General features: G+C 40.0%; 1 protein-coding gene across 1 annotated transcript; it reads right to left on the bottom strand.

Moving 5' to 3' along the window:
• Nucleotides 1-16,779: 16,779 nt before the first annotated feature.
• On the bottom strand, nt 16,780-117,952 carry gria1a (glutamate receptor, ionotropic, AMPA 1a). The gene is made up of 16 exons (XM_067387587.1): nt 117,902-117,952; nt 117,619-117,753; nt 90,368-90,607; nt 81,025-81,209; nt 77,488-77,541; nt 64,015-64,173; nt 63,763-63,930; nt 62,693-62,797; nt 62,319-62,429; nt 57,234-57,440; nt 55,610-56,043; nt 30,966-31,164; nt 29,909-30,156; nt 23,947-24,061; nt 21,181-21,315; nt 16,780-18,229 (listed from the first exon to the last, which is right to left on the bottom strand). The coding sequence occupies exons 2-16, from the start codon at nt 117,656-117,658 to the stop codon at nt 18,062-18,064; spliced, it is 2,568 nt and encodes an 855-aa protein (XP_067243688.1). The 5' UTR covers nt 117,659-117,753; nt 117,902-117,952; the 3' UTR covers nt 16,780-18,061.
• Nucleotides 117,953-144,179: the final 26,227 nt, after the last annotated feature.

Here is a 144,179-nt window from a genome sequence, read left to right on the forward strand (position 1 = left end):
TCAGTGGGGTATGCAGACATCATTCATAATCAGATTATTCCCATTAGTCAAACTCGTTTGCACCAAAATTGGAAAAGCTAGCTGAAATTAAGTAAACAAACAAAACACACACACACACACACACACACACACACACACACACACACACACACACACACACACACACACACACACACACACACACACACACACACACACACACAAACAGGACAGCATATAAAATATATGAGATGTGAATAGACAAACAAATCCTTTTTGATATCACATGAAAAGCACAGAATTGACAGTGCTTGTAAAATTTTTTCACAGTCTGATTACACAGACTCAAAATATGACACATACATCTAGTATCACCGCCGCCATGGCGCAGTCGTGGAGCACATAATCTTGGTCGTGCTGTGAGGAGAGAGCTGTATCATCTCACAGGTCCTCTGCATTACACCAAGGAGGTTTATCTCCTCCTAAAGATGATGAGAAGAGTATTCTGGGAGCCCAACTGGGACATGACAGTCAACCATATGAGGCTTCTCTGTGTGAACAGGTCCATAAATAATGCATATCCTAAGACATCTGAGGAAATGTGCCTCTAATCCAGCGCGAATGAACAGAGACTCTTTAATACAGCAGAAAATATGTTTTATTTCAAAGTTCACATGCATGTTTAAATTCGAACATATAAGCATGTTGTGTAAGAGCGTTGACATGAGTATGCCTGCTTTTGGGTGCCTTTTTAGCTTGTTTTTCTCAACTGCAAGCCCCAGGATGCTGTGTCTTCCAGATACTTTACAGCACATGCTGTGTAAGATTGAAAATAAACCCCATTGGCTGCTTCAAAGTGTTAAAATGTGGATCCACCGCTGTGGACGGCTGTTTTGCGAGTCACAGATCTGCGCAGGCAGCCTCTAGCCCTGCAGCACTAACAGATTGTGGATGTAATTTAGTAACAAAGGGGACTTATAGATTTGTGAATCACACAGAGTGACAGCCGCTTGCTCTGAGTTTGGCTGGTGCTCTATTTTAATGCATATTATTTACATAAATTCCCCCCTCTTTTTGAAACGTTTGGCTTTGTGCCACTCAGTGCATTAATCATTGATCTTGAAAGTTATGGAAAAGACCAAGCTTTATGTTACTCTTCAGTGGAACTATAAAACTGCTAAGGCCCTGTCCCTGGATGCTACTCCATATACATGATGAATTATTTGAGTCTATGTGGTGGAAAAATAGCTCCAAGCTACAGTATCTGAGTGCTAAAAAATCCAGCCAAAGCAGGTTAAGAGGGGTTTCATCAAAGCAAATAGGTGCAAAAAACATTAGCTGTGACAATCAAATGATTGAGCCAATCAAATGATTTACCTGTTGCGGTAGTGTGGCAGTTAATGAATACCCAGGATTAAATGTTAACCCTGGGTAAAGTATGAGCAGTGTGAAACGTGAAGCAAGACAACCCAGGATTAACCATTTCAGGTGTGAAAAGCCCTGTAGAGAAAGATGACTTCTGGTTTCTTTTGGTTTTTGTTTTCCGAATTTAAATACAGCTTGTGCCATTTCTTGATCCCATTAATTTTTTTCTGTCTCCTCTCTCACTGTCCCATGTCTAAAAATATGGGCTAGCTGTCTTCATAATTGCTATTTAACAAACAAACATATTTCCATTTCATCAAACTGATCAGTGTCTTCTTTGGTAAAGATAAATGCCATATGAAGGTTAATTGAAAGTAATTTTCAAGGTCTTAGATCTTTAAATTTTAAAGGACAAAAATGTGCCAAATTCATCCATTCTAGACACCTGTTGCAAATAGGCTTGTTTGCAATTATTGACTAATCATCTGATTGTGGTTATTCGAGTAGCAGTTATTGAGATAATGACGATAATTGTGCAGTTTAAATTTCATATTTGCTATCCAATTAAGGGAAATCATTTTGCAGTTATATAACATTATATTATAAATTAACTATAAACAAATTAAATAAATATTATTCAGTTTCACAGAATTGAAGTAAATTATACTCATCTTTTGCCAAACCCGGACACTGTACAAATTGTGAATAAAAAGAGAATGCAATGATGCGGAAGTTTAAAATATTTTATTCAGAATACAACATAGATGACATATCAAATGTTTAAACTGAGAAAATGTATCACTTTAAGAGAAAAAGAAGTTCATTTTAAATTTCATGGCATCAACACATCTCAAAAAAGTTGGGACAAGGCCATGTTTACCACTGTGTGGCATCCACTCTTTTTATAACAGTCTGCAAACGTCTGGGGACTGAGGAGACAAGTTGCTTTAGGAAGTTTAGGAATAGGAATGTTGTCCCATTCTTGTCTAATACAGGCTTCTAGTTGCTCAACTGTCTTAGATCTTCTTTATCTTTATGATGCGCCAAATGTTTTCTATGGGGGAAAGATCTGGACTGCAGGCTGGCCATTTCAGTACCCGGATCCTTCTTCTACGCAGCCATGATGTTGTAATTGATGCAGTATGTGGTCTGGCATTGTCATGTTGGAAAATGCAAGGTCTTCCCTGAAAGAGACGACGTCTGGATGGGAACATATGTTGTTCTAGAACTTGGATATACCTTTCAGCATTGTTGGTGCCTTTCCAGATGTGTAAGCTGCCAATGCCACACGCACTCATGCAACCCCATACCATCAGAGATGCAGGCTTCTCAACTAAGTGCTGATAACAACTTGGGTTGTCCTTGTCCTCTTTAGTCCAGATGACATGACATCCCAGTTTTCCAAAAAGATCTTCAAATTTTGATTTGTCTGACCACAGAGCAGTTTTCCACTGTGCCACAGTCCATTTTAAATGAGCCTTGGCCCAGAGAAAACGCCATGCGCTTCTTGATCATGTTTAGATATGGCTTCTTTTATGACCTATAGAGTTTTAGCCGGCAACGGCGAATGGCACAGTGGATTGTGTTCACCGACAATGTTTTCTGGAAGTATTCCTGAGCCCATGTTGTGATTTCCATTACAGTAGAATTCCTGTATGTGATGCAGTGCCGTCTAAAGGCCCGAAGATCACAGGCATCCAGTATGGTTTTCCGACCTTGACATTGTTCCAGATTCTCTAAATCTTGGGATGATATTATGCACTGTAGATGATGATAACTTCAAACTCTTTGCAATTTTTCTCTGAGAAACTCCTTTCTAATATAGCTCCACTATTTTTCGCCACAGCATTGGGGGAATTGGTGATCCTCTGCCCATCTTGACTTCTGAGAGACACTACCACTCTGAGAGGCTCTTTTTATACCCAATCATGTTGCCAATTGACCTAATAAGTTGCAAATTGGTCCTCCAGCTGTTCCTTATATGTACATTTAACTTTTCCGGCCTCTTATTGCTACCTGTCCCAACGTTTTTGGAATGTGTAGCTCTCATGAAATCCAAAATGAGCCAATATTTGGCAAGACATTTCAAAATGTCTCACTTTCAACATTTGATATGTTATCTAAATTCTATTGTGAATAAAATATAAGTTTATGAGATTTGTAAATTATTGCATACACACTTTTTTATTCACAATTTGTACAGTGTCCCAACTTTTTTGAAATCGGGTTTGTATTACAAATTTTATTATATACGATTTAGAGGAAAAAGTAACAGTAAGTGACATGAACAAAACAGAAAAAAGTTGTCATTCATTAATTGTAAAATAAAAAATAACTTGTATGACAATTAATCGTCAGTACAAAATTCATAATCATGACAGGCTTAGTTGCAAAAGCATTAATGATTTTAATGATATTAAGGTGGAATAACTGCACATTGAGTTACCACTTACCAACACAATTGCAATGATCACAGATGTGACCGAATTAGAGAATTTTACAACAACAACAACAAAAAGCCAAAATAAGAAAACACAACATACATAGTGACTGATCTGATGTTATTGTTGTTGAACTTGATGCAAAAAAAAATGTCTCTCTCTTTTTTTTAACGTAGGCTTTTTAGGAGGAGAAGGAGGATATGACAGACTAGATCCAAACCTGCATCCTTAGAAACCTGCAGCTCCAAAGTGGATATAGCAGCTCTGACAAGAGTTCCCTCTTTTAAGTAAGATTTTCTGTTACTAAAAGTGAGTTTTTGAGGATTAGTTCACCCAAACATCTTTGACACAGTTGAGCTCAGCCAAGAGTTTTCTGCCATCTATGAATACAAGGACTTGCCCTTCACTGAGTTTTAATATCTATATGTGACTTTTACTTTTACACTCCAATCTAGAAACAATACATATACTATTATGCCATTAGACCAATATAGATTTATTTGCAATAACAACTAGAGGTTTTACCATTTATATCATGAAAAGGAAAAACAGCAGCCTTCAGAAATGTCCATTTTACCCCATTTCAAAAGGGAACTTGCAGGTTTATTAGAGTTGGTGGCCTGTGATTGCCTTTTAATGAGAGAATGACTGGGAGCGAGAGATAAGGAAAGTTCAGACTAAGAGGTCCTTGGTGGGATTAGAATAATCATCAAAACTGCCATGTCTTTAAAAAATCCACAATAGAACATGGCAGCCCAGCACACTTTCCCCTCTCTGCAGCCTATTTGCATTCCAGTGCAATGGTCCAGTGGATGCTCGTGAATATAGAATTTGTTCTCTTGTTAAAGACCCACCAGGCCATAGATTGAGGCAGGAAAATGAAAACTGTGCCTGCAAAGGAAAGAAACTTTAAATGTCACAGTTGTGTGATAAGATTAATTATCTTTTTAGTTGTGTAGGGAGTATTTAATTCACCTTTATGAAGAGCTGATTTAGTTGGCCTTTTGTAGAATGTTGTCTCAGAAATATAAAAGACTGCCACATGATCATTATATTATCAAAAATTTCCTATTTATTGGGCAATACACCATTTTCCAAGCGACATACATTGTTAGAGTGTATTGGAAATAAACCCATTCAGAGGAAAACTGCTTTTTTCGAAAGAAATTTTACTTTGAAATGGTCATCAAGCTCAGTTGAAAAGTAATACAACACTACAATCTGACAGGAGCTCTTTACTTTTCAGGTAAAATGACAAAAGGCAAGTTCTCTCTCTTTCCAATTGATTTATTTTTCACATTACCATTTGCTGATGGCAATCACACCTTTAAAGGACAGGTGCACTTCTGCCAGTTCAGAAAAGCAGGTCTGAACATGTCGACTGAGATATTGATCCCATGAGCGGGTTTGTGTAGTTCAAGACCAGCCAATGGCAGTGACCTCAACATGTAGTTGCTTTTCATTGCTTATGTTTTATTTTTTGAAAGCTCGTGCTTTCAAGTGATTTTCAGAGAACATGAAGTGGAAAAGCTTGTTCTGCTGTTTTATATGTGTTACTCAGAACCTCGGAGGACATTGGGTTGTTGCTTGTTGGGGAATGGAATCTTTTTTAGGACTCAAGTCATTCAGTCATTGGACCACAGTCTACTGTATTTGCAACCAATGACAAAATGTTAAAGTTAACATATAGTCATTAAATCAATTGATTATTCAGCCATAATTTTTCCATTGCACATTTCTGCAGAACCACAGAAATTCATCTCAGATAATTCGGAGGTCTTTCGGAGCACATCTTGGTGACAAGCCCAACCTTCAGTGAGAAAGGATTATGTTTCTCTGCCGTAAAGCATTCTGACATTCAGAATGATATTAAACTTCAATGGACTCAGATCAAGGTTCACCGATCATTCTTTCAGGCGCTGAATCCATTATTCAAGGTTAGAGGTGCTGTTTACTGAAATGAAAATGGGCTGCATCTATTATACATTCACATTACACTCAAAACACAAGTGGTGCTTTCTGTTTGTTAGAAGTAATGTGCGATTTGACAATACAAAGATGCTACCAGGAAATTGCATATGAGATAGACCTGCACTGCATTTACATCACTCGCAAGATGCTAATTATAAAACATTAGTGATCACAAGTGATCACCAGTCACCTATACATACACAACTTATGTAAACTGCTCAGAACTTATTGCTTTCCTCTGTATGAAGAGGGATAGTTAACCCTAAAATTAAAATAACGACATCATTTATAGAAACATATCAATCAAATGCACTCGAGAATTTAAATAAACTTATAAAAAGCACTTATTTAGTAATGGCTTAGAACAATTAAAATCCACACCCTGATGAAGGTTCATTAGCCCCATCGTGTCGGTGTGTGATTATGTCAACTTATGTCATCCGGGATACGGATCCTACACCCTACACTCTTTTGCATTCGTTGTTTTATAAACGTCATCATTTAATTACCCTCTTGCTGTTGCAAACCTGTATGATGCTATTTGTTTCCGTGGAACATAAAGGGGACATTTTTGAAGAATTGTTGCACAGTTCTTGCTATATGACTAGGCTCTTTAACTCTACACCCAGACAAGCTAATCAAGGTGTTCAGAATGAATTGCAAATTACAGAAAGGTGGGTTGAATTGGGTTTAGTACTAAAGTTGGCAGTTGCCTGGACTGGAGTTGAAGAGCTCTGCCATACAATGTCAGTTCATAGTGACAACTATAAAACTACAAAAATCAACAATAAAAGTGGACCAGGCGAGTTATGCACTTGATAAGTCTTTTGAAGGTATGTGATAGATTTGAATTGTGGCAGTATGGAATAAAAGACGCACAGCCTTTTATGTGTGTGAATATCAGATGTGGTACATTTGCCGGAAAAGATAAGCCAGCAATTTTACTACAATTTAAAGTCACTATGAAAGTGGTGACAGATCTTTTCTTCCGTATTGTGACACATCCAAGTGCAATGTATTATCGAAAAAGGAAAAAAAATGTGGGGCAGGGACTTTAGTTGTAGACTAGATTTTGAGATGTGGCTGTTGTACTTAAAAATTTATGTGAGCTTGCGGTCGATAGTGGAGGGATGGGGTTGTAGTGGACTTAAAATGATTTAAGATGTCTGGAATATGTCACTAGAGAGAAGACTTGTTTTCACCAGAAGACTGAGTTATGACAGTTTGATTAAACTAAAGGGGTGTCTACCTGGTCCTATAGGGCCACTGTCCCGCAGAGTTTAGCTCCAACTTGCGTCAAAACACCTGCCTGGAAGTTTCTAGTATATGCCTAGTAAGACCTTGCTTAGCTGGTTCAGGTGTGTTTAATTGGGGTTGGAGCTGAATTCTGCAGGACAGTGGCCCTCCAGGAGCAAAACAGCGCAAGTTGTATGTAGCAGTTTTATGTTTGGAACTACCTGAGGGTGAGTAAATGAGAGAAAAAAGTTTTCATTTTTAGGTGAAATATCTCTTTAAATTTGTACTTTAGCAGAAGTGCCTCAAACAAACTCTAGCCGTGACAGTCATAATAAACAAAACTGCCTTCAAGTGGGAGGCATATCCAGCTGTTCTTTCCATGTGATGTCCCTATAGTCAGGCTTGTAACAGACTGGAGGTCAGCTGGGACTGTCCTGCTTGGCTGTTCCTGCTCTCCTCTCAACAGTGACAAGCAAGGCTCCAGTGTGACTCTGTAATCCGTTCATCCGTCATCCCGTCTCACTCCATGTGCACCACCATACATCTCTCCGCTCTCTGCGTTACTCATTTAACTTCACCATCCATCTTACACTGGCAACTTTCTATATCTACGCCTAACACGAAAACTACCAAGCGAGCCTGTCCGATTCACCCACAGTAGATGGAGGGTTGTGCCTTCATTTTAACTTTTGATTCATAGCATATAGCGTTTAGTGATTTCCCTCTCAGAGAGGAAATTTGGATGAGATCAAAGGCTGTGCATTAACTTGGCTGGGATGAAACAGTGAAGGGTGCCTTTGTAGGACAGAAGTGAAATCATGAGCGCATTAGCTCGATTCGTACGCATCACCCGTGGCGGTGCAGGAGAGGAGGCAGGGGATCTATCTCTGTCACTGCACTGATGAGCCCCCGTGATTAACAGGCCTCCGCTCTCCGCACAGACCGCAAAACAGTGGGAGCCACTGATGAGCCAACGTACAAATACAATGCTCTTTTCTCTCTCCCTCGCTTTCTCTTTCTTTCACATGTGTACGTAAGCATGCCTGCTTTCTCTTTTTGGCTCTCACTCCATTGCATCCACTCATGTCTGCCCCCTGGCAAAAATAAATAAATAAATAAATTAAATTAAATTAAAAAAAAAAACACACATCTTACAGCAACCCCTTGTCAAAATGCTAAGGATTATGACAGAATTTTTTGACCTTTTAGTGAAAAAACAAAAAAAAATGTTTAAATGGGTTGAATCAGTTTCCGGATGGCACCGCAATACGACCAAAAGGGCACTTGCTATTTGTGATTAAAGGGGCAGGGGCTCAAGCCCATCCCCCGCCCCGTGCACACCACTGCTATGAAGTGTCGAAATGAATGCAAAATCAAAATAAAAGTAGCCTATATTAAAGTACAAGCCTTCTAGTAAAATTATTAGGAAAGCCCATTTTGCCCAATAAGAAAAAAAACATGCTTTAGTAAATCATAATTATGATATCAGTCAATTTTTTAAGTACTACAACATTATGAGATAAAAAGTCAAAATTGTGACATAAAAAGTCACATACTATAATTTTAACATAAAAGTAAAAAAAAGTCATAATTATGCTTTTTGGCATAATTTCACATTTTTAAGCCATAATCATGAATTTTATGTCACAATTATGACTAAGTGTCCAATAATTGTAAAAATGATCATAATTATTATTATATTTGGTGGAAATGGGCTTCCAGATACAATAGGTCTTTATTATTGAAGCACATTCAAATTTGTTGTTATTCATGGAAAATCTTAACATCTGCCCTAGCTCTAATATTTTTGTCTGATTCGTGAACAAACAATTCTTATGAGTCTGATATTTTTTTTAATTAATTTGATCCTGTTCACATAAATTATTCATTTTACTCATTGAAACATACTGATCAGAATCTCTAGTCCAACTCACTGACTTAATCCAGTTGGCCAATGCCTTACTGGAGAGGAACATTATCATTGACTTAAATTTTAGTGTATTTCCTCACACAACATAATAGTTTTAATTTTAGAAGACTTCGACTTATAATTTTACAGTGCTTTTGCTTTAAAAAAATGTAAAGTTTCTAACCCTTGTAATTGCATGTAAAAGAGCATAGAGTATGATCTAAAGGGAGATGACTTTCTGTCATGTTTCATGTATGTTTGCTGCTTCAAACCACGTTCATCCAGCCACCATGTACCATGTTGCCCCGAGTCATTCTGTCTCTCGATGATGGGATGATAGTGTCAGATCAGACTCAGATCAAATATTCTGTCCCCTTTGTGATTCATGATTAATATCAGGCTCGAAGCAGAGTAGCTTAGGCAGAAGACCACATGTCACTTAAGATATCCTTTGCTTGTATTTTTCATAGTACATCACTGTGGGTAATATATCTGTGAATGTTTGTGTCTGTATTTTATTGAAAATCTGGAAGTGATGCTGGATGGTCTGAGACCCTCTGCTCAGATAAAAGTGGCTGTGACTCAATTGTGCAGCCAAAAAGAAGAGAGATAGATTGATGGGAATTAATACAATTCACAGGGTGGAGTGTATGAGAGAATAGCAAAGAAAGGAAAAGAAAGAGCGTGGGATTGAGGCACAGTGGCAGGTGTCATGGATCCTCTCATGGCATCTCACACACCCACACTGTGTCTTCATTATGTATGCTGTTCAGGCCCACACAATCACACACATTACAATGCCACAGTCACAGTGTGAGCAATCAAACAGCTCAGGCTATCGGGAAGCATACTGCTATTTTAGACTGCCTTAAAATTGAGCTTTTCTTTTATACTGGATGCTTTTCAAGTCTTTTTGATGAGATGATGTCAAAGCAGTTATTGCAGTATGCAGGGGCCCAGATTAAGAATATTTGTACAACAGTTAGTTCCAGCGCCTTGAATCTGATTGGTTGAGCAGCATTTCAAGAGTGACTTTTCACTGTTTGTATCATGGACTGTCTGAGTATTAGCGGTGGGAATTTTCAGTGACTTTAGTGATTGGTGACAGGTGCTGACAAGTGACTGTCTTTATGAGTGAGATATTAAAAAGTTTATTTAATCAATTTGTTCAAATCTGCTGATTCATTCAGGAATGAAACAAGAATGTCTTTATCAGTGAGCCACTGAATCATTTACTGCACCGGTTTGTTCAAATACATTGATTCATTCAGGAATTAGACTAAACTGTCTTTATGAGTGAGCCATTGAATCATTCATTGAAGCAATTCTCTCAAAAACACTGATTAATTCAGTAACACCACTACTGTGTGTTTCTCTCAGACTTGGTTATTATTCTGTTGCTTTGTATGGAAGCATTTTCATTGACAGAGCAAAAACGAATAAAGTAACTGACAATATTGTTTGTAAAATGTCAGTTACTCAATATAACTACTTGTTCATTAAACTGTCAAACCACATCAAACCATGGTGTTTTTCTGAATATCAATACAGCTATGATTACATGCAGTTCGCTTTTGAATGGGAACTTGCACTGCGTCCCCTAGAGGGACCATCCAAAGTTGCGTATTTAACTTATGTGCAAATTTTGAATATCACATAAAACATTTGCGAATAAAGCACTGTTTCCACTTCCTGATACACTGGCGCTAAATATCACTAAGAAAAATGAAAGTTTCTGCAATAGAAGCCATAACAATTTTCATATATAATAAATTATTTGCGCCTCAGAGCGTGCAGATGAAACACAAGAAACGCTGTCATGTTATCTTGCATTCAAATGCCTAGTATTTGTGAATGCAATCGAGGTGCTTCTGGGAGGGAATTAAATCGAACCACTTTAATGACAGACTTTGCTCAGGCATTACAGAATGACCAAAAACACCATTTCATATGCTGTGCAACGAGATCAGTCCGCTGGTTGGTCCAGTTATGCTGTTAGATTGCAAAGTCACGTCTTTTTTGATGCGCTTCAAGGAATTTATTGGGTAAAAGTGCTTCCATCATAGTTTATGCGTATGTTTTTGTGTTGCATAAAAAATGTATCCTACTCAATTGAGTGCATACGTTTTTTATGCACATTTTTAGAATTTATGCACATTTTGGCATTTACATCCAGTGTTTTTTTTTTTTTTTTATACGATATCCCAAAATGCGCATAAAAATAGGTGGATGGAAACATCTATCATCAATGACATTGGCCTCCGACAGCCAATGACCTACTCTCAAGGGATGTGGGACACACATTTGGATGAAATGCTGTCTACTCTTCGAAGAAGCTGGATGCGCTGGGTATGATGCATTCACGTTACTGACTACAAGAGACAGGTAAGGAGTTTTTCCTTTCTGTTCTCTCCTGAGGGATAGTAGTTAGTGTTGGAGCATGTTCGGCTCTCGAGGAAGTTGAAGGCACTCATAGTGATGCGTCCATGTCTGTTCTTGTATGGTTCTTTATGAAAAAGAGAGAAAAATCTGTATTTTGAACTAAGCGGGCTTGACTCTTGAGGGGGTAAAACCCATGTTTTTGCAATGCAGTCACACTAATTGGTTCCATCCAGGTTTGACTGTCTTGAGGGATGAGAGTTGAGCTCCATGGTTTGGGTCCCGTGGCTGCTACTGCGGTGAGACAGGATCGAGCGTGGGGGTTGTGGGCAGAGTAGGAAGGAGTCAAACAGGAATCTTTCCTTTTTTGGCTCCTCTTGTTGGATCAAATATTGCTACTGCTCAATTTATTGTTTCTAATTCTGAGGAATTAGGGGCAGAAAGAGTGTAGTAGTCATTATTACAGTATATCAATTTAGGAGTTGTGGGAAGTTATGGCCTGCGCAACAAACAGATTGTTATCTGATTTGGTGGCATGAGTGATGGAAGAGATAACTTATGGCAGACTTTGCAAGCAATTTCTGCCTTGACATAACTGTCCAGCTCCTATGAGCCTTCTGTTTCCCCTTTGATCTCCACTCTGAGGCAGGAAACCATATTCAGCACAGATTCATCATTTAAGTAAATATGTTTTCCGTAAGCACAGAGATGTATTGATGCTTCCATAATATTTTTCATTGGTTGAGGCATCCACATGAAAGCACTGATCCTGCCATTTAGATTGTTATGATACTGCATCACTCCTGAATGGCAGGACATATGGCTCCTCCCCCCTCCGAGGAGGACTGGTTGGGTCAGCAGGCAGTGGTGCCAAATTGTTAAAAGACCTATTAAAGGGCACATGCCTAATGCGTTGTGCCCTTTCTAAAATCCATGTTTATGGTCAGAGCATGCGTTGAGTGCTTCGTGCCCTTTCTAAAATTCATGTTTATGGTAAGGGCATGTGCCGAGTGCTTTGTGCCCTTTCTTAAATTCATGTTTATGGTAAGGGCATGTGTCGAGTGCTTTGTGCCCTTTCTAAAATCCATGTTTATGGTAAGGGTATGCGCAGAGTGCTTTGTTCCCTTTCTACGTGGTTCAGACTGCCACATAGCCAGAGCATTGCTAGGCCTCCTCTTGCTATATAGAGTAGTTCTGTTAGAGGCCTCTGCTCCTCTGAGCTCTGCCCAATATTGTGTTAAGCTGCTGGCCCTATTATGTAGCCTCCTTAACAGGCATAGGATGCAGTGCTGAGGCCTCCGTCCCATGAGCTGAGCCAGGGGCTAAGTTGCTAGGCTCTCTGTGAGCCTCCCTGGCTACTGAACTTAAACCATTGTTAGGCCTCCTCTCGCTACAGAGAGACTCTTCGTAGTGGCCTCAGCTCCTCAGAGCTCCGCCTGGAAAGCAAGTAGTTAGGCTCTCTGTGAGCCTCCTTTGTAATCTGTCTTGGGTGTAAGATGTGGTTAGGCCTCCTCTCACTTTAGAGAGTCATCACTGAGGCCTCCGTCCTCAGAGCTCGACCAGGCAGTAGTGCGGAGTCGTTACGCTCTCTCTGAGAGCCTCCATGGCCACTGTTTGTGAAAGGAAGCATCAATAGGCTGAGGCCACCGCCTTCGATGAGCTATGTTGGGATAGCATTCTGAGTGTAGGCTCCTTGTGAGCCTCCTTGGAAACTGTCCTGAGTTTTGGGTGTTGTTAGGCCTTCTCTCATTTCAGAGTCACTATATTGAGGCCTCCGCCACTAGAGCTCGACCAGGCAGTACTGCCAAGTTGTTAAGCTTTCTTTGAACCTTCTTGCCTATTGCCTTTACAGAGGTTTCGGATCTTTCGGCTGTGGGCTCCTCTCCTCAGAGCTCCACCTGGGGTAGAATTATCAAGATGTTAGGCACTTTGTGGCAGGCCTCCTCTTGTTTGAGAACTTCAGTTGAGACCTCCATCCTTAGAGCTTGACTGGGTAGTAGTGTTGAGTTGTTGGGCTCCTATTGAGCCTCATTGGCTACTGCTTTTATTTAGAGTGTTGCTAGGTCTTCTATCTCTAGAGAATTGTTTCAGAGGCCTCCGCTCCTCGAGAGCTCCAATTGAATAGCAATTTCCGAGTTGTTAGGCTCTCCTTTGCCTTCTTGGAAGCTGCCCTGAGCGTAGAATGTCATTAGACCTCCTCTCATTTCAAACAGTCATCTTGCTGAGGCCTTTGGTTATGCAGTAGCACCAAGTTGCAGGCACTCTGCATGAGCCTCCTTGGTGCCTCCAGATGGTGTGGGATGTAGTGGTGAGACTTTTGTCGTCTTGAGTCAGCTAGGGACCAAGTTGTTAGGTTCTCTCTGAGCCTCCTTGGTTGCTGCTTGAAAGTGTAGCTTCATTATGCTCCCCTGAGCTCCGCCTGCTATTAGTACAGACATAGGATGCAGTGTTTGAGGTTAGGTTAGGGTTAGGCTCTGGGCATAGAACCTAATTTGGCTTCTTCTAGTCGTCCTGTTGAGGGCTCCATTCTGGAGAAGCTTCAGTCTATGACAATGGCTGTGTCCGAAAACCTAGGTAGCTGACTTGCTGCCTTGCTGCCTTATCAAGCAATGACTTTTAAGTCAGCGTTTGTGCATGAAGGCACCTCATGAAACGGATTTTGGACAGACTTCTGAGGCAGCGCAACAGTTTAATGATCTATAGCAATATAGTGCGAGCTTTGGTGAGAACTAAACAAATATTTAATTACTACAGTAATAATTTCCTGCTAGAAATTACATCAAAAGTGGAAAATGTTGGTCAAAAATGTACATTTACTCACAAACTGGCCAGCAAACGCAACTTTCAGACGCCATCTTTATTTTTCTAGCTCAACTGTCACAGAATGGGAAGCACAGGATTGTGGGATATCAAAGGGAGCTAAGGATACATCTATGCTGCCTTGAAAAATCAATCAGATGAAGGCATCTCAGGAAACAGGAAGTGAAGCTAACATTGAATTCGGACGTGCCTTGATGCCTTCCTACCTTGAAATGTGTCCTACGAAGTTTTTGGATGCAGCCAATATCACCTTAAAGTTGTTCCTATGAATACCAAGCTCTTGAGCTTTGCCTAGCTCAGGCTCTGGCCATAGGGAATCAGTCATGACAGCTGCTGGCATGTACCTGTGGGATGGGGACTCTTTTGATTCTTTGACTTATGTCAGCCATTAAAGTTGCCGTTGGTATTCCATTCCCTATAGCGCCTTCTAGGGGATGCAGAATTAGTTCCCATTCGACAAGGGAATGTCTCAGGTTATCAGGTTATGCATGTAACCATGGTTCCCTAAGAAGGGGAACAGGATGCTGCGTCCCTTTGCCATGCTTCAGGTACACACACACACACATATATATATATATATTCTCTCAGTGACCTAGAGCAAAACCTTTACTTTAACAGGACTATACTGAAAATGCCACTTTGCACAGTGTGCCACCTTTCAGACTAAACTCCTACTTGAAAATACATCAGAACTGATTATAAATCTGATATGCAAAAAAAAATAAATAAAAAAATTCAGTCACAACAGAGGCCTTGAGTGGAATTACACTACAGATCATCTTGACAGAATTTCACAAATGAATCTCCAGAGCACAAATCTTAAAGAAAGAAAACAAATTTCAGATATTATTGACTGCATCTCTAAGTGAGGTTGAGGATTTATACTGAAGGAACTGAAACAGACATGGGTGATCATTGACGTTTCAGTACATAGATGTTTGTGAATAATAATGGTTACAGCTGTAACTGGGTTATTTTTTACCTCATGCCAGATTTATCATCTGCTCAATAATGCAGTTGTAATATGGTTTGTATTTATGTAGGATGCCTTGATGAGACTTGAAATGTGATGTATGGCATCAGACCAAACAAAAAAACAAAACAAAAAATGAGGGAACAAACACCTGTTTCTTGGTTCCATATTCTGTTAACATCTCCATAATTAGAGCCATAGGGCATCCCAATTAACTCCTTCCTTTGTTTCTGCAGGGGAGCTCAAATTGACAAAGATTAATAAATTAATAATTCCTAAAACGAATGGGTTTGAGGCAACATGTGCCAACTGGTTGAACATCAGTGTGTGGGATGCACCTGTAGGTAATTAAAACAGTTTAAAGTGAGTCAAGCTCAAGAGATCTACAGTGGGAAATACATTAAACACCAGTCTTTCAGAGATGGCCACTTATCAAGTATCAAGTAATGAATAAATAATCACCCTGCTTTTTAGCAATCATTATTCAAATAAAATAACATTCACAGTAATAAATATTTTCTAAACTGAATACATAAAAAAATAAATTCACACCTAATGCACAAGTATTTGTGACAAAAGAATAATGGGTAAAATACAATTTATTTCCCATTGTTAAAAAGCAATGACCCAGCTCTTGATTGTGGTTAGAAAAGTTTTATTCATTATTTATTGAATGTATTTTCCAGTAAAATTTCAACCACATCTCTCCTTTATGATAAACAATACAAAACAAAACAAAACAAAACAAAACAAAAAAACCCAATAAGATCCCAAATAAAATGCTAATGTTTGTGGAATAGTCAAGAAGTAGGTGAGCATGAAGAAAATTTTGCATTAAAATACCCCAAAAATAAGAAGTATCAACATTGTTATAGTAGAAACACAAAGACTCTCAAAGACCAGATTTCTCTCTTAACTAATCGAAATCATCATCCTTATCAGTGAGAATATCCATCATTATCATGTAACATTGCATCAACAATGTGTAAAACACTAGTTCAATCAACTCTTCAAAATCTCACAGCGGTATAAATGTTAAATGTCTCACTTGAACTTTACAAATCTTTTACTGCTTATAAAATACTGCTCTCACATGAGGCCATAAAAGGCCGCAGTGTTCTGTGCCTAATAAAACACGTCAAGGAAATGGAAAGAAAAAGCCAGAGAAATATAAGAGTTTCGATGGCCACACAGTGTGTCATGTTTCACGGTACAATGGCAGTGTGCAGGGGAAGGCTGAATAGGTAGAGCTGTTTATGTTGCGCTAGAAGCCATGTTCTGAAAGCCTGCAGTGATGAAGCCAAGAGCTCTGAAAGGTCAGCTTGGCCCCAGAAGCCAGTCAATGATATCTCCAAAAAACATCATCTCATGAGGAGCCTTGTTGCACAGTGTGTGTACAGGACAGTTTCGCCTATGTCTGGATCTTGTAGGCCTAGCTGATCTGCTTTCTTTTCTTTGTTTGTTCTATTAACAGAAAACTTTGTTCACAGACAAAAAAATCTGTCATTATTTATTCACCCTCATGTCGTTCCAAACCTGCATGACTTCCTTCTATGGATATCAATGTTTTTGTCAATACAATGAAAGTTAATGGGGTCCAAAATAACATTATATTCACATTCTACAGAAAAAAAAAAAAAGAAAAAATACTTTTTTCCAAAGTATTTTCTGTGTTTGTGTTCAGAGGAAAATGACATGAGGGTGAGTAAATGATGATCATTTTCATTGGCCATGTCACATGTAGGCCCACATAACATGTTTTACAATTTCTGCACTGATTGTGGGGGAAAATCTGTTGAATGGATTTCAACAGGAATTAGCCAAATATTGACAGAGGATGTGTATAAACTGAAAGATGGGCATTTGGATTTGGTGGAAATCTCTGAAATATTCCATGCAGGCCTAGTTATATATGAACGAATCATTAAGAAAGTATCATCATAAGTCCTTTTTTGTTACAGCACCACCATTCACAAATAACTTCTTATAATGCATACTCAATGGCTTCTCTTTAATGAGATCTGGTGGTTTGTGGTGGGCAAAAACTAGCTCATTAAAGCACATTTGCCCATAACTGAGGTCAAATTTTCCTCCTTCCTGGGAGAGCTCCCAATGAAGTGGCAATCAAAACATATGACGGCTCACTCCCAGGTCTCTGATGAGGTATGGTGCCTGAAACGAGGCGTAGCAGCTATGCAAGGTCCATGAGGTGGGAAATCACAGAGCAAGATTATCAACAAGTTCATTTCAGCTATGCTCTACCGATTGACAACAAATCAAATTTATCCCTCACTCAGTTTCAGATTTACATCGGAGTATTTACACTATCGACAGGTCGCTAAATGAGCTGATATGTTTCTTCAGTATGCAGAGTGACGGAGAGAAATAAGCAAAGTTGTTAACGGGGCACTGGATCCATATAAATGAGTAAGATCTTGCTCATTAGCTTACTCTAACTCTTTTCTAGTAAGTATAAGGAAAAGGAACTTACAGAAATGCTGTATTTGTCATATCGTAGAACATATCTGTGCAAAAAACAAAACATCTCTGTGAGCTAATCCTTGAAAAGAAAATCAAGTTAGAGACAACATAGCCGAACACTGATATGAACTAAAATATTGCACACTCAGACAGAAGTAAACAGGTTTATAATATTGGCACAGCGCGAGTGTCGAATCGGACACAGACTTCTTTTTTTTTTTTTTTTTTTTTTTTTTTGAATTCATGACATAAACGAACACTTTTTCCCCCCAAAAGAGTTCCACAGGCTTATTATTGCAACACTTTTTTTTTTCTTCCTTTTTTGAAATGTTTCGTCTTTCTTTAGAAAATAGTTTTATTGGTGGCTATTCACTGAGAAGAGTCTTCGAGTGCATTTTGGCAGTACGATGCGTCTGTTGCGGGGCGGGCAGACAGACATAGGGGCAGACGGCAGGTGAACGGGAGGTCCGTGCGTTACATGTGACGCGTGCCGCTCCGTCAAGATGGTCACATGCCAGAGGCTCCCAGGCCCATGCTGGCCGCGTGGCTCATGCACGGCAGCGTTTGCACAGCTTTGGGGAAGTCATGTGTGACGATCCGCCCGTTCTCCCCGCCGCTACCATTCCCGCTCATCCTGGTCAGCGTGGAGCAGCGCATGGCGTCGTTGATGGATTGCTGGGATGGAGACACAATAGCGTTAGACAGGAATATGGAAATGTTTGAAAGATGCTCAATTTTAGTAGGAGACAGTAAAAGATGATTTAAGCATCTGCCTAATGGAGTATGCACATAAAATGTTTTGTCATGTGATGACTGGATAATTAGTTTGACAACATTTGTGAGGTGAACTAATCTGCAGGCCTATGGCAACAGATTTCCATCTTTTGGGTTGCCTGACTATAATTGATCAGCATGGTGGCTCGAAGGGTGCGACACAACGCCTTTAAGCAAAGCAAACATGTGCAACGCTAATGAATCTTTTCTGATAATGATGCATTTCAGGAAACAATCCAATATTGGCTAAATTGCTATAATAAATAACAACAGTAGCTCTCTATCCCACTTACATACTGTAGGCTCACTGAAAAACTGTGCCTCTACCGACATTTTTGCCAAACTTTTACCTATATATACAATTCACTTCAGTTAAAATGAACACTAGTGGCAGTAAAACAACAACTTTTAATTAATTTTTAAACATATTATGATTACAGCAGCAGATTATCAATTGATAAAGACTTATTTTCACGTGGTTCCTTGCACAATACTATGTTATGACGTCAAAACACTTTTACGATTGTGCATGATTTGTAAACTAATACATTTTTACGTTTGCATCACATTACGAGCTCCATATATATGGCTTTTCTGATGTAGTAATGTCGTGTCAGTTACGCTTGTTTCGTAAGTTGAATATGGAAGGCATAGGACGTAGCGTAAGTGTTTTGAACTGCGAGAGGTGCTACTCTTTCTCACTTGCAGAAGGCGGTCTAGCGGAAGCTAGTTATTTTACATGTTAAATATGGATATTTTTCATACACAAATGCATTCTTCACTTCAGAAGACATTTATTAAACCCGCAGAGTACGTTTATGATGGATGGATGCACTTTTTCGAACTTCAAACAGATGGTTTCTGTGCATCAGGGTGATTATTAATATAACTCTGATTGTATTCGTCTGAAAAAAGAAAGTCATTTACACTTAGGATGGCTTGAGGGTGAGTAAATCATGGGGTAATTTTCATTTTAAAGTGAACTAATCCTTCAACACTATCGGTTAAGTTTAGGGTTGGGTTTAGTGTAGGCGGTACGTTTTTTTCAAGCGTGATAGAGCATTAGCCTTTTAGCACAGCAGAAAACATTGCCAGATTAACATTCATTTGTTTTAAATAAAACTAAATGTGTTTTTAGCACCACTCACTGAATATTTCACTTTAAAAAGCATTGCAAAACGTGCAAGCAGCAATATAATATTACTTTGCAGAAATGTCGCCACAGGCACGTTCTTTTCCTATGAGCCTGTGTTGCAATTCCATGCTGTACTACCCAGAACTGTACTGAGCACTCTTTTCAAAATGATTCGCTATGTGAACGACCCTTATTTGCATTAAAGATATGTTGTGGGCTGTTGTGTTGTCAACTTCTAATTGCTTTGCTCATGTCGTTGCATTGTACCCCCCAGGACCACCGTATTTAGGCCCTCAAAACCAAAGCTGACACTGTAAAGCATCTCTGACATGTGGGTAGACAATAAACAGTCTTGATAGGCGTGTAACACGAGCTTAATTTGCTACGGTGGTGTGGAAGTGAGAAATGTCATCGTTTTATTGCTGCTGTTGTGAAGAGCAACCCGCTATTGTAGACGCAGCCAGTGGGCCTGAAACCAAGGCTAATGATGTGTCCCTTTAAATCGCATTTTTCCAATCTAGGAATGATTTCATTGCCCTGCACTTCAACGTGTTGGGGGATGAAGCTGTACGCCTGATGCAGACTAATTAGTTTGCCCATAATGACTCTGATTCCTGCTCGCTTAATATGAAAAATGGACGGCTGTGAAATGTGACTCCTGTCAATTGAATTAACAAAGCAAATCTATATTAATCTGTGCTATTATAGTATTACACGAGTGTGTAATACCCAGCTAAACTTGCTACAAATCCTACTTTGGGTAATTGTCTGTCATAGAGATACTTATTACAAAAATCAAAACTGAGGTATCTGTATATTCAACGGGTTACGTTCAGCAATGGCGCTTTTTTGATTTGTCAGTCTGGCCTGAATAAAATAAATTATTACCTGATAGACACTTTTAATCAACTATGCATTAGCAAAAGAACATTAGGTAAGATCTGACTTGGGTTTTAATGTATGAAGGAGCACACAAGCTTAATGATGCATAATCATAAATCTAGACTTGACTATTTTTGGAGTCATGGTGGAAAACAGAGACCTGCAGTGTCTCCGGAGAACACTTGCTCTGTTTCATGAATGAACAGAGACACGATGCGTAAACAAAGCTCTAGTCTATGGACAGAGAGGCTAGCAGCCAACGGGAAACTGACGGGGAGCAGGAAATAGAGGGAGAGAAAGAAATAAAGAGAGATTAGATTAGAAGTATTAAACAGGGCTGTCAAGATGTTGTCTGCATGTTTACATAGACCAACAATGAAAAATAAATGATAAAAAAAACATTTTTAAGTTAATAAAATAAAAATTAAAAGCAAAAATAAGGAGGATATTTGAGGATACATTTTGATATATGCAGTTAATTTTGATTAATATTATTAAATAGTCATAGCATTTTTTAGAATTATTCTTTTTTTTTTGACAGCCCTAGTATTAAAATAACAGGGTAAAAGAGACAGAAAAAGAAGAGGTGGAGGAAACAAGGATGATACTGAAAGTGGGCAGCAGAAGCTTTGATTCTGGTGACGGTTAGATGGGGGGCAGCTTAGGCTGCTATGTGGGCAGGATGTGGCCTAGTTTTCCGCGATACTTGAGGTTCCTACCCCAGAGTGCTTTATATCTTAACAGTGTCGGCACCGTACAGGCCGTAACTCTGCAGCTCAGTGTAGCTGCTGTCTAAGGCGGTGCAGTGAAAGGCCTGAGCGGCCCGCGCAGACACCTTCATTCTGCGGGACTCTGTTCTGGACTTGTAGCAGAACTCCACCAGGGCCACCAGCATGGCCAGACCCAGACCGCCGATCAGAATGTAGAAGACCCCAGCCACATTGCTGAGGCTAAGAGCACTGGTCTTGTCCTACAGGAGAAGGAACGGCATATTAGATGAGAGTTACTGTATACAAATGTTAACATATTCACATGAACAAAGACAATACAAGCATTCCTGTAAATTATACATACACTTTTATACATTCACCCAAACATCTAAACATATACAATGAATATAAAAGCTAATATAAGAACTGTCTTGAACAGTGTTGCAAGTGCCAAAAAATTCTGTGCCATCAAGTTTGTTTAAAATGTTTCCTGTTCAGACATAACCTATCATTAATATATAGATTAATATATATTAATATAATTTGGACTGCTGAACTTTTGCATTATTGCTAACTGATATTCATAAAGAAATAATAATATTCATTATGAAATCCAATTATATCAGTAATATAAATAATATATTATTATATTATATTATATTATAACATTAACTAGTAAAAAAATCAAATACCATTAAAATTAAACAACATAACTATTAATAATAATAATAATAATAATAATAAATATAGGTTAAACATGTCTTAAAATATGGCACAGTTTGTCATTAGGATTTAGGAACATGCAATCATGCACTAACACAGGCAGTCTGTGTTCACCTTTGACTAATTTAATACTTATTTAACCCACTAGTTAGCATATCCACTAAATTACAGTCTATTAAAACATATACATACAGCTGCAACTGTCTATATTACTGGTTGGCACCCATGCAGCCCAGGCCATGAATCTAAGTAGATTTGGATTTGTAGTTGTTCAAAGGTGATATATTTCCTTTATAAGGACAATAACAATCTAAGGAGCTTATCTGGTGTGGAAACGGTTCTCTAAGAAAGGCATATAAGCGAGGTGTGATGTCGTCTGTGTGCGCCATGCAGGTGGGTTTGGTGCGGTGGGGGTGTGTGGCGGCCGGGACCTATGACAGCACAGACAGCTGTCCACTGGGTTTGCATCCAAATACATGCACACTCCAAGGGCAGACAGAAGGGAGAACACAGAGGCTGAGAACCACAAGGGGCATTTGACTCTTACGGATGGTCAGAGCAATATGACCAGTCTCTCTCCAGAGCTGCATTCAGACCACCAGGCTATTTTAAACAAAGTAAGTGTATCATACAGTGAGTCATCCAGTCTATAATAATGGCCTTTTCAACTCACGACTCCTGGAGCTAGACCTACTTTTACTTACACTTGTATTAATAATATAAAAATCATATATTATTTTTATTTCCTTACTTACTCAAAAACTGAAAGAAAACAAGCCAGCATCTAAAAACAACAAGAGAAATATGCTTAGTATTTAATCTATTAATTTATTTAATCTTAGTATCTAATCTATTATAAACATACAACTACACATACACTAGTTTGTAATTTCTGACAGGACAAAAATAATGGTTGGAAATGTTTGGAATAGTACACTAACTTAAAGGATTCGATCACTTCAGAATTCAAATTTCCTGATAATTTACTCACCCCCATGTCATCCAAGATGTTCATGCCTTTCTTTCTTCATTCAAAAAGAAATTGAGGTTTTTGAGGAAAACATTCCAGGATTTTTCTCCATATAGTGGACTTCAATGGGGTACAACAGGTTGAAGGTCCAAAATTCTGTTTCAGTGCAGCTTCTAAGGGCTCTACATGATCCCAGCCAAGGAATAAGGGTCTTGTCTAGTGAAATGATTGGTCATTTTCTAAATTAAAAATGTATATACTTTTTAATCACAAATGCTCGTCTTGCACTATAGTGTCCACGACTTTACGCATTACGTAATCATGTTGGAAAGGTCACGAGTGTCGTAGGCATAAGTACCGAAGAACTCCATCTCGGACATTGTTGTTTTACCTCTTTTTTTTTGTAAAGTGTGTTCGACTTACTCTTTGCATGTTCACTTTGTAAACACATTAGATCAGTACTTCCCCCTATGTCACGCGTGACCTTTACAACGTGATATCGTAATGTGTGAAGTGGATACTAGCACAAGACGAGCATCTGTGTTTAAAAGTATACACATTTATTTATTTTTTTTAGAAAATTATTGATTGTTTTGCTAGAGAAGACCCTTATTCCTCGGCTGGGATTGCATAGAGCCCTTTGAAGCTGCATTGAAACCGAATTTTGGACCTTCAACCCCTGTACCCCATTGAACCCCATTAAAGTCCACTATATGGAGAAAAAATCCTGGAATGTTTTACTTAAAAACTTTCATTTCTTTTCCGACTGCAGAAAGAAAGACATGAACATCTTGGATGAACATCTTGGTAAGATGCTTATACACAGTTCAATTAAAAATGCAAAATGGCAGTGTCTACTACCAAATTAGTAACTGCTGGACACCAGTCACATGCAAAAGGAAGAGGACACAATGTTATATACTTCAGTACTATCATGTCTACTTCTTTGCTTGCTATTTTAAATCTGTAAATCAGTAAGAAGTGCACGAATATTCTACTCCGAACACAAGTGTTTTAAAATTCTTCTCATCATTCAAAATACCATCAGTTTCAATTTAAATCATGCATAAATAAATGAATACAACTCTGGAGAGAGAGTAAGAGTCGCCCATGTCCAGATTCCTTACTGAACCTTTTGAAAGGGTTCTGGAAAGGCTAAACTGAGGGGAACAGAGCAGGACCAAATGTGTGAACTGACCTTTCTTCCGGAGTCCTTGCTTCCACACTCCCCCTTATCGTACCACCATTTGTTTTTCAGTTTGTCTAAGACGGCTTGCTCACTGAGTTTCAACACCGCTAGGTTAACTGGGATTCTTCAACCAGGGAAATAACATAAATAACATTATCCATGTTATTTTATGTTATTCAGCACACATTAAACACATTACCCATCAAAATCAACTCAACTGTTCTGTGTTTTTTTTATATATATATATATATATATATATATATATTGACTGCACACATATCAGAAACATGTTGGTAGTTCATTGTAAAAGTGATATGGGTTAATACTCCATCTAGCGTTGCTTCCTTGCTCCCTGCTGCGAGATGTGCATTATTATATCACTTTGGGTAACAGGCAGACCGCAAACACTCCGTCTTGAATAACTTGAATGTGGCATGAAACGCCATAATTTGAACAAAACTTTACTTGCTATTAATCTAACAAAACTTGTTAGGCTCAATTTAGACTGGATTGTATTCGTCTAGAGTGTTTGGTCGGCACGAGTTGCCGGTTACCCCCCCATGGTAGTGGTGGTTTTACCCGTTGGGTTTGTCACATTGGGGCTGACCTTGGAATCACCTCCTCCGCTGCCACACTCTCCTTTGTCGTACCACCATTTGTTTTTCAATTTGTCCAACAGGCCTTGTTCATTCAGTTTTAACACTGCCAGGTTTACTGGGTTTCTTGAAACGATAATGAAATAATATTTTGGTCAGTGTCAGCCCAGATAAACCATTTCAGAGACAGTGTAATGGGAAAACAGACTCAGACTGGTTGGTACACAACAGCCACTGCTCTATGTAGGTTGAAATGTTAAATGCATGGCATTCGCAGTGGTTTTGCCCTGAGTCTGTATATAAAGTATGTTAACATGTGTTTAAATGGAGAACAATGTTTTTGTTAGTGGCCTTTGTGAAAGACAGGCTTTATAAAGCCAAGAACAAGACTTTTCAGACAGAGGAGGAGAAAAAAGATGTCCTTAGATGTCCTTGGTTTTTACTGTCTGCTTTTGGCTCTTCCCTTTTGGGGAATTGTAATAATGTGAATCTAAAACAACAGACTATACCGCGTTCCAAGTTATTATGCAAGTGACATATCAGTAAGATTTCAGTAGAATAAAGAGATTAGATTTTAGTTTTTCTAAGAAAATGTATGTTTGTATGTTAACTGGTATCAATCTCAGACAAAATTATTTGCCAGGTCTACTTAAGTCTACACCCACTGTTAATGTTTCTCTTTGTGAGGTTTGGTTAGTGGTGTCTAAAATGCATCTTTACGCACAACTGCCAGCCTGCATGGAGAGCTTCTTGAGACACCAGGAGCTTCAAATACCTTCAAATGCTTTTTTATAGCTGCCCTTTTAATACAATTAATTTTTTGACAGGAACTTTCATTAATAAGCCTTTATCTGACCGAGTTCTGCTGTGCTCTAATCACTCACAAATATAATGATAATTCGATAATCTCCATTCAGTTTTCACAAAATATTAGTGTTTTCATGCCTTTTGCACAACATTGCACCCTTTCATGCTTTTCATCTTCAGAAAGATCTTTCTTCTGTCTGAAAGATGCTGTCTTTTGTCTGAGACTGATACCAGTTATCTAAAAAGACATGGATAAATAAACAACCAAACATTTTCTTAGAAAAACTAAAATCTCAATGTTTATTCTACTGAAATCTTACGTATATGTAATTTGCATAATAATTTGGAACGCAGTGTAGAGACATCAGACAAATTCTTAAAGTGATAGTTCAACAAAAAATACAATTCTGTCATCATCTCACCCTCCCAATGTTGAAAAAAAAAACAGCATATGCTGTTTAGGTTTGTTTTGAAGCATTTCAGCAGCTGGTTTGAGCTGGTTTAAGCTGGTCAAGTGCTGGTCCTAAGCTGGTCCTAAGCAACTAGCTCTGTCTCAGGACCAGCTTATAACCAGTTCAGGACCATCTTAAACCAGCTCATGACCAACTAAGGACCAGCATAAACCAGCTCAAACCAGCTTCCATGCTTCAAAACATACCTAACCAGCATATGCTGTTTTTTCCAGCAGGGTCAGACCAAACTCTTGCTTTTCTTTATTTCTTCCGTTGAATACAAACAGAATACTTTTCCATGAAATTGCTCTTTCTAATGAAAGTGAATGATGACCAAGGGCTGTCAAACTATAAAAACAACAAAAAAGTGCCGTTCTGTACACAAAGTTCTGTCATGAAACTCTAGATGGCAGAGGCTAATAGGTCCTTTAACTTAACCTGCTCATATCACATCGTTATCTATAGGGCACAGATGATTGGTTCCTGCTGTATCAGTAGTCAATGAGCTTATGTGCTCAACCTTCAAAATACTCTGGTAGCATTGCATAGCAGTGCAGCGCGCTTCAGAAACCCTCCACCTTCCCCAGCTCCACCTGTATAGATCTGCTACGGGTAATTCATGTACGCTATATTATATACAGCAGCAGCATTTCTTATTTGCTCACAGCAGTGTGACGTGTATGTATTGATAGTAGCAGGTCCCGTACTTACTCTGCAAGCAGCAATGAAAGCAGCAGTACGTTATTACATTAATGACAGTTCATTGAATCAACAAACGCTGTGTGACAACGTTTAGTATACACAGATTTACAGCAAATAAGATTTGAGAGCTGCAGCAGATACAATTATTATTGAACAATGACAAAATTCTGAATCGTATGGATTGCTTTTATGGTGTTTTTTGTCAGCTGGGTCACCATTCACTTTCATTGTATGGAAAGGAGCAGCATGAACATTCTGCCAATCTTCTCTTTTTGTGTTTTATAGTAGTAAGACCTTTATACATAACATGACAGAGTAGATGAAAACAAAAATTGAATTTTTGATTTTAATACCCCGCTCCCCATGACTGATATGACTGAAATCAGAAACCACATCTGAAGTGTGCGTCTTTCTTTTAATCTTCTCCTCCATCCTCAGGTCTTAAACACCCCATACAGTTCAAAGGCACAAATATACATCTCCTCACGACCCACAGAATCGGCTGGCCGATCTGCATTGTGAGCAAATGTTGTCTGCAGCTCGGCATGTATAGAGAGTTGTTCTTTGGCTTGATAAAACCCAGGAATTCTTTCTAATCCCAGAAGTACCAGACAGAAAGAAGTCAGAGAGTGTCTCAGGAATGTGGAACAAACAGCTACATTCAGTTTGATGAGCATTTGCTTCTGGAGGTGGCAGTGCTTTGGGTGAGATGATTTCATTGACTAAACTCTGAGAATGGCACAGATGGATAGAGATAAAAGGGCACACACATCAATCTTTAGGGCTGTCGCATCTTGACTGCAAAACAAACTGTTTTAAGGTATCAGTCTGAGATAAGACAAGGAAAATATGGAACAGCTGTCAAAATGCACCAAAACGACTGATTATTCCATCAGTCAGTGAATTAACCTATAAATCACAAAGTGAAGTATAATGTAAAACAAGTTCAAAAGCTCAATTATCATCTTCTTTGTTAATAAATTGATCATTAGAGCAAGATGATGCTAGCAGACCATAACATAGCAAGATATTAAGGTATAAAAAGGATCTCTATTAAAGGCTTTGATCAGTATAATTCAAGCTCTGGGAAAAACACAGATTTTGCATCCAAATCTTTGACTCTTTGCATCAGTTCATTTAAAACTTAACTGACTGGGTTTACATTAATAACTCACCAAAATATATTTATCAATTTATCATTCATTGTTTCATCTAACTACATTTTTGACATCAATTATGTGGTTTTAATATTTGTCAGTTTGAAAAGTGATTTTTAATTAAAATCTCAATGAAAAATAGTCAATGCATTTTTCACAGATTAGAGGATTAATTTGAATGAATACATTTTTTAAAATAGATTTATAGTTTTTTTTTTTTTTTTTTTTTTGCACCTAACAAGATCTGATCTGTGCCAGATGTCTATAAATAATACAACTGGTTGACAGTGTAAATAAAGCCATAAAATAGAAAATTCAGTGAAGATACACAGGAGCATTTTTACATTTTGACAACTGAGCCACATGGTTAGTTCAGCAAATCAAAACCAAATCTAAATGTTCAATCAAGAATGGCAGTGTCTACCGATTTTAACAGAGAGAGCAAAATCTCCCATTGTCTTCCACGTGTTGAAATCATGCAGTAGATGCCCACCTAGAATCTACCGGCTCATGTAAACACATGTCAGGAAGGGAGTCGCTCTCTCTCAAAATCAGATATACACCACACAGCTGGTAACTCAACAGACAGAGAAACACATTTCTGAATTCATTTCCGAGCCTCTTTCACTCTTGCTGTCACTGTAATGGCTAGCTAGTATTGAATTTAATTTGAGTCCTGCCCTAGGTGGCAAGATGGAAGTCAGTCATTTACATCTTGTATCTGACGTCTCTCTCTCTCTCTCACTCCATCCACCCTCTCCCCCTGTTCTCTTTGCTATAAGGTGACCCAAAAAATGACTCTACAATTGCTATGAGGTCGTTTCCCCAAGGAGCTTATCTTATTAGAGAGAGATGGAGTTATTGAGGTTATTTCAACAGCTCCAAATTGCCCTTGCGAGGCCCTTTGCACTGCAATGAATGTAATATCATGTGGGCCATGGTGTATTAGTCAGATGGGTACATTCAAGCACAATAAATGTGACGTTAATGATGGTGGCGTACAATTGAAATAACTGTTCACCTTATAATGCAGAGAATATAAAAGAAACATGTTAATGTTGACATTCAACTTTAGAAGTGGCTTGCATAAGAATAACAACTGATTGCCCAATTGCTTTCATGCACAAGTCACTCGGTAAGGATAACACTTTCGTAATTCGGAATGATGGAGAGAAACTGAAATTAGCATCTGGTAGACCTATAGCTTCAAAGTGCCTGTCGTGAATAATGTCTGCGGTGTCTCAATGGGCTCTGCTGAGCGGCGCTGCTGTTTAATGAAAGGACGGCGAACACACGTGTTTCCTAAAGGGCTTCTGAAGAGGGTGCGCCATTTTCCTGCTGTTTCTTATGCAAGCACTTCTGGTGGAGTGTGTTGAAAACCCCTTCAAGCAACATGAGGTATGGGCGGGATTTTGAACAGCTCCACACATACATATGTACACCCACACAACAGCATGTTCTGTTATAGCAGAGGCTGCTTAGCACAGTACGTCTACCCTCACCCTTGGTTCAAATTATCATGTATAATATCATTAAAAAGTCCTTCAAAAGAGAAACCAGATGAGTTCACTGAAGTCACACCAATTTGGCAAAAACCTGCGCCTTATTCACAAGCCACCCGGAATCCAGGAGCTAAATGTGCTTTTTTTCCCCTTTTTTTTTCACGCACTGTACCATGAGGATTAAATTAAGTCACTGACATTCTCTGCACAAACATGTTGTTTTGCTATGAATGCGTCTTATTTGCAAAACTCAGCAATTTTTCCTGCAATCATATCAGCAAAAAATCATCAAATGATGGAGAAGAGCACATACTGTATAGTTCCACATATAGACTAGGCAGTGTACTCAAGCACACTTGGCATTTTAAAGAGCTGATTTAGGTGCCTGGACTGCAGTGATGGAGTGATGCTATACAGTTTCAGTAAAGTATACCAAATTGCATTAGTTTGCTGAGTCCTTCATAATCTAGTACTCAGAACTGGCTTGCAAAATTGGGAATAGCAACATGCAAATATCTTTTTTTTTTGGTTATGTTTGTGCTGTGACTTGATTTGCATACTTATTTTAATGAATTCCCCTGTTTCACTTTTTATCTTTTCTTTTTTTATTTAACTAGTAGATGATGTAAACTTTAGCCAAGGTGAGCACAACCCCTTTAGTACTGTATCCAGCCTCTACCACAACTGAACCACCATCTGATGTTATTTTTGTAATGGTCAAATACAGTTGGCATACAGTGGACAGCTGGCTTTACCTGAGAAGGGATCCTTTGGGGGTGGCGATGCCGTAACCTTTGGAGTCCAGGTTCCCTCCCACCTTCATAGTGTCGCAGGGTTTGCGCTGCTCGATGTACTCGTTCATGGTGGACTCCAGAAGATAGGCATACTTCCCTTTGGACTTCCTCACCCGTATAACTCCTTCATCTGTGGTTTTTACAAACACTGAGGGGTCTGCTGATTTCATATAGGACCACATCTTCTCAAAGACCGCGATCTTTGACCTCTAAAAGAAGAAAGTGAAATATTACGCAATTGCACACTGTAAAACATGGTAACGTGCAATTGATACCCTACGAAATTTCGCCAGATCTAACCCTTAAAGTGCCCCTATTATGCTTTTTTGGATATTACCTTTCATGTAGTCTGTAATATAGCTGTTTGTGAATGCTAAAGTCTGCAAAGTTTCAAAAATCAAAGTGATCGATAAATGGAGTTATTGTTTCCCAAAAGAAATAATAAAGAAGTCTTCATTGGCTGCCCATGAACAACGTCAACTTTAACCTGCCCTCAAACAGTGTAGTTGTAGCTGAGGCCTGGAAGAGTATGGTTCCTGTTGTCGACATGTGGAGAAGAAGTTTTGTTTTCTGCAAAAACAAATCCACTTTGGCTCAAATTGATATGGTAAAACCGATGCCACCTGTTTGCATCACAAATGCTGAGAAAACGTCTGGAGCTGAAATTCAGATATGGTAATGGACGTTTAATTTCTGACACGCACTATAAGCGGTAGACCATTCACAACGGACTGGGCCATCTGACCGAGCAGAGTAGGATCTCAGAAAGAAGGGCTTTAATGAGAATGAGGTGATGTATATTATGAGAAAATTAATGTTTTGACCTTGAATGCATGTAAAACTATTATAGGGCACAAAATTAGGAACCTTTAAAATAGCATAATTGGGGCACTTTAAATTTAGTTTTGTTGGTGTAACTTAATGTATTTAGGTTGATTCAGTGATGCTGACTAATATTTTTGATGTGAATACAATATTTTTTAGGCTAACATTTCCCCTTGTTCATGGCACTTCTCACCCTAAAGAACTCTTTGGTGGAGCCAGCATCTAGAGTCCCATAAGCAATCTCAGTCTGTTTGGCCAGATCCTCTGCACTCTCGATGGGTGACACCATCCTCTCCACTGTGAGAAAAGCAGCTAGGTTGGCTGTGTATGAGGAGATGATGATTAGAGTGAAGAACCACCACACACCACCCACGATACGGCCTGAAAGAGACCTGTGGAAACATATATTACAAAAATATAACAAATATGCACACACACATACAATAGCCTCAATAAATATAAGTATTACTACACCTAAAGTGCCATGTTTAAAATTTGTATTTGTATTCTAAAAGTAAACACCAAAACAATTGCCATTTATTTTAGAGAAGTATGACAAAACACTAATATAATTTAGTTTATAATGTTTTATTTTTATAATTAACACTACCATTCAAAAGTATGGTGTCAGTACAATTTTGTATTTGAAAGAAGTCTCTTATGCTGTAAAAATACAGTAAAACCAGTAAAATTGTCATACAGTGCTCAGCATAAATGAGTACACCCCCTTTGAAAAGTAACATTTTAAACAATATCTCAGTGAACACAAAAACAATTTCCAAAATGTTGATGAGACTAAGTTTAATATAACATCTGTTTAACTTATAACATGAAAGTAAGGTTAATAATATAACTTAGATTACACATTTTTCAGTTTTACTCAAATTAGTGTGATGCAAAAATGAGTACACCCCACAACAAAAACTAATACATCTAGTACTTTGTATGGCCTCTATGATTTTTAAAGACAGCACCAAGTCTTCTAGGCATGGAATGAACAAGTTGGCGACATTTTGCAACATCTATCTTTTCCCATTCTTCAAGAATGACCTCATTTAGAGACTGGATGCTGGATGGAGAGTGATGCTCAACTTGTCTCTTTAGAATTCCCCATAGGTGTTCGATAATTGGCCACTGAATCACTTTCACCCTGTTCTTCTTCAGAAATCCTACAGTGGCCTTAGATGTGTGTTTAGAATCATTGTCATGTTGGAAAAGTGCACAACGAACAAGGGCGTGGAGTGATGGTAGCATCTTCTCTTTCAGTATAGAGCAGTACATCTGTGAATTCATGATGCCATCAGCACTCATGCAGCCCCACATAAGGACACTGCCACCACCATGTTTCACTGTAGGCACCATGCATTTTTCTTTGTATTCCTCACCTTTGCGACACCATAGAGTTTTGAAGCCATCAGTTCCAAAAACATTTATCTTGGTCTCATCACTCCAGAGGATAGAGTCGCAGTAGTCTTCATCTTTGTCAGCATGGGCCCTGGCAAACTCTAGGTGGGCTTTTTTTTTGTGGACGGCACCCATGCATGCCATTCCTCTGCAGCGTACGCCGTATTGTGTCACGGGAAATAGTCACCCCAGTTTGGCTTTCTACTTCCTTAGATAACTGCAGTGAACTTGCCGATTTTCTTCAACGCTTCGCATCAGAAGACGCTCCTGTCGAACTTCTGTGGACAGCCTGGACGTCTCTGTGAAATAGTTGCAGTTCCATCTTTTTTAAATTTTTGTACCACTTTTGCTACAGTATTCTGATTGATAAGTAAAGCTTTGCTGATCTTCTTGTAGTCTTCACCTCTCTGGTGTAAAGAAATTATTTTCTTTCTCATGTCTTGTGACATTTCTCTTCCATGTGGTGCCATTGCTGACAGCATGAAATGGGAAGGGGTTTTAACACCCTTTTATAGTCAACTGTCTGCTGGACACCTGTGTAATGAATAATTAGACTCACCTGTGGTTGAATTCTTGTTAAATTAGACATTTGTCATCTAAAGTTTAGCTTTGCTCCAGAGACTTTCAGTGGGGTGTACTCATTTTTGCAACACTCTAATTTGAGTAAAACTGAAAATTTTGTTCTCTAAGTTATATTATTAACCTTTATTTAATTTATAATTAACCTTATTTTTAACCTTATTTTAATTTTAATTTAACCTTACTTACATGTTATAAGTTCAACAGATGTTATATAAAACTTAATCGTGTCAACATTTTGGAAATTGTTTTTGTGTTCATTGAGGTACTGTTTAAAATGTTACTTTTCAAAGGGGGTGTACTCATTTACACCGAACACTATATTATTACAATTTAAAATAACTGTTTTCTATTTTCATATATTTTTAAATGTCATTTATTCCTGTGATGCTGGAATATCCGCGATGTCAATGTTGATAAAACTTGAATGGTAGCAAAACATTATTACAATATACAATATTATTATAGAATATTAATATCAGTCAAGTTGTCAGTTGTCGGTTTATGAGCATCAACCAGAATTTTACTTAGGAACTGAATATTTTGTATCTGTGCTGCTAAATAATTCAGGGAAACTAATGGAAATCACATGCTCTAATGGAGATCCATTATGAGTTTATCAAGTGTAGTCATTCAAAAAATCTCATTCTGTGGAGCACTGAACATTTTCTAAATCCTAACTGCATTACAAAAGCTGGCCTGCATGTAGCTTCTCCATGCACATGTTGATGCTCACAGTAGTCGGTGGTCTAGTCTGTTTGATACACTGCTCTCCGTCTCCACTCAGCTATAAACTCTTAGTGAAATGTGCTGAAACAAGATAAGGACCAACACAATACCACTCACCAGCAGCGCATTAATCTCACTTTTAGAAAGTTGCCAGTATGTTAAATGAATATATGCATATTAATTGCCAGGGATTAATGGTGATGAGAGCACTCAGCCGCCACTGTAATTGCACTTTAACCAATAATAATTTAAAAAAAAAACTTAAAAAAAAAAAAATACGATTTGTCAAAATTTGTCTAAGCAGTACACAAGAAACAGTGTGTGAAAAAAAAAATCAGGGAAAATAGCTGTTCGATATGCGTGGTGGAAAAGAAAAAACTGCTCTGATAAAAGCACATAAAAACAAATGCACGGTTTAATCGTTTAAGCTATAAAACCCGTTGTGATGAAAGACTGCTGAGATTGCAACAAACAGAAATAGAAAAGCAAGAACCTGTGAACTCTTTGAGTGGGCACAGATTGTCAAAAGGGTGAATAAAAAATAAGAGAAAGAACATAACGGATATTTGATTTTATGTTTCAAAGGCTGGACTGAGATATCTCCGGTCACAAATTCCAATTTTACAAGGTTAAAAAAAGGAAAAACATTTCTCCCCTGGCCAGAACACGATGTTACAAGAATATTTTTTAAACATCTCTTAGTTTCTGCCAGATCTTTGGGGGTGGTCTTTAATCCCATGGCCTCAGACAGGCATATGAGATCAGTTTAATGTCTCTGAGGGAGTTCTAAATGGTCCACCTGCAGGACTAGAAGGCATAAACTGAGTTCCTGGCAGCCGGGCAGCATAATCTTCTCTCTCTGCTGGATTAAAGAGCGAGGTTAACTGTCTACATGGTGAATCCACCTTGATAGCGGATGGCTAGGATACACTGAAAAAAAAAATTGGTGTAGAATTTCCTTTGAAAAGCAAGTAAATTTCACAAATAATTTCAAAAACAGCAACGAATTGAATTAAATGTGAAATCTTTAAGTAGAAAAACTATTTCAGAAATAGTATTTCAGTTTATTTTTTAAATAAACATGTTTAACAGTGGAATGCCTGGTGAAAAACTACATTACCCATGATGCTGTGCAGAAAATCACACCAATCAGAGTCAAAAAAAAAGCAACACATATGTACGTATTTATGTATAGGTTTATACAGTATGCATACTGCAACAAACAAAAAAAAAATTGTTTTTATACATATAATTAACATTTGTAAATGAGTAGTTTTATATTTCTCCACCAATTGGCTGTTCACAATGCTTCATGGGATTGAAGTTCTTTCCCTCCTTTCCCTCTAAAACTGTTAAAGGGATAGTTCACCCAAAAATAAAAGGAAGATTAAGATTAATAAAATTAATAAGAAAACTTTTTTTTCCTTCAAATCAAAGTTTGTAGTCGTAGCTGGTTGGCTTGGTTTATAGCTTATAACTCTTTAAGGAAGACTATTTTAAAATCCCTATGGGAAAAAAAACAAACAAAAAAAAACCTTCCGGAACAACCGCTGAAAAAGGGGGTGTTGCACTCTATTGACATTAATTTGAAAATCTGAGACTGTTATACTCATGTCTATATTTCATTTCCATGTTCTCTCATTGCGTGAAATGTGTTTACAAATCTAGTTGTGTGCAGAAAGCTATGTAAGCACCTGTGGGATGGGAAATTTATTTGGTGAATGGTTTAGTACACAGCAGTATTATAATGTAATGATGCTGGTAAATCAATATTCAGCGTGACCAGGCTACACCATAAAAATGATTCACGACAGGACTTGCCGAAGTGAGTTGGTGCTAAACTGGTCTGATGAAGATGCTGATGTGTTGTGTCTGCTGTTTATTCAGCTTCATAATTCAGCTAATTACCCTTAAATACACTATCCATATTCAGACAAATACAGCATGCCATATTTACAACGCCAAATAACGATATGTGAAGGCATACTGAAGTACATTTATTTGAGGAAATAAAATGGATGACTCAATACTAAGTAATTTTTTGAGTAACTTCACCATATTGTGATTTTTAATAACGGCTTAATTATTGAAACACTACAGAATGCTGCACATAGGAAATGTGAACCATCATACACTTACTTTGCATGGAAAAAAAGATTAAGTAAAATAAAATATAAATATTAAATAAAAAAACTAAAAAAAAAACTAAAAAAAAAAACAAACTTAAATGCATGTAAGAAATGTTGCTTTGTAATAAAATGCCTTGAAATAAACAAAGTTAATCAGAAATAAATATGTAAAAAACAAATAAAAGACACATAATTAATTAATAATTAATTGCTTAATTACTAAAACAATATAAGAATATAAAATATAAATGAAAGCTAATTCAAAATAATAATAAATACTATAATATATAAATAATACTAAAAATAAACTGGTAACAATATGCTATTTCTAACTATTTAAATAATCATCAACTAAGTATGATTTAACATAATTAGTTGATGCTTATTTAAATAGTTAGAAATTAAACTGATTAATGTATTATCAAGTACTCATATTTAAATGCATTTCAAAATATCTTGATTTACAGAAGCACATTTATACTGAGATTCAGGGACCCACAGTTTTTCTGTAATAATAATTATATTTAAAGAGCTTTATTTTACTTGGTCACAGTGCAAAGAAAAAAAAAAGTCTTTTAAGCTAAATAGAAAACTTTGCCAACTGGTTGTATCAGCAGTCAACTAAATGAATGAAAACACAATAAATAAGTGCTAATCCTTATATAGCCAGCTAGTGCACACTTAAAGTATGTGCACTTTAAGCAAACTTTTTACACTTACCATTTTTCAGATAATTCCTACACCCCTGAAAACATCAGCGGGCTGTAAAAAGACCCCAAGTCAAACTCTGAAAATATACCACAGGCAAAATATGCAGCAGAGGCTGGGGCACCAGAAATTTGAAGCTGGCAGAGAGAATTGCAGCTTAATGCTCTGATGTTGTTTGACAGCTTTTGCCGTGCAGCGTTTGAGTGGTGTGAAGCTGACACAGTGATCTCATTCCTGGTCACATGTCAGAATCTCTCCATGCTTAAATCCATGCTGCCGCTCCCTCTTCCTCATGAGGTCGGTATTTACGCTCTTGCATGTATGGAATGAGATGATTATGCAAATGTCGTTTACAACAAACGACTGCAATTAAATGAGAGAAAAACGAAGTAATTTCCCTAATCTCTGCATAATATGCTCATTGCAGAGCACATGTATGTGACTCGTTATGTAGAGATATGACACTGTTGTGTTGTTTTAATTTTAATAAATCTCACAGATCTTTATATAACACACTTGGCACAGAGTTTCTTATTTAGACGGATGTGTAAGTGTCTTATGAAATCCATTGCTGAGATAGAACTACCCTCCTGTGTTTTATAAATTATAGCCATAATCTTTTGCACTGCCCTGTTCAAGATAACTCACTACTGAAGGTGGCCCAGATATTTGTGGCTGTTGCCTCTCCCTGCAATACAGACACACACGCACACACCTTGAATTTTCATGTTTTATGGTGACTATCAATAGACATAATGATATTTATATTGTGCAAACTGTATATTCGATCCCCTAACCCTACTCCTAAACCTACCCATTACAGAAAACTTTCTGCATTTTTACATTTTCAAAAAACATCACTTGAATTTTGATGATTTAGTAGCTGCTTTCCTCATGGGGACCAAAAAATGTCCCCACAAGGAAAGGATTTTGGACATTGCCTTCTTTGTAGGGACATTTTGTCCCCCTAACGTAGATTTACCTAAACCACATCACGCACACTACACATCTATAGCCAGCACTGGATACAATATGCATCTATAAAACACAAATCACCCCCTGATAAATGAAAGCTATACATCCTTATGTAAATTATGACTTTAGAGACACTAATAGGGCACATACAGTAAGCTAGGTTAAGATACACATGGCTTTCTACGGAGGGGACGTTTCATTGACATGACAGCTTAGCTAATTACATTTTCTATACCAAAGCCTATCCGTCACGCAAATTTTTTTGCATTTTTACATTTTCATTTAGACATTATTTTGTATGTTTATTAAGCTAGTTCCCTCCACTGTCAGTTTCCCTGTACGTAATTTGGGGTTTTATTATCTTTTTGTGGACATTTTGTCCCTATAATGTAGGCTAAACCTGCCTCCCCCTACACACACTCACTCACTCACTCACTCACTCACTCACTCACTCACTCACTCACTCACTCACTCACTCACTCACACACACACACACACACAAGCGGATGGTGGTACTCAGTCAGCAGTGCTCTCACACTGTGAGCTGTGCCACTCCAGAGGAAACACCCATGTCTTTCAGCGTTGCCATGGCAGCACTCTCTTCTCTCCAAACAGGCGGCTGAGATGGGTTTTGTCACCGAGCAGCTTTTTGTCGACACTGAACTGACTGAACCCCGTCTACGGCCAGCATGCTTATGTGCAGGTCGGAGATTCCCACTATTTGTTAGATGCCCTTTCTATTGTGTATAGTTTGATGAATATCACATGAGCAAGAGTGCAGGATCAACCATTGTGTGCTACATAGAAAATATAAAATGCATTAGAGAAAGGAGAATCTTTAATAAAGCCATAAAACTACACATTTTGGCCATGTCTTCATATAATATATTTAATTTAATTACTTGCATTAAGTTAATAGAGCAGGAAGACGGTGGAAATAAATGAGCTGATATGAGGCAGATCATGAGCACGTAAGTAAATATGCAGAACACTGGACACTGACTCAGGCAGTTTCTCTAAATAACTAATAAGCGATGTAACTCCTCAGAGGAAACGCAGAGAGAACTGCAAAACAAAGTCTAAGTGGAGTCCTCCAGGGACTGCTTTACTGAAGATAATTAAAAAGAAAACTGTTGCTGCTCCTGATCTTATGTTCATTCTCTCTCTTCAGGAGGCCTGTTGCACAACGCAATAAGAAAAAAACAGACCTCATTAAACTTTTATCTTCTCCTAAAAAATGTGTTTGACAGTATCTTTTAATTTTGTCTGTATGGATCTTTGACTATGACGCAAAAGGATTAACTAAAAGCAGCACAAAGAAAGAAAGAAACACATGTTGGCAAACAAAACATCAAGGAAACCAATTAAGTGCCTAAACTAACCTGACATGCTGAATTTAAAACATCAATCTGTATTGCCATTTAGTTCAGTAAGACAGCTGAACTGAAAGTGTCTGCTCTGCTCCATATAAAGCATGAGCTCACAGTCACAGCACAGTGCAGCAGGAGTTAGATTTCACTTACGAGACAAGAGTAAGATGAGATAACTGACAGGACGATGGCAGAGGATTTGGTGCGCAACAAACCTTGAGCACCACTGAAAAATATCTTATCTCGTACACTGAGTACTCTACGCGTCATCGCAAATTCGAGTGAAAGTATAAAGCGAGTCATCGGTGGCTATCTTTGAAACACCAGCTATTTCAGTCATGCAAGTGCAGCTCCTATCTTTTTCAATGTGTAAACATCAAATTCTCAAAGACTGTTCATCAAGCTTACGATTAAATTTCATATTTGAAATCACCAATGAAATCTGACAACAACTGTATCTTAAATGCGCATGTGCATTCCTAAGCTCGCGTCTCAGAACACTGACTTTTTCTATAGGAACAGGAGCTTCTAATGGCAGCTGCAGTGAAGAGATGACTTTACCAATTGGTGATTGGCTTTTTTATTTAGAAGGCGGGATTTATTGCACTTTCTCCCATTCATAGTAATATGAGTGCACTGTCTTTCTATATATAAACAGGGCTTGACATTAACTTTTTTGGCTCACCAGCCACTGTGGCTAGTGGTTTTCCAAAGTTACTAGCCACTCAGCATTTTCACTGGCCAAAATTTTGACATTGATACCATGGGGAAAAACTGCCATATAGATATTTTTAATATTATCTCATTATTTGGCAGCAGGTATATTAGGCTACTGTGACTTTAAGGCCAGATGCATGGATCTATTATACTGTTACACGTGTTTTCTTTCTTAACTGTTTATGTTCATTTAAAACAGACTTGCAACGCAACTTGCAATGCAACAACTTGCATTTTGACTGTTTAAGAGCAATAAGCAGTGAAAAAGAACTCAATTTAGTACTGAGAAGCAGATTTATGCACGAGCACTTTGGGTGTGAGGACCACATTTGCGGGAATTAGTAAAATAATGCGCAATCCCACATGGATTCCGCAATTCTGCTGAAATCTTTTTTTTGTGTATATTTGTTCAAGTCTTATATAAGAGACTTTAGAAAAAAAATTACCGACCCCTAATGTTTGAATGGTAGAGTATTTAGTAATTAGTATAAAATTCATATTAATAGTCTTCAAATAATTAACAGAACCTGTCCCAGCCATTTCATTTTTGTTATTCTGAGTAAGACTAAGATTTCACTTACAGTAGTTATTCACACAAAGGAAGAAGTGAGCACAGAAATACAAACCCGATTCCAAAAGAGTTGGGACACTGTACAAATTGTGAATAAGAAAGGAATGCAATAATTTACAAATCTCATAAATTTATATTTTATTCACATATTTTAATCAAATGTTGAAAGTGAGACATTTTGAAATGTCGTGCCAAATATTGGCTCATTTTGGATTTCATGAGAGCTACACATTCCAAAAAAGTTGGGACAGGTAGCAATAAGAGGCCAGAAAAGTTAAATGTACATATAAGGAACAGCTGGAGGACCAATTTGCAACTTATTAGGTCAATTGGCAACATGATTGGGTATAAAAAGAGCCTCTCAGAGTGGCAGTGTCTCTCAGAAGTCAAGATGGGCAGGGGATCACCAATTCCCCCAATGCTGTGGCGAAAAATAGTGGAGCTATATTAGAAAGGAGTTCCCTTTCGTGGGAACTATCGACGCTACGTCAGTGACGTGACGGGAATCCTCTGCATTTTTGTGTTCGTGAAGCACTATTGTATCTAACCAATGAGAGAACGGGACGTCAGAGGCGGGTGACGTCACGAACCGGAACCTATAAAGCATGCCCGGAAACAACATCCTCATCTCCAGCCCATGAGGAGCTTATGGAGGTAGTGACCCGGGCAGTAAAAAAAAAAAAAAAAAAACTGAAAATAAGCTGGCCCGCGGAGGAGAGCGTTCCAAAAATAAAAAGCAAGTTAGATGAACGCTTCCTCCCAGCTAGGTCACTACCCCAGCGTCGGGGACTGCCGTTCTTTCCCGACCTCCACACCGAGGTGTCGAGGTCGTGGAATAGACCCGTGCAGTACCGTGTCTTCAGCCCACAAACGACAATGTACAGTAATATCACAGGGCTGAAGCAACACGGTTATGGGGCGATGCCTCGGGTTGAGGAGACGCTTGCGAGCTATCTCTCGCCTGAGTCTGCATCGTCCCTGAAATCCCCGACGTTGCCCACCAAACCACTAAAACAAACATCGAGTCTGGTGGGCAAGGCTTATTCGGCAGCGCCCTGAGGCTGCTGGGCGGGAGCAGCCTCAGCCGATAACCGGCTCCTCGGGATACAGGTCCCAGCAGAAAGCTAGTGTGGCCGCCCGTGCTCCCCCGCGGAAAGCTTGGGGACCGGTGCGCGCTGTACAGCAGAAGCCTTCTGGGGGTAGGGCGGATCTGAGGACCGTCATTATTTCCCGGACGGCTTCCCAAAAGAAATCCTGACGGTCATGGGTCATGGTTTCTGAGGGCAGTCCCTTCCGAAGGGGTTCGACGATTAACATCTATCGTTCCCCATCGGTGCCCTCAGGGGGCTGTTCTGCCAACCCTGCCACCAAGTGTGCGACAGGGCGCAGCAGTCCCCGTCGATCCTTCGAGGAGGGTCGGCCAGCACATGATTCGCTTATCTGCCGGTGCGCCGTGCCAGATAAACAAGCCAAGTGCTCAAAAAACACCAGAGACCAGTCTCGAGAGGCTGGTTCCCTTAGTAGAATTTTTGGGGGAATGGAAACTTCTTCCGAATATTTCGAAATGGGTGCTGCTCATGGTAGAACAGGGTTACAGAATTCAGTGGGGTCCTTCCCACAGTGGTGGCCCCGAGCAGTCTCTGGTAATGGAACAGGAGGTTATGACGCTCTTGCAAAAAGGAGCTATAGAAGGGGTTCTCCTCCCAGCAAGCTGTCAGGGTTTTACAACCTATACTTCATTGTTCCAAAGAAGGGACAGATCAGGTCCGAGGAGCTGGTTTGTTGTGATAGACCTGAAAGATGCTAACTTTCATGTATCCATCCATCCTTCTCGTAGGAAGTTCCTCAGGTTTGCTTTCGGGGACAAAGCTTACCAATGCAGGGTTCTTCCTTTCAGCCTATCATTATCACCCCGCACGTTCATGAAGTGCGTGGATGCAGCGCTGGCTCCATTGAGACTCCAGGGCATCTGCGTGCTGAACTATATCGACGATTGGTTGATATTAGCTCAAACAGAACAGTTGGCAGTTCAACATCGAGATGTTGTTCTGTCGCACATGGAAAAGCTTGGGCTGAGGCTCAATGCCAAAAAGAGTGTGCTGGTTCCGAGTCAGATTGCAAACTATTTAGGAGTTATCTGGGATTCTACCACAATGCAGGCGCAGCTGTCTCCTGCTCGTGTGAATTCCATTCTCGGAGCCGTGAATGGGGTGAAGTTAGGCCAGTCACTCACTGTAAAACAGTTTCAGAGACTGTTGGGCCTGATGGCAGCTGCGTCCAACGTTATTACTATTGGCCTTCTGCACATGAGACCCTTACAGTGGTGGCTCAGGACCAAGGGGTTTTCCCTGAGGGGAAATCCTTTTCACATGATCAAAGTCACGCGGCGATGCCTTTGTGCTCTGGTCATGTGGAAAAAGCCTTGGTTCCTGTCCCAGGGACCCGTGCTGGGAACTCCTTGTCGTCGCGTGATGCTTACGACAGATGCTTCCCTCACGGTCTGGGGGGCGATCATGAGTGGTCGCTCGGCTCAGGGTCTAAGGGAGGACCATCAGCTCTCCTGGCACATAAATCGGCTGGAGATGATGGCGGTGTCTCTAGAATTGAAACACTTCCTCCCAGACCTGAGGGGCCACCACGTGTTGGTCCGTACGGACAACACAACGGTGGTCTCTCTTGACCAGTCATTCACTGTAAAAGTTTCAGAGACTGTTGGGTCTTATGGCAGCTGCGTCCAACGTGATAACTTTTGGCCTTCTGCACATGAGACTATTACAGTGGTGGCTCAGGACCAAGGGGTTTTCTCCGAAGGGAAATCCTTTTCGCAAGATCAAAAGTCACGCGGCGATGCCTTCGTGATCTGGTCATGTGGTAAAAGCCTTGGTTCCTGTCCCAGAACCCATGTTTGGGACTTCTCGTCGTCGCGTAATGCTTACGACGGATGCTTCTCTCATGGGCTGGGGGGCGATCATGAGTGGTCGCTCAGCTCAGGGTCTCTGGGAGGACCATCAGTTCCTGGCACTTAAATCGGCTGGAAATGATGGCGGTATTTCTTGCAGTAAAATACTTCTTCCCAGACCTGAGGGCATTAAAATGTGGGAGCAGACGCCCTGTCGAGGCAGGGGCCGAGGCCCGGGGAATGGAGTCTCCATACTGAGGTGTGGAGCTCACTTTGGAAAACTTTGGTCGAGCTGAAATCGACCTATTTGCTTCAGGGGAATCAATCCGGTGTCCACTGTGGTTCTCCCTATCTCATTCAGCACCACTGGGTCTGGATGCCATGGTACAGATGTGGCCGAGGCTGCGTCTGTATGCATTTCCCCGTTCGCTCTGCTCCCGGGAGTTCTGGAGATGGCTCCCTGATGGAGCTTCCTCTCAGGCAGGACCTCCTGTCTCAAGCGGGCAGCATGATAATTCATCCATGCCCAGAACTATGGAGACTGTGGGCCTGGCCTCTGAGGGGGCCAGGCTCATACATGCTGCTCTCCCAACTGAGGTTGTGGAGACCATACTCCACTCCAGAGCTCCCTCCACGAGGAAGTGTATGCGGCCATTTTTGGCCATAGTCCTCTGGGGGATTCCTCGGTAGGTCGAGACCCCCTTTTTTATACGCTTCCTCCGTGGTACTCTGAGGCTGGGGCCTTCAGTACCTACAAAGACTCTGGCCTGAGACTCGGCCGTGGTATTAGAAGGGTTAGCCGAGGCTCCCTTCGAACCACTAGAGGAAGTTTCAGAGAAATTCCTCACCCTTAAAGACCATATTTCTACTGGCTATTTCATCTCTTAAAAGAATAGGAGATCTTCAAGCACTTTCAGCTGCTTCTTTGTGTTTGGAATTTGCACCTGGAATGGTCAAAGCGTTCCTGCACACTAGACCAGGCTATATGCCTAAGGTCCCCACCAAAGTCCCAGGTTCCATCGTACTTTAGGCCTTCCATCTTCCTCCATTTACAAATTCGGATCAGGAGAAACTCAATCTGCTCTGTCCAGTGAGGGCTTTAGATGCATATGTCCACAGAGCTGCCCTGTGGGGAAAAACAGATAAATTGTTTGTGTGTTTTATGGGTCTCATTAGAAAGGAGGTCCAGCATCTAAGCAGAGAATGAGCAAGTGGGTGGTCGAGGCTATCTCACTTGCTTATGAGGGGGCCGGACAGCCATCTCCATTAGCTGTCCGTGTTCACTCGACTAGGGGTATGGCGGCCTCAAAGGCCTTAATGTCAGGAGTATCCATTAATGACATATGTGGTTCTGCTGGAGCGCTTACTTCAGACATGTCACAGAAGCTAACGTTCTTTGTTTCGGGGCATGCTTTATAGGTTCCGGTTCGTGACGTCACCCGCCTCTGACGTCGCGTTCTCTCATTGGTTAGATACAATAGTGCTTCACGAACACAAAAATGCAGAGGATTCCCATCACGTCACTGACGTAGCGTCTCGTTCCCTTACTCAGGGAACAAGGGTTACACTCGTAACCCAAGACGTTTTTCAGAGAAAAATTGCAAAGAGTTTGAAGTTATCATCTACAGTGCATAATATCATCCAAAGATTCAGAGAATCTGGAACAATCTCTGTGCGTAAGGGTTAAGGCCGGAAAACCATACTGGATGCCCGTGATCTTCGCGCCCTTAGACGGCACTGCATCACATACAGGAATGCTACTGTAATGGAAATCACAACATGGGCTCAGGATTACTTCCAGAAAACATTGTCGGTGAACACAATCCACTGTGCCATTCGCCGTTGCCGGCTAAAACTCTATAGGTCAAAAAAGAAGCCATATCTAAACATGATCCAGAAGCGCAGGCGTTTCCTCTGGGCCAAGGCTCATTTAAAATGGACTGTGGCACAGTGGAAAACTGCTCTGTGGTCAGACAAATCAAAATTTGAAGTTCTTTTTGGAAAACTGGGACGCCATGTCATCCAGACTAAAGAGCACTCAGTTCAGAAGCCTGCATCTCTGATGGTATGGGGTTGCATGAGTGCGTGTGGCATTGGCAGCTTACACATCTGGAAAGGCACCATCAATGCTGAAAGGTATATCCAAGTTCTAGAACAACATATGCTCCCATCTAGACGTCGTCTCTTTCAGGGAAGACCTTGCATTTTCCAACATGACAATGCCAGACCACATACTGCATACTACAATTAGATAAGATAATAAGACACGCAATATCGCGTTAAATATCGATATGTATCGCCATCGATATTGAACGCGATATTGCGTGGCTTATCAGTGAACTACGGCTCTGTCTATTAAATGCCGCTTCATTTGAAAGCAGGTGATGGCGATTTAGCGGTAATCAGGGAACCGGCTTTACTGAAGAAATGCACGTGACAAAAGCATTCGATACATCGCCCAGCCCTAATCATAAAGAGGAAGATGCAACAAAGAAGACCTAAGACAGTTGAGCAACTAGAAGCCTGTATTAGACAAGAATGGGACAACATTCCTATTCCTAAACTTGAGCAACTTGTCTCCTCAGTCCCCAGACGTTTGCAGACTGTTATAAAAAGAAGAGTGGATGCCACACAGTGATAAACATGGCCTTGTCCCAACTTTTTTGAGATGTGTTGATGCCATGAAATTTAAAATCAACATATTTTCCCTTAAAATGATACATTTTCTCAGTTTAAACATTTGATATGTCATCTATGTTGTAGTCTGAATAAAATATTGAAATTTGAAACTTCCACATCATTGCATTCTGTTTTTATTCACAATTTGTACAGTGTCCCAACTTTTTTGGAATCAGGTTTGTACATGAAAACCATCTGAAAATGATAAGAGCGATATTTTATCCTCTACAGTGTTAATCACTGTAGCAGGTGTGATGTGGGCCACTAAAGAGCAGTTGTGTGTGTGTTGGAGTAATGGCAATAGATGACTTTTGATATGCCATTGTGGGCAGGGTGCTGGGAGATGTGGAAAAGATCCTTGTCCTGTGAGAGCCATCATCAGTGTGAGAGGGTCCATTAACCACTCAACAACTAGATAGCTTCTGCTCTTAGTACAGATAACCTGAACCCACCCACTGTGAGATTCTGGAACATAGAAAGACAAAGAAATAAAGACTAAAGGAGCAGGAATGAGGGAGGTACAGCGGAGGTCAGAGGAGTAAACCAAGCATGAGACAAGGGATGATGTGCTCTGTAAGTGAGAGCATGCCATTCCTTTCTGGGGACTATGGGAGACTCCTGCCAGAGTCTATGAATCCATGAAGTGGTTGGGATGATGTTACAAAAATGTTACAAAAGATTGCTGTTTCAAATAAATGCTGTTCTTATGATCATATGCATCCTGAAAAATATGTCAAGGTTTCCATTAAAATATTAAGCAGCACAACTGTTTTCAACACTGATAAAAATAATAAGGGTTTCTTAAGCAACAAACAAACACCACTGAAGACTAGAGTAATGATGCTGAAAATTCAGCTTTTCCATCACATGAATAAATTAATAGAAAGCAGCTAATTTAAATTGTAATAGTATTTCACAATTTGACTTGTTTTTTTCTTCTATTTCTTATCAAATGCAATATATGGATCAAAGACATGACGGGTCAATTTTGTGTCCAAACGCCTTAATAATAATAAAAAGCAAAGATATGACATCCAAAGTATGTATGGTAGTACAACTAGATCTATTTTACTGAATCTAAAAGGTTTTAATTGTACTTTGCTACATATAATTTTAAAGATTTTGAAGTGTTAAAGGTCATTCGGTTTAACCATCCAAAGGCCAATACAGCCATTTTGTTTGTGATTAAAATATCTTATAATGTAATAAATGAATATATTTTTTATTCTGGCATGATTTTATAACATCATATATCGACATAATGTGCAAAATGTTATTAAATGTTATTAAAATTATGTGTAGAAGTCGTTGCTTTCATATAAGAAAAAACGTCCGGAAAAATTAATTTCATTGATGTCATTCGGAGTAACCAATGTAAAGGGACCATTTTGGATCAAGACATGCAGTCAATATCATGTGACAGGATGTAACATCATTCAGACACCTGCAAAGGACCACATGGTCATGAACTCTCTCTTAACTATTTGAAAAATTAATGTTTTCACTTGCTCATAGGCATGTCCCGAAACATCAGGTCATTCGGTACAACCGCTATAAAACATGGAAAATGTTGTAATATTTTAAAAATTTGTACTAAATATAAAATGTTTGACTGTCCTTTTGTTACCTAGCTAGCAAGCTAAGTAGATAGATATCAGCCCGTTAAAATTGTTTGAAAATATCATTCGGTATAACCAAAAGTGTCATTCGGTAAAACCAAAATTTTGGTTAAACCAAATGACTTTTTTGGTGACCAATTTTGTCCATCTTGTAAAAACTGACAAAAGTAGTGTTAATTGATTATAAAAACCACATAATCTCATTGTTAACACTCAGTAAAACTTCAAGATGAATTATATCTCCATTATGTATAATATTGAGAAGAGAAGAGAAGAGAAGAGAAGAGAAGAGAAGAGAAGAGAAGAGAAGAGAAGAGAAGAGAAGAGAAGAGAAGAGAAGAGAAGGACAGTGAGATTGCGGGCCCACCTGTGTGAGGAGATAAACATTATCTTGAGTGGCTTGCATAAATTAGGCCTGATGGGGAGGTTTGAGTGACAGGTCTGACATTTGAACAAGGATTTTTTCTCCCAAAGAATAAATAGCACACAAAGGGGCAAACCATAGTCTGACTGTTAACATCAAGCAGCCAGACTACTCACCATTCAACCAATCATTGCTCATTAGACAGGAGGAGTAAGTCTGTAAATTCACATGCAGATGATCACAGAGGAAAGGGGCTCTGTCTACCCATGATTAAAGCAGCATAATGGAAGTCGTTAATGCTGCTGCCGCACCCACTGTATGCTGCGTCCACTCTCTCCTCTCGCCACTAATTAAATGTCATCACACAAACAGAACTGTGAATATCCAGTCATGCATGTCTGCTCATACAGCAATGTCTGAGGTGACGTGTTCTAGACGGTGAAACATGTTCACCCGCAATGCGGACACGCTATCCGCAACCTGTCCTCGCTTGTTTATAGAACTTCAGTGACAAGGAGAGAGAAGGTATAATCACTACAACACTGTCGATTCCACTCTACAGAGTCTGAGTCACGGCGAAAAAATGACAGGGAGAAATGACACAGTCTAATTAAGATCCTCTGAAGCCTCTCTGTGCCCCATCACAGGAGACATCCACAGGAAAGCGGAGTGCTGCTCTCTCTCTCACACCGCTGACATTTGAGCACCACTGCTGAGACAGAACGATCAATTCATATAGGAGCTAACAGAGACATATAGTGCCTGTAAGTTCTGATATGCTGTCTGACACACTGTACACTGCAGGATTGTACAAGGCTTATCACTGAGAATCAGTGAGGGTTAAGGTCATTTTCCATACCAACACAGCAAATTACCTGTCAAAAAAAAAAAAAAAACAGAAACCATATATTACCTTATAGCACTGGATTGTGGGATGAAGGCCTGTTCACACCAAGAATGATAATTCTAAAGATAACTATAACGATAAATATATTTGTGTCCACACCAACGAACGATAATAGTCTGTTAATTCTTAGCTCACGCGCTGCGGTTTCAAAGGTGTGTACAACATGTTTTTGCTGTTCTTGTTGCATTTACACGGCTTTAACCAGCAGATGTCCTCAGCGTGCTATGTTTTGAGTAAATAGCTAGTGTAATCGATCTAATCTAACAATGAATATAGCTGACAAAGTCAATATAGTGGAATAAAAACTACGCCTAGTCTTTTTCACTGCAACTTCAATAGAAGCAAGACAACATGTTGTTGAAACTAGCGCTGAATACCTGAGGTAATTTTATGTTACACTGTTTGCTAACCTGGCATAATGATCTCATCTCCGTTAATACTCCTCACCATTTATTCCGAGGGTATGATCGATTGTTTTTCCATATATCCATTTTCTCTCAAGTATCCTTGAAAAGGAGGTTTGACTTGTCAAACAGTGGTGGCTTTTTCTGGACCTCAGCGATTAACTTCTACGCAAGGTTGTCTGCCATTTTAAATGTGCGGTCCCTTAAATTAGAATGGATTCTGACAAAGTCCCTTTAAGACAAGTCATTTCACTCGGCGGGCATCTTTGAAACGCCTCTCGGGCATACTGGGCATCATGCAATCTCTTTGAATGGGAAAACATCAAATTCTCCAAAACTGTTCGCCAACCTTACGATTTAATTTCATATTTGAAATCACCAATGAAATCTAACAACAACCGGCTCATAAATTTAGTTTCTAAACGCTCGAATCATGACAAAAAAACTATTTTTCAGGCTGGATCAAGCTAATGCGCATGCGCAGACCTAAATGACCCAGACCTCTTCTGGGGCGCGCGTCTGACTGTTTCTATAGAATCCGGTGATTCTAACGGCTGCTGAAGTGATGCGATGACTTTACCAGTCAGCGATTGGCTCTTATTTAGAAGGCGGGACTTATTCCACCATATTGCGCGTTACACTTTCTCCCATTCAAAACAATACGAGTGACACGTCTTGTGTTATTCTATAGTCTTTGATTCTGATTGGCTGTCAGTGTTATATATCGTTCAACAGTTGGAAAAAAATCTGAAAGTCATCCTAACAATACAGTTTCTCTATACAGTTTCGTTATAGCTGTAGTGTGGACAGTGCTATTCTTTTATATGTAGAATGTTTTTTAGAACTATATCTTTTTCGTTATCTTTATAGTTATCGTTATTAGTGAAAACGGGCCTTAATAGTGTAAATAAGAGTGTTTAATTGACCATTATGGCGATTAGTTTTCACTTTGGCTGGAATCTTGGAGCTAAATAATAAATAAATCAATAAATATAGGATATGATTACATAGGGCAAGGTACCTGAAATGAAGGTGGAGTTTGGGGAGGTGGAGGGATGCTGGAACAGCTGAGACTGAAGAGAGGTAAGTAGCTGTTTATATACTCTGGCTGTTGATTGGAAGATTAGATGAGCTCACTCCTACCTAAATTAGGAACTTCACATAATATAATGTATACACTACTGGTTAGTAAGATTTGTTTTTTCTTAAAGAAATTAATACTTTAATTTAATTAATACTTTTACAAGGATGCAATATGTTGAACAACAACAAAAAAAAAAAATATATATATATATATAATGCTGTTCTTTGGAACTTTTCATTTATCAAAGAATCTTGAAAAAAGTATGCCCAAATATATTAAGCAGCAAAGGTTTTCAACATTAATAACATTTTTTTTTAAAATCACCTGTAAAGATTATAATATATATAACATCAGCATATGAGAGTCTACAGTGACTCATCTCAAGATCACTCAACAGTTAAAAAAAAAAAAAGAATAGAAAATTATTGGAAATATTCAAATCAGAAATTTCAGAATTTGTAAGGTTTATGGTCTGGGTTTGTTTCTGTTTTGGGTAGGTTTGTCATGTGTTTTAGTTCTGTGTCCTAGTTTTCAGTTTGTTTCTAAATGCTTTTTCATTTTATTAATTTGTGCACCTGATATTCATTTTGTTGATTAATTTGTTCTGTGTATTTAAGCCCTATGTTTATTACAGTTCATTTTCAGTTCTTATCATTTGGTTGTTTTGTTCCCTTTATAGTTCCTGAGTTCTTTGTAATTAAAATTCTAAACTGCTACATTTAGATCTGTTCATTCCTCTTTATTTGCAACCAGTGCTGACAGAATCAGAATGGGTAGTTTGTGCATAAAAAACATCAGTCAAAACCAACACGTTGAAAGATGTTAACTAACCCGGTTTATTCTCTTTAGAATGCGTTGTGAAGAATTTCCCCTTATTCACGTTATCGACTCTGACAGACAGCATTTTAAAGCAGCTCGCGCCACCATTTTTACCCTCTTCTTGGAAAGCAATGACATAGTCAAAACATCTAGTATTGTACGTTTTTCAGGAAATGCGTGTACTCTCTGGACCTCTGCTTCTCGTAAATACTACAGTGTATTGTGCACTTTATTTTTTGACAGGCATCGATGTTGTGATATTCAAATAATGTGGATTTAAAAAAAAAAATTTATATGGTAATAATTATTTCTTTCTTAGCCAATAAGTATTCAGTGAAGTGATGTCAATTTTTTTTTATTTCTAATATTCCAACCGACAACCAGCCTAAGATTTTGACGGACGTGATAACATGCATAAGGGGTGAACTATGTTTGACTTTTGGGTAATTATAAACGTGCTGCTCAAAATGCTTTCTGCGTAGTTCATTATACTTCTACTTTAACTTTTAGTAGTGGATCCTGTTGTAAATAGTAGTGAAAAATTACTTTTTAAAACTGCTGTTCCATTATTAGCCCTTAGCAGATTTAAATATGTGCGTGTGTGGACAGTGACACCCAACCATTATGTCAACACAAACTATCTTGTGCAAAACAGCCAGATTCTATGCATTAACACAACTGCTCTCTTTTTTGCTCTGTCTATTTTGTAGACAAAAAAATTACATAATAATAATAATATTAAGACCAAAAAGCGAGCACTCAAGGTAAGTAAAGTGCATGCTTCCATACAGGCGCTGCTGAACGTAAAACCCACATTAAAAGGTGTGAGAGATTTTACCTATGAAACTGAACTTATGATTTACTCATCACATCTCAGATTTTTAATGACTCCCTGCCAACGTACCCATTTGTAATTATACTTATGGTAGTAATTGTCCCCTCCAAAAAAGGAAAGGTACAATTATTGCTATATTGATGAAATAACATCCACAGGCAAAACTGCAAAAAAAAACGAAAGATATGAGCTCCGTTCTAATCACAATGCTTGCTCTCTATGGTCTACATAGAAATGGAACATCAAAAATGATCGATGTAAAATGTCCGACCTAGGCATCAATTACGTTTGTCATACACACAGCTCCTGACATAAAGTGCACAGCAGACTCAATTGAGTCCAATACAGTTTGGAGTTAACATGCTGCTAAGATTACAGTAATACATACAGATATTAGGTAAAATAAGTAACCTTCTAATACATTGAATTATTTGTATTGATAATTTAGATTTTCTTTTTTTGACAATTTACTGAAAGTTATGTTCACTATTTCTCCTACATTGTCCACCAACTTAGATTTTTGCAATGCATTATAGGATTAATACCTGCGATACAGGTTATCCTGCTTCCAATTTAGTCCAAAATCATATATCTTGAGAAGCAAGTATAGAACATCCTATGATTCATAGAAAATGTATGAATGGGATACAAATTCAAATACCTTGAATGCAATTTAAGTCACTAAATGTTGGAACAAAACTATTATATCAACCACAGCCACACATTTTTAACTCTCTCTTCAACTTTTTAAAAGAGATTCACAGATCAGATTATTTTTTGTTATATTGCAGAACCAGGAATCTAGGATATCCATTTGGAATGTTAGCTTTAAGCATCAGCAAGACTTCAATGTGTTTCCCACAGGTGCGAATGTTGTCTGGTGCCTGAACTCAGCCGTTGACATTTCTCTCTCGGAGACATACTGCACTGTCCCTCCCTGTGCCCTAAAAACCCACAGCCATTGACCTCATGTTGCCAGCTTCACCCCCTATTAATTAGGTTTTTAATTGGTGACCTTTGAGAGTCCAACAACTGTGTAGAGAGAGACACTCATCTCTGGCCCTGTGCAGCAGCAGCAGCACAGAGTGGAAGGCTCCAGTGTAGCACTTTAATCTTCTTTTTAAAGAGCCGCTGTCTTTCTCTCATTACACACCGTGGCATTAGGCTTGCTGTGTCTGGTCCAAGTGGATGTGCAACTCTTCAGAAATACTGCCATATACCACAAACCAGCTGTGCAAATGAGAAATGACTAAACTGCAAACACAAATCAGTAATCTGCCAAGAGCCACACAACAGCAGTACCGCTGAGAAATCACTAGACTCCAAACATTAAAAAATCTTCAGCAAGGGAACCATTTTGAACCATTGTGTCATTCAAAACTGAAATTGAAACATAAAATGAGACATGATGAAGAAGCATCATGATGAAATGCAACTAACCATATAAGTGTAGCAGAGCAAAATAAACAGCGTATCAACTAAAAGGAAATTTCTCTAAAAGTCATTTTCTGCTGACGTCAAAGGCTGTGTGTGTGCCCTAACCAACTTTATGGTATTGTGCTGCAATTCATCTGTCACTTGGTACTGGTAGAAGCCAAACTAGACAAATGCCAATCATTTCAGAAATCAATTATAAACCAATTAATAAATATCTAGAATAAAAAAATGCTATGTTGTGTTCAGTCTATTGGGTCATGCTATTTTCATTGCAGAGCTTCAGTGTTTATGTCTGAACGCGGGTTCAGTATTGGCGCAGTATCACACGCATGCGTAGTGCTGCTCACGTGACCAGAGCCGGCCAATACTGAGCCGCCGTTCGGACTTAGGTCCAATCCCAATTCTACCCCTTACATATTCCCCTTTGTTTCGCGCGTTCACGTGAAGGGGTAGGGGTGTCCCAATTCTCATTTGGTTGGAGGGGAAGGGGTAGGGGGAAGGGCCAGGTAGCCCTTCAAACGAAGATTTTTCGGGACCACACTTCAGACGAAGGGGTATGATAAATTTCCAACATGGCCGACCGAACGAGCAGAGAGACCCATAAATGTAAGTATTTTCTTACGGTAAACAGTATTTTAGTAATAAATAATCACTTGTTTTATGTTGCCTTTAATCTTGTGTTCATGTATACGGTTATGTTCTCCGAAAAAAGATTTGTTAAAATCGCTATGAAAAAAGTTCGCTAATGTTTTTTACTTTATGATAGTTCCACAACTTATTTTTTTATATTTTATTGAAACCCACGTTGATTTGACAACATAAATTCAAATCCGGTGGCAGCTAACTTGTCTTTTTGCCGCATGCCTCATTAATGTATTGTTTTGTTGTGGTTACGTCCATAAATATAAACAAAAAGTGCATTCAGTTTGCGTGCTTATTCATCAGTATTGTATGTAGGGACTCCTGAGGAAAAACGCAGGCTCATACGTTTTCGTGCAGAAAACGAGCAGCGTTTCTTGAAATCGAAATACACAGCAAAACAACTTTGGGAGTGAGTCATCTGTTAAACGTTTATGTTGCTTGTGCCTGATTACTGTGAGATATGTGCACTAATAGTAAAAATAGCTGTCGCCCAAGCAACAGAGCTCACTACAGCTATCGATGGCATCTTAGAAGTGTGTGATAAACATCGGCGCATCTATGACGTAGGAGCTAGCGACGACTTATGATTACGTGTAACGGTCTAGTAGTGGTGTCCCATTTCTTAGGGGAATATTTTCAGCCCTACCCCTTGACACTCTGTTTCAAGGGGCAAGGGGTAGGCGTAGGGGTAAGGGAAAGGGGTATAAAATAGAATTGGGATTGGGCCTTAAACACAATAATGAATTTGTTGAATAATTAATGAAAATAATGAATTTGAAAATAACGAATTTGTTGAATTAATGAAAATAACAAATTTGTTGAATAATTTTGTTGAATTTGTTGTTATTTTTGTTTTGTTTTTGCGCACAAAAAGTATTCTCGTCGGTTCATAATATTATGTTTAACCACTGTTGTCACATTGACGGTTTTAATGATGTCTTTAGTACCTTTCTGGACCCCAAAAGGTGCAATGTTGTTGCTGCCTATATGTGTGAATCAGATACCAATCGTATTTCATCAAAACTAAAGTTTTACCAGATCCCGGCAGACATTCCTTCACATAAATCAAAAAGATAATTGTGGTTGAAAGCAATACGGCGTATAGACTGGACGGAGACGATCATAAATAATACTTGTGTTTGCAGTGCACACTTCATATCAGGTAAAATAATCGATGCATATGTAATGGTGTGTTGGTTTTATCTAGTACAAATCAGCAAGTTTCTGTTTTATAGGTGAAAAGTCGCCAACTTTCAGCGCACTAGCTAGCTTAAATGTTAAACAAACATACAGCGATAGATGTGTGTGCCATCCTTTGAATGGTCTCTTAAAATAATCCACATTGCTAGCCATAATCATAGTTAGCCCATCGTTAGGTTACATTAGACAATAAGCCTTGACAAAATTCCCCGAACCACCCGAAAGTAATTCATATGTTGTCTAGGAAATATCCAAAACTTAAGTTAATTTACAAAAATAGCTGTCACAGTCCCGCAGAGTCAGTGACTGTACATATTTGGACAGTTCTGAACCTTCTTCTGCATCTATGTTTAATAAATCCCTCCTAAAACATGCTATCTTACGCTTGTCAACATTGAATCCAGCGTCTCTTTTTGCCTCCAGTTAAGCCTTGCCCACCAGGAAACGTTGCAGTGTTTACAAACTTTTAAGGGGTCTATTGATCTAGATTGTAATTTATGAACTGGAGTCTTAAAAAAAAAACAGCAAATGGGTTAATGTATAAAACCCAACAAGCTGAGTCAAAAATAATCCAGCATATGTTCTGTAAAATATTCATTTACTCAGCACTTGGTTGCCAAATAACCTATCAGAGTGATATGTTTAATTTTATACACACATTTAGACATTTTTGTTCACTGTTTAATGATAAACTGTTACGCTATAAAATCCTGAAGCAAAACCAGTTGAGAAGCACTGAACTATAAAAGTCAAATTGGCATCTTACCTGGGGGAGATATCACAGCCCTGCTGCATGAAAGCTCCCAATGAGAACCAGAGACTGTTGAAGATGCCAAACTCATTGGTCTGCTCCTGACTCTGCTGGTTCTGGTTCTGTTGGCCCTGACCCGGTTGGGCGGAAGACGAGGAGGGCTGGTTAGGGTTCTGCTCAGCTCCTTCCTCACAGTCATCTGCGTGCCACTCGTAGGGACTAAAGCGGCTGACTAGGAAAAGCACCACGCTCACACCGATGTAAGCAAACACAATACACATCCAGATCTCATAGGCCAGAGGGTCCAGGAAGGAGAACACACCAGGCTTGGACTTGGTGGGCTTTTTGATCATGATGGAGATGCCGAGGCTCATGAAAGGCTTGGAGAAATCAATGACTTCCTCCCTGACAAGGGTTATGGTCAGTGGGGCCACAGCTACGTCAGCTTTCTACAGAGGAATACATGATGTTACTGCAATAAATACCAAGTATATATTGTTAAATATGTTTTTAAATTACACATGAGCCAGTGGAAGAGGTCAATCTAGGGCACAGGCCAACTAGCCACAGGCCAACCTATTTCATTATTGGAAACAGGTGTTTTTTCTCTCAATATAAATAAAGAGCAGACCTGCTCTAACCTCTCCTCCATGAGGATTTTTTTCTCTCATTTCACGTTTTTATACTTGAGGTGAAAATGTGAAGCTTTTTGGTCAATTGCTAAACCTTTTCTCATGAGGTCTGGTTTTCTCACACTGGAAAAAAACGATTTACTTAATTTCTCTTTTGCAAGTTTTTGCATGCATATTTTTAAAGTATATGTCACATATGGAATTAAGTAAAATCTACTTAACTAAGTTAAGTAAAATTAACATAGCAAACAAGTAACTTAAACTGGGCAAGTTAAAGTTTGTTGAGTAATTTCTACTTGAAGTTTACTTTGCAATACTCTGTTTCAAGTACATTTTGTTCAAATAATATAACACTGAATTAAGCCATGCTTTTAAAGTGTATGCTTTACTTGGAACATCTAAGTAAATAATACAGTAGATATTGTGTAGACAACTTATCTACTTAAAAGGTGTAATGTGGAATCCACCTGAACACAGAGATCTTAATACTTGCCACACAATACACAAAATGATAACATTCGTTGGATAATTTTTGAGTTTGAATGTGTCATTTTGAGTAGAAAATTAACTCCAGATGTCACAAAATGGCAAGTTACTAAACATATACAAAAACAATGATAAAACAGTGTAAATACAGCTGGAAAACAGTGAAAAATGCAAACATATTAATTATTCATGCTTATTCATTATTCATGTAGGGAACACTAGTATCAGAAAGTTGAGTTTTACTTAATTTTATTATAAAGTTGATATTTACTCTTTAATTAACACAAGCTTAAATTGAGTGCTCATATAGAATTAATTTTTTTTTTTATTATTGCCTGAACTAACTTATTCAGGTAGAATTTACATTAGTTTTTTATGTAGTATTTACTTCACCACAGAATCATTTTATACACTATTGAAAATAGTGTATAAAAGCTATTGTGTTCTTTAGCATTCGTCCTTAGCATTCTGATATTCACGTCTGGATTTATGTAGCGAGAAAATAAAAATGTAGCACTTACACCATAGACAAGCTCTCCCACCATCCCATTCCACATCATAGTCTCAGGATCTCTGGCTCCATATTTCCCATCAGCCACTATCTTGAGCATGTAGTGGTATCCCACATGTTTGGCTATCTCTGCTGCCAGTTCCACACAGTAACCTTCATATTTATCATTTCCTGTAAACTGCTCGTGGTTCTTCTTCAGCATGACATATGGCGATTCCTAGTTAGGGCACACAGGTAGACGGACATATACAGTGAACAACATATATTTACACCATTTATATTTCTAAAACCATTGGGGATTCAAGACTAAAAGAATATCTGCATAACTGTATCCTACTTTATTTTCCATGAAAATCTTTTGGTATACAAATGAATGTTTTAGTATTTTACATTTTTTATAATATATTGTTACTTCTGTAATATAACATATTATTACATTTTAATACACAAATATATACAAGTCTGTAAAAACATATTTAATTTAAGACAAACAAGGCAAACTAGATTAAAATGTTTGTAGACAAACTTTGATGTTGGCTTGAGAAAGCATAGCCAGAAAGTTTGAAATGGTTTTAAAGTTTTAAGTTTGAAGGTTTTAAGTAAGGATGTGCCCGAAGCCAAATACCTTATTCGAAATGGCACAGAAAATGGCTTAGAAAATGAAATCGTGTTTGCTGGATAACAGGTGAGCCAGGAGATAGCATGATATTATCTATAAACCTCTAAAATCACTACGCAATAATGAGTGTGTGATGTGAATGAGTGTAAACTTTATGAATGAACTGAGCGCAAATCAAATAGCAGCGTTGTTGTCTTAGCAAGAGTAAATCAACTAAAATATACATCATACACATGTATTTAAATGAATGGAATAAACACAGCATGATCACAAATCAAATCCACGTTGACGTCTCTGTGCGTTTCTCAGAAACCAAACCAGCTCTCTATTAAAACCCCTTAACTGTCACCGTCCCACAGGTGGGACGTTTGCCATTACATATTTAAAACAGTAATATTCTATACTAAACCTAAACGAATCTTGACAAACTATATATCATTTGAAAGCTTAGAATCTCTTGTTTACATATTTGGTGACTGATTTCCAAAATAAATTACATAGGAGCAGTAATTTATCAATTTGCAACAAGCATATTTTCATACTCATAAGGCATGTTCAGACCTTTATTTTGAAATTGCAATGAACATGAAAAATCATTAAAGATTGGTTGAAACATGTTTGTTTTCATGCCAAGAGTTCAAAAGATAAAATCCATTCAATTTTTTGAGAAAAATAGGTCTGAAAATGTTTTTAATAGGAAAAAAAATACATTTATGATTGTGGCGCCGATCTATAACCTAGGCCTACATACATGTTATTTTTATGTTTATTAGAGGCTGAATTCATATCAAATTCTGCCAAAATTCCCATACTACTTCTATATAGGATATCTACTTCATAAATTGTATGAAAATAATGGAAATATATGGTTCAGATCACTCAAACCACATATGGAAATGGAGGCGCCTTTATATGGTCAGTAATGGAGCTTGGTTGTCATCTAGTGAAAAAGTGTGGTACTGCGCCCAAACAAAATCTTACTGAAAGCTCATTTTTTGAGATATCAACCTGAAATTTGGAACACAACTTGTTCAGATTTTTGGCTTTGATTTCCTTGCAGCTTTAGAGTAAAACTTGTTTTGTAAAATATATATTTTATGTAAAATATAAAATATTATATTTTTACATTTTACATTTTCATAAACATAAACTTCTATAACTTTTTTTCTGTTTCACTTACATAAGTTTTTTCACATCTACAATAATCTGCCAAATTTCATCTTTAAAACAAGACCAGCCTTTTGTCTATACTCCAAAGTATTCTTGAATTACAACCATTTAAGTTTGGATAGTGCATTTTCTTGTCTAAAAAAAAAAGTGGGGGTGACAGTTAAGGGGTTAAGAGTAATATCAACTAAGATGCTAAATCATAGCCGACACATTTTCTATACCTGATATGTCTATTTAAATGTTAAACAAAAACCTTGTTTAAACCTTGTATGAAATGATAGCTACATCTGTTTCACTCTCTTGGAGATGGCATTTATGTAGCCTGTTTTTTATGTTTTGTTTTTGCATGCATAGCACAATTTTCAACCGCTCAATATTTTCTTTCGACTTCCATGTTTTCCATGAGTCCAACTCCTCTTATTTGAGGTTGTGGATGATTGTCCTGACATACTGTAACTTATTGAACATGTAGTATTATTATTTATTGGCATCGAGAAAGGTCCCCGAGCTGCGACTCAAACTCTGGTCTCCCGAAACACCGCCTATGAGGCTGTCGGCTCTGACAGTTAGAAGATATTTAAATACATGTCATCATAATCATAATAAAAAACAATTATTTTATGAGTTATACAAGGCATATTTGTTTAATGATAACTAGGAAAAAGAAATACGTTTAAAACCATAGACATAAATGAGTAATTGTACGCACTTCTGATTAAAGCCCTGCCCACTTCTGGGCAGTAAAACTGAAGGCACACTGCACCAGATGTGATAAAATGAGAACTTCTGATGTAGACAGCTCCATTGATTATAATAGCAGCAATTTAGTTTTAGTGTAAGCTAGTAGACATGGTGTAAGCATTATGGAAACCATATTTTAAGACAATGAGAGCTGGGGTAAGAAAGAGTTGACGAAGCAAATAAGAAATAGTGGTTTGTTACATAGAAGATGGTGAACTTGACAGGTTTATTTTCAGATGACTTTTCTTGAGCATCAGGGACAGACCTGGCAATCAATTGTGTAGAAAGTGTAGGTTGATTCTATTTGTGGAAGGTCTGTAATATGAGTTAGCAGTTCAATTGTGATTTTTCAGAAAGATTGGACATCCTGGGGAGATTACAGCACAAACGGCACCTGAGGCCCTGCTGACAGCTCACTCAGTAACAGGACTTTTCTAAGGAGCCCACAATGAACAAATAACATGAGAGCGTAAAGAGGAGGGAAAGAAAAATAGAGTGAGGTGACATAAAGAATAGAAAAGAATCCCTTGCTGAGCAGCATAGTTTTAGCACTGAAAGCAAATAGAGCCACATAGATTTTTCTTTTCTTTTTCCAGAAACAAACCTTAAAATGCTAAATGCCTGAAAACTGTGTCATATCTGCAAATGTTTTAGTATAACAAAACATTTGAACCCAGCTGTGCTCCAATGCATTTTAGAAACAGACCTGAACAGTGGCAACTCATTACCTGCTAATGCAGACCTCCGAGATGGCCTACAGAACATGCTGTCTTTCAGAGAAACAGATCATTCTTTAGAGCACCCGTGGCGATGCCACTATTCCCAGCCTCTCTGATAAACAGTCTCTGTAGGACAAACAGCATAGCTCAGACTATTTCCTGCAATCCATCCTACACCCTTGTGAGCGCTTAGTGCTAAACCCACACGTTGATCCATTACTGCCTTTTCCCCCTATCCCCTATTCCCCCCACGTCCTTCCATCAGGAGGCCAGTCCACTCACTTTGCCCTCTCTCTAGCTGGGAAAGAGACGGGCAGTCCACATATGAAAGGTTAATAAATGCCCTCTGAAGCCTAACTTGTGACAGAATCGCTAAAGCGCAGGCTAAGCCCAAAGATCTCTGCTGAACGAGGATAAAGAAAAGGAAAATGAATCTTTTGTCCACTGCTGGCAATTCAATCCATGGTTCCCCTTTAAGTTTAAGATGAAAACTGTGGCTGGAGGAGCAATAATGTCTCATTTACAGACAGAGCACAGAAGAGTCTTCATGCTTTTATCTGCACAGAACAGCATTACCGTCATCACACTGAGGGATAAAACATGGAGGTGATGCATCAGCCATTCTAAGAAATAATAAAATGGAAAAGCACAATTGTGAGATGGTGGACTGTGTCCAAATTCCTGTATTTTCATTTGACCCTGGGGCAGCGTAATGTGGGGGAAGATTAGGAAGGTCAGAGGGGCCTGGACTCTGGACCACCCATCGACAGAGAAGTTCAGTGCTCTGATTCATATTTAATAAATATATCTTAAAATGCAATGTATTCCTGTAATGGCAAAGCTGAAAATGTAGCAGCCATTGCTCGAGTCTTTAGTGTCACATGATCCTTCAGAAATGCTGATTTTTTTTTTTGTAACATAAATGTCGGAACTGCCACTTTTGATCAGTTTAATGCATTCTTGTTGAATAAAAGTATTCATTTGTTTTAAAAAAAAAAAAAATCTTACTGACCCCAATTTTTTTGAACAGTAGTATAACATTTAGTGTGTTTTCAGACCAAGCCAAGCTTAAAGGGTTAGATCACCCAAAAATGAAAATAAAGTCATTAATTACTCACCCTCATGTTGTTCTACACCCGCAAGATTCTCGTTCATCTTCGGAACACAAATTAAGATATTTTTGATGATTGCTCAGTGAGGCCTCCGTTGCCAGCAATGTCACTGAACCTCTCAAGATGTGAGTTCAGTGGTTCTACCTTAATATTATAAAGCGACGAGAATACGTTTTGTACGCTAAACCCCCTTCCCCCCCAAAATAACGATTTCAACAATATCTAGTGGGCGATTTCAAAACACATTCCGAAGCTTTATGAATCTTTTGTTCCAAATCAGTGGTTCGGAGTGCCAAAGTCACGTGATTTTAGTAACGAGGCTTTGTTTACGCGATCCGAACCACTGATTTGGAACAAAAGATTCATTAAGCTTCAAAGTGTTTTGAAATCGACCATCACTAGACATTGTTGAAAAGTTGTTATTTTGGGGGTTTTTTTGGAGCACAAAAAGTATTATCGTCGCTTTATAATATTAATATTGAACCACTGTACTCACATGAACTGTTTTAAATATGTCTTTACTAGCTTTCTGGATACCTTTCAGGTTCAGTGACATTGCTGGCAATAGAGGCCATCAAATTTAATCAAAAATATCTTAATTTGTGTTACGAAGATGAACAAAGGTCTTACAGGTGTAGAACGACATGAGGGTGAGTAATTAATGACATTATTTTCATTTTTGGGTGAACTAACCCTTTAAACCAGTAAATCACAAAAACGATTTGAAGACATACCAGAATAGTGGTAACAATATATGTGCGGTTCTGTAGTCCGGAAGTATCATTACTGCCTGGCATGTAGGCCGCCGTGCTCACAAATTTCTCATCCTCATTCCAGTAACCCACCTGAGAAAAGATCAAATCAGGGACAGGAACTTGAGCATCATGAGAAACCTTTCTTAGATATCCCACAAGACACACTACATGAAATACAGAGCTCATTTAGTTAGGCCAGAGTGAATTGCTGAAACAATAACCATATACTTGAGCTTATAAATTCTGAGAATGTTTCGTTTAAACTACAAGTGAAGAAATCCATCTGAGAAGTGTGAAACAGTCTGTCACATTGAGAGGCTTCATAATCCTTACCCTGATATTTAAGTACTCACTTTCTTTGGTCCCGTCGGCCTGAGCTCCATCACACTGACAGTGTAGTTTGTCCTTCGTCCTTTTTCGTTAAACTGAATGTGTCCTGTTAAGCCTTCAATCCGAACCTGAGTAAAAAACACAGAGAAGATGACAGTCTTCTCTTTCTTTCTTTCTTTCTTTCTTTCTTTCTTTCTTTCTTTCTTTCTTTCTTTCTTTCTTTCTTTCTTTCTTTCTTTCTTTCTTTCTTTCTTTCTTTCTTTTTCTTTCTTTCTTTTTCTAAGTACTCTTCCCCAGAAGGCTGTACATCTCTCAGAGCGCCTCTTCTGTGTGTACAGTACAGAATGTCTCCCAGGCCGAATGATGGAGTTAATTGACCGAGTTGAACATCAATCTCCACGGTCTCCCAACAGATGGACCAAATTGCCTCAGTCCAGCACACATCAGACTCTCATCAGACACAGCCATGGGCAACTGTGAGACAGAGTCTACCTCTGGAAGAAGAATGCTACACACTGAGTCTACTACATTGCATGGACATCCTCACACTTATAATTAAGTTAAGTGAAATGGAGAAACACATGATATGACTGGAAGAAAATACCAATTTGTATAGAGCTTCTCAAACAGAGGGCATTTCTAAAGACTTCCAATAAGTCACATTTGGTTTCTGCTAACAAATTCTCCTCAACCTTGTATGCCAAATTCTATGTTCTGTGCTTAAATATTCATACGCTGCCCAAGGTGAAGAGACAAACATTTGCCTAAGGGTAACACAACAAAGCCAGGTGTTCTTTCTCTCTCTCTCTCTCTTTGTAAATATAACTTGTCATGTGCTGTTAGGACCAGCGTAAATGTTTATCGCCAACAGGCTTTATTATCTGCAGTGTCACATTTGATTGTGATGGTCTCTTTGGTGAATCAATGTGAACTTTATGAGACAAAATAAAGATGTAATTTGCTTATTGTGCTTTCATTTTGTGCACTCAGAATAGATTAGAACCAGTGTCAGTCTTGCAGATGGAACGTTTATGTTTGTGAACACTCTTCGTTCAAAAATATGTCTGAGTGCAGTCCCTGCAGGGCAAGATACCTGTTGAAGTGCTCTCTGAATATCAATGCCCTGGCCCCAAGGTGCTGGTGGGTTGGCCAGACATTCTCCAGCATTTCCACGGCGAGATATATCTATCCTCTGCCTGCGGAGGTTCTGGAAGGCTGTGGACATGACTTTGACCCCATCATATGTGAGAGCTCCAGTATACTGCATAAAGAATGAAGAAAGACATATGAGAAGTACATTTAATTTATATAGCTTTATATCTGTTCTTTACATTGAGTGCCTCACCTTCAGTCCTCGCTTGGGAACTTTGGCGTCTTTGTTTTCAAAGTCCATCCACTGCTGCACTGTCCTACTGACATTAGGGTTTGCGTAGTTCACCAGCTGGAAGCCTGTTACATTCGCCTCACCCTTCTTAAACTCCGTCAGGTCGATGTCCAGAAATCCCTACAGGAGAACAGAGAACATTCAGTTACAGTAAAGCACACAGAAGCTTTCCCTAGTCAAGAAAATACGAAGATAAGAATCCAATTTCAACCAAAGGTCAATCATTAAAGGTGCCCTCGAATGAAAAATTTAATTTATCTTGGCATAGTTGAATAACAAGAGTTCAGTACATGGAAATGACATACAGTGAGTTTAAAACTCCATTGTTTGCTCCTTCTTATATAAACCTAATTTGTTTAAAAGACCTCTGAAGAACAGGCGAATCTCAACATAACATAACTGTTACGTAACAGTCGGGGTGTACGCCCCAATATTTGCATATGCCAGCCCATGTTCCCAACATTATGAAAGGCATTAGACAAGGGCAGCCAGTATTAACGTCTGGATGTGCACAGCTGAATCATCAGACTAGGTAAGCAAGCAAGGACAACAGCAAAAATGGCAGATGAAGCAATAATAACTGACATGATCCATGATATCATGATATTTTTAGTGATATTTGTAAATTGTCTTTCTAAATGTTTCGTTAGCATGTTGCTAATGTACTGTTAAATGTGGTTAAAGTTACCATTGTTTCTTACTGTATTCATGGAGACAAGAGCCGTCGCTATTTTCATTTTTAAACACTTGCAGTCTGTATTATTCATAAACACAACTTCATTCTTTATAAATCTCTCCAACAGTGTAGCATTAGCCGTTAGCCACGGATCACAGCCTCAAATTCATTCAGAATCAAATGTAAACAATATAACAGTATACAATATTCACATAATCCGAAGCATGCATGCCACATGCATGAGGAACACTTTGTAAAGATCCATTTGAGGGTTATATTAGCTGTGTAAACTTTGTTTAGGCACTGTTTAAGGCAAGCGCGAGCTCCGGGGGCGGAGAGCACGAGATTTAAAGGGGCTGCACAGCATAAATCGGCTCATAGTTAATGATGCCCCAAAATAGGCAGTTAAAAAAATTAATTTTGGGGTATTTTGAGCTGAAACTTCAGAGACACATTCTGGGGATACCTTAGACTTATATTACATCTTGTAAAAAAACATTCTATGGCACCTTTAAAGGCAAGTAATTGACTAAATTGAAAAGGGAAACCAATATGAGATCAAATACGATGACGGTTTCCTTGCGATTGTTAAAAGAAATCCGACGTAAGACCTTGACGAGAAATGGAGGTTCAATTCGCAGCAGAGGGAGTCATTTCCACAATAATGGTCAAGTGCAGCGAGAGAGCATGAGGCCGGGTCTGTGGAGGGCTGTAAAATGTAATTCAGGGTTTAAAATTATAATAGAAAGAATGGTTGGGTCAGTCACTTAATGAAAAAGGCTAATCCCTCTCATCCACTGAGACTGGTTATCCAAGAAAGCTTGGTTGTTATCCGATGTGGTGCTGGAAAATGCAGGAGCTGTGAATAGGAATTGGAAGGAAAAAAAACAGTGGCACATCATGAAAGTTTGCTGGAGGTTTGTCTTTAATCCCAATGGCTCTATTCAGTAATTCAAGGACTTTTCTCACAATCCAATCAGCTGAGGTAAGCTTCCCCAGAGCAGCCACACACACTCTCCGTACCTGAGATCATACTGAACAGAACCTAAAGTATTACAAGGAATGTTTCATTTCATGAAGCTGTCTATTTACTCATATAGGCTCAAATACAAATGTGTTTGTGTTCGACTCAACAACAAAAAATGTTGGTGTGGTGTGTCATACGCAGTTTTGAGTGTAATAGCCCTTGTCAGGCTGTAAGTGTGGTGATCCTTGATCTTTTATCCCTTAACACGCTTGGTCCCCCTGGAGCAGTATGTCCGTGTGTACCCTGGGAACATCTGCTCCGTAGGACAATGAACAAGACTCACTGTGCTTCTAATGTCTTACCTCAAATACCCTCCCACACGCATAAAGAAATGGTCAGAAACGTACAGCTGTAACATATACTTGACAGACTATGCATTATCAGTGTTTTTTTTGTCAGACTATTTGACGCAATTCTTAAAGACATTTGTTACATTTGACATTGTAGCTGGGCCATCAAACAAATCACGTTCTGACATCTTAACTGACAGGCAAAAATGAAATGGAACTGCAGGCAAGTCCCATATTTCCCACTAATTTAAATATGCAGAAGGAGGGGCTGTCAACCTAAATATTATGGTGCCACACATCCCCAAAAAAATAGAAACCTCCTTGCAAAAAGATAAAGGCAACTATTAACTTCTGTTAAAAAGTCTGGGGTTAGTAAAATTTAGTGTAGTGGGGTAGTGCATCTTTTCATATATATATATATATCATAATTATTTATTTATACATTTTCTACATAACTTTTCTCCAGATCCCTCAGTATCCCCTTGTGGCCCTCAGGGGGTCACCAATTTTAGCGCAAAAACCCCCTGACCAAAATAAAAGTCTCCCTATTGGAATCTACCATTCCACAAGGACAACTCAAAGTATCCTGTAACGTCAAATCAATTCTTGGAGGGAAGTGTTATCACACGGCTGGCCTCAGGGCTAAAGCGTCACGCAACCTCGTTTCACAGCCTCATCACTCTCTGTGGTGAGAGTGAACAAGGCAATCAGAGATACGCAGGCTGTCTGCATCACTGCACATATTATGCCGTGCTGTTACTGAGCCCACAACTGGGACGTGTGTCATCACGAGCTCTCAAGTCTGAGACATGGCACATTCTTCCCTCAATCAACATTGACTACTGTCTACTCTACAGACAGGCAATCAAGAACTCATTCACCAAACAAATTTATACTAAATTTAAGGAGAAAACAAAGTCAAGCAGTTTGCAGAAAGAAGCTTTCACTGATTTCAAAAAGCAAAACTCTCATGGAGACGCTTCAAAAACTCGCAAATCAAAAAACATAAATGGTCCAAATTTCTTATTTTGACAGGTCGTACTTATTTAGTCATTCCAATCTTTAACTTTATAGGGACAAAGCTTAATGGATTGGAAAAAAATATACATAACAGTCGGGGTGTACGCCCCAATATTTGCATATGCCAGCCCATGTTCAAGGCATTAGACAAGGGCAGCCAGTATTAACGTCTGGATGTGCACAGCTGAATCATCAGACTAGGTAAGCAAGCAAGGACAATAGTGAAAAATGGCAGATGGAGCAATAATAACTGACATGATCCATGATATCATGATATTTTTAGTGATATTTGTAAATTGTCTTTCTAAATGTTTCGTTAGCATGTTGCTAATGTACTGTTAAATGTGGTTAAAGTTACCATCGTTTCTTACTGTATTCACGGAGACAAGAGCTGTCGCTATTTTCATTTTTAAACACTTGCAGTCTGTATAATGCATAAACACAACTTCATTCTTTATAAATCTCTCCAACAGTGCAGCATTAGCCGTTAGCCACGGAGCACCAACAAACTCATTCAGAAACAAATGCAAACATCCAAATAAATACCATACATATGCGATTAGACATACTGCAAGACGAACACTTTGTAAAGATCCATTTTGAGGGTTATATTAGCTGTGTGAACTTTGTTTATGCAGTGATAGAGTCGAGAGCTCGGGAGGGGGTGGAGAGAGTGAGCAATTAAAGGGGCCGCAGCCTGAATCGGCGCATTTCTAATTATGCCTCAAAATGGGCAGTTAAAAAAATTTATAAAAAAAAATATATGGGATATTTTGAGGTGCAACTTCACAGACACATTCAGGGGACACCTTAGACTTATATTATATCTTGTAAAAAAAACGTTCAATGGCACCTTTAAAAGTCATTTTTGGTAATTGAAATAAAGCTGAAATAAAACAAGATTAAAAACATAAACATAATGTTCGGCAGTTAATTGAAATAAGTTTAAGTTGGAATTAAAGTTTAAGTTGAATTAAGTTGAATGATTTAGCAGGAGTTAGTAGGCCTAACAATAATAGTGATGTTTGCCTTGAATTGAATCTGCCTAGTTAAACACACCAAGAGACTCTAGGGGCCTTATTTTAACAATCTAAGCACATGGTCTAAAGCGCACTTGGGGCATGTCCAAATCCACTTTTGCTAGTTTAACGACGGGAAAAATGGTCGGCGTGCCCGGTGCATGATCTTAAAGGGTTGTCCCTGTTCTCTTAATGAATAATGGCTGTGTTTTGGACATAACGTGCAATAAACCAATCGGAGTCTCATCTCCCATTCCCTTTACTAAGGTAGTTTTGCTCGTGCCATTGCGCATTCGATATTTACATGGAGGAATTTGCAAGCAGAAAAACGTCTTGGGTTACGAGTGTAACCCTTGTTCCCTGAGTAAGGGAACGAGACGCTACGTCGTTGACGTGATGGGAATCCTCTGTGTTTTTGTGTTCGTGAAGCACCACTGTATCCAACCAATGAGAGAGAGAACGTGACGTCATAGGCGGGCGACGTCGCGGACTATAAAGCACGCCCAAAAACAGAGAACGCTAGCTTCTGTGATATGTCTGAAGGAAGCGCTCCAGGCATGCAGGAGGTACGGCAACATGACGTAGCGTCTCGTTCCCTTACTCAGGGAACAAGGGTTACACTCGTAACCCAAGACGTTCCCTTTCGTGGGAACTATCGACGCTACGTCGTTGACGTGATGGGAACGCTGTCCCAACTATGCCGTGCCTCCGAGTGCCTGGCTGCCATCTTGTAGCACCAAAGCACCCGGAGTAATACTAACATTTAGGTCATAAAACCTAACAAAAGTATGCTGGGATGACCACCCCGCAGCACCACAAATATCAGCCAGGGAAACACCCGACCTGTGAGCTGTTGATGCCGCCATACCTCTTGTTGAGTGCGCCCTAATGTTCAAAGGACACGGGAGCCCTAAGGCTCTATAAGAAAGTGTGATGGCCTCAACCACCCACTTACTCATTCTTTGTTTGGAGGCTGGGCCCCCCCCGATTCGGGGACCCATAACATACAAAAAGCTGGTCAGATTTTCTCCACAGGGCAGCTCTGTGGACGTAAGTATCCAGCGCCCTCACTGGGCACAGCAGGTTAAGTCTCCCCTGATCCGGTGTAGTAAACGGAGGGGGATAAAAAGCCTCCAGAACAATGGGACCTGGGACCCTGGTGGGGACTTTGGGTATGTAACCAGGCCTTGTATGCAGAAAGGCCTTAACCATACCTGGTGCAAACTCTAAACATGATGGTAACACCGAAAGAGCTTGAAGGTCACCTATTCTTTTCAATGAAGAAATGGCTAATAAGAACACAGTCTTCAATGTTAGCATTTTGTCCGACACATCTTCCAAAGGTTCAAAGGGCGCCTCAGCCAACCCTTGTAACACAATGGCCAAGTCCCAGGTCGGAGATTTTGGGCGCACTGAGGGCCTCAACCTCAGTGCGCCACGAAGGAAGCGTACAACTAAGGGGTCTCGACTTACCGAGACACCCTCCATAGAAATGTGGTAAGCCGAAATAGCAGCAACATACACTTTTAGTGTGGAGTACGTTAGACCCTCTGACAGTTTTCCTTGAAGGAATTGAAGCACATGGCTAATAGAAGAATGGACCGGGTCCACTCTGAGATGACTACACCATGTAGAAAACACATTCCATTTATACATGTAAAGCTTCCTTGTAGATGGAGCCCTGACTGAAGGATGGTTTCCACCACCTCCGTTGGGAGACCAGAATCTATGAGTCTTGCCCCTCAGAGGCCAGGCCCACAGTTTCCACATTTCTGGACGGGGATGAAAGATCGTGCCGCCCGCTTGGGACAGGAGATCCTGTCTGAACGGAAGCTCCAGAGGAGAGCCGTAAAGGAGAGAAACTAGGTCCGCAAACCAAATTCTCGTTGGCCAGCAAGGAGCCACCAATATTAGATGCACCCCTTCCTGGCGTACTTTGTCCAGAACTCCCGGGAGCAGAGAGACTGGGGGAAACGCATACAGGCGTCGCCTCGGCCACGTCTGTATCATGGCATCCAACCCCAGAGGAGCTGGGTGCCTCAGAGAATACCACAGAGGGCAATGGGTTGACTCCTCTGTGGCAAAGAGATCGACTTCCGCTCGACCGAACACTTTCCATATGAGCTCCACTACCTCGGAGTGGAGCTTCCATTCCCCCGGACTCGCGCCTTGCCTCGACAGGGCGTCCGCCCCCATATTCAGATACCCTGGGATATACGCCGCTTTCAACGAGAGTAACTTCCCCTGGGTCCAAAGGAGGATACGGCTGACTAGCTCGCACAGTGGACGAGACCGCAGCCCCCCTTGGTGATTTATATAAGAGACCACCGTAGTGTTGTCTGTCTGGATCAACACATGGTGGCCCCTCAGGTCGGATAGGAAGTGTTTCAGAGCCTGAAACACTGCCAGCATCTCCAGCCGATTTATGTGCCAGGAGGCCTGGTGTATATCCCACCGACCTTGAGCTGAGCGACCACTCATGATCGCTCCCCAGCCCGTGAGGGACGCATCTGTCGTAAGCATTACGCGACGACATGAAGTTCCCAACACGGGTCCCTGGGACAGGAACCAAGGCTTTTTCCACATGACCAGAGCACGAAGGCATCGCCGCGTGACTTTGATCATGCGAAAAGGATTTCCCCTCGGGGAAAACCCCTTGGTCCTGAGCCACCACTGTGCGGGTCTCATGTGCAGAAGGCCAAAAGTAATAACGTTGGACGCAGCTGCCATCAGACCCAACAGTCTCTGAAACTGTTTTACAGTGAGTGACTGGCCTAACTTCACCCCTTTCACGGCCCCGAGGATGGAATCCACACGAGCAGGGGACAATTGCGCCTGCATCGTGGTGGAATCCCAGATTACACCTAGGTAGTTTGCAACCTGCCTCGGGACCAGCACACTCTTTTTGGTATTGAGCCTCAACCCAAGCCTTTTCATGTGCGACAGAACCACATCTCGATGTAGAACTGCCTGACGTTCCGTTTGAGCTAATATCAACCAATCGTCGATATAGTTCAGTACACGGATGCCCCGGAGTCTCAGCGGAGCCAAGGCTGCATCCATGCACTTCGTGGAACGTGCGGGGTGACAGTGATAGGCCGAAGGGAAGAACCTTGTATTGGTATGCTTCGCCCCCGAAAGCAAACCTGAGGAACTTCCTGTGAGAAGGATGGATGGATATGTGAAAATACGCGTCCTTCAGATCTATCGCCACAAACCAGTCCTCGGATCTGATCTGTGGAATAATCTGTCTGAGTGTAAGCATCTTGAACTTCAACTTCTTTACAGATCGATTTAGTATGCGTAAATCTAGAATCGGACGCAACCCTCCATCCTTCTTTGGAACAATGAAGTAGCGGCTGTAAAAGCCCGACATTTTGCTGGGAGGAGAAACCCTTTCTATAGCTCCTTTTTGCAAAAGCGTCGCAACTTCTTGTTCCATAACCAGAGACTGCTCTGGAGCAACCACAGTGTGAATCACTCCACTGAACTTGGGGGGAAGAGAACCGAACTGAATTCTGTACCCCCGTTCTACTATGAACAGCACCCATTTCGAAACATTCGGAAGACATTTCCACTCCTCTGAATGATCTACTAAGGGTACCAGCCTCTCGAGACTGGTCTCTGGTGTTTTTTGAGCACTTGGCTCGTTTATCTGACGCGGCGCACCGGCAGATAAACGAATCACGTGCTGGCCGAACCTCCTCGGAGGATCGACAGGGACTGCTGCGCCCTGTCGCACACTGGGTGGCAGGGTTGGCAGAACAGTCCCTTGAGGGCGCCGAAGGGGAACGATAGAAATTAATCGTCGAACCCCTTCGGAGGGGCTGCCCTCAGAAACCCTGGCCCACGAGCGTCAGGATTTCTTTTGGGAAGCCTTCCGGGAAATAATGGACGGTCCTCAGATCCGCCCTACCCCCGGAAGGCTTCGGCTGTGCAGCACGCTCCGGTCCCCAAGCTTTCCGCGGGGGAGCACGGGCGGCCACACTGGCCTTTTGTTGGGGTCTGTGCCCCGAGGAGCCGGCTGTCGGCTGAGGCTGCCCCCGCCCGGCAGCCTCAGGGGGATGAGTTTTTCGAGGGAGGAACCTTTGAAACGCCGCCTTCTGCTTCTTTGCCTCCTCGAACCTGTCGACGACAGTATTAACTGCGTCACCGAACAGGCCCTCGGAGGAAAGCGGCGCATCCATGAGGACATATTTATCTTTGTCCTTTATGTCAGCTAGATTGAGCCACAGATGTCTCTCCGTGCCCACCAGTGCTGCCATGGAGCGGCCCACTGACTTGGCCGTCTCCTTGGTGGCACGGAGAGCTAAATCCGTGGCTCTCCTCAGCTCTTGGATTGTCTCAAAGGTTACCTCCCCACTTTCATCAATTTCCCCCAGCAGATCAGCTTGGTATGCCTGCAGTATACTCATCGTGTGCAGACACGCCGCAGCCTGACCCGCTGCCGAGTAAGCCTTGCCCACCAGATTTGATGTTTGCTTTAATGGTCTGGTGGGCAATGTCGGGATTTCAGGGACGATGCAGACTCGGGCGAGAGATAGCTCGCAAGCGTCTCTTCAACCCGAGGCATCGCCCCATAACCGTGTTGTTTCAGCCCGTTAATATTGCTGTACATGGATGTTTGCGGGCTGAAGACACGGTACTGCACGGGTCTGTTCCACGACCTCGACACCTCGGCGTGGAGGTCGGGAAAGAACGGCAGTCCCCGACGCTGAGGCAATGACCTGGCTGGAAGAAAGCGTTCGTCCAGTTTGCTCTTTATTTTGGGAACGCTTTCCTCCACGGGCCAGTTTATATTCAACTTTTTTACTGCCCGGGCCATAACCTCAGCAAGCTCCTCATGGGCTGAGATGAGGATGACGGTCCCTCATCTCCACCCTCGATACTTTCAATATCAACCTCCTCGGAGGAAGATATATTCAGTATCGGTGTCTCTCTTCGGGGGGAAGAAACCGCAGCGCGTGCTTCCACCACCAAAGAAGAGACACTAGATCTAGCAGGTAAGGGGAGCGATAAGGCAAAGCCCGTCTCTCCCCCTCTGCTAGATCCATTTGTGAACCCCACGAGTGCAGCCTTCGCTGTGCCTCGGCAGCAGCGGGACCAGACCCGCGGGGAACACTCGCCGCGGCGCCCTCCTCAAAGAGCGCCCCGGCGTGAGCGCAGCGCCCTGAGAGTGAGCCGCTCACAGTGCACACAGACAGCCCCTCAAGAGCTGCCTGTGCGTGCTCAACTCCCAGGCATTTCACACACATCTCGTGTGTATCTCCCTCCACGATGAATCGCGGACAAGGAGGTGCACACTTAGTGAAACGCTGGCTTTTCTCCGTCATTTTATATATATATATGTCTTTTTTATGTGTCTATTTCACTTGTTAGAAACTCTTGTCCTCAGACAAAGAGATCACTTTCTGGCGAGATGGTAGACAGACAACAGTAAATAAGACAGACAAGATACAGATAGCGCTTACTGAAGACAACAGAAGCTAGCGTTCTCTGTTTTTGGGCGTGCTTTATAGTCCGCGACGTCGCCCGCCTATGACGTCACGTTCTCTCTCTCATTGGTTGGATACAGTGGTGCTTCACGAACACAAAAACACAGAGGATTCCCATCACGTCAACGACGTAGCGTCGATAGTTCCCACGAAAGGGAACTGAACGCTTCTCTAGCGAGGAAACGGATAGCATTTTTATCTTTATGCACACAATAATAATCTTTTACATTACATTAATATTTGGCATGTTTGTGTGCTGCTGTGCGTCCCTGTGTGTGTAATAAGCAGAGTGTACGCGCGTTGTGCTCCCGCATATAGGCGCAAATTACTAATGCTCTCTTTAAATAACAACAACAAAAAAAATTGTGCCATTGACTTTAGACCAGGTATCAGTTGCCTCAAAATAGCAACGCACCAACAATGTACCTGAACACACCTCATTTTCAGACAGGAAAGCCCATGGGTGCACAAATGGGTGCAAATACATTTTCTGTTTAAACAACGTGGCACAGGAAGTGAAAATGATAACAACGTCAGGCTGAAACTAGCGAGGAAACGGATAGCATTTTTATCTTTATGCACACAATAATAATCTTTTACATTACATTAATATTTGGCATGTTTGTGTGCTGCTGTGCGTCCCTGTGTGTGTAATAAGCAGAGTGTACGCGCGTTGTGCTCCCGCATATAGGCGCAAATTACTAATGCTCTCTTTAAATAACAACAACAAAAAAAATTGTGCCATTGACTTTAGACCCTTTAGTTGCCTCAAAATAGCAACGCACCAACAATGTACCTGAACACACCTCATTTTCAGACAGGAAAGCCCATGGGTGCACAAATGGGTGCAAATACATTTTCTGTTTAAACAACGTGGCACAGGAAGTGAAAATGATAACAACGTCAGGCTGAAACTAGCAAGAAACACTTGCGTCGCACATGGCGCCGCATTGCACTGGGTGTATGATAGGGCCCTTGGAGTCTATAACCAATTGAGAAATGGGGCCAGGAGTCATTTCAGATGTCTCTGATTACAACAGCAAGCTGCTTTTTGAAGCACTGCCACTGCTCTTTCATGATTGGCTGCATCGTTCTGTTTTTTCTTTCAGCAGCGCGTCTTTTGGCATTCCTTCTCATGTCAACTATCTGCTCTCATAGCAACAGTGACATCCTGTTTCCTGGAACAAGGCACCACTGATGATGTCCTTCAGTTGTATGTGACTAATGGAATTGATTACAGGTTTTTGACGAATTTCGTCAGTTTTTGCCAGTCTTGTTCTCTTGGCTCAGCCCAATTATTCTCAATTTCAGGCGCAGGCGGTCCTCCCACTCAAGAACTACAGTGATGGCTTTTGCGCATCTGATCCTACACAAACTCGCTGTAAACCAAGTGAATGATTTAAGGAATGCAAGATTTTGGGTAAAAACACTTGTATTCTCATTAGAAGTTCTCAAATCACATCAGTCAAGTGCAAGACACGAGAACATCAGTCAGAATGTGAGATATTAAGGACTTGTCTCCTTAACATGCAGTATGATAACCAGCATAACCTCTCTCTGCTTTACACCATTAAGAACACTGCAAAAATCTAGAGGAAGCTCATCATTTTCCTTTTTTGGTTTAAAAGCAATTTTAGGGTGACGTTTTTGTCAGTCTGATTCCTTTAAAGTGAAATGGCAAATCTTTCTCTCACTCAACATATATGAGCACAGGTTTCTAAATTCAAATTCAATTCATATTCACGCGCTCTCAAATTGGTTTATTCTTAATTGATTAAGATTCCAATTTGATTTGATTCTATTATGAATCATTTTTCAGTTTTATTGTCAATTTGTCTTTACATATGAAGAGTTTGGTTCCAAAACGCGATAAGCTCCATTTTCCAAAAAATTGAGTTTCTGCCAAAATCAGTATTGTATCTGATCGGTATTGAAAAATCATTTATTAATTTTGCACAAAATGCGATATCCGTTGTGTTATTCTGTAATGTTTTCTCCCTTTCTTACCAAAACGCGACAAATGCCAGTCTCCTTTTTCTGCAGAACGCGATATATCCACTCTCAACCAATCACAGCGCACCATTCCACGCACTGTAAACATTAAAGGCTTTTTAAAAAGCGTTTTTTAATACCAATATGCACTCAGCAAATGTGTTTATTTAACCGTGCGGTGACACCAGATCGGTAACAACAAATAATTTATAACATTAACAAGATGACCCGTTGAATTCATTTTGGGAGCGGCGGCTGAATGTATTTTTAGTAAAATGTCTGTATATAAGATAAATATTGGCAAAGTTTAGACTCTGTCATATATGTGAATCAACTTATTTTGCTGTGTATTTTCAATTTGAAAAATAACTTTTATATTGATGGATTAATTGCATTTTGAAAAAAAAAAAAGTGTCATGGATGTATTGCATTTTGGGGAAAAAATGATACATTTTTATAATAAAGTTTTTTAAAATAAAAATGTAGATTTGAATTTTTCATGTTTTTTATAACCAAAAGATGCTATGTGAAAGTTTGAAACAGAAAATAGTGGTTTTCATCTTGCCAATTTCTTTGTAAAAAAAAAAAAAAAAATCCTTTTTACTCAAATTAATCAAAATGTTATTGCGTTTTGGAACCAAACTCTTCATATTCTCTCAGTAATTATAAAGTTTTAGACTGACTCAAAACTATTAATTTAAAAAATATATCATAAAAGTAATTTTATGTAAATCTGGCTATGCTGGTCATACTGCATATTATTGATTTACTAAAATAAGTGGCATATAAGGTTGGTCATATGCCAACAAAAATCTGCCTGGTTTGAAAGGGACTTCTGTGCTTCATACATCTCTAAGCTAATGTGACTGAACTTTAACAATCACATACTGTGAAAAAAAAAAAAAATTCTTTTATTGTGGTGCTAAAGATGGAAAAGTCATGGGGTAAATGCTGGTAAAGGGAACCAGCTTTTTTATTACGAATACATTCATTTTAAAAAAATAACAGGAGCCACACATCCTCTGATATAAATAGACTTAAAGTAAAAGATCATTCTTGGAATTTTATGAATAAATATCTGGATTGTTAAAATGATGAATGATTTTAATTTTAAAATCAATATTTCCCCATTCTCTCCTCTCTGATGTACCTGAAGCAGGTGTCCATATCTCTCGACTGGATGGAGTTGTATCTTTTTCCGCTTGGTGTCCCTGTAAATGTGGTGCAGTGAGTTGGTGATGTTACTATAGAAACTAGCCTTCACCCAAAAGGCTTGGACGCAGAGGGGAAGCTTACACGAGCATCCACTCAGATACTAACGTGTGCACACACACACACACACACACACACACACACACACACACACACACGTGCTCACACATGCAAACACAGTGTAAATAGAATTGAGCTCCCTGTCGTAGGACACTGGGAGTAATTTGCTCACTTCTTAAAATTTGGCCATTATGGAAATAACAGGCAGTTGCAAATCTTTCTTTATTGCTTTGCACCCTTTATCATTTATCATTTACAATTACATCTAACAAACCGACCAGACCGGTTTAATTTAAAATTCTCAGCAGTGTGCCATCCAGAAGCACACCACAGCATATTAATGCTGCGATTATCATCATTTCTGTTTAAATCAATTTAGCCCTCCATTCTCATACGTTGAGCGCACCTACAGACAAAGACTGCAAAAATCACTTGTAGTTTTTCATATTCACAGAGCAGCTCTCCAGGCAACGTTTATATAACATCTCATCTGTTAGTCATAGTGAGCAGCTTCTTATGATTGGTCAGTAGTGAAAATATGCAAATCACCTGTAATATCAAGAGTAGTGCTGACATTTGAAAGCCTCATGCTGAGGTTTAGTCATAAGATCTCTCATAGTGCTGCATTTTTTTTGTAGCTTACCAGGTTTGCTAGGATGTAGTGGTAACTCTTTACGTTCTTCCCCAGCTCGATGATCTGAAATAAACCAATAAATAAGACGAAAAGCGGTCAGTATTAATTTTGGAGTACTCAGCAATATATAAAGCCTTATTTACAACAGTAAACCCACAAATATTAATAAATAACACTGTAATATAATATTTACTGTATTATCACACATAACTGCAATAAAGTATAATATATATATTTTTTTGTTTTTCACTGCAATCATCAATTGTAAGTAGTTATCTGCTTTTAAACAATATGTATTGTGAAAAGCGTTATAGAAAAAAATTTTACTTTACTATATTATTGTTCTACTTATTATTTAAACAACCAATTTAATTAATATTATTATTATTATTTAGTGTTCCTTTACCTCAAACAGTACACACCCAAGTTATATTTTCAATTCCTAGCAAATGCATGAACTGATAAAATGTGTATCTTACATGCAATGTAAGTCACTTTGATGAAACTGTCTGCAAAATGCATAAACGTAACATTTAAATAACAACAGCACATTTTCTCTAAGCATACACCCACCAATCTCCATAAAATGACTACAATCCTGGGCTTTCATCTTTATACTAAGTTTGGGGTGTTTCAGAATCAAGATGGCAATGTTTTCAGAGTAACAGAGATGAGAGGAATGAAGATTTGTGATGTAGGTTTTCTTTTGTGTGGCTATAGAGATAACAATGCCTCTGCAGGCATGAAGAGTACAACAGTGGTGAAAAACAATGAGTCATAAGCTGACGGGGGAGGAACACATTAGCAGCGCTCTCAGTTCTGTTTGGTACACACCGAGGGTCACAGCTTTAACCTGTGTGGATGTATGTGAGTGAGTAGTGTGCAGTGTCAATGGGTACCAAAGACTTTGACACTATCAAACTGTTATGGCTTTAAATAAAGAAAATCCTCTGCATGTACTAGGGATGTGCAGGACTAATGGGGTGCTCAGAAATAATAATGAGCGATTGTGAAGAACACACTTCTCTGTAAACTGAAGTTGTGAAAGCTGACATTAGCTTGTGGCCATGACAGACAGTAACATCAGTTATTAATGGTGACCCCAGAAAGATTTCATCCGGCAGGCCAGCCCGGGGCAGGGAACTCTACTGACAAGGACACAGCTTAGTCTTCTTGTGTATTTCAATGCTGTGATCAATTTTAAATAGAGAGTTCACACAAAAATCTAAAACTCAACATTGTGTTGTTCCAAACATGTATGACTCCTTCTGTGAAACATAATATCTTCTTTTAGTTTCTGCAGAAGAAAAAAAGTCATACAGGTTTAGAACGAAATGATTAAGTAAATGATGACAGAATTTTCATTTTTGAGCTTTGAACTTTCCCTTTAATGCAGAAAACAGGAATGAAAGAGAAGTCTTCAAAAACATTTTTAGTCCTTTTAGTCCATGTCTGTAAGGGTACAGTTACATTAGCAAAAATTCTTCAGAATTTTGTGGGCGAAAAATCATTGTGTGGCGATGCATATAGCACCACTCACACAGAAATCACTTTAAAATCAAGCAGCTTTCTTTTGGTTAACACGGCACATTTGCGTGACCAACTTGAACACAAGCAAAATGGATCGCATGGATTCCTATTGAAATGACTGGATTTCGCTTGGGAAATTTCACAGAGCAATGGTAAATGTGACTGCACCTTAAAGAGATAGTTCATCCAAAAAAAATGACTCACCCTCATGTCGTTCCAAACCCGTAAGACCATTTTAGGAACACAGTTTAAGATATTTTAGATTTAGTCCGAGAGCTTTATGTCCCTCCATTGAAAATGTATGTACGGTATACTTTCCATGTCCAGAAAAGTAATAAAAACATCATCAAAGTAGTCCATGTGACATCAGAGGGTTAGTTAGAATTTTTTGAAGCATAGAAAATACATTTTGGTCCAAAAATAACAAAAACTACGACTTTATTGAGCAATGTCTTCTCTTCCGGGTCTGTTGTCAATCCGCGTTCATGACTCCTCAGTGACGCTGCTGATATAGCTTCTTCCATCATTCTTAGTTCTTCGTCCGTGTATTCGGGTTGAAATAAATATGGCTGAGCAAAAAAATGCAAGTCTTCCTCTGTGTCGAAATCCTTTTGGTTAAAGTGTGCGTCTCCCTCAGACTGTAAACGAAGCTCGGGCGCACCAAATAACACGTCAGCAGCGTCACTGCGGAGTCGTGAACACGGATTGACAACAGACCCGGAAGAGAATAAAATGCTGAATAAAGTCGTAGTTTTTGTTATTTTTGGACCAAAATGTATTTTTGATGCTTCAAAAAAATCTAACTAACCCTCTGATGTCACATGGACTACTTTGATGATGTTTTAATTACCTTTCTGGACATGGACAGTATACCGTACATACATTTTCAATGGAGGGACAGAAAGCTCTCGGACTAAATCTAAAATATCTTAAACTGTGTTACAAAGATGAACGGAGGTCTTACGGGTTTGGAACGACATGAGGGTGAGTCATTTATGACATAATTTTTGGGTGAACTAACCTTTTAAGCTTTGAGGCGATCTATATGATAATATGTTCCAAAACATTGACAAAAAAACTGTAGCAGATGCACATACTGGAACATAGACCAAAAATAATGATGCCTTCATTTCTTACTAAAGGGGTAAACTGTGTTTGACAAACTACTGGGGTCTTCAAAATAGGAAATAATCATAACTAAAAAGCTCCACACAACATCTTGCGTGCTATGAGAGAGCTATGAAAAACATGCACACAAATGTGTTTTTCCTCAATTAAACTGTCTGGCCCCCGGTGTTGGTGAAAGAAAGTGAATCAAAGTGGGGGAAATTACACCAATGTTGTTTTACGGTGTGATTGGTGGACGCATGGTGATGGATGATTGCTTTCACAGAGGAAAAAATTTGTCTAGACATGCTGTGCAAATTGCCACCAAATGATGCAACAGCCTTAACTGTGGGCACCATGCTATCAATAACACAACATGGCCTGTTGAGGGTCTTCTGTTTGAGTCATGAAATAGAGAAAAGGAGAAAAAGGGAAGAAAAGGCACGCTCTCATTAATTACAGTAACAGGACGCTTCCTCCTCCTCCAGGCAGTGGAGAGAGGTGACAGAGAAAGTGACGCGTCACTATGGCTCCGCTGCCAACCCCAAATGTCAGCTCAGTGTTATTTATCTGCTCCGTCCTCGGCGGTCTATGAGAGAGAGAGAGCATCTTGGGGCCTGTTGCACACGCCACTCCATCTGATAAGAGCAGCCACAGGCTTCATCCAAGTACTCAAGCTCAGAATTGCATTTTAAGTTGAGTCATATGAGCCTGCCAATGATACTAATTATTAGCAGCATTACAGATGACTAACTAGCTGTTTGACTTGGTTAAAAGATATATTTAGCTGGACTTAGTAGTTTTAAAGCAAAGAACATGCTCCATTTGGATGGAAAATTTGAATCTCAAATTCCTTTGGAGCACCTGACCGCATGTATGACACTAATAAGACTGGCGAGAGCCAATTACCTTCTTCAGGATGGAGGTGAGTCTCTCCAGCTCACAGTCGATGATGATCTGGCCCTCCTTCCTTTTGTCCAGGTCCTGGAACACTTTGAGGAAGGATGCTTCTGTCATTGTCTCCACGTTCACGGAGGTCACAAGCCAGTTATGCTCTGCTGCTGTGTCCAGAACCTTCTGCAGAACTGACAGTCCTTGAATACAAATGAGAACACTGTGTCAGCAGAACTCAAAAAAGTTGAGTTACATCAAATTTAAGTTAATAAACTACACAATTCGTTTACTGGAACATTTTGCAAACTAACTGCATTTAATTTCAAAATATTGAGTAAACTAATTTAATGTTTAATTTAATGTTTAGTTTTCTCCCCCCTGCTGTACCGAACTGTGACTTTAGTACCAAGGTACGTACCGAACCGTCATGTTTGTGTACCGTTACACCCCTAGTAAATAATGGCGTGATAATATGCCTAATCTAATTCATTCAGAAGTCATTCTAAAGCAGCTCTAGAGCTTGGAAGACTATAGTATCGACACTCTGTTATCTCCAGCCACCTCTGACCATCTGAATGCCACTTTATTGGCTGTGAATTCAGAAAAACCTGCCAGGAAGATACAGAGCAGTGGAGAGTGAGAGCCACACTGTTCACAGACAGGAAATGGGGTTCGATTAGTGAAGACATTGATCTTGGCATAGGATTCAGAGACGGTTGCATGCATGTGCACAGTCTCCAACGGACCAATCAGATTTCTCCCCAGATGCCAACAAAAATCTCTTTAGATCAAAAACAGTGAGCCAACAATATCAACTTTTTGGAGGAGCAGCAAGAACATGGTTGTGATGCCTCAAAATGTTGCCTGTGGAGGCAGCTCACTAGGCTTTGGAACAGAATGATAGTGTCTGTCTACACATAACACGCACCACATTTCTCACATAAGAACTGAGCAGTTCTGAAGGATCATATGATCCCATGACGTGATGAGAGTTGAAAGCACACACGATTGCTCTTATTGTGCTGCTGCCTAGAGCAGCTTATGCTTCTGTTCTCAGTACTTCAGTACCATGGTCAGCTCCTCCAAACTCATCAAAACCTCTCCAAACACTCAACCGCATGCTTTCACAGCCATCTATGTGTGACTATGTCACACAACAAGCCCATGTTTATTCAGTAATCCAGTTTTTTAAAACCATGCTCAAAAATTTACTATGAAAGTCTATGGCCTTCTGTAAACTGTGCCAAGATCTACAAAGAGACATAAATACAGTAACTCCCCTGTGAGCATTTATGGGAAATTGTTTGTGAAATGTTTAATGGACATTGGATGATGCTCAAAACAAAAATAAATCCAAGTAAAAATGAATAAATAAATAAATCTAAGCCAAAAAAAAAGAAAAAGAAAAAAAGAGTATGCACTTTGTATTTTACAGCCTTTGTTTAATGCAACACCACACAGCTGTTGCATGAGCTGTAATTAAAAGGAGAGCAACAAGGATGCACGCTTTATAATTTATGGAACCAATGGATCCCGCAGCAGAGATAACAGGAATAAATATTTCATTTATGGGGTGGGATGGACCACAAAATAAATCACAGGAAGCTGCGACTGTGCAAGAACTGTGTCATTCTGTGCACTAGACTATAATAGGGACTACACACAGAAAAGTTAAAGAGTTAGTTCACCCAAAAATGAAATTTCTTTCATCAATTACTCACCCTCATGTTGTTTCAACCCCATTAAACTTTTGTTCATCTTCAGAACACAAATGAAGATCTTTTTGATGAGAGCTTTTTGTCTCTCCATAGACAGCTACCACTATGACAATTCAAGAAGTTCATAAAAAGATTGTAAAACTAATCCATATGAATTGAGCGGTTTAGTCTGAAGAGACACGATCACTTTATATGATGAACAGACTGAATTTAGACTTTTATTCACATATTAACATTGATCAGCGAACATAAGCAAAAGCTCAATCAAACCTGCTTGACACTCGAGAACAAACCTCTTGCAAAAGTTCAAACGTGCTGCGTAATATACGAGAATGAAACTTGTTGCTTCTTGGATGCGTCAACAAACATGCTTGAGCTTCCATTTACCACAACTGATGTGTGAGTTGATGAATGTTTATATGTGAATAAAAGCCTACATTAAATCTTTTTATCATATAATGTGATCGTGTCTCTTCAGAAAATATGGAACCGCTCAATTCATATGGATTAGCTTTACGATCTCTTTATTAACGTTTTAAAGCGTCAAAGTGGTAGTAGCTGTCTACGGAGGGACAGAAAGCTCTCAGATTTCATCAAAAAGATCTTAATTTGCATTCCGAAGATGAACAAAAGTCTTATGGGTTTGGAGCGGCATCAGGGTGAGTGATTAATGACAGAATTTTCATTTTGGGGTGAACTAAACCTTTAAAGGATTAGTTCATCCCAAAATGAAAATTCAGTCATCTCTTATTTACCTTCACACCATTTTACCTCAATGCCATATGATTTTTTTTTAATTGTCAGACACTAAATAGAGAAATAGTGGTCAATTGCACTGTGATGGAAAAAAAAAATACTATGTCAGAAAAATATTAACTGTTATAAAGTAAAATAAAGTCAAATTAAATAGTCCTGAATTTTGAGCCTCAAAGACAAGTAAGGAACACATGCCCTAAAATGAAAATTCTGTTATTGCTCAAAATTGGAGAACTCTAGCATCTCTTTTTCAGCTTCTAGATCACCACCATTCTAACTAAGATCCTTCTCCATTGTTTGCTCGGTTTGGATAGGAGACCAGCTCTATAAAGTGTCCTGGTTGTTCCAAACTGCTTCCATTAAGGATTATGGAGGCTACACGCTACTGTGAACCTTCAATACAGCAAAAAATTGTTGTAGTCTTCCCCAGATCTGTTTTGATACAATCCTGTCTCTGATCTCTAGGGCGTTTCCTTTGACCTCATGGCTCCGGTATGCATTTTCAGCTGTCAGACCTTTTATTAAGAGGTGTGTGCCTTTCCAAATCCAAATCATAGCCTTTCAATTGAATTTGCAATTGGAATGCTGCGGAGCCAAATTTCAAGTGTCCTGGAAAAGGTTATGAATACTTATGCAATGTAATTATTTCAGGTTTTTATTATTAATACATTTGCAAAGTTATCACAAATCAGTTTTTTGCTTTATCATTATTAAGTGTAGATTAATGTGAACAAAATAGTCATTTAAAATAGTTTAACATAACAAAAATGTGAAAATTAAGGGGTTTGAATACTTTCGCAAGCCACTGTATTAGGAGTTGGATCTTTTCAGCGAATCAGTTGACCCAGTTCATAAAACTGGTATCATTCATGAACCTTACCATTTGATTCGTTCATGAATATTCCCGTTTCAGTTCTTGAGTTAACGTCTTCATTATTCAGTTGTAGTGATTAACAGGCACCAGAGGGGAAGATTATCAGTGAATAATGATTTAAATTTCAGTCTGTTTTTCTCACAAAGCTATCATGTGGCTTCAGAGGATTTGAAATATAGTACATAAGTCATATGAACTACATTTTTATGATACTTAAATGGTACATTTGTGTCATTTTTGAATGTGGAATGAGGACTAAATGCATAGAAAAAGCAACATGTACAATTCTTCACAGTATTATACAATCTCAGAAAAAAAGGTAAGGCGCTTGTCACTGGGGCAGTACCCTAGGGTACAAAAGTGAAACGGTACATCTTTGTATCTTACTTACCCCTAAATGGTACATATAAGTACCTTAAAGGTACTTTAAAAGGGTAGTGCCCCAGTGACAAGCTTTTTTTCTGACCATCATCATTAAATCATATTTACAGTGAAGTTTGAAAAACAAGATTCTCAAGTAAAGAAAGCAAATATTGACAGCAGGAGAGAGGAATATTGATTCCCTCCTCTGCTTCTGTCCGCCTCTGTTTTGAGCACTTGCCCTTTGACCCCTCTGCATCTGAGCCAGTGTTGCTTCCTATTTGACTCAGTGTGAGTACAGCTGGACCACTTTAAGACTGCAGGGTGATTTGACATTAAGGAGCTCACACTCCCAGCAGGCTGAACAAATGGCTCATGATGCACACCGAGAACAGGGCCAGCGGGGGAAGACGTCGCTCCTTAGCCTCATTCTCACTCATCTGGGGTGGTGTGACGCCAATGGAGTACTATGCCAACATGCAAAACAGCACACGGCAGCGGGGACAATTTTATACATATAGGAAGCTTACAGCGTGGCTGGGTTCACATACAGGCTATATACACTCTCACACGTATGTCCTTAAAAGGCTTAAAATAACCCTGTAGACAATGCAGCGCTGTATCTAGGCAACAAGAGGCGGGTGATATGGATTCCTGCAGTTTGGTTCCTCTCAGTCACAGAGTTAATGATCCTACAATCGTAACCCAGAGCTCTCAGCGCTTCTGCAAGATAAAACCATCACTGAGACACCTGTGGCGTTTATATGGGCAGGCATCAAACCTATTGTGAGTGTGCCGCGATGACAGAACTGACAGCGACAAGGAAAGAAGAGAGCTGGTGGTGAGAGCATTGTGGGTAACTACATTTCTTAAAAAAGTCCTGTAACATGCAGATCACGTCATGCTCAAATCATGGTCGGCTGAGCTGAACGTCTGTGACAGATGGTGACACATTATGGGGACACTGCAGCCGATTGGCTAGGGGGGGCCGAGGGGAAAGCACACCTGGTGCTGACAGGTGTGTCAGATTTTACCTGCTCGGGGAGCAGCACCGGATGCCCATGACATTTCTAGAGCAGATCTGAGAATTTCAGGTATTTATTTGGAAGTGAAAAGATACAGGCATTCAAATTACAGTACTGCTGTGCTGTGGGATGGTAAGTGGCAACAGGGTCCAAAATGAACACTCGCCAAGCAAGAAAAAATTGGGTTAGTCACCACTTGACTCGTAACTTTCTTAGCAACTGTGACATCTTTTAAATCAAATTAGTTAGATATTCTAATTTAAATAAAATTAGAACGAAAGTCTGGCTCTCCCTGATGTAAATGACGTACAGAGAGATGATTTCTACGCCATCTGTTGTGATTTGTGTGTTTTCTCAACTTTGCCATCAGGATTTAGGCTATTTAGTATGTCTAAGGCTTTTTCATTTCCCCAGAACCATGTGATGAAACATATGTGGAATATTCTTCACACAAAAAAAATTAAACCACCAAAACTAAATTATTACAGCTGGCTTATCGATGTTTATTACATGAGAATTATATCATTATTTACTCATGCTAATGTTGTTACACACTTTTAAGACTTCTTCTACGGAAAACAAAAGAAAACATTTTCAAGAATACACTGACTTTAACTTTATGTACGGAAGCTTGTTTTTGCCACTGAATAGAAAATAAAAAAGTTATAATTGCGACTTTTTGTCTCACAATTCTGAATTTTTTCACACAATTCTTATATTGCATGTCAGAATTGCGTGTTATAAACTAGTAATTGCGAGAACAAAAGTCAGAATTGAGAGATATAAACACAATTGCGAATTATAATGTCAGAATTGCGAGATATAAACTCATAATTGTGAGTTATAAAGTCAGAATTGTGAGATACAGTGATGGGAATAATGCCGTTATAAATAAACAGCGTTACTAACGGCATTACTTTTTTCAGTAACAAGTAATCAAACAAATTACTTTTCCCCTGTTACCGTTACTGACAAAAAAATGCCACATTACTATATTGAGCTCACTGAAGCGGTTTTCATCCGTGCAGGCTCTCTCTCAGCCATAGAACCTGCAAAGTTTTTTCTCTGGTGTGTGTGTTGGGGTGGGACACATGTGAACTAATGACGATTGGTGTGTGAGTAGAGATGATAGACGTGTTGAAGTGTTTTGTTGTAAAGAAATAGTACAGGTTAGTCATACACAAATATAATTTTAAACTGATAATAATGTTCGATGCTCCGTGTGTGTGGGTGTGTAGTGCAAGTGGAGCGGAGTGCAAGCTCAAACCAGAATACCCTTTGTGACATGCTGGATCGAAAATATGTGAAATAAGTTTTTTCTAGTTGACTAGTAGTTGTTCATTTAAGCCATTAGTTGACTAATCACATTTATATTAATTTGATTGCTTAAATACTGGAGAGAATAAACCATAATAATGAGTATTAAAGCACTCAAGCGCACGCATAAAGCTTGCCATAAAGAACCGGCAAAAGTAATGATTATGAATGTGACAAAAACAGCAAGGAGCCATTTTAATTGTTCATTAATAAACTAATGTTTTCTGAATCCGTGTCGGCTGCAAAGATGAAGTTGACATTGCTGACTCTCATTATCTCCGTGGACGCGCTTAAAGAGAAAATGCACATTACATAATCAGAGAGTAGTCTATTTCTTTTCATTTTGAATAATTTCATTTAAAAGTAGACATTTAAAAATTTTCTATAGATATATTTCTCATGTCTGTGAGGCAAGCAGCCGCTGAGTTTCAGTTCATTTAGCTTATAAGAAGTGCTTCAGTTCACATGCAAGTGATCGCGCCGGCACCTCCATGTCACGATTATATTTTCTGCTATATTTGCTTCTTATTTATTAAATCCAGGCAATTTGTTGATGAAACGATTAAAATTAAGATACAATTTTTACAAAACAAAATTCCCTTTAAAGAAAGGGGTTCTACAAAACAAAACTTAATGAAGTGGTCAAAATCATGTCTGACCCACTCCATGTCTCCCGATATATTGCGCATCTTATGGTGTATCCTATCTTACTCATGTTGTACACTTTTCATAATCAAATAGATGAATTTAAAACATAACATAGGCCTACCTAAACAAATAATAATTTATTTTTAGACTTATATTGAATATTGGGGGCATTCAAGTTAATTGACATATTAGATTTTTTTTTAAGTAACGCAATAGTTACTTTCCCTGGTAATTAGTTACTTTTATAATGATGTAACTCAGTTACTAACTCGGTTACTATTTATGAGAAGTAACTAGTAACTATAACTAATTACTTTTTTAAAGTAACGTGCCCAACACTGGTGAGATATAAACTCATAATTGCGAGTTGTGTGTTATAAAGTCAGTATTTTTATTCTCAAAATTGGACTTTATAACTCACAATTGCGAGTTTATAGCTCACAATTTTGAGAAGTCAGAATTGCAAGGTTTTAATCTCACACTTTGTCTCACAGTTGTGAGTTTATAACATGCAATTCTGACTTTTTTTCTTGCAATTGTGAGTTTATATCTCACAATTATGACATTATAACTCACAATTATGACTTTAATTTGTCGCAACTGTGAGTTTATATCTTGCAATTCTAGATAAGATTCTAGAAAGATAAGAACTGTGAGATAAAAAGTCGCCTTTTTTAGTTTTTATTTAGTGACAGAAACAAGCTTCCATATGTATGGACCAAAAGAAGAAGAAGAAGAAAAACATTTGAGACATTACTTTTTTGTGTTTCACGGAAGAAAGAAAGTCATACAGGTTTGGAAAGACATGAGGGTAAGTAAATGATCTTTTTTTTTTTTTTTAAACAGCATTTTTGGGTGAACTTTACCTTTAAGGAAAAACAGCTAATTATTTCCAAAGGAACAAAAATGTATTTGTTTGTTTAATAAAATAAAACAAAAAAGAAAATATTTACTTTCTCAAACCATCGCCCCTGGCACGTGTGGCAGAAAAGTACATTTTGGATCCTTCTTGGAATAACAATGAAGCCATGTACGGGGGTGCTTTGGAATTGGGATTTTCTTTCCCCAGCCTTCAGCTGGATACATTTTTCTCTGGCACAATGGTTTCATTTTGGCAGATATTCATAGAGAAAGATGCACAAATGAGCTCCAAGTGCAGGGAGAGATGCATCCACTCAGATCAGAACACCATTGTTCATCCCAGCAACACACAAGCAGGCAGCTCTCTCATGAGTCATATCTATATCTGTCATTACACACCAACATGTTCACAAACAAACCGGGAACAAAAGCTGACTCAATGTGCACACCAGCAATGTGATGGTAAATATTGGGTCTCAGAAATCCAACCAGACATATTCAAAAGAGAATTCTAAGACCTGAGTTCAGTTTAGCGCATGGTATTTCAGTACAAAAACCTGTATCTTATTCACTAAGCACCCATAAGCCAGTTTAACCGATGGCTAAATGCTTCGCTATATCACTATGACTATGTGGCATATCTGAATTCTCATGAGCGGCAAACATCCCTCTGTTCTATGCAAATTAAGCTTATTAAACAGTGCATATTTTACAGCACTTTTAGATTTAAAGCGGAACTCATTAAGATTTGCGAAGCTCCCCCTACAGGTTCCTTCAGTGAATCACACTGTCGTAAATACTCCAAGTGCAGCTCTGGACTACAACGACTACAACGCTCACCAGCGCAGTAGTTTTGCAAATACAGTACAAGAAATCTCGATGGAGGTGGGGAATTTTCTAAATTGTCTTATAAAGTCATAATATATACATTGTTTTTGAATTACCGTAAAGCATTTTGTCACTCTCGCGTGAACGTGAACAAGGCGAGATTGTGTCGGGTTGGCGCAGCTCAACTTGTAAGTACTGTTTTTTGGCGTAGACGTGCCAGAGGGGGTTAGTGCTCGCCTCAAACACACCACAAGTCAATTAACCATCGTAAGGACTTAGAAAACTATTTATGAAGGTAAAAAAGTTACTTAGTTCTGCTTTAAAGAAACTTTCTATTGATTATCTCAGGGGTTTTCAAACTTTCTGTTGCCAAGAACCCCAAAATACTGTATACTATATGAAAAAAATAGTGAATTTGACAATACTTTAATTAATACAGCCTTCACTTGACTTGTACACCAACACAGGCATTTGACGCATGCATAGTTTTGAACAATTTCTCGCCATGAGTTAAAACCCATGTAAATATCTTTGTATTGTTTCATGCTAGAGTTGTACAAATGAGGGTACTTTCAAACCTCTTAGCACAATCTCTCATCTGTGTAGACCTCCATTATCGCTAAATAATGGAGGTCACAATATTATTGTGCATGCATTGTAGTCTGTTCTGTTTATGCAGGTTTTCTTCGACTACTTTGTGAATCGACACCCCCAGGGCATGGTTGCCACCTTGTGGATGAACTAATTACTGCAAAAAAGTAAATGTACAAAGTACAAAAAGTACAAAAATCTGACAGGACGCTACGTGCGTACTATTCTGATGACGAATTTGCATCACGAGCACTGTACGCTGACCCTCGGCGTACGCGTAAAAAGTGAAGTATATTACGGAAGCAGTTATACATTAAATAATAATCAAATGCTGTAAAAAAGAGTGTGCAATAAGTGTGTGCATAAAAAGCAGTCCTCACCAGAGTCCGAGCTGTACATGTAGACGAACTTGGACCACTTGTAGTGCTCGATAACGCCCACCAGGGCGTCTTGCAGTTCAGGTCTCAGCTGGATGACAAACTGGTTGGAGTTTTCCATGGGGAAGCTGGGCGTCACAAAGCAGACATGTAGAGCACCGCAGAACGACATCAACATGTTGACTGTCTTCCTGTCGTACACACCGATGATGGCATACACTCCTTTAGAGAACTGCGAACAGACTGGAGACGACAACAGAACACGATTTAAAATACAGAAATCATTCACGTGGCATTGTTAGCATCTTGCTGGTTTTATTATTAATTTCTGAGAAGCAATTAGTAAACATGCATCACTGGACTGGAAATGGTGCGGACGGAGTTTCTGAAGAGGCAGATAATCAATGCACACAAAGGGTCTCGCTGACATTTACCAAACAGCAGGGCGCTTTTCTATCTCTGCTGCCTTGAACGTTGAATATCTTTTCCTCTCCCTGTTGGAGGCAAAATGGCCTCAATCTGTTTTGAACCAGGTTTCCCTGTGTATTTTAATGCTGTATCATACTCTGTTGTTGCTATCTTTGCCCTGGCGGAGGTTATTTTTCACTGTGGCTCCGGCCCTCACGTTTCAGTCCCGCAACTAAACAGATTGAAGTTGCAGTCTGTTCGCTGCCCAAGGCCCAAATCCCAGCAGGGGCTGCCTGAGGGGCACAGGGGGAGTAGGAGCGATAGGAATGGCCATCACCCAAACTGCCTGCCCCATCATGCAACAGCCCACAAGCAGTGCAGGGTGCCAACTCCTCCAGCATGTGTGTTTTTGTGTGTGTGACCACTGGCCTTCATCACATGCACCATGACTCATTTTAACATCCGACCAAAACATAAACACTTTACTGAAAGATATTGTCTCATTCTGAGCAAATTACATCTTATAAATAGAATGAGAAATTCAACACAGATGCACTCATTAAATGCACTGTATATAGAAGTCACATGCTTGGTGCTAAGCAATAATGAGTGTGACACATCTATAACAGACACCGCCGTGAGCTCTGAGGTAATATTGGGGGTGTTCTTATCACATGGCTCTGCTTCCTCTGTGACTGATGACTTGCACATTAATTCTGTCTGGGCTGAGCTTTGTGGACCCGGAAAGAAATAGAGAGAAAGAGAACGCAAAAAGAGAAAGGAAGGTAGGGGACTGCATCCCTCTGTGTTAGCTATTACCAAAGACATATGGCATATTGAATCGAGATCCTCATCATACCATATGTGCTCGTCTTGGACGGTTTCACAAATTGTACTTTTTTTGTCAATGCATACAATGTTAATAACCTGTGCTCATTCAACTACAACATATTGTTGAACTGGGTTCCTGGCAACAGGCATCAGCGGAATATATTCATTAACTTTATTTGATATCATTTGGCATATGACTTCATTCTAAAAGACTTTAATTGCAGTGATATATTAGCCTACCGAACACAGCTTTAGTGCCTTGCTCATGAGGTTTTTAAACTTGCAATGCTATCTGAGATAGTCACATTGATGCGCTTGAGCGTTATGTGGGTGTGAGTCACACGTCTTTCCTGATCCTTTCCATCCTATTCCATGCATCATTTTCTGTTGTTTTTTTATGTTCCTACCACTAAAAAGTGGCAAAAAAGCCAAACCAAGCTTATTCTTATGCCAACCAAGACTACATTTATTTGATGAAATTAAAATAATCATTAATAAACTCTTCTATTTTTAAATATTTTAACATGTTTTTTTTTTCCTGTTATGACATGTCACACAATCCTTCAGAAATCATAATAATTGCTGATTTTGTGCTCAAGAAATGTTTCTCATTATCATCAATGTTTAAAACAGCTTGATATTTTTGTTGAAATGGTGATACATTTTGATGAACTGTGATACATATTGATTATGAATAATAAGTTAAAAACAGCATTTATTTAAAATACTTTTTTGGTGACACTGTAACAGTATTTACTGTCACTTTCAATCAATTTACTGTATCCTTGCTCAATAAAAGCATTAAATTCAATTAAATTCATTTAAAAATAAATTTAAAAACAAATATTTCTTCAACTATGGCCATTTTTGCCCTCTGGAAAATAAACTCTACTAAAACACTCCTCACACTTTCTTTTTATGAAATGTGTCCATTTAATCTCAAACTAATTTTGAAGAAAACTTTACTAGGAGCAAAATTGTAGGTGCAGGTCAAGCATAATTTGACATTTGCAAAGTAGAAAAAATGAATATCTGGTGAAAACAAGTTTCAAAGACAATTGTAATGTAATCCAAGCCAGAATAGTAACATAAACACATTTGGTTTTTAATCAGTAACTCATTTACAAAAATTTCAATGGAAACAATTTGCCACACGGCTGTTGCCACTTCCCACGTGTGTGATAATGTGGAAGCAGATTGCAAGTGTGCGGCTCTTTCACGCTCACATCTGCTTCCCTGTTCTGAAAAGTTCCTCTTGACAGGGAGCACATGGCAATGTCATCCGGCCCTCTAATGACAGGAACACACCGGCCGCCTGCAGTGGTTTGTGTTAGCCTGAGTAGAGGCGTAAAACACGATGTGAACACCTCTGGCCAACCTGTGCTCTCTGGCCCTGCTAAAGATCCTGGCAGCATCTGCCCATTCTGGCACCATCTCACAAACAGATCTCCACAGGTCTGTTCGGCCCTACCAGACCCTTGGCGGTGATGACTAATGACTGTATTGAACGTTCAGCTTGTCTGTGATTATGAGACTCGTAGAGCCTTTACCAAGCTGATGCTATTAGACTAGAATCTACACTGTAAAAATATCCTGTTAAATTTACAGTTAAAAAAAAGAAAATGGCAGGTGTGGTTGCCAGAACCCTAGTAACAAACTATACCAAAATCTATTTAAAATACATTTATTTCATACTAGGTATACTTCAAATCTATTAACATTTATTGACATATCACTTAAGACTTAATATGATACAATTATAATTAAACTTTATTTGGAGTATTTCTTTATTGCACAAAGCACATTTCTTAATATTATGCCTAAATAGTGTTCTAATATCACTATAAATAAGGATTGTATGATCTTTGTATAATATCATTCTTTAAATGCAAGATATTTAACGTGTACTTGCAATAGTTCCACTTTAGCACAATAAAATATACTAATGTATATCTTTAGTTGGGCCTCAGCACTACTTCCACACAATTAAAGTGCAAAGAACAAAATTAGTTGTTCCAATTTAGCAGACTTTAAGTATACCAAAAGTACAATTGCAGTGTATTTTTATTTAGCACATAAATATGTAAAAAAAAAAAAAAAATAATAATAATAATAATAATAATAGGCAAGTTGCCTTGGCCTTATATCATTAGGTCTGCTAGTCCGATTTGTCCGAAAATGAGCTGGTATGATTTCACAAATTATTGAAATGAAATTTTTACATTTATGATTTTATGGGAGCTATGAATAAAATAAAAATAAATTATAGAATTAACATTTTCTCATTTTATTTGTCTTATCCTATTATTTTAGTGAGTATAATTAGTAAATTAGGGCTAAATCATTTTTAAATACTATACTAAACAACCAAGAAACACGATCTATCTCTCCCAAGTCCCAAGTCGCGAATCATATTGCGATGGTACGCGAGATGACTCTTCTTGTTCTGCTCCCGCTATATTTGAGGCTTATGCTAAATAGCAGGGTAACTAAACTAAATGTATATTTATTCATCGTTTTTTATAATAAACCCACAACTTAAGGAGACAGGGCTCTAACTCTGACGCTTCAGAGGCACAACTCAGAAAAGAGGCAGCTTCCTCTGCATTAGGTAAGTTAAAGGGATTGTTCACCCAAAAATGAAAATTTGATGTTTATCTGCTTACCCCCAGGGCATCCAAGATGTAGGTGACTTTGTTTCTTCAGTAGAACACAAATGATGATTTTTAACTTCAACCGTTGCCGCCTGTCAGCCGTATAATGTGGGTCAATGGGAACTTCTTTTATAAGAGTAAATAAAACTTGCTTAGACAAATCCAAATTAAACTCTGCGGCTCATGACGACACATTGATGTCCTAAGACACGAAACGATTGATTTGTGTGAGAAACCGAACTGAACAGTATTTATATCATTTTTTACCTCTAATACACCACTATGTCCAACTGCGTTCAGCATTCGCTTAGTGAGGTCTGATCGCTCTCTGACAACGGCAGTGCTGTCTCGCGCATATACTTTAATGAATGCTAGACATCACTTCCGCTGTCAGAGAGCGATCAGACCTTACTAAGCGAATGCTGAACGCAGTTGGACATAGTGGTGTATTAGAGGTAAAAAATGATATAAATACTGTTCAGTTTCTCGCACAAACCGATCGTTTCGTGTCTTAGGACATCAATGTGCCGTCACGAGCCACAGGGTTTAATTTGGATTTGTTTAAGCAAGTTTTATTTACTCTTATAAAAGAAGTTCCCATTGACCCACATTATACGGCTGACAGACGGCAACAGTTGGAGTTAAAAATCATCATTTGTGTTCTACTGAAGAAACAAAGTCACCTACATCTTGGATGCCCTGAGGGTAAGCAGATAAACATCAAATTTTCATTTTTGGGTGAACTATCCCTTTAAGCCTAAGATGTTTTTTTGAGTCTTTGCATAGCAGTCGTTCATTATAAATTTTAAATGTAGAAGATATGATACATGTTACTGTATGACATGTAGAGTTTATGCTAGATATATAGTCACCATAGACATGTAGAGGGACTCCCCAAAAATGAGAAATGTCCAAATTGTCCCTCTTGTGCATATTTTAAAACAAAATATTATTTACAAATAGTTAAAATTGATTAAGCCTACTTCACAACTGCAGTAGAACAAGTTTTACTTTTATTTATGCCCTTAATCCTTATTCATTTTTTTTCATTCCTTTAAAACAACAACTCACCGGTAGGTGCCCCCCCAAGCGCAAATGTCAAACACCACCTATGGAAAATACATTCTGCTAATATTCTCGTTTTGTCTCCCACAAAAGAAAGAAAATCGGAAGGGTTTGATTAACTATTCCGTTAAACAAGAAATATTTCACATTCTAATTGCAAAATCAACTGGCGACAGTGAAGAAACAGAATATTCTTTGTATAGCTGGACTGCGGAACTCCAGTGTTTCTGTTTTTGCTCATCCTACATTACATCAGTTCCACTTAATATGTGTGAGGCCAGTCTATTTAAATGACAGAGTGCCTGAGAGGTTCTTGCCAGGCAGCACTATGGAGTAAACCTGCTTTAAACTGCAGTCTGAGAGCAGTTTCAGGTAGACTCCCTCAGGAGAACTGTGGAGACTAAATAGCCATTTCCTTCTCAATCTGTTTCACTCACTCACTCACTCTTTCTCTTTTCCCCATCCCTCCAATAGTGAGCGGAAAACCCGTGGATTATTAGAGCCTGTTTGCCCTTTCATGTGCTTTTATTTGGTGTATGTTGATGTCTGATAACATGTCGGTATATGGATTATTTGAATAACTGTGCAGTGGACTGAATTTTTAAGGATAGCGAGCTCCACCTCTTCTATCCACATCTACTGCTTTAATGAGGTGTTCTGCTCGCTCCTTTGGCCTCCAGTCCTCTGTATAAACACACACACACACACACACATGCTCACACAATATCCTCTGGCATGCTCCAACATACACACACAAGCTACATGCCCTCACTGTTCAAATAAAAAAAAATACATACACACACGCTCAAACTAATTCAGCAATCTCACTCTTGCTACACACAAGTGTTTGCAAATATCACCAGAGTAATTACACACAGACAAGACTTTATTCTCTCTCTCTCAGACACACACACATTAAGACACACACAGACCTGTCCATACTCATTGATCGGAGTTACACGTCATTACACTACACAGTGGAGCATATTACTGTGAGTGCTCAAGGGGACGTGTAGTAATAATCACTCCTGTATCCTGCTGTATTTATGCCCTGAGTGGACAGTTCCAGGTCAGCTATACATAATGTGTTATTTCCAAGGAATTCGACCTTTACAAATACAGTATATGCATGGTATGTCAACATAAGCCAGGATGAGGGCTTCTCATCATTTGCATATACTATGTAATACACATAAATGTTTTCATTTTAATAATAATAATATTTTTTATTACTTTATTATTAATTATAATATTTCACTTATAACATTGTAAGTGTTTTATTATAAGCGCAATGTTAACATTGACTATAGATTTTTATATCATTAATTATACTTACATTAATATCCATTTATATCATTAATACCATTAATATATTTTCTTTTACAATATAATATTTTATAGTTGTCATTAAACAAAAATTGTGATCATCTTTTCTACTCTATTTTGACATATCGGTGTGAAACGATAATAAGTGAAGTTCCTTGCTTCATCGAGCCCCTCCTCAGTGCCAAATTAGCTAACCTAATACCCTAAAGATTATATGGGCAAAACAGTACTTGATTTTGATTGGATCATTGTCATTTGCTAATTGCTGAACCTGTGATCTGATGCGAGTGACAGGTTGCTGGAAAGAAGGGGTTAATGTGCCACAAATAAATAATTTCTACTCTACCCTGAATGTGCAAAAAAGGATCCTGAGAAAACTTTTTACTGTGGATAACAGTAGTCATGTCCTGAACCTGTCTGCCGACAAGCCCTCTCAGGGCGGAAACGGCTGTTATCACTCCTGCAACAGGAGAACAAACCAATTTGGAGAAAGCCAGCAGCAACCTCAGAAAAATGTTCCTTTTTCTATTACCCAAACACAACAAATAGCCTGAGCACTGCATTTCATTTTGTCCATCAAGCTTGCTGCAATAAAAGAGAATATAATATTGACAGTTTAAGCTTCAATGTGATGTTTGTTTTACTTTATAGAAACAACTAAATTGTCCTGCCTGGTGGCTGACATGTAGAGTTACTGCTGTGGCCCTAAAGCATTATTTAAAAGCTACACAAACACATCTGAACGATTTCCAACAACCGTCTCCTTACAGGTCTATGAATAAAAGGCCGTCTGTCCAGAATATATTGTCTCTGTTTAGATTTAGACGTGTTTAAAACAGTGCAACAATAACCGAGCTATACCTCTCACTGTTTGATTGCCCTTAATGATAATGATGTACAGAGTTAAGTCCTTCATACTGAAGGCCACAAATAGCTCTCAGTGCAGCAAAAGCGATCCAGTGTTGGGTGGGTGGAAACCTGCAGGTGCAGAGACCGCTGGTCTGGCCAAATGAGAGTTCACTGCTTCAGAATGAGTCACTCGCACAACCTGAGCATGAAAGTGTGAGCCAGATAAATATGGAAGAGAATAAAATCTACCTCTGATAATATGGCACAATATAACATCAGACATTCTGAGTGGCACAACTGTGTGCTCATACAGCACATAGCCAACCAATCATAACCCAAACTTTATAAGTGTAACAGCTTAAAATTAGAGGGCAATGATTATTTGACAGGAATGTACAGCCAAACCAAAAATTATTCAGACATTTTTTATATTTTTGATACATTTTTACTAGTGGGTGCAGGACGCTATAGTTAAAACCAAAGGGAATGGCATTACTCTCACAACTGAAGTAAACAAACAAACAAACAAACAAACAAACAAACAAACAAACAAACATTTAACCTGCTCTTTATCCCTTCCAACCCAACCCACATGACAAATTTAAGTCAAACAAAACCATTTTACCAACATTACATATACACTACCTTTCAAAAAAGTTGAGGTCATTAAGATTTTTAATGTTTGCTAAAGTCCTTAATGCTCACCAAGGCTACATTTATTTGATCAAATTACAGTAAAAACTGTTATACTGTAAAATATTATTACAATTTAAAATAGCTTTTTTATATTTTACTTTTAATTTATTCCTGTGACAGCAAAGCTGAATTTTCAGAAACATTACTTCAGTCTTCAGTGTCACATGATCCCTATATATATATATATATATATATATATATATATATATATATATATATATATATATATATATATATATATATATATATATATATATATATATATATATATATATATAATCAATTTAAAACAACTAAGGATATTGATCAGGCCATGATGTGGAGAAACTAACTACTGTAAAAATAGCAACACCGCTTTTTCCAGAAACAAGCTACTATTGAATAGTAGCAGTATTGACTGATAAAACTTTATTTCAATATTTTTATGTCACATTCTACAGCTCTTTAGCATGTTTGGATACATCCACAAGCTCTCTCTCACACACAATCCTTGATACATGTAAGCACAATAATAAATTCCCAGCTGAGAACCCTTTCCCTCGCATGGAAGGATATTAATCTCAAGTCAAGGATCAGAGATTTAAGTAGGCCAGAAGAATGTAAGGGCAGCCTGACCAAAAAACTTGACACCCGGGTCTTGGTGTGCAGGGGATGAACCAAACGGTCACACTTTCAAAGCGTGCTAATAGTGCTGTGAGCCTGTGGCTGCTGGGCTCAGTACGTGTCCTCGACATCACAGAAAGGACAAACGCCATCCTCGGCTCGGACAGGCATCAGTAACACATATTAGCTTTTGTGCTTAAGCAAAGTAGCCAAGGAAAAATCTCATGTCAGCTGATATTCAGAGACAGGGCTGGTCTTTCTTTCTCTTCCACAATTTGTTTCACCAGTGCAAATGAACTAAACGCCTAAATGCCTAATTAAACTAATAAGTGAGAAAACCAGACCTCCGTCAACTCCATTTACTCCATTTATAATTTATGCCCCCCACCCAAACACACACTCACAAATGCCCACCCACACACACAAACACATACACACACACACACACACACACACACACACACACACACACACACACACACACACACACACACACACACACACACACACACACACACACACAAAATAGGTATTGGAATCGTCAGATTCCATTAAGGATTCTTTTTGTACTTCCGAGGAAGCAATAGAAATAGAAGGACATGCTGTCTATATATTATTTCTTAGAATCCAGACTTTCTCTCTCATCACATTCAATTCAGATGGTAAACTCACAATTCAACTAAAATAAATTCAGTAGCAAAACCACTGAATAGCAGTGTTTTAGTGCAGTATTGGGTCCACATCTGTGGCAGAATGCAAATGTTCAAGCAAACGCATCAATAGAATCGAATGTCATGAAAATCATTTGGTTTGCTGGATAAATTACATTGATTAGAATGAGTAAATGTAACAGTTCTTACATAATTTATCAGTGTGTTTTATTAACAAAATTCGGGAGGAGATAATTAACCTAATTAGCACAAGTGGAAAGCTTTCAGCTAATCAGGTATATATATACTGCAGACTCACCTCTGTTAGTTGACAGTTCATCGGCATCCCTCCAACACCCCATCTCCTCACTTCTAGTTCTATCTATTATTACCACATCTGGGGGGAGTACTCTAGGTTCGGGCCAAAATGCCGAGCTCGGAGCCCTCTCCCTGGACAGCACGCCAATGCGCATACTCTGTTTAATTATATGTATATGTGAACTCATGAAATGTATAAAACACAAGCTTACTTTATCCATTTGTGTTGTAACTACATGAATCAATATCATTGTAAGAAAACCCAAATCCAGACTGACATGTTGAATTGATTTTAGTGAATAAAATCAAATAATTGTCTATATGAAATAAACTGCATAGATGAGTAATATTTAATCATATACACAGAAACACACTATAGTTCAAAAGTTTGAGGGTGGTAAGATTTTTATTTTTTTAGTCTCATTCTCACTAAGGCTGCATTTTTAATTGATCAACAGTACAGTAAAAACAGTATCATTGTGAAATATTACAATTTTAATCCCTTAAAAAGTTTTGTATTTTAATATATTTTAAAATGTTATTTAACTATAAAATCATTCAGTTTATTTCATTTTATTTTCGACTTAATTAAAATATGGTTATTTCTTAGACAAGAATTCTTATTTCTTATTAGTCAAAGTTTGGTTAAAAGCCATAAATTGTAAAAATGTGCATTGCTGTTCTGTTTTAATATTTTTATCATCTAGTGTGCATAACTAAATGAATGTTTGCACAAAAAGACTATAATTTTTTTCAAAAAAATATGTGAGAGTTTCCTCAGTTCTATTGGTTCATTTATGTTTAAGGGTACATTTACACGACAACGATATGCTTAAAATGGAGAAGTTTTTCCTTTGAGTTTTCCACTTACAGATGACACCATTGTCACAACGATCCCCATTCACACGATTCCATGAAAACGACTAAAAACACTGTATTCTGCTGGTAGGCCATTAGATGGCGATGAAACACTATAGACTGATGGTGTAATATGCATGTGTATGACGTCAATGTTTTCAAAGATTTGCGTTTTTGTTGTTTACGCAGAGACCTTTTCCAAAACCTTGCACTTGGAAACCCCTTTTTCAAAAGTTTGCATTCAGGCATCCAAAACGCCATTGTCATGTAAATAAATGGCTGAGTTGTGATTGTTAGTTTCCATAGTTACGCATTAGTTTCACACCTGTTCTTAGTTCTGTTGATTATTCTGTGTATTTAAGCCCTTAGTTTCCTCAGTTCAGTGTCATTTACATTTAGTCTAATGTATATTTGGCTCTCTAGTGATCTACATTAAAGACTTTTCTATGAGTATTTTCCTGTTCGCGAGTGTTGTTTACCACATCAGCCGTAAAAAAATGTGTGTTTTTTGTTGTTTTTAATAGGCTTTAATTGCATAGACAATTTTTCTTCAGTTTAATTAAGTTCAATGAATCTTTTAATGTTCTTAGTATTTCTGGATTCTTAACCCTACACCTGAGCCAAGTCTTCCCTATTATAAAACATTTTCCTAACATGGATAATACAGTACTTGATTACGTCTCCACAAGTCCTACAGGAATTAGGATTAAAAAACCCTTCTCAAATTCTCTATGGTGATGTCAGCCAAGACAGACGCATGTGTCCTCATTAAGACAGAATGCTCAAGCTATATGGGGCATCCTCCTAATGAAGCATAATTGGACTGCTTCCACTATTTAAAATGGCACTATATGATGGTATGGGGACAGTGGAGTTCCTTGCACTAGATAGCAATGTCAAGGCAAGTGAGTTTATACTTCAGTTGGTTACACTCATTCTTTTATTTGTCATTTGCAGCTCGAAAATCAAAAGACTCCCTTAGTGTTTTACCACCTTTACATTCTTTGTTCTACTTTTATATAAAAAATAGCAAGGTAACAGTTGTCATGTTTTTGAGGAGGAGAAGACAGATGAGAGCAGACGTGCTTCTCTCTGTGTCTCTCATTAATGTAAAGGACTATGCAAGACAAGAAAGTCTCTGTTCGTCTCAGACTGAACATGACAGCTCCTCTCTTTTCCTCATTGAGGAGAAGTACATCCCTCACTGGATCCTTTTTCACAGCTCTTACAAAAAAAAAACAAACAAAAAAAAAAACAACAGCCATAGTAAATCAGAGATAAAAAGCCACCATACAAATTCAGGGACTTAATCACCTCCCTATTATAGTTGCGAATGCCCAAAATGTAAAGGTCAAAGCCAAAGGTTACAATTAACAAGAGGTCCACTGGTTTAATCTGAACCACAAGTCAGTCTGTTTTAATTAATAACTGTTAATAACTGTTCAAAAGTTTGAGGTTGATAAAGAAAAAAAGTGCAATGTTTTCGGAAAAAGTCTCTTATGCTCACCACACCTGCATTTATTTGATAAAACAAATATATAGAAAAAACAGTAGTATTGTGAAATATTATTACAATTATAAATAATTGTGATGGCAATTGGAGTAATGGCTGCTGAAAATTCAGTTGATTCACATGATTCTTCAGAAATATTCCGTTTTGATGAATTCATATTATTATCAATGTTGAAATCAGTTGTGCTGCTTAATAATTTTCATTTAAACCATGATAAATTTTTTTAGGATCTTTTGATGAATTAAAAGTTCGAAAGAAAAACATTTATTTGAAATAGAAATCTTTTGCAACAATGTAAATGTCTTTGGAATCACTTTTTATCAATTTAATTCACCTTTGGTGAATAAAAGTATTAATTTCTTTAATAAATCCCACATTTTCGAATGATTGTATAATTATAAACCATTGAGATGTATACAGCATATGCAACACGGAAGCTGACAAGGTGCATTTACACACTTCCAGTGCCACAGTAGAAATATGTCAACTGCTAGAAATTCTGCCGTACATGTGCAGACTGTTACGGTTGCTGGTGTAGAGAGATGAGGCAGATACGGATTTCCACAATATAGATACTTCTTTAATAGATACTGGGCAGGAACACCAAACATACACGGTAACACAACAGTCAGAACGGACCAGGAGTGAAGGGAGTGAGTGTCATATAAAGGGAGTGCTAACAATAGAGTCCAGGTGCAGGTGATCCGTGATGATGGGGAGATGACGAGGGAAGTGAGTGCAGGTGTGGAGAACAGGAGGGTCTTGGGAAATGGAGTCTAGGAGAACAAGGGATCTGTAACAGTACCTCCCCCTCCCGGTAGGCGCGTCCTCGCGCCGTAGATGTAACAACCGGGAGGGGGGTGGGCGCCCTGGAGACCTCAAACCGGAGCAGGGGGAGGAGTAGACTGGAGTGGAGGTCTCCAGGGCAGGCTCAAAAACCATGGCGGGTCAGGAGCCGTGGGCAGCCATGGCGGGTCAGGAGCCGTGGGCAGCCATGGCGGGTCAGGAGCCGTGGGCAGCCATGGCGGGTCAGGAGCCGTGGGCAGCCATGGCGGGTCAGGAGCCGTGGGCAGCCATGGAGGGTCAGGAGCCGTGGGCAGCCATGGAGGGTCAGGGGCCGAAGGCGGCCATGGAGGGTCAGGAGCCGAAGGCGGCCATGGAGGGTCAGGAGCCGAAGCCTTGAAGCCGTCGAGCCCAGGCGGCGCTGAAGGACCGGCGGGAGATGGCGGAATCCACGGCTCCGCCGACCGAAGCGCAGCCGGGGCTCCAGAAAGCCGCAGTAGAAGGCAGACGACATACAACAAAGTGAACACCGGGGAGAGTGAGGAGGCCAACTGGAACTGAGGGACGGAGGGACGGAGCAGAGACGGAGGAGTGCAGTCCAGAAGTGAGGGCAGGCTGACGAAGGAACAAGGTGTGAACGGGGGCAGGATGGAGACTGGTGAGACTAGTGGACTGATGGGCCATGGTGGAGACGAGGGAGGTTGGAGCCAGGGTGTAGGTAATCGCCCAGAGGTCCGAGGTGGAGATCTGGGCGAAGGGGCTTGAGGTGGAGGTACAGTGCTGAGACATATGGACGGAGGCGGGAGAGGGAGGCAGGGAGGGGAAACAGTCTTTGGGCTGGAGAGTTCAAAAACACAGTTCATAGGAGCAGTTGGTTCGGCGGCGGCGGCTGGAGCGGCTGGCTCGGCGGCGGCGGCTGGAGCGGCTGGCTCGGCGGCGGCGGCTGGAGCGGCTGGCTCGGCGGCGGCGGCTGGAGCTGAGGGCTCGTAGGCGGCGGAGACTGGAGAACTTTGCTCGGCGGCGGAGACTGGAGAACTTTGCTCGGCGGCGGAGACTGGAGAACTTTGCTCGGCGGCGGAGACTGGAGACCTTTGCTCGGCGGCGGAGACTGGAGACCTTTGCTCGGCGGCGGAGACTGGAGAACTTTGCTCGGCGGCGGAGGCTGGAGAACTTGGCTCGGCGGCGGAGGCTGGAGAACTTGGCTCGGCGGCGGAGGCTGGAGAACTTGGCTCGGCGGCGGAGGCTGGAGAACTTGGCTCGGCGGCGGAGGCTGGAGAACTTGGCTCGGCGGCGGAGGCTGGAGAACTTGGCTCGGCGGCGGAGGCTGGAGAACTTGGCTCGGCGGCGGAGGCTGGAGAACTTGGCTCGGCGGCGGAGGCTGGAGAACTTGGCTCGGCGGCGGAGGCTGGAGAACTTGGCTCGGCGGAGACTGGGGTTGAGGGCCATTTCATCCCCTCAAATACAATTAAAATCCCCACAGGCACTGGAGCTGGCTCTGTGGGGACTGGAGCTGGCTCTGGAGATACTGGAGCTGGCTCTGGAGATACTGGAGCGGGCTCTGGAGATACTGGAGCGGGCTCTGGAGATACTGGAGCGGGCTCTGGAGATACTGGAGCGGGCTCTGGAGATACTGGAGCGGGCTCTGGAGATACTGGAGCGGGCTCTGGAGATACTGGAGCGGGCTCTGGAGATACTGGAGCGGGCTCTGGAGACACTGGAGCGGGCTCTGGAGACACTGGAGCGGGCTCTGGAGACACTGGAGCGGGCTCTGGAGACACTGGAGCGGGCTCTGGAGACACTGGAGCGGGCTCTGGAGACACTGGAGCGGGCTCTGGAGACACTGGAGCGGGCTTTGGAGACACTGGAGCGGGCTCTGGAGATACTGGAGCGGGCTCTGGAGATACTGGAGCGGGCTCTGGAGACCTTGGGGCCGCTTTCTTCCTCCTCCTCCGCTTACTGGGCCCAGTGGAGGAGTGTGGGTTCCGTGTGGGGCAGGTAGGGAGTTCGCTGGAGGGGTATGCGGAGGAAGACGGAGGTTGACTGACTGGCCCGGCCAGCCGTGTTTCTGGATGGACTGGAGACATACACTTATCCTGAACCTCATCCACGAAGAATTTGGAGCCATTTAACCACAAAATAAAATTGATTGTTTCGCTTAAGGAGAAACGAAAAACAGGTTCATCAAAACGGATAGTGTTGTCGTCCAGTCCATCCAGAAACAGGGAGATTAAACATGCTTCAGGCCAGTCAGACAAGAAAGCAAGCTCAACGAACTCCTCCACATACCTTTCCAGCGAACGACCCACCTGAAGAAGCCCGATGAGCCGATCGCCAGTTGCCAGATGGGAGAGAGGCCTTGGAGGAGCAGGAGCCAGGGAGCTGGTGAAAGTCTCCATTCTGTGGAAATCCAAAGTTTTAGGTCCGTTCTTCTGTTACGGTTGCTGGTGTAGAGAGATGAGGCAGATACGGATTTCCACAATATAGATACTTCTTTAATAGATACTGGGCAGGAACACCAAACATACACGGTAACACAACAGTCAGAACGGACCAGGAGTGAAGGGAGTGAGTGTCATATAAAGGGAGTGCTAACAATAGAGTCCAGGTGCAGGTGATCCGTGATGATGGGGAGATGACGAGGGAAGTGAGTGCAGGTGTGGAGAACAGGAGGGTCTTGGGAAATGGAGTCTAGGAGAACAAGGGATCTGTAACACAGACAGTACATTGATTATAATGGGAGTGATTTAGCAACTAACTGTAGGTTGTTTATGGTTACTAAGCAACAGCACAACCTGCAATACAGAATTCGACTGATGTGCGGTCCCAGGTGTGCAGCGTGGCTCATCCAATCAGAATTTATAATGTTATTATTTTGTGGTTTTGAAACTCTGATTGTTCGGACCTATATTGGGAAGGAATTTAAAGACTGAACCTCTTGGCACTGGAGGAATATCTTGCTTTAGGGAATCCCATCCAGATGATTCTGTTCTCCTGCTGTTCTGATCAGGATTTGGAGATCCTGCGGTGGCTGAGGGCAATCCCTGCCCCCCTTTGGTCTCATGTTACACAATAACACAATACCCCGGAGCCAACTCTCCCAACACTCACAATCCTAGCGGTTCACTGCCGTGCTGCCTGCACATATTTCTCTGTGACTGTACGACATGCAGAAAGACTTGCTGCAGAGGGTTATTATTTTCTTCTCAGTGCGAAGCGCTGAAAGACATTTCAGGCTTATGACAGAAACCGCTGCTGCTTTCTGAGATACTGTGATGCATGTTTACAGCCGTCTCCCAAGAGCAATCACATCAGATGCGAAGGTGTAAACTACATACTGTGAAACACCTAATAAAAGAAAACATGCACGCACGTACTACTCTTCAACAGTAGCAGAGCAGTAAAAAAAAAAACCCAAAAAACAGATGTTTCATTTAGAGCATTATATTATGAGACTTTGCTCAGTGCAGATCAAATTATAGCAACAGTAAATACACTTGATTCAGTTCTTTGTCCTGAAGCGTGCTAATATTCTTCTGGCCTGGAGGCTTTCTTTCTTGGAGGTAGACCTATGAAAGCACACTCTCCCATAGATCTTTAAGTGGGCTCTTGAGTCTTTGCATGCAGAAATCGGTGAGCATCTCATATTGATTGTGGAGCCTTTGCATGGGTTCTTGCTATTGATCAGCTCTAATTCTTCTCACGGATCAAATAAAGGAATCCATCATTAACTGTGAGGACTTCAAATGTCAGCGAGACAGTTGGGGGTCACTGAATAAATTGCATTCCACCTTTATACAGGCATATTCTTCTGAAATTGAAAGCCAAAACGTGTCTATTACTGGAAAGTGGGGGAGTGTATGAAAATAACACTGTCTGGTAGTCCTCTTTATCAATTTATGAATCATCTATTTTAATTACTTGTTTACCATGAGGCAATCTGATTTATAATATCTCTCTAGATATACAGGATATGTAAATTTACTCCAGCTTAATGCAATAAGAGTTATCAGAGACCATCCAACACATGAAAACATGCAGCAATTAAATCAAACGTGGCTTTGGGAAATCAACATTGATATTATACTCAACTGATGCTGTATTTCATATAATAATGAACAATAATAGCACACACAATGTTCCTAATTTAAAATCACAAAATATAGTCTTGACACTCTTGATTTTGATGCTCTCCGGAAACCACAATTATTTAGGTTAAAAATAGCTAAACTAATTTCATACTTCAAATTATATTAATATGTTTCCTTTATGCAATCAAATCCCAGTAGGTAAAAAATGTGACTTTCTCCCGCTGTTTTTATTCATTCATGTTTTATATCAACATTAGTAACACATTAAAGGGGCGGTAAATGATTTTTGAAAAACTCTGTTGAAAAGTGGATCGGACTGAGCACCAAAACAGGCTTGTAGCCAATCAGCAGTAAGGGGCGTGTCCACTCATGATAGGGGAGGAGAGAGAGATCAGTGCACAAGACAGACATTAGCAGAATGACTATAGAAAGAGAGAGATGGCAGAGAAAATACAAAAGAGAAAAAGGCCATGGTAATACAACCTTAAAGGTGCCATCGAATGTTTTTTACAAGATGTAATATAAGTCTAAGTTGTCTCCTGAATGTCTCTGTGAAGTTTCAGCTCAAAATACCCCATAGATTTTTTTTAAATTCAGTTTTTTTTTTAACTGCCTATTTTGGGCATCATTAACTATGCACTGATTCAGGCTGCGGCCCCTTTAAATCACGTGCTCCCTGCCCCCCCTGAGCTCTCAACTATAATACAGTGCATTTACAAAGTTCACACAGCTAATATAACCCTCAAATGGATCTTTACAAGATGTTCGTCATGTATGCTGCATGCATGCTTCGGGTCATGTTAGTATAATATCTATTTGGATGTTTACATTTGATTCTGAATGAGTTTGATAGTACCGTGGCTAACATTACACACTGTTGGAGAGATTAATAAAGAATGAAGTTGTGCTTATGAATTATACAGACTGCAAGTGTTTAAAAATTAAAATTGCGACGACTCTTGTCTCCATGAATACAGTAATAAACGATGGTAACTTTAACCAACAGTAGCTAGCCTACATTAGCAAAATGCTAACGAAACATTTAGAAAGACAATTTACAAATATCACTAAAAATATCATGATATCATGGATCATGTCAGTTATTATTGCTCCATCTGCCATTTTTCGCTGTTGTTATTGCTTGCTTACCTAGTCTGATGATCCGGCTGCATGTGCACAGATCCAGACGTTAATACTGGCTGCCCTTGTGTAATGCCTTTCGTAATGTTGGGAACATGGGCTGGCATATGCAAATATTGGGGGCGTACACCCCGACTGTTACGGTGTTATGTTGAGATTCGCCTGTTCTTCTGAGGTCTTTTAAACAAATGAGATTTATATAAGAAGGAGGAAACAATGGAGTTTGAAACTCAATGTATGTTTTTTCCATGTACTGAACTCTTGTTATTCAACTATGCCAAGGTAAATTCAATTTTTAATTCTAGGGCACCTTTAAAAAGAAGGGTTACAATCAGGCAAGAGGTAGGAGCCGCATTAATATCGGAGAAGCTTTCCAGCGCTGGAGAGACCTTAAAAGGTTAGTTCACCCCCAAAAAAATTCTGTCATTAATTACTCACCCTCATGTCGTTCCACACCTGTAAGACCTTTGTTCATCTTCAGAACATTTAAGATATTTTTGATGAAATCCAAGAGGTATATGACTCGTCCATAAGCAGCAATTTAACCACCACTTTCAAGGTCCAGAAAGGTAATAAAGACTGTTAAAACAGTCAACGTGACTGCAGTGGTTCAACCTTATGTTTATGAAGTGATGAGAATACTTTTTGTGCGCAAAAACAAAACAAAATAACGACTTAATTCAACTATATATTCTCTTCTGTATCATTCTTTTAAATTGCTGTCAATGGATGTCATATACCTCTCGGATTTCATCAAAAAAAATCTTAATTTGTGTTCCGAAGGTCTTACAGGTGTGGAACGACATGAGGGTGAGTAATTAATGACAGAATTTTCATTTTGGGTGAACTAACCCTTTAAGGAGTGGGAAAACGGACGCTGAGGTTGCTTTATTTCTTCTGGATACATGAATAACGTTGATTTTTCTATTGGTTCCCCTTTTAGTGATCCCTATAACCCCTTAATCTTGTCACATTTGTAATATATTAGTTACTTGAACTATTGTGTTATGGGAGCTGCTCATGATGATTGTTTTTTGGGATGGAAGGGATGACTTTGCCATTGAATGATTAGAGGAGCTAAATAACATTAAGACATTCTACCTGAATTATCACAGTAACACAAATTGGATGTGTGTGCTTGTGTATGTGTTGGGGGGGGGGTTGGGGATCAAGATAGGGCTGTGATCCTTTTGGAGGGGGTGTGTTTGTTATGGTAATTTCAAATATCCACAGCATCTACCAGAAATCACTTGCACCTTTAAATGGAGAAAGACTGTATTATCATTGTTTATAGTCATTTCTTTAAAGACTGGTAAAAATCATGAAGTATTAAACTAAAAAATCAATGTTAGGAATATATATATTTAAAATTAGCTATTAAAATCACCTTGAGGTCTCTGAGACTCCAAAGAGAACATGAGGTTTAGGTGTGCTCTCATTACACTTTCCAATTATCAGTAAAACTGTGCTTTCCTAGGTGCCACACCACTTCTTATTAAATCAGCCTTCGCCCCAGAACAATTCTGTGTACTCACCCCCCTCTGGTTTACCCCGGCAGGTGCTGACGGGGATGGTTTGCTCTAAGGATTGAGCCCACACAGAGGGGGAGCAGCTGAGGGTTACTTTCCTCAGGCGTCTCCGGACACACATTCAGTTCATGGCACAAGAGGCCATTCAGCATTACACAGAGTCGGGGCCTTCACAGCATTCTTCTCACAGCTCATTGCGCGAGGGCTGCCCATTCACCACGCAACAGATCAGGACGCGAGCGCAGACCGATACAAGAGACCTTCGATTATCCGAGACAAACTGCTGCAGCATTTAAATATGACTGAGCTTCATAATGGGTCAGTGAATAACAAACGTCTTATCTTGAGGAAAAAAGGTGCAAGAACATCATTGACTAATGAGCATGTTGAATTTTCCACCTGAGAGAACCCCATGAAATTCATAGAGGGACTGATTTGTTTCTTCACTCCATTACAAATCCCACCGCACACCTCCAGCTCTGACAGAATCAGTGGATGGAGTTTAATTACACTGGTTGGGGACCCTCACATTAGTGTTTGGATCTGCATCCTAATATCTGTTAATAAGGCCATTACGCAATAGTTTTCATTTCATCTTATTGGTTTTCCTCAAGACCAGAGAGAAGGCATGAGGTGCTGATGGATTATTGGTCTGTCCTGACACACACTGAATGCATTAAAAGAGGATGAGGCGAGAGGGTCTATGCATAGCTCAAAATTCACATCATGAAAAGAAATACTGGTAGCCCGGGAGAGACGAATGCTTAGATTTAATGTGCATTTCTTTGATGTGCTCTCAGTAGTATTACAGAACAAAGAATATTTAAAACATGCTATAGAGCTGAAAGATATCTGCTCACGAATTTTCATATTCAAGTGTCCAGTTTGCGTCATATTTTTTTAAAAACTCTATTCTCTATCTATATATTCCCAATGCTTTCATGAGAAAAGAAACAGAGAAAGACTGATATAGAGTAGTGATTCCCAACCTTTTTTGTCATAAAATTCCTCAATGAGTAAGGCTCAATAAACATGACATGTGTTGTGTTAAACTGGATATATCACTCAGCATTATCGTAAATTTAAGTGGCTATTATTACATTGATTCTCTTTCAAACCAAATATGATCAATATCATCAGTACCTTCAACATCTGATACAACTCAGTCTTTTTAAGCATTTCTATGTGCACATGTGAAAAACATTCTCAAAGAAAGCTAACAATTAATTAATTTATTTATAAATGAAAGTCATCATTTTTGTTTTAAACCTTTAACAAAGCCAAAATCAAAATCTTCCCAAGTATCCCTGATTGGGAATCATTGACAGAGATAAAAAAAATAGACATTTCACATCCCCAGTATATCTTCTCTTCTATTGCTGCTGTTAGACATCTACGTGAGCCTAAAGAGCTTGGAAGTCACTGATTGATCAATTCATTGCTATTAACGCTTGTATTAACAGTGCTTTGATCCTGTGCTCTGTAGAAAGGAAGCTGCCACACTTGTGTGCTTTAAGACTAGAAACACGAGCTAAATCACAAGAATGACCTGTGACCCAACATAACTGACCGACAATCCTCAAGATATTTTGCTATTAATTCATTATGATCAGCATTATAAGCTTAACAGAACGGTTTCATGATGTATCAGCAACGAAGCACGCGCATCCATCATGACGCATAATTGAGATTAATTGCACGTACAGTAATGAAACGAAATAAACAACAACAACAACAAAAATGACGTGCAAAAACTGTGTTTAATATGATAAATGGTTTATTTCCTAGCGACATATTCCAGGCGTAACGCGCATTCGGCGTAACACGCATTTTTGTGTCTGGACTATGCACTTCTGCACTTGTGAACGTACTCGGTTACTAACGTAACCTCGGTTCCCTGAGATACGGAACGAGTACTGCGTATGGGGAAAGGTCTCCCTTTTTCCCCGCTGCTGAAGCCTTTTTCAATAACGCAGTGTAACTGCACCGTCATTGGTTCACTCATAGACAAGTTGTTGAACCAATGGCGGCGCGGCATAGCTGCGCGGCCTATGGCGACAAAGCGCGCGAATATTCCCGCCGAAATGGGCGGGGTATAGGGCTATATAAGCAGGCGTTTCGCCATAGGATTTCAGTGTCAATCGACTGAAGCGACGACCCTGAGCCGCAGCCTCGTGGCACGGCAAGTGACGCAGTACTCGTTCCGTATCTCAGGGAACCGAGGTTACGTTAGTAACCGAGCACGTTCCCCTTTCGATACTTCACTCGTACTGCGTATGGGGAACGAATTCAACCACGCCGTGCCACGGCTGGGAACGATATAGCTTGCATTTGGCCACCCAGAGGGGGGCAAAAAGGACAAGCGGAGGCAAAGCCTAACCGAACCCATGGTTACACTGAAGGAAGATACTTCCTATGGTGGCGTGAAGCGGGACCTGTTGGAAGCCGCTAATCACACCGACAGGACCCGAGCTTGTAAGGTCGGGACATCGAGGTGATAGAACCTGACAAAGGTGGACGGCGAAGACCAGCCGGCCGCCTCACAGATGTCTTGGATGGAAACTCCGTTGGACCAAGCCCACGAGGAAGCCATTCCTCTAGTGGAGTGGGCCCTGACTCCTATGGGGCAATTAGTGCCCAGTGAGGAGTAGCACAGGTTAATAGCATCCACTATCCAACGGGAAATGCGTTGTTTCGAGACCGGAGACCCTTTGGTGCGGCCGCCAAAACAAACAAAGAGCTGATCTGACTGTCTGAAAGACTGTGATCGGTCTATGTAGGTCCTCAATGCCCTGACTGGGCAGAGTAGCTGCAGCTCTGGTTCGTCCGCCGAGGGAGGAAGAGCAGAGAGCGAGATGACCTGAGCTCTAAACGGAGTTGAGAGCACTTTAGGGACGTAGCCATGCCTAGGTTTCAGAACGACCTTAGAGTCACCAGGCCCGAATTCGAGGCACGCAGGGTTCACGGAGAGGGCCTGCAAATCGCCAACACGCTTTACCGATGCTAGTGCTAGTAGCAGAGCGGTTTTTAGCGTTAGGGGCCTGAGGTCGGCTGAACCCATTGGTTCAAATGGGGCTCCTTTCAAGGCCCTGAGGACCAACGAGAGGTCCCAGGAGGGAATAGTGAGAGGGCGAGGAGGATTCAAACGCCTAGCACCTCTCAAAAACGGATCACGAGCCCGTTTCGTCCCACCGATTGGCCAGCAATAGGAGCGTGGCACGCTGCAATGGCTGCTACGTAAACCTTAAGCGTGGAAGGGGAGCGCCCCATTTCCAAGCGTTCTTGGAGGAAAGACAGTATGGAAGATACGTCACTCTCCACAGGGTCTATGTTGCGTGTTGAACACCAATCAACAAAGACTGACCACTTCTGGTCGTAGAGGCGCCTCGTAGATGGGGCTCTAGCCTGAGAAATGGTATTTAGGACGTCCTCGGGGAGGCTAGTCGGCTCCCATCGAGGGACCAGAGGTGCAGAGCCCAGAGCTGCGGCTGTGGGTGCCAGATTGTTCTGTTTGCCTGAGAGAGGAGGTCCCGTCTCAGGGGAATCGGCCACGGGGCTCTTAGAGAGAGCCTGAATAGCTCTGAGGACCAAACCTGGTTCCTCCAGAGCGGGGCCACCAGAAGGACTCTGTGCTGGTCTTCTCTGATACGCCTGATGACCTGGGGGATCAGTGCGATCGGAGGGAAAGCATAAAGGGAGCGTGCTGGGCCATGTGTGGGCCAGAGCATCTACTTCCTTCGAGAAAAATGTTGGGCAATGAGAGTTGTCTTCTGAGGCGAAGAGGTCTACCTCTGCCTTCCCGAAGAACTCCCAGATCGTGAGGACCACTTGGGGGTAGAGCATCCACTCGTCGGAGGGGATGTTGCTCCGTGACAACATGTCCGCACCCAGATTGTTCCTGCCAGGAACATGAGTCGCTCTGAGCGACTGAAGCCTCGGAAGAGCCCATTCCAGCAGACGTTTCGCCAGAGCGCATAAGCGGCTGGACGAAAGACCGCCTTGGTGGTTCAGGTATGACACCACCGTCATACTGTCTGACCGAACTAGAACATGACGTCCCGTCAAGTAAGCCTGAAAGAACTGAAGGGCTTTCATCACTGCTAGCATCTCTAGACAGTTGATGTGTAAATGGCTTTCCTCGTGGCTCCACGAGCCGAAGGCCGGTCTGCCCTCGCACACAGCGCCCCAGCCCAAGTTGGAGGCGTCTGTTGAGAGCACCGTCCTCCGTGAGACAGCCTGCAAGGGGACTCCGCGTTGGAACCATACTGGATCCATCCAAGGTTTCAGGGCTAGAAGACAGGCCCGATTGACCTTTGAGACATAGGCGGCCGTGCCGCCATGCGCTGGGAGGAACCCGGAACTTCAACCAGTACTGAAGAGGCCGCATCCGAAGAAGGCCTAGCTGCAGCACCGGGGAGGCGGAAGCCATCAGCCCTAGCAGCCTCTGGAAAAACTTCAGAGGGAGATAGGCTTTGTTCGTGACAGATGCCGTGAGCTGCTGAATTGCCAGGGCGCGCTCTGGCGAGACTACTGCCGTCATACGGACCGAGTCGAAAACTGCTCCCAGAAACGAGATTCGTTGAGTGGGGCATAGCGAGCTCTTGGCTAAGTTGACCCTGAGACCCAGGCATTGTAGATGGCTGAGGAGCACGGATCTGTGGCGTTCCAGCTCGTCTCGTGAACGGGCTAAGATGAGCCAGTCGTCGAGATAATTCAGAACCCGGATTCCCATCTGTCTCAGAGGGGAAAGCGCCGCGTCCATGCACTTGGTGAAAGTGCGGGGAGCCAGAGACAGCCCGAAGGGCAGGACCGTATATTGGTATGCCACCCCTTCGTATGCGAATCTCAAGAATCGTCTGTGACGGGGGGCTATCTGGATGTGAAAATACGCATCCTTCAGGTCCAGCGAGCAGAACCAGTCCTCGGGGCAAATGTGCGCGAGGATCTGCTTCAGCGTCAGCATTTTGAACTTCCGTCTCGTGAGGGAGTGATTCAAAAGCCTGAGGTCTAGGATGGGTCTGAGACCGCCATCCTTTTTGGGGACCAGAAAGTAGCGGCTGTAAAAGCCTGTCTCGCTCTCTGACGGAGGAACCATTTCCACAGCTCCTTTTTCCAGCAACGACATGACTTCGGCCCGGAGGACATGAGCGTCGTCCGGATTGACCGATGTTTGAAGCACCCCGGCGAAGCGGGGGGGCCGTCGTGCAAACTGGAGCGAGTAGCCCTGGTTTACGATCCCCATGACCCATTCTGACACATCGGGGATGGCCTGCCAGGCCTCGGCCCGAGTGGCTAGGGGTTGAATAATGTTGGGTGACAGACCGCCGTTGAGAGGGTCGTACACCGCGAGGGGTGGAAGAGGAAATTTGCTCTTTTTGTGATGAGGTAAAAATTTGTCCGCCGTGAAAACGGCGTTTGGAGTGGGCGCAACAGGTGTGGGCCCAGCTGTCACTTGGAGTATGTTTCCCACGCCCGGAAATAAACGAGGCGGAGGGGAAATTACCCGTGGGAGCTTTTGGGGTGGTCCGGTCGTAACGGGACGGTCCCCCATCCTCTTCCTGTCCGACGAATCAGGACGACTTCGGAGGCACCGGGTCCAGCACAATCCTGGGCCGGGGTCCCTGGCGCCTCGGGAAGGGAGGGCGCTTCGCAGGGCGCGAGCGCTGGCGATGCTCCTGGGGCGGCGCTGCCTGTGTTGCAGGTGGGGCTGGTTTGTTCTGCTGAGCCGGCGCAGTCCTGGGGCGGCTAGACGCAGAAGCGGAGCTGGAGCGCTTAGGCAAGAAATGCCTCATAGCCTGAGACGATTTCTGCGCGGCAGTAAAGCGCTCAGTGAAGCCATCCACTGCAGGCCCGAAGAGACCAGAAGGCGAGACCGGGGCGTCTAAGAAGGCCGTCTTGTCTAGGTCTTTGATCTCCGTTAGGTTGAGCCACAGGTGGCGCTCCAACACGACCAGGCTGGCCATGGAACGACCGATGGCCTGGGCCGTAGCCTTCGTAGCTCGCAGGGCAAGATCCGTGGCGCTGCGGAGATCTTTGAAGGCTGGCGCGTCGATTCCAGACTCATCCAGAGAGCGGAGGAGTTTGGCCTGGAATGCTTGAAATATGGCCATGGTGTGGAGCGCAGAGGCAGCTTGGCCCGCCGAGGTGTAAGCCCGTCCAGCCAGAGTAGAGGTGGTCCGACAGGGCTTGGAAGGAAGGGCCCTCTTCGTCTTCCAACCCACAGCCGCGGGAGGACAGAGGTGAGCAGCCACCGCTTCATCTAGGGGTGGCAAGCGCTCGTATCCCTTCTCCTCGGCGCCGTCGACGGCGGTGAGGGCGGAGCGGTGCGTAGTGTGGAGGCGGGCAGAGTAAGGAGCGCGCCACGACTTCGTCAGCTCTTCGTGGACCTCAGGAAAGAAGGGCGCTGAACGCTGGCGAGGTGCTTGGCGGCGGCCTGGCAGAAACCATTCGTCCAGGCGGCTGCGAGACGGCTCCTCTGGAGGGGCCCACTCGAGGTCCAGCTCTTCAACGGCTCTAGACAGGATGCGGAAGAGCTCGGCATCCATGCCCTGGCCATGCTCGATGGGTTCCAAGGGAGGCGGTGGAGCGGGGTCTTCCGGCTCGCCAGCCCATCCTTCCGCTTCGGAAGCCGCAAGAGACATGGAGTCGTCTTGTTCGTCGTCTGTTCCCCCGAATGAGACGAGGTCACTCGCTTCTGCGGAGGGACGCTGCTCAGGGCGAGAGAACAGAACTGGAGAGAGTTCCCTGGGAGGAGAGGGCGAGGCACGCGGGGGCTGGGCCGGCGTGAGCTCGCTCAACTCCTGGCGCTGAGTCGCTCTACCCCGCTGTCTTTTCCTCGCCGGACCGCGGGAGGAAGGAGACGGGAGGGCGCGAGCGGCGAGATCGCCCTCAGTGAAGAAGGCGACCCGCGAGCGCAGGGAAGCGAGACTCATACACTCGCAGTGCGGGCATGAGTCTCCAGCGAGCGCGCCGTCTGCGTGGGGCTTGCCCAGGCAAGCGACACACTCGCTGTGTCCATCGTCGTCGTGCAGGGGGCCCTGCAAGTACCACATGAGTGGCGGGGCATCGTGAGACGCCGCTGCCGTGAAAACGGCAATTGGGTGGCTCTTTTAGAGCGGCGAGGGCCGCGGAAGCTCTTAAAGCGGTGAAAACCGCTGGAAATCGCTCTTTTAGAGCGGCGTTTAAGCCGCGGATGAAGCTCTCAGGCGGCGCGCCGGATGGCGGCAGGGGACGCACAGGAAGCGGCCGGAAGCGGGAAGCGGGAGGCGGCGGCTCGGCGACGGCGCTAGAAGCTGCAGTCCGCGAGGGCGCCGGCGCTTTCTTCCACCGGCGAGTCCAGGCGAGTCCGCTGCGGGAGCCTCTTCAGACGGCGGCGAGAGCAGAAGGCGGCGAGCTTCTTCGGCTTCAGGCGGAGATCAGCGAAGAGAAGTAGATGTCGTCGCTGAAGGAGAAAACACTGAAATCCTATGGCGAAACGCCTGCTTATATAGCCCTATACCCCGCCCATTTCGGCGGGAATATTCGCGCGCTTTGTCGCCATAGGCCGCGCAGCTATGCCGCGCCGCCATTGGTTCAACAACTTGTCTATGAGTGAACCAATGACGGTGCAGTTACACTGCGTTATTGAAAAAGGCTTCAGCAGCGGGGAAAAAGGGAGACCTTTCCCCATACGCAGTACGAGTGAAGTATCGAAAGGGAACCGTATATCACCAATACATTCAAAACGCCACATTTGCCAGGCCAGATATATTAGAGTTTAATACAAATAAGATCGATTTTTATCTCCGCGTGGTATGCGCAACAGGGAAACAAAACTTTCACATCCAGACTTCTTCATTTTATCATTCTGCCATCAAAGCAACAGATAGACATGGACAGCAGCTGCAGTGCGTTGATATTCACTACACACATTTTCTCTACAGTGTAAAACGGGTTGTACTCACAAGCATATGTCATGGAGAAGCTATTCCCCATTTTGACCATATCCACTTGAGGTACCAGTTTAGGGATTTCCTGGTGTTGCGAGAGCGCAAACCGAAACACTTCATATTCGTGTGATTCGGTTGGGAACAATCCTCCTGTGGGGAAATATAAATCCCACAATCCGTTAAAACAATGCAGTTTTCTGGTAAAATAAGTAAAATGACTAAGACCGTATTTATAAGTCTTTTTCCATTTTTTATTCATAACGCACCATTCTACACTTCACTTTTATAATCCACTCACCTATGTTGATATTACTTGGGAAACTGGAACCGAAGCACAATCCCAGAAAACTGGTGCAGAGCAGTGTGAGGCTTCGCTGCATATTTCCTTTTGCATTAGCGAAGAAAAAGAAAGCCAAATCCCAAGCATGGGTATGCGCGTGGTGTAGAATATCTCTTCTGGATGCTCTCACGCTATTCGCACATCGGCGAGTGAGCAGCGTGGATTACAGGTGAACCTCTTTGCTCGTGCTGTCCTCTCTCGCGCTGCGTCCTTGTGTGTTGCGCTCCCAGCCGTTCTTTCAGCACAAGCAGCACTTCCTCTGAGAGCCGCGGACGCGCGCGCGAGAGTGAGTGAGGGACCCCGATAACCGTATTCCACTCCAGAGCAACACCATGTGTGGACTTTCTTCTCGCCTTCACAGCTAAGCACTTACTGTATGGTAGAATTAGCCAGCGGTCTTTTTTCGTGTTTAACTGTGCGTCTTGTTACGCACAAAGAGAGGATGGCGAATAACGCGTAAACAAACATGAGCGCATATTTTGAAATGATGTTTCAGAGAAGTGCTTCTCAACCTTTGTCACTTCGAGGTCCTTCATTGGGCAATATTCGCAGGGCTTTGATTTTTCCTCTGGTTTCTTGTAATGACGATACAGCTTTTTTTTTAACAGAACATATGAGTGATTAAAATAATGAATTGTGATTAATTTCCTGATTCCAGCAGTTTCAAGAACTGTATGTTCTTCAATAAAAACAACAGCTGTTGTGGGGGCGAATTGAAATAGGAAGTGTGAGGCTAGTTTAGATGTTGGACATCTTTGTAACATTTTTTTTTTATCATATTAAGCTAAAAATGCTGGGTTAAAAACAACCCAAGTTGGGTTAAATATGGACAAACCCAGTGATTGGGTTGTTTTGACCCAGCAGTTGGGTTAAATGTTTGCCCAATGTGCTGGGTAGTTTTATTTAACTCAACTATTGTTTAAAAATGACTATATGGCTGGCTTAAAATGAGCGCAAAATATGTTGGAAATTAAAAATCAGACACATAATTACTAGAGGCAACAATAATAATCAAAAGATGAACATTTATTAATAAGCAAATTAATAAATGTTTATTATTTAATTACTATTAATTAAACATATTAATAAATGTCATTTTCCAACCTATTTTGGGTTCATTTTAAGTGATCAATAAAGTGATTTTTAAACATCAGTTGAGTTAAATAAAACTACCCAGCAGGTTGGGTTAAAGATTCAACCCAACAGCTGGGTCAAAACAACCCAATCGCTGGGTTTGTCCATTTTTAACCTTGTTTTTAACCCAGCATTTTTTAGAGTGTAGGATATTTAAAATTTGATGTCATCTTTTTCAGGATGGCGTCTGCTGTCAAAGATCTCAAATGCCAGTTTATGTTTCTTCCACGTGAATTAGGCATGAAACTGATAGAATCAACTTTAATTTACATATTTCAAACCAGTATAAGGCATTGTTATAGAAGATGTAAACATTTGTATAATCTTAGAATAAGCATTGTGTTCACACCACATAATACCTCCCATAATAATAATAATAATAATAAAATAACTTTATTTACAGCTCACATAAATCTGACGTATAGTTCAAGACAGCACTTGCCAGTGTTTTGTGCACCATTCAGAACTCAATGGACAATGCCTTTTAAATTCCAATTCAGTTTCTGAATTTGAATTGAGGTAGCAAACAGGATGTAGAATTGCAATTCAAATTTGAATGTAGAGAAGTAGAATTAAAATGAAATTGATGAAAATGAAAAATTGATAATTGGGTATGTTATCATACCTAAAATTCTCCTGACTGAACTGTTGTCTGTATTTGATCATGTTTCAGAGTATTCCAAGTAAATATAAAAGCTCACGTTATGGTTTATCTTGGTTTGCACAATATATAAGCTTGGAGTTAAAATTGTGATAGTCTGTAACATGTATAGGCTCAGGCATTGAAACCATCCTTTATGATGTTGCCGGGCAATCTCTACCACTTAAAGCTGCACAGCCGGCTTCATAGCCACTTTGAGCTGGAGAGAGCAATGACAAGATTAGAGCTTTCGGGCTGATTCAGAACAACAGTGGGTTATTTATAATCCACTGCACTTTCAGTGCGATAGAGATTACCTGCTGGCAAACACTGCAGGAAACAACATGCCAGTCACTGTCGCAGCATCACTACTGTAATTCTCAAGCATGAGCCCTTCAAGATGCTCATATTCTTATGGATCTATGTATTATATATATCATGTTTCTAGGTTTAGTTATCACATGCCTGAGGGAGGGTACAGTAAAAGTTCCATATGTATTTGGTCATGGCATTATGCTAAATGCTTGTTGATGAGCAAACCTGCCTGGTTTCTGCAGTGAAACTATATTGGCGTCAGGTGTTTTAAATGCAATGTGTGCTTAAATGCTATGCACGTTACTTTGTCAAGTCTTTTGTGAATTTCCCTACTTGTTTATGAAAAGGGGTTGTAAATCCTACCTTTGACATTATTAGGATTAAGGATAAGCTCATTTATCAGACCCTGGCAATTTCTCTTCTCTGGATAATGAAAAAATTGCTTTTCCTTTTAATATTTCCTCATGCAAAAACAGGACCAATTAGCATATTTTCACTGACAATAAAATTTAAACGATTAAATGGGTATGGGGTGAGAAACAAGAGTACTTTTCTCCTGTCTTCAATTAAACATGCATAATGCGCCGATGATAAAGCACGATAGATACGGTATCTGCCTGCTGTCACACCTTTGAGACTAGAGGAAATCTGGTGAGATGTAGCACTGCAGAAAACGAAAGAGAACATCTGAGAACTTACCGTCATCTGCAAAGTGTAAAAGAGAAGGTATCATTCATTATGAACCAAGTTCAAGAGGAAGGCACACATACAAATGTGGCAGGATGAAGCATATGGGCCGCAATCAGCCATATCAGCTTTTTACCATGAAGCTCAATTACTCATTGGAAAGTGAGAAGGTGAGAAGGCCTTTCTCATTAAGCCTGTATCATATTCAACCCAAAAGACCTCTATTAGACATCAAGGCAAAAGGAGCAAGTAGTTAGAGGCTCGGAAAATTAGTTGCACACATTACGTAAGATGTTTTGATGATTGTACACACCGCTTGTTCTCTCTGTAAAGGATGCATGTGCACTCTGGGGCCTACATAATTAACGTAATATTTTTTTTCAGGATGGTGTCTGCTGTTAAAGAACTCAAATGGTTAATGCAGCATATGTTTTTTTTTAATGTGCATTAGACATGATACTGATTCTCCGAATCATCTTTAATTTACACATTTTTATCCAGTTTACAATACCACATTTGGATTCACAAGAAGATGCAAACATGTGCATAAGCTTATTTAGAATAAGCATTATGTCCATACCACTAATCACATAATACCTCACAGAAGGCCAAATAAACAGACAGATAGACAGACAGGCAGATTATTAGATGTTACGTATAAAAGTGTACACTCTAAAAATGCTGGGCTGTTTCAAACCCAGTTTGGGTCAGATATGGACAAACCCAAAATGTAATTTAAAAAATGTAACCCAGTCGTTGGGTTTGTCCATTTTTGACCCAAATTTGGGTTGAAATGACCCAGCATTTTTAGAGTGTATAGTTTATTTTTTGTCCACTATATGTAATAAATTAACATTGTAGACTGGGGTTGAAGAACACTTAATTTCCCATAACACATATTTAATCTCTACTGTGTAATTCCTATGTCTGCACTATCCTATATGTCTGTACTTTCTTCTGCACTGGAAGCTCCTGTTGCCAAGACAAATTCCTTGTGTATGTAAACATACTTGGCAATAAAGCTCTTTCTGATTCTGATTATCTGTGTTGAATTTATTTAAATTGCAATTTAGTGAACTCTGCTTCCTGTCATTCCAGTTCAAGTTCCTGTGGGCACGGTCAATTCAATTCAAATTCAATTCAACTGATAATTATATATATTCACATCATGAATGTGGACTAAATTGATGGCTGTTCAAACAAAAGACCAAAGACTGTAATTACCAAGACAGATCAGGTGCAAAAGAGAAACTGCAATGCACAATATGGTGGAATAAGTCCCACCTAAAAGAGCCAATTTCCAATTGGTAAAATCATCACGTCACTGCAGCTGCTGTTAGAAGCTCCGGTCAAATAGAAACAGTTAGTGTCCCGAGGCGCTTGTTTAAACTTCACTTGCTCGTTGACTGGATCAACCTGAAATATATGCTTTTTTAATGCTATTCAAGGATAAGAAACAACATTTTGGGTCAGTTCATGTCAGATTTTATTGCTTATTTGAAATATTTTACAGTTGGAATGAAATGAATCTGTTTTTTAGATGCATGTTATAGATCTTATTGTGAACAAAGTCCCCGCCCTACATTTTTTCTTTTTTGATAATCTGTTACACTTGGATGTACGTCTCAATATGAAAGAAAGATCTGTTGCTACTTCCATTTCATAATGAAACTCTAGATGGCGCAAGGTGATGGGTCCTTAACTCAATCTGCTTGCAATCACATCATTCTCTAAAGGGTCACAGCTGATTGGTATCAGTATCAGTAGCCAATGAGCTCACCACTTAACCTTCAAATACTTGGTCAGCATTTGCTGTAGCAGTGCAGAAACCCTCCACCTTCCCCAGCTCCACATGTATAGATCTGCTACAGGTAATTCATCATGCTAGCACTCTTACTTGCTTACTTACGTACTTGCTTACATGTCTTACTTGCTCATAGCAGCGTGTTGTGTATTTATTGGCAGTTGAAAGTCCCGTACTTGCTCTTCAGAAGTAATAACCAACAGCCGCAGCAGCAGCGTAGAAGATCTATTTCGCCAAGACCAAACGTATCAACATTGTCATATCCATTACCAAACATTCTTGAGAGTTGTCATGACAGAAATGTGGATTTGAAAAGCAGTTTTTGAGATTTCAGTGTTTCTCGATTTGAAAGAAGTTGGTCTTGCATGCTCGACCATTGGAGGCATTGCAAACAGCTACCAAGTAAGCTGACTTTTCTTGAAAGGGACTTTGTTTTTACTTAAATTGTATACTCGTTGACAGCACAATTTCTCATAATTAGTTTTTACTGTTGGTTAAGGAGCCCTTTTTGACTTGTTGGACCAATGTCTCAATGCTAAAGATCGATATGAAGCAGGGAAGCATGTTTAACTTCAACTCTGTCTTTATTGTGAGTATTGATGTGCAACTTAATTAGACTTTGTGATCAATTGTGGTGGGGTTTTTTCTTTGGTTAAAGCTCTATATGTAGAGATAGACAAACAAAGATTTATGATTTACAGAAAGTTTGCATAAATTGTTATGGTAATGGTTTTTTGACTGAATTAATTACCATATTTGTTTGACTGGAGAGAATTGCCTTATCAGACTGAGATTATTTTGGTTTAATTGACTCCGGATCTCTTCGTTTGCATGTAGCACGCAACATATTTTCCCCTATTTTTGAATGTTCTGAAGCATTGCGGGTCTATAGGGACAAATTACACTGGTGAAAACTACTATTGACACCAACTGATGGAAAGGTAGAAAACAAGTGAGTCAAAGATATGTGTGCTTGGCTTTTTTTAAAGGCCTACAACCCTCATCTGTCTCTCTCGCTCATTCCATGTTCCCTGTATAATTGTCTTTCCATCCCGCTGCCTGCCGCTGGATGTAGGGCTTTCAGAACGTTACCACGGTAATACTGATTGATGGAGTCGATACCTCGCCAGGTTCCAGAACATCGAACACCCCCGCACGTAGACATGACAAATTTCGGGGAACAAATTGTAATCGTTCGACTCATGATGAATTCCTTCGGGGAAAATAGAAATATTGTGAATACTTATGAACTTTGCCTGCCACATGGCCATTCATTTGGAACACTCATGTAGGAAAGGAGAAAGTAAAGACAAGGTGAAGAGGCGGAAACTCTCACTGATGAGGATGGATAAAAGAGAGAGAGATGGGGGGGTATTCCACGGGTAGATATATACTGATGAGAGGCTATTACTTCTGAACTATGTCTAGTCTTTGATCCACGTTTAAAAGCAGTCGAAATACATCTAGTACAACAGTTATGTAACAGAGAAACGTTTGTCCTCTCTAATAAAAGGAGCAGGAAACAAAGAAACTAATGTGATCTCATAGAAAGAGAGCGAGACGCACTGGGGTTGCTTCAGTCCAAATGCGACTAGTTGACAAGCATTAAATATCAATCAAAACAAATTAATAGCTGACAGCAATAGCTGGGTTTTGTTAAATGGAATTGGACTTGGTTGCAAAGCAGTCACAAGGCTAATAATGAGTGCCAATCACCGTGACTGCCAATCATTGGCTCTCTCCATTCCCCACAGCGACGTCAGAGAGCAGAAGGGTGAAGAAGTAATTGATGGCACCCAAGGTATCGCAATGCAAATCTGAGGATGTTTCTGAACCCTAAGGCACCAATCAATGGATTTACAGCGGGGAGAGTTTTAGTACAGTACCTCCCAAAGCACCATAACGTCATGTATAATGACATACTGTAGAACAAAAATATTGTAAACTCCCCCTGCAGTCAATAATTTGATCTCATCTTTGATCACCAAAGTGACATATTTAAACTTTTTTTTCCACTAAAGGCTGGAATAAACTAGATGATTCTACCCCCGGTTTTACAGACAAGGCTTAAGTCTAGTCCCTGATGAAATTCATGTTTGAGCTGGTTTAAACTCAAAACGACATATCTTAAAATGTCAGTGCCATTGTTTTGTCTCAAGAGACACACCAGTAATGTGTTTTTCTAAGGCATGTTTATAAAAGCTACTTAAATGTCCTAATCCTGGCTTAATCTAAACCTTGTCTGTGAAACCAGACCTTAATCATACAGTACATTAAACAAATGAGTTGCAAACATGAGTTTTTCCAAACACAACCAACTCACGCAGAGATGAGACAAATGAAAATATGTGTTTTAAAATCAGCTCAAAACATCTAACATGTTTTATGTCCTACGACTGGATGGAATCATAGTTTGATGCTAAAAAATCTGTGCTCATCATACACTACACAGTTTTTCTGTGAAATCAGTCACCTTTGACTGCCCAAAATTTGCAGCGTTGACTCATCTAGACTGGAAATTAGGGCAAAATCTGTTGAAACGTTGTGTATTCCAGCCTTAATATGAAAGATAAGGATTTGTGACATGATGCATACCAAGTGGGGTATAGTCAATAAATTTTCCACATATTACCTAATATTTAACAATAATAAGCAAAAAACAAAAGAAAATGGTATTGTGAGGGTTACACACACACACACACACACACAAAAACAAACAGAAAAACAGGAGATGGACAAAGTCCAAACTAAAGAGACAAAACCCATGTTGTGTACAATACAGCAGCCACTCCTGATTTCAGCCATCATACCATCACTTTTCAAACCCTAGCTGTGATATAAGAGTCTCCGTGGCAACAGGTGAGAATGCTGGGAGGCCATATGAGGTAAACAAAGACGCTCTTTTAGCGTTGATGGATTTGCGTATCATGCCTTGTGCACTGTTTGTGCTGTGCTAGCACCTTCGCAGCCACTTGAGCTGACGGCTCGCATTGCAGAGGTGTTGGGCCCTCATATATTTATCCGGGGAAATCACTGGCTGAGAAATCAATTAGTGCCTGTCTGTGTGAGTACTGCACACCTGCCACGGCCAAGCAGGACGCTTCCTGTTCATTAAATCAGTTCGCCTAATGATCTCAATCGTTTGGCTGTCTGATGCAATCGCCTTAATGCCATACAAAAAGTGAGTGACAGGATGAATGAGTGAAGGGAATTAGAGAAAGAGAAAAAGACTACATGGACTGATTTCATCCATTCACATACAGGTTTTGAACCAATCACCTGATCCATAAAAGGGGTAAGTGCCTCCAGTTTTTTAACCAATCAGACACATGTGCTTGGGAATTTAGTGGTGGAACACGGAATGCCTGAAATCGATTACATCACCTTTTAATGTATTTGCCGTGAAGGCGTTTTCTGGAAACCTACATTATGTAGGTGTATTCTGGAATTACACATGAAATTCAATGAAGCGTTTTATTTTCCTGTGAGACCATTATGATTTGTAACAGGGTCCATATTGCAGCCAAGATTAGACTGTTTCCAAACTTAAATATAGTATAGTATAGGCCTTTCCCTGATCACAAAAGCAGCCCCTATTAAGAAAACAATGTTTATATGTACAGTATCTTATAAAAAAAGACACCATGCCAAAGCTTACCATTTGTGACGTATCTTCATCAGCATAGATTCAGCCCATGTTCTTCATGGCCTAAAACAGCAGTATGGCCTACATTTTTTATGAGGTTGGGATGTTAAAAAAAGTCACCAGAGGGTCCTGAAATAGTTTGCTGTGCACATTGCAGCACAAATTATCTTGAAATTCATTAAAATAATTAAACATTAACATAAGAGATGCTCTGTTTTGTTTGTAAGTGGAGTGCGCTGTATGTTTCTTTATGGCCTGGATGACCTTTTAAATGTGATGTATGCGTTTACTGCACCTAAAGCTATGTACAGCAGGGTTAAACTCTTCTTGTCCTGTATTTACATGAGGTTAAAGCTCACAGATCTTGTAAAGGTCTCGTGTCAATTACTGGGGGTCATTACCATAAAACATACTAGCTCTGAATAAATACAAAAGAAACTTACTTATGAGGGGCATTCTCACTAAGGGAAATATCTGATGAAAAAATAATGGGAGAAAATGGAGAAAATTATTTAAAGGTGCCATCAAACGTTTTTTTACAAGGTGTAATATAAGTCTTAGGTGTCCCCTGAATGTGTCTGTGATGATTCAGCTCAAAATACCCCATAGATTTTTTTAAATACATTTTTTTAACTGCCTATTTTGGGGCATCATTAACTATGCATCGATTCAGGGGCTGCTGGCCCTTTAAATCTCGTGCTCCCTGCCCATCGAGCTCACGACTCTATAATACAGTGCATTTACAAAGTTCACACAGCTAATATAACCCTCAAATGGATCTTTACAAGATGTTCGTCATGTATGCTGAATGAATGCTTCGAGTCATGTGAGTATAGTATTTATAGTATTTATAAGTACATATAAAGCATTTATTAATGCCTTAATCTGCATGACCTTATTCTACATCCCTTAATCCTATCCAATACCTAAATTTAAACGCTACAAAAGGAGGTGGTGCCTCCACTGCACTATGACTGCCTCATCACCGTGTCAGAGGGAGAATGACCTCCTATCATATTCATTTTCGAACCACAAATCGCCTGGAGAGGTCCAACTGGTGGAAACTTCAAAAAAGTATTTAAAAAATTGTTCAACACCAAATAAAAAAAGTAAAAAAAAAAAAAAAACATCAAAAAAATATATCTCAATAAAATCTATAAAAATGAATTAAATCTATTTTTCTTTAATGCCTTTATGCGATCAGTATTTTATTTGTAAATAAATATATATTTTTTATTTTATTTATTTATACCCGTTTATTGAATTAAGCCATGTCGACACCAAAGGCTACACTAACTAAGGTATGAGCAGACTATAGTTTAAATTCAATCAATCAATCAATCAATCAATCAATCAATCAATCAATAAACTCTTACATCTCTGCAAGAAAAACATTTGATGAAAAGATCTTTCAATTTGATATTTGACATATTTACCTGGTGGGACTTTTTTAAAAACATCAAAACGAAACATTATGAAATGTATTTCAAAGTGAGCCTCTGAAAATTTCTTAAGTGTGTCATAGACTCTGTAATGGCTTCAAAACAAGAGCTCGGTGTCTGTGTATAGCCAAAGGTCAATATTAAAGATACCATTCCCGGAACCTCAAAGGGCTACATCGTGGTGCAGACATTACAGAAAAGACATTTCCCAGAGCCTGAAACATCTTTGAGTTTTATTGACCCGCGTAGTTTGTGTCAGCAAACCCATTACCTGACTCCGTGACAGTCTTCCACGCGGCGTAAAACGCGGTGCTGTCAGGCAGTGGTGTTGATGGAGAGAGACCTGCGATGCTTTGTCAACACGGCAGACAAGTCCATGGATGGATGAGAGGAAGCGGGCCACCCCAAAGGAGTGTCAGAAGAGAGAGTTGTCAGTGTCACTCCACAGAGAGAGCAAGACAATCGTTTCTGGCACACGCTCAGATCCCTGCTGAATAAATACACAGAGAAACAAAGAATTACCTCATTGTACACATATCATTGATCCAGGAGTATTTCACCAACCCCGACAACCAATCTATCCCAGTCACACTGTGCACATGTGACAGGGGATAAAGCCTGTTTTATGCGGTGTGCACTCTCAGTTCATTTTCATTGGGAAAGAGATGGAAGGTGCCAGAACTGCATGCAAAGCTTGTGCACTTTTGCTTGTGCGATTTACTAAAATGTGTAGGGAAAACACCCTAGGAAGTAAAATTAGCTCAAATGAAATATTTATAGGGAATTATAAAGAGTTGTTTAGATTACGACCGAGCAACTGATTCGTCCAGCGTTCATTTGCTCGAGCCGTAAGCTCTTGTAACGGATATAAATATCCAACAATCGTGAAAACACGGATTAGAGCACGGTAACTTGATCACAGTTTAAGACATTAAATCATAAAGCACATAATACAAGACACTTTCCTTTTAAAATCTACAAGAGATTTTATTTATTCTAACACAAACTAATCTAACACAAAGGCTCGCACATACACACACACACACACATTCATACGCGTTGCAGTAAGAAGGAAATGAGAGAGAAAGAGTTTTGAAAGAGAGAGAAAGAGAGAGAGATAGAGAGAGAGTGATCTGATTAACCGAATTCCTATCAATGCATTTCAAAGACCAGAACGAACCATGAATCATTCATTTAAATGCACCAGTTCAGTTTTCATCTGGAGTTACTTGCTTGCGTTGACTAAGGTGAATTTCCCTCGTCGTGCAGAGAGGGGTTTCCCAAGTCGATGATTGGTCCAGATCAGGTCCGTGTGGAACAATTAAGGAAATCTCTTTGTCGCTGGAGTTGAAGCGGCAAAAGTCGTTGGTTGAACTTTGCGGCGAAACTTAGGACACAAGACTTTCAGCGGTAAAAAAAAAAATAAGTAAAGAAAAGAAAAGTGAGTGAAGGTTGGATGGTTTGAATGAGCGGCTGGTCTGTTCTTCTTGTCACTCCATTGTTCTTGGTACTTGTCTTGGCTTCTTTTCCCAGAACCAACTCCTTTCTCGTTTACTAACCAACTTCTCTCCTTCACTATCTTGCAATATGATCATTTAAACTTAGTTGTTTGTCACACCTCTGAGGAGTCTTGGCCAATCAGACATTGTCCTGTTTCAAGAGGGCCTTCCTCTGCCCCCAATAAAACATGTGTTACATCCTGTGTTTTCTTCATTTGCAGCGCGTTGAGCTCTCTCGGCCACCGTACTTATCACTTGGTCTGAAAACTCCATTATTCAACACAGTATTAGAGCCTGCGGGTTATTGATTCTGATTTAGTTTGTTGAATCTCTCAAGTCATGAAATGCCGTTTCGGTCATACCGAACCCAAAATATTATCTGGCTTTTAAATATTGATGCAAAACCAATCTACATTTTCTCTGAGACCCAGTGTTGTGCAGCGGACAAGTCTTACTGCTGATTAGCCCTAATGGCATCTCTCACAACATCATACTGCTTTTTTCTCTTCCTTCTCCTTCTGAGTTCACACAGGATTGTGCTGCTCAGGCCTGGATGAGAGCGAAGATGCAACTATGGTAACAGATATGAGGCAAGAGTACTATTCAAAAGCTTTTTCCATTTCAACTGTCAGCAGAGAGTAAAGGCAACTGTCGGACTGAGGAAACAAACCCCTCTTAGTTCATACCACAAATATGGTCTCCCATTAGATAGTAACAAGCCCGTCTCACCATTCACTATTCTATCAATGGCTGTGCCTTTCAGCTTACTTGTGGAGCACTAAGGCCTTGGGGTTGCTTGGTCCTTTGTTGCTAGCCCAATTAGTGAGGCTCCCAGTGGCTTTTGCTCCCAAGTGACCAGAGGTGAAGAAAAACCTCTCTTCTCTGATGGGCTTGTAATGGCTGAGCTCAGTGGTCAGACCTCAGGAAAGGGCAAGACAAACAGGGCTGTGGGAGTAGCTGAGGAGAGTGCGGATAGCTCTTTCATTAGCATGGAAAATTCCCATGCATGGTCTTGGAAAACCTGGATATATGAGGTAATTTTAAAAATGTTAAATAATTTCTAGATCTGAAAAACTCACTATTAGTTATGTCCATTTTCATAATTAATATATTTACTAGCTATTGCCATATTTGACTAAAAAGATCATTTTAATAACCCTGGAATTGTCACATTCAGTTATTTTGATCTTAGTTTCATTTTCATGGATTTTTAGTTTATTAGTTTCAGTCACATGTGTTCCTTTGTTCTGGTTCCCGCCAGTTTTAGTTGTCTTGGTTACAGATATGATTTGCTAATCAGTTCAGCTGTGTATCAATAATTACCCTGTCTGACTGTATATTTAAGTTCCTGTGTTTTCAGTTCTATTTGGTCGGTTGTTGTTAACATTTGAGTTAAACTTGGTCTGTAATAAAAGTTATCCTGTCTCTCGTGTAAATTAATTGGTGTGAAAGTAAAAAAAAAAAAAAAAAAGTCTTCATAATGTGTAGTCAAAAATACATTGCAAAATTTAAATGATGCTGATTCTATCCTGTATGTGCATTGAGCTTATCTAGCAGCAGTTTGATAAATATTAGAACCTCCATGTGTAAGAAACATAGGGGGGAACAGATTCCGATGTCTAGCAATACCGCTGACGGAATCTGTTCCTCCACGCCCGTGATGACAGATGTTGATGTAGTGGCTCAAAAGGTGCTGATTCTATCATGTATATGCATGGAGTTTAACCTGCATCAGTATGATAAAGATTAGAACCTCGATGTGTAAGAAACATGGGGAGAACAGAATCTGATGTCTAGTTTTCAATACAGCTCTTTTAGATATAGGCTTATATGTGAACTCAAATGTCAATTTGGAGAATCTCATTTACAGCAAAGAGTAATTAGGTGAAAAATAAATAAACTGGGAAAATACCTTAATTAAACACATTTAATATTGACTCTTATGGTTAATGGCATTCATTTAATGCCCTATGACTAATCAGAGCACAACTTCCTAAGTGTACTTTGAACTGATTTTTGTACAATGGACATTTCCATTCATTCCATTTCCATGAAAGGCTGAGCAAAAATATTGCAAAATACATTTCAGCAAAATAAATCAGATTTATTAAATAAATATTGTACTGAGTAAGATGCCTAAAATTGGACATAAGAAAAAACATCAGTAAATATGTTTTTTTTTTTTTTTTTGTTTTTTTTTTTTACGTTACACTTGAGTGAACTAAAATTACTTTTGGCTAGCTACAGTTGAGGGAACCTTTATGTAATTAAAAAGCACATACCTGTCATGCAAGCTCAAGTGTTGATATATCCAAAACCTAAAATCATAATTCATCCATATTCCACTTAATCTTGCTGATCTGATGAGCATTCTGATGAGCACTAAGCATTCATGATGCATTTTCCATTCATACAGTCAGAGGCCAAATAAGGATAACTAAAATCAATGTATTTTACCTCACTCTATGAACAGAATCCACATACAACAAGTTATAAAACACTATAAATCTTTTTAAATTACTTTTTCTTGCAAATTTTTGTGTACATTTAGCTTTATATGCTAAGCTAAAGCCATTTTACGTACATGCACCTCTGATGATCACAATGGAATGAATGAGAGTTTGTGAAAGTATGTGAGTGATAGTTTTTTTTTTTTTTTTTAGGAGTATCCTTTCAAAACTTACATGACATGATTTTAGATAAAGTTTAATGAAATGTAGTTTTTAAAAATCTCTTTCTGACATTTTATTCCAACAAATTACTGATCACATCCCAATACATTTAACAATATACTTTATGAATTAAATTAATTCTGACTTTAAGATTAAAATCAAGCATCTACATTCCTAGCAATATTATATGCCAGTATTCAATTCAATTCAACTCACATTTATTTGTATAGCGCTTTTCACAATACATATCATTTCAAAGCAGCTTTACAGAGAATGCATGTCAACATTACAATTTAGAGAATCTGTTATCGGAGGTGACTGTCCAATGTATTTGGTTTCAGAAATGTACACATAATCATGCAGTTAGCTAACAATGTAATAAGTAGAGCCAAGGGTTAATGAACTGCAACCAATCTGTCCTTTTCAGGGAGGTGATGATCAGATTACAAATATTTTGTAAAGATACATTTGTTTTCATTATACACCATACTTAAAAAATGCTGAATTATGCGCAAATTTGCATATATGCAATTATATATAACGTAATTTCCTCATTTGTCAACATGGTGTCAACACCATTGGCCCCTTTCTCATTAATACTGCTGATGTATGAGCTAGGGTTATTTATAATAATTTAAAAATGTGTGGGGCCTCAACATTTATGGTTAATTGTTGGCATACTAATTGCTGCAAAACAAATTCATCCTTTGATCGGGCATTGGCAACAAAAACCCTGAACCCTGAACGTTGTGATCTGCTGAACCTGATTTCACCAAATGCAACATGTTCCTAGATCAGCATCTATGTTGATCCTTGAATAACATTCCAATCAACCAATCAGATTTGAGGGGCAAGTTTACAGTTTATGTCAAATTTAGACTTACAACCAGGGTTAGGTCGGAGCGGCTGTTATTTCTATCACTTCCCTCTGATTTTAGGGATAACTTATGGTTAGGATTAAATTTTCGGAAAGGAATGTTTTTTGAGGATCAACAAAATATGTTGAACCAGGAATGCATCTAGCTCAGCAAAATCAGGAAGTGCTGATCTGCTAGAGCACTGCCTTCATGTGCTTTCATTTGCGCTCTGTGTGAGATTGAGTAGGAGAGAAAGATACAGCCAAAGGCAAAAGACAAGCAGAGGAAGATATCGATTGTTACATCTTCTTTTAACCCAGAGCATCCATGCAGCACAACATGCACAGATACAACACATTCCTATTGAACATTTTTATTTCGCTGCCTCTCAGTCTCTATTGCCGGCACAATCAGAGCCTGAAGCCATGTTGTGCTGTTTCACAAAAGACAGTTCAGAGATAGACAGTTCTGAATACAGAATTTTGTGAATATTTGCGAGAGGAGGTGTACACAGAGATGATGCATTGTCTTTTATGGCTCATTGCAGGCTTGTTTTGACCAACCCCTCATATTTACACAATTGCTTATTCATTCTGTAAAAAGCTATTAGACGATTTTGTTGACATGACTCTGGAGCTAATGGAGATCTCCAGTGACCTCCAAGTGAGCACCTGGAGGTCTTGATAATGTAGAACATACACATGGCCAAAAGTATGTAAATTCAAAATGTACTCACAGTTAAAAACACACTGAAAATCAACAGAAGCTAAACTAAAGTGCTAAACAAAACAAAACAATAGGCTCTTTAAGGCAATACACTATGTGAATAGTTATTTTTTTTTAAACTGATGCTGCTTAAGCTCCATCCACACACAGTATACAATCAGCATCTTTTAATCCACTACTTAAACATCTTTCATTATGGGGGTGCTGGAACGGATTCTGACAGCTGGATTTTTGCCTTCGGATTCTGTTCCCCCAAATGATATTACACAATGAGCTTCTAATATTTATCAATCGGAGACCGGTTAGTTAATGCCAATAGTCTAGTGGGTAGCATGTTGACATATAGTACTCCTGTGCTTTTCCCTATCCCGTCCTCCTCTCTCTCTCCCACTTTTCTTCCTGTCTACATACTGTCCTATCACAATAAAAGGCAAAACCACCAAAAAATTAATTTTTAAATTGATGCTGGTTAAGCTCCATCCACACCTAGAATAGAATCAGCATCTTTTAATCCACTACATAAACATCTCTCATTATGGGTTTGGGGAAACGAATTCTGACAGTTGTTTTTTTGCCGTCGGATTCTGTTCCCCTCATGGATATTATACAATGTGGTTCTAATATTTATCAAACTGACGCTGGTGGATTGGCACCTGGGGCCAGTTGCACCGGCTGTGCGCAAGTTACAACGTAGACTAGTTTTGACGTAAATGGGCACTAAGTTACAACTTACGCACTACTAAATATTTTTGTGTTGCACCATTAAACTTAGTTGAAGCGTAACTCTACGTATACACTAAATATTTACGGAAGCCTCCTATCAGGAGTAACGGTTGGAATAAAATAGCAGACTGACTGAACTGCATCAATAAGCTCTTGTTTTACCTGACAGACTTCATTCTTTACACATATATGATGCTGCTGACATTTACACTCTCTTAAATTTTAAGAGAGAGAACATCATGTGAAAAGATTACTTTGTTAGACACTCTTCAACACGAACCCGTAAAACAGCGCACCGCTGTGCGCATCGGTCCTATCACTCCGTGTTGTGCATGTCAAATAAAATCAGTCATAATCAATAAATGTAATTTCTTATGTTTTTGTTGTTGTTTCAGTATTTATTTATTGATCCTTATTAATTTAGTTTCAAATACAGTTTCTGAATGTTATTTACATATAAAAACATTTATGATTAAGTAGTAGGCTATTATATTTAATGGGAACTTATTTTTACTGTTAGCCACGTGAGGCAAAATAAGTCAGAATGAAGGATAAACTGAAATTCCCGGAATTTCATCAACTTCTGCTCCTGTATTTGAAGGATAACTGAAGGTAAACGTCATATTATGCGACTACGCATTACTTTAAGGAGACCTTACGAGCTACTAGCTACGTTCTGCCTTAAGAACAAATGGTGCAACCGAATAAAGTACAGAGTTAGTTACAAACTAGCTAGTAGTTACTTAGCCACTAGTGTGGAATTTACGTTCCAATTTAAGAAAGAACTTACGAACGGCTGGTGCATCCCTACCCAGTAGTCTAGTGGGCAGCACGCTGATATAATTGTTTTTTTGGGCAACCTGAGTTCAAGTCCCGGCTTGTGGACTTTTCCTGATCCAGTCTACCTCTCTCCCACTTTTCTTCCTCTCTACATACTGTCCTATCACAATAAAAGGCAAAAACACCCAAAAAGAAAAAAAATGGCAAAACATATAATAGAATCAGCATCTTTTAAGTCACTATATCAACATCTCTCAACATTAGGCTGGGGGAATGGACTACTTCAGCCTGCTACTGGACTGTCAAGAACTGCCGGGCACAATCCTTGACAGTGTTGCAGAAAAAGGGCACCTCATGAGATGGTAGCATTGAGAAAGCTTACACTGGCGATGTCTCACACCTCTGCAAGGTTTAGCCAGGGGGCACTTCTGGACCACCAAGGTGGACATCATCTGTCCAAGGGCCTGCGCTGTGACTGCGCGCAAGTGGACGTCGATACGGGTCCGTTTCGTAGATACGTTCCGGAAGCCGCGATACCTCCGCGGCCGATCCGCTGCGGAGTCCTTTTGCTGTGTGGGAATGCACATACGATCAGGATGTTAAGATAAACAAAACTCACCTTTCAGGTGCACACCACTGAAGAGTAAACATTGAACAACATTGAAAAACATTGAACAACATTGAACAATAAGCAGTCCCTTATAACATTTTCAATTATTCACTGCAGAAATTGAAACTAAAAACTGAGCAATGAGAGCTCTACTTCAGCATGTTCTGATAACACTGTTTAACCTTAATTTATTTCTTAATATTTCTCTTGTGGCCCATACATAGTGAAAAAAAATGAGAAGAGATGTAGGTGTTAAACAAGTTGTTTTTTTAAAATGAGAAGTTAGCTAACTTATTACAGCGCGTCGGTTATGCATGATGCGCTTTAAATTATTGCGGGGCAAATTAAAATATTAATTTAAGTCTAAAAGTAGCCTCATCGTCATCATCATCATTCAGATCATTGCAGAGGGGGGCTTAAGATCGCCGGGCCTTGTATGTGCTATTTGCAGTGCGTTTCTTTATTTGCTTGTGTTGTGAACTTTTGCAGCACATTTCTGTATTTGCATGCTTTGTGAGTATTTGAAGCGCGTTTCTGTATTTGCATGTGTTGTGAACCTTTGCAGCGTGTTTCTGTATTTGGTTGTGTTGTGAACATTTGCAGCACATGTGTTGTCAAACTGATGATGTTTTCTTTATTTGCTGGTGTTTTTTTCTATTTGCATGTGTTTTCTTCTGTTGCAGTGCGTTATGCTCTCTCAGCCACCGTAGCAATAGCCATGGCACAACAGCAAGAACTTAGTGTGCACTCACTCATTGAAGGTTCAACCTCTTTCAGGCTGAATGAACAGCAAAACTCATTGAGGGCGCAACAGTCTGAACAGCTGTGATAACGGCTTTTTTGTATGTTCTTGAGAGAACATGAAAAGCACCATCACACCAACACCAATCAAAGAGGCTCTTTCTGATGCAATTATTGCATGCCAATGTGCATTGGCTCATTTAGTTACACTCGAAGTAGATTAGCCTTTTTCACAAGAATCGGAAATCACGTGACATGGGGTAAAGTTAGTTCCGCTATGGGTCTGCGGCTATAAGATTAATATGCTCTTTTCTCAAATATCGGTTCTTACCTTTTCTGTTTTGCCTGTTTTGCAAGTTGCTGTTGTATAATCTTTAAAGAAATTATTTTCTACTTGTTTGTACACTCAGACCATTGCTCGAATATACCTACGGGTGGTTTTTTTTTATAGTCATATAGTATCTATGCAGCTACTCATTCAGCAATTCCTCTGCTCGTATTAAAACGAACATTATATAATTTATTCATAAAAAAACGAAACTCCCAATATATGCTTCAATGCAGGATATAAAGTCGTGAGAGCGGCCTACATAATATTTTTGTTAGTGTAATATGTTTTAAAAATATATAGCACGTATTAATCTCATGGCATTACATCCCGCATTCAAGCATATGCTATAACTTATTCTGACTGATTGAAATTATTAAATTAAGACATAATTAATTTCCAACACCACACTGAATACAACTATCAGTCTTTGCATTAATTTTGTATATAACATTTGTATATATACTTAACAAAGTATATAAAAAAATATATGTGCACATGGTGTAGGGTTTTGCTCAGGTTTCCATGTATATGAATTAGTTGTGAAGGACGACCAGAATAACTGATTTGTTCACATGTGTGATTCATTTGCACTGCAAAGTAGGGGAAGGTGTGAAACATGAGTGTCTATGCAGGATCAGACCCAGGAGATCCTCCCTAAAGCATTTCTGCATGGCCCTAATAAGGCCTGGAGACATTATGCAAATACCAGTTAATGTGCCACGGATCAGAGATGAGCACTGCTCTCTGCCACCCTCCCCCTGATGCCATAGATACGATGATGGGAAAAACTGCAGAGCAAAATCAAATGTACAAAGCATGTGAAATTCAGAGCTTCATGCTGAGAGCAAGAGAACAAGCCAGACAAAGCAATGACTCTGATGGAATTTCAAGGGCCATTCTGAAATGATGGCTCTTTGTACACTTTTTTGCACATTGCATCTAATTGCTTTTATTGCTGTTTCTATGGAAACGGCAGAACACTTTGAAGCCATTACAGATTTTCCTGCAGCCCTCGGGTGGGGGTGTGGGGGGTGAACTGGGAGAAAAACTGATGTCATGGCTCTGATTATTAACTATAAATGCTGCATGTGTATAAACATACAAACCTTTTCCAAGCCTCAGAGAAGCCGTGAAGTAATACAGATATGACGGAAAAAACGAATACGCTTTATGACAGGTGGATTATACAAACATTCACAGAAGTACATGTAATACATTGTCTGGGATGCTCATATGAACATGCTCACACAATGACATTATCAAGGGTTGAGCATATGGCCAATGATTACACGGAAGTTATATCGTGAATGATTCTAATTTCATTAACAATTCTTTTAGTAGTACTTTTGAGGAATTAATATTAAAGGGTTAATTCACCCAAAAATGAAATTTCTGTCATTTATTACTTACCGTCATGTCGTTCCACACTCGTAAGTCCTTTGTTAATCTTCGGAACACAAATTAAGATATTTTAGTTGAAATCCATTGGCTCCGTGAGGCCTCCATAGGGAGCAATGACATTTCCTCTCTCAAGATCCATAAAGGTACTAAAAACATATTTAAATCAGTTCATGTGAGTACAGTGGTTCAATATTAATATTATAATAAAGTGACAAGAATATTTTTGGAGCGCCAAAAAAAAAAAAAAAATAACGACTTATTTAGTAATGGTTGATTTCAAAACAATGCTTCATGAAGCATCGGAGCACAAATGAATAAGTGTATCGAATCATGATTCAGATCGTGTGTCAAACTGCCAACGGCTGAAATCATGTGACTTTGGCGCTCCAAACAGCAGATTCCATACATTGATACATTTGTGCTCCGAATCTTCCTGAAGCATTGTTTTGAAATCGGTCATCACTAAATAAGTGATGGCGCTCCAAAAATATTCTCGTCGCTTTATAATATTAATATTAAACCACTGTACGCACATGAACTGATTTAGATGTGTTTTTAGTACCTTTATGGATCTTGAGAGAGGAAGTGCCCATTGCTTCCCATGGAGGCCTCACGGAGCCGTCAGATTTCAACTAAAATATCTTAATTTGTGCTCCGAAGATTAACGAAGGTTACGGGTGTGGAACGGCATAAGAGTGAGTAATAAATGACAGAATTTTCATTTTGGGGTGAACTAACCCTTTGAGAAAACAGAAATGCAATTCCATTTCCAAATTAAAAGTTAATGTTATAATTTGCCAAAATGAACTTAAAAAGGTTTTTGTAAGAAGTCTCTTAGGCTGCATCTATTTTAACACACTGTATAATGTTTTTTATTATTGTGATAGCAATGCTAATTTTTCACTACTTCTGAAGTAGTACTCTGCTAGTTCCGTCCAGTCTCCTCCTTCCCTGGTTCTGCCCGCTTAATTTCCGTCTCGTCCTTTGCTGGTTCCACCCAGTTCCTTTCCTTTCCTGGTCTTTTCTCACCTGTTGGTTCCGTCGAGTTCCCTGGCTTGGCCACATCCTCCTAATCCCCCGGCTCTCTTCAGCCCTCCAGCTCCACAGGCATGACCTCCTGGTCACCCAGATCCACCATGGTCTTTATAATGGTGGTTGCAAAGTTTCAACCCTCTTGCTCCACCTCGGCCCTCTGAATCCATGAATCCACCTGAGCCTTTCGACTCATTTGCTCCACCATGGCTCCCCGCTCCCTTGGTTCCACCACGGCCTGTCATCCCTCTGGCTTCACAGGGTTCGTTCCAACTTTATCTTTGTCTGTCATTGTTCTGCCTCCACCATAGACTTCCAGGCCTGTGGCTGCTAGAACCCCCCCACTCCTTCAGCTCCATTGGGGTCCATCATCCATTCATCCCTTCAGTGCCATCCTCACTCCCACCTGCTCCGTCCTCCCTCAAGGTCCTCCACTTTGGTCCTCAAATCCCCCAGCTCTACCCTGGCCCTCCGGTCCAGTGGCGTCATCCTGATTTTTCCAGCTCTCTGGCTCTGCCTTGGTCTTCCATCTCCCCAGCTCCATCAAGGCATCCCACTCCACTGGCTCCCGCATGGTCTCTTCCCTCCCCGAACATTTCTTGAGCCATTAAAAGAGCCAGAATATAGAGATAAATGCCAAATATCTGGAGATGCTAACCCACCACCTCCTCTTTAATTCTCTAATTCCATCAGCATTTTATGTAATCCACAACAGCGAAAATGGAGTTGAAGCAGATGGGTTGATTCTCAGGCGTCTCAGGGCTGCTCGCTGGCACTCTAGGAGAACACTCCACTCTTATTGCTTTCCCTCTTTCTCTCCAGAAGCATTTTATTGTTATTACTTAGAATCTTGGCATCCGTTGATTCACCTCTCAGTCATTTGAAAGGCTGGGGGAAAAGAATAAAAGTGAAAGATAGCTATTCAGGAGGACATATTGGAGCGGATGTTGAGAAAAGAATGAGAAGAAATAGTAGCACCCACAGAGGATGATGGCACAGTCAATCTCAGATTCCCATGATAATGATGGAAGCGAGGTGATCGTTCCTTCAATTACCCACTAAAGCCCAGAGCAATTCCATCTCTATCTTTTTTTTTAAGCTGGGTTGGTTTAATAGAAGCATTACACAGCATCTGAAAGAACAATACCATGTTAATGAGATCCTGAACCGCATGCATTAAAACCACCATATTCAGGCTCTATTAATTAATCAGTGGCTTGATTGTAGTGATGGAGAGATGATGGGGAAACACACCACCTGTGTAAAAGTGAGATCTACACAGCAGAAGGTAATAACAGTTTTGTTTTTTCCCCACTGAATATAGGATAGATTAACCTGCAGTCTGAGACATTGGCAAACTGCAGGCAACCTCTAAAGATTCACACTGATGCATTATGCATGGCACGCTGAATCATTTGAGATATGACAGTGAGTAATGCGCTGGAGATTGTCTGATGGAACATGAATGCAGGCCATGCTTAAGATATGCTTTTTAATATAATTTCTTCCAGGTGATTTTTCTAATGGCCTTGTGCTGTGTTGATCAGTCTAAAGCCTGACTTTAGACAAATATCAGTAAATTGCTGATAAACTGCCATGACGTCTGTGCAGAGCACACATCAAATTAAAGAAATTATGAGAAATTATGCAAACGGATCTAATTTCCTGGCATTAGGGAGAGAATACAGCAACCATCGTTCTGTCTTAAAAAAAATGTTTTTATAATTTCCTACATGGAGACATATTAAGGCTACGTCTACACTAATCCGGATATATTTGAAAACAGAGTTTTCGTCTAAAAACGCTCCGCATCCACACTATCATTTTCAAACGTTTTCCAAAAGTTGCTCATCCACACTGAAACGTATGAACACGCTTACATCCCCCTACTGCGCATGAGTAAAGCTTCGACCTGCGTCATTCCCGCTAGGCGTTTATTTACTTTCCGGCTCTTTGAAACTTTGAGGCAATGTCGAGGAAAGGCACTGAGTTTTTTAAATGGACCGACAGTGTGGTGGGGTTGTTGCTGCGAGTAACACAGGAGTATAAAGTGGCCAAAGCAAGCGAGAATGTAGACTGGGAGACGTGTCTTGGCTGAATTGGTCATATGACTGCATCACATGACTAAAAATGCATCATCGTATTCAAAAGCCTCCGTTTTCACAGTCCACACTACGACGCGAAGACGGCGTTTTCAAATTTATCTGCTTTGGAGAGCATTTTCCAAAAGCTATGTTTTCGTTGACTTAAAATGCCATCTCAGTGTGGACGGAAGGCCAAAACGGAGAGAAAAATATAAGTTTTCAAACGAAAACGTATTAGTGTGGACATGGCCTAATTTTTTAACAACAAAGTCTATATGAAACAGAGATAAAGACCACCATGCATGCAATTGTTTGACTTTTAAACTTTAATTTGTAGGGAAGTGGAGTGGAGACAGGAAAGTATGAATGAGATAAGGGAAATCATCACAGAGTTGAGTTCAAATAAGAATAATAAAAAAAATTGTTTCAGGTGTATTCACCAGCAATATATAATGATTATGTTTACATTGTTTGACCATTTAATTAAAACCATGTAAATAAAAGGAACAATTTGCATAAATGTGAAATAATTTAGTTAACTTTAAAACATAAAATAAATAAAAAATAATGACTTTTTAAAACACACAAAATCAAAACGGACTATTCTTATTTCTTAATGGAATATTAGTGTTTATTATTAATTATTTATCTGTGCATTGATATGTCACAATTACGGAAGAGGATTAGGGCCAAGCATAATAAAAAATTAAAACCATCTCGAGATTAAAGTAGTTAAATTTCGAGAAAAAAGTCGAGATTAAATGTTGAGAATAAAGTCATTAAATTACGAGAAAAAAAGTCGTTAAATTATGAGAACAAATTCGTTAAATTATGAGAAAAGACTTTGAGAAAAAAGTTGAGATAAAATGTTGAGAATAAAGTTATAATTTAATGAGTTTATTCTCAACATTTTATCTCGACTTTTTTCTTGAAATTTAATGACATTTTTCTCATAATTTAATGAATTTGTTCTTGTAATTTAGCGACTTTTTTCTCGTAATTTAATGACTTTATTCTCAACATTTTGTCTCAACTTTTTTCTCGAAATTTAACAAGTTATTTTCTCGTAATTTAACGAGTTTATTCTCAACATTTTATCTCGACTTTTTTCTCGTAATTTAACGAGTTTATTCTCAACATTTTATTTCGACTTTTTTCTCTAAATTGAATGAGTTTTTTCTCTAAATTTAACAACTTTAATCTCGAGATGGTTTTATTTTTTTTATTATTGCTTGGCCCTAATCCTCTTCCGTACACAATAGATAAGACAAGATGATCGCAATTTCCGTTTCATGCCGACCTTAAGTTCTGTGAGCACTACTTTTTAGCATGTAGTTCAAATGTTTACTGTGTGCTTCTGACTATTAAAGCATGATCAAATCAGGTTGTACAGTAGATTACAGGCATTTGACCTTAGGGATGATCAGTACACCAAATGAAATGCATTCCAGTGCTCCCAACACATCGAACCTGAGCACAACTGAGCTTTATGTTAGTGGGAGCTGTCAACATGTTCACATACTCACATGTTAGGGTGTAAAGCAGGTCAGTGCTCCTCACCTGACACATCTGCGTCAGTGATGTGGAGTGACAACCACTGTAACCATTTTTTAAGCGCAGTTGACCAGAAACCCCATTTAAAACACCATGATGCATGGGCTTCTCTAACTTATCACTTATCACCATACTTCAAAATGCACTCTGCTACCCCAAGCCCATATTAGCCACTTCATGCTTTTGAAAAGTGTTATATATTTAAAATAGCCACCAGTGCTTTCTGAAGTTATAAATACTATAATTCTGGGTTGGCAAATTATTCAGTGTGAATTTTATATTCTCATGGAGGATTGTAGACAGGTTTTGGATTCAACTCCTGATGTGGACTGTGTAAGATTTCCAGAGGAAACAATTATATAGTGAGGCGAGCCCTTTAAAAAAGTTTTATTTTGAGGCTTTTACCAATTTTATTGGGTATAGCAGAGAGCATGAGGAAAGTATTTGGGAGAGATAGAGGGGGGAATTGGATAGTGGCACATCACAGAACGGGTTTGAACCTAAGTCACTTGTATGACCGCCATTGCCCAATATGTCTGCGGCACCAAGCCTTTTATGTGTAGATGCAGGCAACGAGACATTTTCTCCTTCTCGGTAAGTTCTGTCTATATCAGCACTCAGTCAGTCGGTGAGTTGCAGACTCTGATAAGACCCTGTTTAAATTTCCCATAGAGTGGCTGCAGCTCGGCAGCCAGCAGCTCAATGCCTTATCAAGGTCAGAAGTGCGTGGGGCAGCACTTACAAGCTTTCATCAGTGTTTTATCACATACACTGCAGCTGAAAACAGCACATATGTTGACTCACTTTCAAATACACTCACTGCTGCCGAGCTTCTTTGTTTCAAAAGCAATCACCGAATCACACCTGCAATTGATTCACATGCCCCTGGATTCCATTTTATTTTTTTATAAAAGCATACAGTGGGGTGCAAAAGTCACAGAGAACACCATTTTTACATTGTAAAAAATAAATCAAGAAATTTATTTTTACAAAAAAAGACAATTGCCAATATATACTAGGCAGGGCAACTAAAGACAAATTACTAATTAGCAAAACATCAATTTGCAGCCGTCTCACTCAAATATTAACAATTAACACATCAATCTCATTATGCAAAATGGTTCTATATAATACTAAAAGTGGTTCTTTGGCTTTTAGTGCTGTATAGCACCAAATCTTGATGCTTCAGTGGTTCTTCAGTGGTTCTTCACTGGTTCTTTGGGATAACAGATACCCCCTTTCCACCAGCACGAACCAGGTGTTAGTTCAGAGCTAGTGCTAGTGCCAGTTCGGAGTTGGTTCAACTGAGGAGCCTTCTAAGAACCGGTTTGCCTTTCCACGGGCTTGAGAGCCAGCACAGAGCCAGGGTTTACGTCACTGAATACGTCTCATATTTCACAGCAAAGCTAGCGTTGCAGCGCCAAAAACAAACACACCAATCATGTTCGAGATGCATCGGCTTCTCGCATAGCGATCGGCACATGACATCAAAGCTCTGCGAGAGAGCGATCCGAAAGCACAAGGAGTCGTATGCTCTACAAACGCTCCCGTGGATCCG

Source organism: Chanodichthys erythropterus, chromosome 1, assembly GCF_024489055.1.
Source record: "Chanodichthys erythropterus isolate Z2021 chromosome 1, ASM2448905v1, whole genome shotgun sequence".
Classification (NCBI taxonomy): domain Eukaryota; kingdom Metazoa; phylum Chordata; class Actinopteri; order Cypriniformes; family Xenocyprididae; genus Chanodichthys; species Chanodichthys erythropterus.

Excerpts from the sequence above, each read along its gene's own strand:
- gria1a (XM_067387587.1), bottom strand. The coding sequence starts at position 117,658 with ATGGTCAAAATGGGGAATAGCTTCTCCATGACATATGCTT. Across the intron at positions 56,044-57,233 it reads TGGGAGAGCTTGTCTATGGT|AAAGCTGACGTAGCTGTGGC; the intron begins GTAAGTGCTACA and ends ATTCCTCTGTAG. Across the intron at positions 18,230-21,180 it reads CAGAGTCCCGCAGAATGAAG|CAATCCATCAACGACGCCAT; the intron begins GTGTCTGCGCGG and ends TCTCCATCCCAG.